Source organism: Leopardus geoffroyi, chromosome D1 (genome assembly GCF_018350155.1).
Source record: "Leopardus geoffroyi isolate Oge1 chromosome D1, O.geoffroyi_Oge1_pat1.0, whole genome shotgun sequence".
NCBI lineage: Eukaryota > Metazoa > Chordata > Mammalia > Carnivora > Felidae > Leopardus > Leopardus geoffroyi.
The window spans coordinates 95,831,921-95,953,816 of record NC_059329.1 but is presented as its reverse complement, the minus strand read 5'-3'; the positions used below and the strand labels follow the sequence as shown (position 1 = coordinate 95,953,816).

The 121,896-nt window shown below is 41.0% G+C and overlaps 1 protein-coding gene across 1 annotated transcript; it reads right to left on the bottom strand.

Annotated features, from left to right (window-relative positions):
- Window positions 1–6,122: 6,122 nt before the first annotated feature.
- On the bottom strand, window positions 6,123–82,247 carry LOC123600492. Its single transcript, XM_045482531.1, is given in 5 exon segments — window positions 6,123–6,351; window positions 6,888–7,035; window positions 76,959–77,049; window positions 77,208–81,587; window positions 81,870–82,247. Coding segments are annotated over 5 exon segments (5,226 nt in total).
- Between the last annotated feature and the right edge of the window lie 39,649 nt (window positions 82,248–121,896).

Here is a 121,896-nt window from a genome sequence, read left to right as displayed (position 1 = left end):
CGGTGATTGGATTTCAAGGCACCAGCAATTCCGCCTTATCTGCGGTTTCGCTTTCTGCAGATTCCATTCCCTGGGGTCAAAGGGCAGTCCGGAAGCACGTGGTCCTCCTTCTGACCAATCATCAGAAGGTTAATAGCAGCCTAACACCGCGTCACAGGCCACATCCTTCCCCTCACTTCTCATCACGTAGACCTTTTTTCATCTCACAGCATCCCAAGAAGGGTGAGTATGTAAGACAAAATATTGGGAGGGGCGCCTGGGTGGCTCGGTCGGTTAAGCGGGCCGACTTCAGCTCAGGCCATGATCTTGAGGTTCACGGGTACGAGTACCGCTGTGCTGACAGCTCAGAGCTTGGAGCTTGCCTCTGATTCTGTCTCCGTCTCTCTGCCCCTCCCCCACTCACGCTCTGTCTCTCTCTCTCTCTCTCTCAAAAATAAATAAAACACATTGAGGAAGGCACCTGTTGGGATGAGCACTGGGTGTTGTATGGAAAACAATTTGACAACAAATTATATGTTAAAAAAAATAAATACAAAAATATAAATAAAACATTAAAAAAAAGATATTGGGAGAGAGAGAGACCACACTCATATAAGTTTTATTACAGTATAGTTGACCCTTGAACAACACGAATTTGAACTGCCTGGGTCCACATGCAGCCAATTTTATTTTATTTTTTTTATAAGTACAGTACCGTAAATGTATGTTCTCTTCCTTATAATTTTCTTAACATTTTCTTTTCTGTAGCTTGCTTTATTATAAGAATATAGTATATAATACAGAAAACATGCAGAATATGTGCTAAGTGACTATGTTAGCAGTAAGGCTTCTGGTCAACAGTAGGCTATTTATTACTAGTTAGGTTTTGGAGTGTTCAAAAGTTATACGTGGATTTTCCACTGTGCAGGGATTGGCACCCCTAAACCCCATGTTTTTCAAGAGTCAACTGTATATTGTCATAATTGTCCTATTTTTGTACTAGTCATTGTTTTTCATCCCTTACTGTGACTAATTTATAAGTTAAAAGTTATCATAGGTATGTACATATAGGAAAAAACATGGTCTACATACGGTTGGATACATCTGCGGTTTTAGGCATCTGCTGGGGGTCTTGGAATGTATCTTCCACAGATAAGGAAAGGATTACTGTAATAGAAATAAGAGCTAATGTTCGGTCCTCACCATGTATCAGATCATGTGCTTTATTAAATGTATTATCTCATGAAATCCTCCTAGTAATTCTAGGAGAAGGTACTATCATTGTCACCATTCACAAATGAATAACCGAAGAGCAGAGAGGTCAGTGCACTGGCCCACGGTCGTGCCCCTGCTAAATGCATGACTGATCTGGAATTGTAACACAAACCAGTATGACTCCAAGCTGGAGAGCTTAAATACTATAGCTTAATTTCTCAAGGGTTGTGTAAATTCCTTGTATATACATCATTTAAAAACAGTTGCTTGTACTTATAATGTACTCTTGAGTAAATCATTTTTTGAGCTAAAATTAGTAATTATATCAGGACAGTTTCTTCCCCGATGTTTGCTTTCTTCTCTTTGTATCTGTATTAGTTTCTGGGGTGGCCACAGGGTCCACAAAGCAGAAGGCTTAAAACAACAGGAATGCATTCTTTCCTAGTTCTGGAGGCTCAAAGTATAAAATCAAGGCATCCTCAGGGCCATACTCCCTCTGAAACCTGCCAGGGAGAATTCATCACGTTTTCCCCACTTCTGGTGGTTTGCCGGTAATCCTTGGCATTCCTTGGCTGCACATTTCCAATGTCTGCCTCTGTCTTCACTTAGCATTCTTTCCACATGTGTCTGTGTTTTCTCTTCTTACAAGGGCATCAGTCATTTTGGATAAAGGGCCCACCCTACTCTAGTATGATCTCATCTTAACTAATTTCATCTGCAATGCTCCCTTATCCATTCTAAGGTTACATTCTAAGACACTGGGGGGTTAGGACTTCAACATTTTTTTCTTGGGTGGGGGGGATGTAATTCATTCTATAACAGCATCTCGTAAGATAGAATAGTGGCTAGGCATGTGGGTTCCAGAATTAAAATGCCAGCGTTCAAGTCCTGGCTCTGTCATATAAGCTGGCTGACTTAAAGCAAGTTACTTAGAGTAACTGAGCCTCCCCTTTCTCCTCTGTAAGTCAGAAGACTCTCCTAGGAGATTGTCATGAATCAATACACCTAAAGCACCCACCTAGAATGATATTATAGTAGAAACTATTGTTCTTCCTGGATCCCTTTGCCAGCTGGTGCACCCATTCTCATCCATTGTTAACAGCTTACACCAGTGGCCTTCTATGGAGAATTCTCCTTGGCTTTAGGAACCGCCTTGTTGGAGATGCCTGGGACGTTGATGTCTCCTCCCTGGCTTGCTGACCAAGGCTAGACTTTATCTGAGACTTTATCTCAGCTTTTTCCTAATGTTTACTCCCTTACAGGTCCTTCCTGAGAGCATGGCCTTAATGTGTCCTATGCATCTGAAGTCCTGCCTCAGGTTCTGCTTCTAGGGGACCCTATTTGACATGAGTGCCCATGTATTGGATTGATGTTGTTATCATTTTCAAGGAGCCAGGAATTAATCTCCCAGTCCTCCTGCCTTTTCCTTGATTTGGTACTGCAATTAGGTCTTATTTTTCCTGCCATTAATCTTGTCAAGAATGTCCAAGTTTTTCCCATACACACTGACTGTTCCTGGACTGGGACCGTCTTGGCCACACCCAGGGGAAACTGCTCCTTCATTGCTACTGGACATCTCTCAGAGTGTATGCAGACCTGGAATGCTTCACTCTGCCTCCACTCTGGGCTGCTACAGGCTCTTTTTGCTTTCACGGTGACAGCCCATGTCTCCATGCGTGTTACTCAGTCATTTGTATAGACAGCAAAGTCTGCTCTCTCACAGGATCAGGGATTAGTAACTGTTGTTCCATTAGCCTAACACAGTTCCACCTGCCTGTCTTCAGGTTGGTTGGGTACACCTTGGCCCCATCCCTATTATTATCATCATAACTAGCTACACTTAGTGAAAGACCAAGGTATGATTGTGTGTGTGTGTGTGTGTGTGTGTGTGTGTGTATGTGTATAAAATAACATGGAAATTAATTGTAGCCCTCAAAAACTCTTTGAAATGCAGAGTGACACCCTCATTTTGTTACCAAGGTGCAGAAGGTCAGACAATTGGATCACTTATTTGTGGCCATGGCAATGGTTAAGTCAGTCTCTGAACCACAATGATCTGGTGGGGAAGCAAGTGTAACTCTCAAGTTCCTTGTTGAAAGTACATTCTCTAAAGCACTCAGACCACAAACCACTGATTTTCTCCCTGTGATAGCACTTTTAATAGCTGGGGTCCTAGTCCCTGCCTGGCAAGGTGAATTGATATCTTAACTCCTTGAATCTTTCTTTTCCTTTTTTTCTCCAGTCTGGGCTTATAATTTCCTCCTCTGTTTTTACTTTTATCTCATGCTTCTTTGAGCTACTGCACCGAGCATCCCTGATCCACCCCCAAATTACTCAAGCCCCAGGCTTGCAAATTCATGCATGTTATTCTCTCATTTCCTTTTGTCCCCAAGATTCCATCTTCTGCATTCCATTTTGTCACTCAAGTCCCAATTAATCACAACATTTACATTTCAGACCTACATTTAAATCAAGGCATATGTGATTTTTACTTGCCCCAGACTTTGAGAAAGGGGTATAAAGGTTATGTCATTTAACATAGTTTACCTATAATGATGCTTTGGGAAGATTTCATTAATTAAGCTCCCAAACAAAGCCTCCTTCCTTCTTCCTTGTAGCCCAATCATTCATTAGAATCATATTATTTTCAAATCATTGCTTGGTAGAAATCCATGGCAGATATCTGAGTTTCTTAGGAAGTCATGGGGGTCCTGTCCTATGAAATTGCATGGAAAAGGCTTTGTGAGTGAAAATATCCACTAATGAACTCACCTCTGAAAGCAGTTCCCAGGCAGGCATCCTTCCCTATTAGCCCTAGGCTCTATCCCCTTATATCACCCGGTGTCCTTGTGGGTGGTTGTCAGGCTCTTGATGATTTACGAAGGGTAAACATCTGATAACTGCAATTCAATGTAAATCAATTGCAAAGTGAAACTGGAAATACTGCAAAAGATGTAGGATTTCGTGAAGTCAATGGAATCACTTGGAAGTGATTGGAATGGAAAATCGATGTCAATGGAGTCAATGGAATCGATGGAATCAATGGAATTGATGTTGGAAGGCTGTCTGAATCTCATGCATGCTGTTTGGCAAAACAGGACTGGGAAGAACCACGGAAAAACTGCAGTGGTTGGGGCACCTGGGTGACTCGTCTGAGCGACTTCAGCTCAGGTCATGATCTCATGGTTTGTGGGTTAGGGGCCCGCGTTGGGCTCTGTGCTGATAGCTCGGAGCCTGGAGCCTGCTCTGATTCTGTGTCTTCCTCTCTGCGCCTCCCCTGTTTGCACTCTGTCTCTCTCTCTCTCTCAAAAATGTTAAAAAAAAAAAAAAATTGAAGCCGGAGACAAAGGTAAGAATGCCTGAGGTTCTTCAAGAGAGAATGCTTAGCATATCAAATGCTTAAGAGAGTCCCTTGGAAAACTGAGGACCACTTTGTGTTTTCCAAAAATGACTCTCTTTGCTCTTGTTGTGAAAGTTAAACATGAAATCAAGAATACCCTATTGTGCAAGCATACGATTATGTGGGGAAAATCATGCAACAGGAATCAATACATGATTTATTATTTGCTATGGAATAATAATGACCTCAATTTTGTTAAATATAAGCAAAAAATAAATCAAGTTTTATAACTTCAATTTTTTACAGAACACCGCTGACAAACCTGTTTTTCACTATTTACTATGACAATTTGCTCTCCTTTTATAAACGTAGGTTCATTCCGTTCCTCCGTGGAGATCAAGGTCAATGGCCCTTGGAGTTTGGAGAACTTGCCCTCAGGGAGCTTCTGGTCTTATTGGGAGGCTTTCCTAACACACTGGGGACAGGACAGTGGTTAGTGGGAGGTCCCCTTTGCCAGGTTGCAAGTACAATTTAACTGTAGGAAGAAGGAGAGGGGAAAGGCAGGGGAAAGTGTCTTTCACTTGGCAGAATCTTTAGCCTGGCCCTGGCCTGGCTTTCTTTAGCTTCCAAGATGACTCCTTGTATACAAACCTTCCCACCCGCTGCTGTCAGTAATGTGTTTGACAAGACTCCTTTGTCAGCTTCCTGAAGGAACTCATGAAAAGCACACTGGGAATTGAGCAAAACACCGGGGCTCTAACTGCTCCTGAATAAGACAGAATTAGAAAATGGCTTCAAATTGAAAACTTAATTTTCAATTAGTGTACATTCAGGCAGGAGTGGGAGGGATTAAGGGATGGCAGCTTGTTTGGTTAACACGCTTTTTAGAAGGCATGCTTGCAAGCTATTAGTTAGCTTCCTCCTTCCTCCCCCTCCCACCACCCGAGTGCTCCTTGCTCTGTAATTTGGCAGCCGTTCTGCTCCGGGGACCCGCTGCGCACTGGGTCCCTGACTAACTCAGATGCAGATGGCAGCAGTGGCAGCCACAGGAAGTGGGATGCAGCCTGTCACCTCCGAGACTGGCTTGTGTGTGTCATCCTCGCTGTGAACCCTGCGAGGCTGCAGGTGAGCTTGTCACCTCTAAAGATGCCTGCCCTGTGATGGCTTTAAAAAGCACATTCAGAAAAAAGATTATTTTTTTTCCTCTCTCTCCAACATATTTTATCATAATATGAGGCTCTCCCCTGGGCAACCGGTATAACTTTAACATTTGGGATTTGTGATGAAGAGTGGAGCTGAGAGGCACCTGGGTGGATCAGTCAGTTAGGCGTCTGACTCTTGATTTCAGCTTGGGTCATGATCTCATGGCTCATGAGTTCAAGCCCGCATCTGGCCCTGCACTGCCAGTGCAGAACCTGCTATGGATTCTCTCTTCCTCTCTTTCTCTCTCTCAAAATAAACAAACATTTTAAAAAAAGAGTGGAGCTGAAGGTGGCCGAAGGGATGACATTGGGTGTAGGAGATGGAAGGGGCTGCCCACTGGGGACGTGGACGGCTTTATTTGCCCCTATTACCTTCCTCCCTGTCTTTAAATGTAGTTCTCATCCTCTTCTCTCCCTTCTCCCTTTTCCCAATCAGAAATAATTTCACCGGGCTTAGAGTGTTCCAGCAACCGTAGCCGGTTCCCCTTGGTTAGCCCTGTTTTCTCCCAGCACTTTGCTACCTGTGAAGAGTTCACTGTGGACTCAGTGTCTCCAAAGTGCTGCCTCAGTTCACACGTGAGCGCTTTGAATACGGTGTGTTTACAAGCACTGGAACTGGAAATCATTAATTCAGTCATCAGAGCAATAACTTCATTAGGAACTTCCTTCTGTCATTAGCAGGCTCGAGAAAATACGCCACAGTGACTGAGCATGCCATCTCAGACACGGCAGGCAAGGCTGCTATCAGCTTGGTAGGCACTTTTTATCTGATCATCTAGCTTCCAATTCTTCTCCGATACAGCAAAGCTGGCAGCAGTGGGTGGAAGGAAGCGCTCCATGCTTACAACAGACATGGCCACTGGCTCTGCAGATCTGTTGCTAGGTAGGGTTTTCCTGACTTCTTCCCTGACCTTGGCTTACATCCCAGCCCTGAGCTCCTGGTGACATCTGCTCCCCACAGATTGGCTTGAACAAATTCCAAGTGCCTTTACTTAAGGGTCTCTCTGTCAGTGAGTGTAACCCTAGGCTAATTCCTGCAACCCTTTCTCAAATGGACCAGTGTCTTCAGCCACCATTGGTGCAATCCTCCCCAAGGTTAAACTGCTCTTCAGAGAAATGATCACCACACACTGTTTCTTCATTAGTCTTACCGCACCAACGAGCAACTGTTGTTAATCCTCTTTCTCAGCTTTCCTAGCTGTAACCTTCCAGTCAGCTTCCAAGAAGTGTTGGACTTCACTGAAGAAAGGTTGACAGCAGGGAAATTTAGTGGCTCAAATGATAACATAAGCTTCCAGACTACCAAAAGGAGAATGGGAAGAAGTTTTGAAAAACAACTTCTGCTAGACAGACACTAGTAAGTCCTGACAGTTTAGATGCAATTAATTTAGAGAAACAATACTAAAAACTAGGATTTAGGGGTTTGGATGGGTCTTAGAAATCTTGTAATCCAACCCTCTTATTTTGTAAATGGGAAGTTCTCACTTAAAAAGGCTAACAGGTCTATACCTAGGTAATGGTAGAGAAAGGTCTCCAAAGCCTGCGACTCTTCCTGTTTCTTGCTTTATTCACTGCACCACACAACCCGTCTCTTCTTTCCCTTTGTGAAAGAAATTGCAAAGGTTTTTGGTGAGGGCGTCAAAGCTCAGCTACTTGCAATTTTTAAAGATGCCAATATGCTTTTTTCCAGGATTTAGGGGCATATCAGAGCTCTTTTGGATGCAAGAGACAGAAATACAACTTGTCAGGAAGGAAAGTTCATTAGCCCATGGAATCTAAGGGAGATTGGCTCACCAGGTCATAGAAATCTGGGATATGGGGAGGACTAGAAGAAGGACCAGAACATCACTAGCTCTTTCACTGCTTTTCATGGTGTCTCCTGCATTTTTTCCTACTGGAGACTGCTTCTTTTTCCTCTTTTTTTTTTTTTCCTCCACATGGAAGGGAACCTTTGTTACCAATAGCTCTGTTTTGTGTCTTACAGCTCTTACTTTTGGACAGGACATAATCACACAATCTCTGACCTCAGTCGTTAGAAGGGTGCCTGATTGGGGTGATGGGAGAGTCAGATGGCCTCTCTTGAGCCAACCAGCTGTAGCCAGTGGATAAGGTACTATTATTGACCCTGCTTAGGTCAGGGCCTGATCCAGGACCAAATATTCGTGGTTGTGGGGTTGGGATCTGGAAGAATGTGGCTATTCTTATATAAACCTCATGGTTAGAGCTTTTATGTGGGGAGGATGGGCAGGGAATAACATTCCCACCAGGAAGCCAGTGCTATGTAGGTGAAATGATAGCAATCTCACTATCAGGGATCACCCAGTCTCCTCTTATGTAATGAATTCTATTTCATGTGGATCTTCCCCTCAATGTTCATTCTGAGATGACATGAAACAAATTTCTGTTTTTTTCAGTATTTCCAACCTCCTTTCAAAATACAAGGCAATAGAAGTTGACAAAAATATAAGGCAAAAAGAAAAATTCCAGTTGAAAGCATCTCATTGGACTGGTCAAATTTCAAAGGGAGAAGCATAAATATATATACCCTACTACAGCCTGATTAATCCAATCCTTGAATTTAAAAATAATAATATACTCTTGTGATGCCTGCGTGGCTCAGTCGGTTAAGCGTCTGACTTCAGCTCAGGTTGTGATCTTGTGGTTTGTGGGTTCGAGCCCTGCATCAGGCTCTGTGCTGACAGCTCAGAGCCTGGAGCCCACTTCAGATTCTGTGTCTCCTTCTCTCTCTGCCCCTCCCCTGCCTGTACTCTGTCTCTCTGTCTCTCAAAAATAAACAAACACTTAAAAAATTAAAAAAATATATTCTTTACTGCTGAGTTTGTTCATCATTTGTGCGTATTACCACCCAGTTATGGCTATAAGCCCCCTATGCAAGGGGATGTTCTGGTTCCAGTGATTATTTTATCCCATTCATTGAAGAATGCACAATTTGATCAGCAGTCAATAGAATACTAATCATAGTAACATCAACACTTGGTGCTTACAAGGTGCCAGCGACTGTTAGTTTTATATGTTTTAATATACATGATCCTCATAACAACCCTAGGAGTTCAGTACAGTTAGTATTTCTCTTTTGCAGGTGGAGATGTATAGTAACACAGATGAGTTAAGTCGCTTACCCAAGGTCACACGGCTAGAAATTGGCAGAGTTGAGATTTATGGGTTTGTGGTATGTGCATTAATGTGTCATGCTGTCCCACCTCTTATGTGGCCAGAAACTATTATGGGACTTATGAAGTTTTGGAAAAATTGTTCTACTTCCTCAAATACTTTACCTGCTTGTTGAATAATGACTGACTGATTTAATTCAAGGTATCTGTTTTACCACAAAAAAGTGGAAATAATCCTGGACCAACATCCTATTAGTTTTGATTGGTAAATCACCCTCAAGTTCAATTAACATTTCATAAGTGCATGCTATGTGCTCTAACTCATTTACTCGCTACATGAGTACCAGGAGGTAGGTGGCATAATCTCTATTTTACAGGTGAGGAAACTAAGACTTAGTTAGGTCACATGATTGCCAAAGGCACACGGAGATAAGGTGGGCAAGCTGGGACTGAACTAGGCCTGCCTCCCAATGAGTTTAGGTGCTTGCTGTAATCCTTGTCAATGAAATGACTCTATCAGATGTTTGCCAGTTGGCAGAGCTGATTTTAATACAGAAGGAAGGTAGAAGGTTGCATCACTTTGTGTCCTTGCAGGAGGAGAAGGAGGATCCCTGGAAGGGTCTGAGGGGACTGGTGTAGGAAGAAACAAAAGGGCAGATGTGTTAGGCTGTCCTAGGAAGTACCAGTTCTCTCGTTTCGCTGCCCAGAGAGAAGGGAAACATTTACTTAGCTAACGATTTTTGGAAGGCTCTGGCAATTAGGGTGTTAATATTCTGTGTAGTCGCAATTATGCTGTAACTACCAATTATGGGAAAACTCATCATTTTACTGTAATGTAATTACATTAAATAGCACCAGTCATGTCAGTGCAAAGACTGGGGCAGCCTCTAATTATCCAGTGCACCCAGACACCTCAGCCTGGATCAGGAATAATTGGTGTAATGCAGTTTTGCCTTTCAGGGTTTTCCTCGGAAAAGCTTTCCTTGTTTTCTGATCCTCTCTTGTGCGTGTCTGATTTCGCCGTGTTTGTGATCTGGAAGCAGATGAGATGTTAACGTCCCCAATCTAGGTGATCTAGGTGTGACTTACTATTTCCCTATACCAGAAAGGACCGGGGAGGAAGTTTCTAAGTGGTGAGACCTCTGAGGGCCAGGACTATTTTTATTCTTTTCTTCTCTTGCCATTGCATAGGACAGAGAATGAGAATAGTTAACACATCCTGAGTGTCTCCCTTATGCCAGGGACTGTGCTAAGCACTTTACATATGTTTTATTTCATTTCCCCCCCCAAATTTTTATTTAAATTCTAGTTAGTTAACATATAGCATAAAATTGGTTTCAGGAGTAGAATTTAGCCATTCGTCACTTACATGTAACACCCAGTGCTCATCCCAACGAGTGTCCTCCTTAGTACCCATTATGTATGTTTTATTAATTCTCAAGACAGCTCTGTAAAGGAGATATTAAAATCCCCATTTAATGAAAGAGAAATCTAAAGATGGGAGATGAAACACTTGCCCCAAACCAAAGAACTAACAAGTAGTAGAACCAGCTTCATTCTTTTGCCAAAGCCTGTGCTCTTTCCACTCTTTCCTGTAGGTGGCTAATATCAGTTGGAGTTGGAGCTAGGCTACATGTATTTGCATGTGAGGGTGGTCCTTCCTAGTCTATTTCGTCAACTTTTTCAGAACTAGATCTCTAGTTTGGGTAATTTCTAAAACCTCTTTTTTCTTTCCTACATGATAATCTAAATCCAATTCTTTTCAGTATTTGGAGAGGGCCTTCCAGTGTGTGTGTGTGTGTGTGTGTGTGTGTGTGTGTGTGTGTGTGTGTAATGTATACATTTAAAAAAGGTCAATCAATTTGAAGTTGATCTGAATGAATATCCTCAGGGAAGACTGAGGTCTTTGAAGGAAAAACTGAACTACTATGAGGTAAAGAGACCCCAAGGTATGATAAAGCTAAAAATGGTCTTATTTTATTTTATTTTTAAAACATTTTTATGTTTATTTGTGTGTGTGTGTGTGTGTGTGTGTGTGAGAGAGAGAGAGAGAGAGAGAGAGAGACAGAGAGAGAGACAGAGAGAGAGACAGAGCATGAGCAGGGGAGGGGCAGAGAGAGAGGGAGACACAGAATCTGAAACAGGCTCCAGGCTCTGAGGTGTCAGCACAGAGCCCGACGCAGGGCTTGAACTCACGGAGTGTGAGATCATGACCTGAGCTGAAGTCGGATGCTCAACCAACTGAGCCACCCAGGTGCCCCCAAAATGGTCTTATTTAAAAAAAATATCTTTGCTGTTTGGATTTGACAGTGATCTGATTTGAAAATTAGAGGAGTGTGACAGATGTTGTGATTTGTATTCACATATAAAATAGTTTTCTCAAGTGATGTGGAGGCCCTGCTGAGTTTTCAAGTTATAATAGCTGGGATTACTTTGTTGTATTATATTGGTTTTGGTCATCCTTGATCGATTTTTTTCTCACCCTAGAGGCAGCAGAGGCAAAAATAGGCACCCCCATTTCGGAGATGGAGACACTGGAATAGAGGGGATGATGAAAAAACAGATTCACCTTGAGAGGCATCAGCACAGGTCACTGATGTGAACTGAGGCCCTGAGAGCCCAGCCTGATGGATTTTAGTTCACCTTTAACTGAAACAGATAGTATTACTGTGGAGGTCAGCAACTGACATGTACCAGCTGTGGGATTTGGAGCTTCCTGCTGACTGATGGGCTTCACCTTTCCAAATGAATTTTCTTTGCTTATGTTAAGTCTCCTCAGAGACGCTTTTATTGGTGTCTGTGGAGTCAAAGAAGTTCGGCTTTTCTGTTTGGACATTATAATAGTGAAACCACAGCAGGGCTCTTAATTAATATCTAGGAGAGAGAGCTGTTATTTGGAAAAACCCTCAAGTGATTTCACAGACAGGGTAAATCTGGATGCCCCTTTCACCAGGCAAAGCTGAGGAGGATGGGCAAGGCTGGAACATAGAGGGGAGAGCACCGAGGAAAATCCCAAGTGTAAAAGGGACCCCAATGGGAATGCTCCCAGCATTGCTGTGGACCCTGAAATAACCACATATCTAGAGAATGGCCTGGAATTTTCAGGATTAACAGAATTTCCTCTATATTTTGAGCTGAATTCAAATGTTTTAAATCTCCTTTTTATCCTAAAAGTAAGCAATGCTTCTGATAAAATTCAAACAGTTGCAGGGGATATAAAATAAAAGTAAAAGACTTCCTCCTGGGGCGCCTGGGTGGCTCAGTCAGTTAAGCATCCAACCATTGATCTTGGCTGGGGTCATCACTTCATGGTTCATGAGATCGAGCCCTGCATCGGGCCCTGCATGGACAGTGCAGAGCCTGCTTGGGATTCTCTCTCTGTCTCTGTCTCTGTCTCTCTCTCTCTCTCTCTCTCTCTCTCTGTGCCATCCACACATACACTCTCTCAAAATAGATAAATAAACTTTAAAAGAAAAAGTGTGTCTGATGTAAAGGTAGCTTATTAAGAAAAAAGCAAGACTTCCTTCTTACCCCTTAACTGTCCATCGTACCCTTTAGGACTAACAACTGTGAACAATTTCTTGTGTTATCCATCCAAGATCGCTTTAAATAAAAGCAAGCATATATTTATGTGTGCATAAGTCATGCTTGTCCTCTATTTCCACAGCTTGTTTTTTATTCTTCATTTAACACTACATGTTGGTCATTGTTCTATATCATGAACTATAGATTTACCTTGATTTTCCCAAACTGGACAACATTCTCAAAGTTTCCCCAAAGCACCTCATAGGCTAGCAGAGGTCCTCATTTCTGAGACAAATACATTTGACTCTAGAACAGTAATGCAGCTTATTGTATCTTATGCAAGGATGCAATACCATTTACTTTAGGAGAAATAGAGTTCCAGTGTTGTGCACACTTTCTCATCCAGTCTTCCTTATGACTGATGGTTTCATTTGATACTTAATTGTGTAGGATTAGGGCTACAACACGTGATCCTGGGTAGGTCAAATGAAATAGTTGAGTGTGGCTGACAGAGAGGTCTCTTGGGGCAGGGGTATTCTTTATTTTTTTGTGGTTTGGTACTCAACTTTCTGGGGCTAATGATGTTCCTGCCTTTGTGAAGCAATTTGTCTTGGGATGAACCTACTTTTCAGGTAAGTTGGAGCTTGACCTGCATATCCGTCACCGCCCATTTCTCCCCCACTCTGCTTCAGAGCTACTAGCCCTTAGGCTCATGTCACAAGAAAGCTGTTCAGCTGGAGACTGTTTACTATAACAGCTCTTGAAATGTTACTCTGCTTTTTGAACACTGATTCTTGTTTTTGGTATAATGACTCTTTTTTTTAAATCTTAAAACACACTGACAAATGCTATATGGAGTGATATTCCAGCATTACAGGCAAAGATGTACCATTTTATTGTTTCAACTGATATATTATTCTTTTTTAAAGGCTTATTTATTTATTTTGAGAAAGAGAGAGAGAATTAACACAAGACAGAGAGAAAGAGAGAGAGAGAGAGAGAGAGAGAGAGAGAGAGAGAGAGGAGAGGGAGAGAATTCCAAGCAGGCCCTGCAACGTCAGCACAGAACCCAGTGCAGGGTTCAAATCCACAAACTGTGAGACCATGACCTGAGCCAAAACCAAGAGTCAGATGCTTAACTGACTGAGCTTCCCAGGCATCCCTCAAATGATTTATTATTCTGTGTAAATTGTTTGGATATCATTGGTCAGAATGAAATATTTTCAATTTTTTTCCATTGAAATGAATAAAGATATTGTTTTATTTAGTGATTCTTCATGTAGTGCAGGATTTTCAGGAGTGAATTGGAATCATTAAATAAGGGGTGGGTGTGATGGTTCATGGCCTGTTGAGGTCAGGGAGCCTGGTTTTTTATTTTTATGTCAAAGGTACTGTGTACAAGTATGTAGCCATAGTCTTCAGTAAAAGTCTTTAGGATGAATGAATACATCCTTTTTACAAAAGTGCAAAGGAGATGTTTTCAAATAGGCACTGCAGGGATTGTGCAGTGTAATCTCTCCTTTACAAAATGGGCACGGCTTTTGGCAGTTCCTTATTTGAATTGGCCAAGAGCAATGGAGCAATCTTACTAAAAACGGAGGTTAGACATGCACATATTTACCTTGCACTGGAATGATTTCGTGTTGCTCCATGTTTTGCTCAGTCTTCTTGAGAAAGGCTGAGCACTGGGCACCTGGGTGAGTTACTCCATGAAGTAGGTAAAGAAGGGAATGTTGGAGAGGTTGTGCGGGAAGATTAGCAGAGGAAGTGCCAGCCGCTGGGCAGTAGCCATCAGGAGGGACCAATAAAGGTCATAGGGAGCAACCATTATGAAAAGCTAGAAATTTGTGGAGCAGGGGTGGAGTGGGCCCAGGGAAGATGGGAGCTGGTTCTGGGAGATTTCTAGGGAGAAGGGGGAGGTGGGGCCAGCAAGCATTAACTTGTGGAGATGTCAGGGGCTGGGGAAAGGCAGCTCCGCAGGAACTGGCAAGAAGGTCTGGGCTTTGGTTTTCCACTGCTTGAGAGAAGTATAAGAGAGGCAAGTAGAGACCCAGATGGAGACAGGAAGAGAGACGGGAGATTCACAGACCAAGAGAGACAAAAAGAGATAGAGACAGAGAGAGTGGGGACAGGGAGATGGGGAGGAAAAATGAGAATAAGGAAGAAATTTAAAACAGAAAACAACCAAGACTCAGAGAGACACAGTTGCTCTGCTGAGAGAGAAGCATGGGATGGAACCAGGAAGCACAGCATATTAAACACTTGTCTTGTCTAATGAGTGGAAGCCCCACAAAACGCCACTTCCTAATGAGGAGCTTGCCCTTGTCCTCTAGCTGCCTGTGGGTCCTTGGGTCTCCACACACTGTGGTCACACACTCTCATTCTCTGACTGAATGCATTCTCCTCGGGCCGAAGAGACACAAGCCAAATAGAGGCACTCATAAGAGGTAAAGAGGTGAGAAGTCAGGGAATAATCTTGGGCCTTGGTTATAACAGAGAAACACAACAGCAAAACATTTGCTCCTTGGATGGAGGTGACAGGAAGGCCACCATCTTGAAAATACCCCCAGAGTCTTGTGTGATGATGCCTTGGTTCTTTTTTTCTTTTTTTCTTTTTCTTTTTTTTTTTTTTTTAATCAAAATCCATCATTGAGACAGAGAAGTTCATTCTTTCTGGGTATAGGCCAAGATGAGGACATTCTTGTCAAATTTTGAGAGTTCAGGTTCTTTCTTCTGCTTCAGGCTACTAACTGGCAGCCTTCTTTGCTACTCAATAAAATGACAAATCAGAAACAAGGTAAGCAGAGAAAATCTAGTGCTTTACTTCATTCAAATGTGGCAGGACCAAATGGGACACAGGAGACCCTGCTACTCCCAGGTTTGGTGAAGTATCCTGTCTCAGCTCTCCTGCTGGGGACCCCATGGGACTAGCCAAGAGCTTCTTCCATCCTAGCTGACGATAGAGCAGCCCTGAGTCTGGGGTCAGTGGCTCCAACCCACTCTCCAAGTGGTTATAAAGAAATGTGTCCACCATTGCCTCACTTCTTATATCAGAGGAAGAATGGTAGATGTTTGTAGGGATAAGCCATTTGTGGTTTTGTGAAAATGAGTACCTCAGATTTGAAAGCTGTACCATTTACTTGTATTCCTAAATGTGGGTACAAACTGTTAGGTCTAATCTTTCAAGGTCAGCAGACCCTAAAAGACCACCAAACATGGGTTAACTGAAAATAAATATTTGCATTTTTGGCCTGAGAGTGGAAAAGGCTATTTTGTTTTCCACGGGCCAGAAATTAGCTAAAGAAAGAGGCCTTGTAGCCATTCACATTTTTGTATCTTCAATTTTCATTATCAATTAAAAGACAGTAAACTCTTACCCTGAATAGAAGTGCAATTAGATCCAATAATGAAATCATCAAGTACTATTGAGGTGGAACTTGGCAGTAATTAGTTTTTTGATACATAAATACAATTTCCAAATGCAATTTGTCCCTAAGCCCAGGCTGCTGATTCAATTCACTGTGTTTGCTATTACAAGGGAATGTGCGGTGAGGTATATTCCAATTCATCAAGGCTGTGTCTCTCCACAGAGAATGAATTGAGTTGCCTGACATCTGAAATTACTAGTTGGACATGGAGAGGAGGTGTTATGACTGTTCTGGGAACTGGGAGAGGAGGGTGTGCCCCCCCTCCCCCCCATTCTCATTGATGAGAATCACTCATACAGGCTGATCCTCTCTGCCTATCCCCCTTTCCATATCTGTCTATTTCTCTTCTCTTTCCTTCTCTTCCTGACACCCACCCCCCCCCGCATTCATTTATTTATGTTTTCACCCATTCAATATTTATTGAGGGTCTGCAGTACTATGTTACATGCTGGGATAGCATGTAAAGAAAGCGGATCCATTTCCTGCCCGCTAGGGACCGTTAATCCAGTATTCAACATTAAAGAGATACCTGTTTAGCTATAATTGTGGTAGCGCTATGAAGGGTCCCATGAGAGTGTAAAATGAGGTCTCTATTCTAGTCTCAGGTTCAAGGAACACTTCCCTGAGGAATGGACACTGCAGCTTTGATCTGAAGTACGAACAGGACCATCCAGGCAGAAAGAAGTCTAGAAGAAAATCGAGTGCAGTAGAGAGATAGGGAAAATGCCAGTGAGGCAGGAACAAAGGCAGGAAGCAAGTAAGGGGGCAGGTGGATGAGATGAGACTGTGACAGCAAAGAGCTAGATCACTCAGGACCTGGTAGCCCTTGTTCAAGATTTTAGATTAGGAGTTATTTGAAGATTTTAAAAATATAGGAACAACGTGATCCTACTCTTTAGTTGCCAGGCTCCCCTCAAGCTCAATAATGATGTACCTCTTAATTTGGAAGCTCTATTTGATCACTCTTGAAGTCAGTTTCCGAGATTCCAGCTGGGAGGAAAGTATAGCGAACGGCAGACCCTGCACCAGTGATTTATGATGTCAGAATTTCAATGCTGTAGTGCTATGAAGCCCTAGCAATCATAATCAAAAATACTTCAGGCAAAGGTTAAAGATCCACGCTATGGATTCATCAGATGAGAAAAATACCAGCTTCTATATAAATGGATATATTTATAAAGTTTTGACAGAGGTATTTACTCCTTGATGCCTTCCTAACCCAAATCAACCTAAAAAATATTCATATCATTTTTATTTTCTTCTCTTAAGCCTTGGGCCATGGAGGGTCTTAGGACTGATTTGGGTCCTTTCTACAAAATACCAGAGTGAAGTGTCTTTTGACCCAGTTTTCTAAATGAATGGAGACCATAACTTCAGTTGCCCCAGTGTGTTGGTTAGGAGAGGGTAGTCTGCTATAACCAAGAGATCTGACAGAGCAGTTAAAAGAACAAAAAAAGTCTATTCCTCCTTCATACAACATTCCTGATGTGAATAATTCAGGTCAGGGAGAAAGTTCTGCTTATTTTGGTCATTTGAAATCCCAAGCTTCTTGCAAGTCATTACTCCTTTACCCCCTGAGACATTGTCATCAGCTGCATAAATGATGCTAGGTTGTTGCTACATTGAGATTGCAGCTGATGAGAAGGTGGAATAGGGCCTCCCAGCAAACATTCCCAGATACCTTAAGTGGCATACATCACTTCTGTTCACATTACATTGGTGAAAACTCAGTCCATGGCAAGAATTTAGTCACCCATGCTACATGTATCTGTAAGAAGAGACTGAGAAATAGAATCTACGTGGCTGGCTGCAGTTCTATTACTATGGAAGAATGGAGAGTAGATGGATAGTTAAGATTCTCCACCATACACATTGGAAATGGCTCCAATTCTTTACATATCCCTATGTCTATACCCTTTGCAATGAGACCTGGAAACTCCTCTCATCAAGAGATGGAGTCTGTTTTCCCATCCCTTGAATTTGGGCTGGTCTTGTGCTTCGCTTTAGTCAATAGAACAGAGAAGATGTGACAGTGTGCTGATCCAAGCCTGGGCCTCAAGAGAGCTTGTGTGCCCTCCTGGACCCCTGCCTCCACAACCAAGGCTATCCTTGACAAGTTCTGATATTTGGTTGATTCCCCAAATGTGTGAGAAACCAAAGCTAGGATCCACAGAGCTGCATACCCAGCCCATAGCTATCCATGGATACATTAGTGTGTCCAACTGGGGCCAAAAGGGCTACTCAGCTGACCAATAGACCAATGAGCAATAATAAATGCTTACTGTTTTTAGCCATTGGCTTTGGGTGGTTTGTTAGTTCAGCAAGAGATAACTAATACAGATTTAGGTATTTTCTTACCATCATTATGCAGCCTCTGGGATTGATTAGAAAAGAAAGATGGAAGACATGATACCAATACAAAAGGATGTTAAACTGGGAGTTCTAATTGGAGTAATGAGATAAGATAGCCTTCTGTCACCAAAATAGGTTGTGATATAGACCAAACAGTAGAAAGTTCAAAGTAGAGGTCCTAGAAGATAATTTAGATATCACCAGATTGAGGGCATACAAGGATATTGAATAAAGATGGGAAAATAGTTTCTAAGGATTGTTTTCTTAGAGCATGTTCTCCAAAGTAGAGACTATAGTGGAGTGCCTGCTTCTAGGGCAGGAGACTTCAATGGGACCATCTGGAGGAGCTTGATACGTGTTTTCCATGGTTGGAGGGCACACTGGATTAAAGTCTGCCTCAATCTTAACCCAGCAAATTCAGGGTATGAGAGGTTAAGCAGTGAGTGCTTTGATAATGTAGTCTGGAAACTTGTTGTACTTTGTGACTGGCATATAATCTGGAAGTTTTAAAAGGAAAACCATGTAGGAGTGTCCACCCCACGGACTGAATGTGGACTTTGCATGCAAGAGAGCAGGTACAAGAGTCACCTTAGATCTAGCCAAAAAAAAAGGCCCCCTCAAGGGCAACTGTGCTTTGATGGAAAGGAAGCTGAAGTGGTTGCTGGATTCGTGGGATAGCACAGGGAGCATTTCAGACTGCTTGGATAGAGTATATTTGCCTAGATCAGTGGTTCTCAACCAGGGGTGATTTTGCTTTCCAGCAGACATTTAGCAATGTCTGGAGACATCCTTGTTTACAGCTGGGGGGAGATGCTACTGGCATTTAGGGTCGAGAGGGCAAGGAGGTTGCTAAACATAGTCTGATGCATAGAGAAGCTTTCCACAACAATGACTTATTCAGACCCAAATGTCAATAGTGCTAAGGTTGAGAGCTCTGGCTTAGATCAAGGTGATATTGGGGGTCTCTAAAGAATGAGTAAAAAGCACCTACAAGAGAAAGCCAGGTTTAAAGGCTCCAAGAGAACAGAACACTTGCCAGTCACGTGGAAGCATGCCTACCCTCTACTAACATCTCCCAGCTTCCCTGCTTCTACCCTCCACCTCCCAACCCTCCAGCACCACTGTGGGGAAGCCGGAAACCTTAATGATCAAGAAAAAATAGGTTGGAAGTGCAGTGTGGAGAAGGTGATAAGAAAGACCACAACCCAAGGGCGCCTGGGTGGCTCAGTCGGTTAAGTGTCCGACCTCGGCTCAGGGCATGATCTCGCGGTCTGTGAGTTCGAGCCCTGCGTCAGGCTCTGTGCTGACAGCTCAGAGCCTGGAGCCTGTTTCAGATTCTGTGTCTCCCTCTCTCTCTGACCCTCCCTGTTCATGCTCTGTCTGTCTCTGTCTCAAAAATAAATAAACGTTAAAAAAAAAAAAAACAGACCACAACCCCTTTTCACTGAAAGTGGGTAGTTTGCATTCAGCCCAGCTGAGGAAGGGAGATTCATCATTAAATTGGTTTAGAGTTTAGAATATTCCACTTTAGAATTATTGAGTTGAGACTGTGTTTACAGCTTAATATAACCCTAGGACTCCCTGGAGTAAGCAGAAGTGTCATGGGATCTACTTGAAATTTTATCCAGAGCTTTCTAAAAGGATATTGGGATGAACAATAAAATAAAGTTGCTGATTATATTCCCTGGGTCCTGCCTATTTTATATACCCATTACCTTAGCAGTTACTGAGCAAGCATTATAAAAGCTGTGAGCTGTCATATATATTCTCTTATTTAACCATCAGAATTAAGGCGAGCATATATTTTTCTCTTAGGGTTTGAAGTGGCATGATTATTCTCACTTTACAGGAGGAAGCTGAGGCTTGGAGATTGGAAGTAACCTGACCAGATCACACATCTAGGAAGGGTTGGATGGTAGGCTGGTGGCAGGGAAGTGCAGGATGTGGTTTCAGTGATACCCTTCTTGTTGAAATGCATTCACCTTCGGAATCCTGGAATCCCACAAAATTAGATTCAGGTGTGTAGTGATATATTCCACTTTCATGCCAGTGTGGTCAGCCAAGAGGACAAGAGAAGGGTTTAATGAACTATACACCAACTGTCTCCAAGAAATCAGTTAGAGCTGATATTTCCAGGTATGGGCATGTAGAGAGGAGTCCAGAGCTGAGTCCTGATCTAAATAAGTCTCTTTGTAGGTGGTCAAATTAGACAGAGGTATGTCCTTTCTTGCTGTAGGTAGACCAAAAGCCTAATTCATGGCACTTTATGGAAACCTACATTACTGCCCATGTGACATTGTTTTATAGTAATTATTTTTCATGCTTTTTTTTTTTTGGCAAGTTAGGCAAACTCCTTCAATTTGAGACATTTTGCTTTATTCGTTTTTCCATATGGTAGCCCCTAAATATAGTAGATGTTTAATAAGTGTGGAATAAATAATTTACTAATCTCTGCCTTCAAGGAGTTTCCAATGTATGTATTGTGGGGAAACATGAAAAAAGAAAGTCATAATATAGTATCAGTTTTATTATTTCTGCTTAAAAATGCATATATTTCACTATGTGGACCAAAAATAATATTGAAAAAACTCTGTACCAAGTGGTTAACAGTGGTTACCATTGTGAGGTCAAACTATGGGGGACTTTTCTTTCTGTGTAATATATTTCTTGAAGATTTTATAGTAAGCAGAAGCATCTTAGTCATGTGGTATTTTAGTATGCAGTCAGGGAATATAATAAGATATAAATAAGAGAAATGAAATGCTATATATAATGCAACGTTGTATGTGATTAGTTTTAAAATGAGTCAGCATGCGGCAAGTGTAATAGAGGTTCAGAAGAAATTTCAGACTGGACTGAGGGCAGTCAGGGAAGCCTCCAGGAGAAGGACTTTGAATCTTACTCATTATTCAGAACTTTGAAATAGATTTCCAAAAGGCATCCCAGTCCTGATCTTCCTATTTGATCTCAGGATCTTGTTGCTTTTAGAAAAGCCATTGCCATCTGTTTTTGGAAGCTGGCACTCACCCTCAGCTGCTAATTTGGACTTCTAAACCACTTTAAAAATTAATGGCTTTATAAAAGGTCTGAAACTCCCTCTTAAGAGTTTAATATCATATTTATAAACTCAGTCTGTGTTGAGTTCCAGCATATTGCAAATAATTTACAGTGTTGTCCTGCTCAGAGCATAACTAATGTGGATCCACAGCTGTGCAGATAACTTTTCCTATCAGCGGATGATAAACTATAAGTGGCCCCATTTGGATGCGGGGAAATAGTCCAGATTTTAAAAGCTGCATCGGTGCAACCAGGAGGGAAATTCTATAGCAATGACTCCTCTTACCTGGAAATCATCTCAATAGTAGTAAATTTAGCCAGCCTCATTGCTACTAGTTATTATACCTAGGAAGAGTGGGCTGATCATGAAGTTTATGGCCCTTTGGTCTGCTTGCATGAACACTTTCCTGAGCAGTTGCTAAGTAGTTTAGAAAGTGGGTCAGCCAGCCCAGGAGCCCTGAGGTCAAAAGGCAATATCTGGAATGGTGGAAGGGTTGGATTAAGATTTCGGATCTGGGTTAGTTGCTTCATAAGGATGAAATGTATAATGGGTATGTTTATGTCTTTCACTTGTGCCTCAGCATCTTTTTAGCAATTTCTCAGTGCATTTCAGGATCCTGGAAACCAGCTCTGCTCTTGCCAGACAAACTAGGTATGAGGTTCTTGTCTTCCAAGTCATGGTTCCTGTGTAAGATTCAATCCACCTGTATCTTGAGAGTCCTACTTACATTGACTCCGTTGACAGCCTTTCGGATGAAGTACCAAGGGTGTTTGATGATAAATTTAAGTTGAAACCCAGCTGAATATTTTACATACCATTCTGTTCAGCTAGGCTGAGTCTGTGTCTTCACTATGATTTTTATTCATTTTTGTCAAACATTAATTAATGAGCACCTACCATGGACTAAGGATGGTAATTGGTATTAGGGACAAATGCTAAAAATAAAACACACACACTAGAAACCGTCTTTTGCTTATTCTCTTGTCTCATTCTAGAATTTCCTTCCCACTTATGAACCTGGTACTTTGGTATCATTTCTAGGACAAATGTAAGCACTTGCTTTTATTTTAAGGTTGTGTCCTGTAGAGTCCATTAAATTTTTTTTAACATTTATTTATTTTTGAGAGAGAGAGTGAGGATGAGAGGGGGAGGGACAGAAAGAAGGAGACAGAGGATCCAAAGTTGGCTTCACACTGATAGAGAGCCCAATGTGAGGCTACAACTCACGAACCGTGAGATCATGACCTGAGCTGAAGTTGGATACTTAACCGACTGAGCCACCCAGGCACTCCCTGTGGAGTCTTGGTTCCTGATGAATTACCCCCAAAACCACCATGGAAGGCAGGAGAGAGAAACCAAGGTTTCCAGAGAAGATCTGGGCTGGCTTGTCCCGACCACCAACTGGGGCAGCCATAGTGGCTCCTATTTTGTATTTGGAGTCTCTGATAGCTTAGATGATTTGGTGGGAGGTAAGCATTCCTTTCCTTTCTTTTTCTGCCCCCAGTGGAGAAGACTTACCCACACACTGATGTTGAGCTTGGTTGTATAATTTACTCTGACTAATCAGATATGAGCACAAGTAACAAGGTGCCATGTCTGAGCAGAGGTGAGGCATTGCTTTTTCTGCTTACCCCACTGGGAGCTTTCAAAGTCAGCCACAGGAAGAATATGTGCCAGGAAGCTGCTGCTCCTCAAGCTTCCACTCTCCACTCTCCAGAGTGAGACACATGAGGCATAGCCAGACACATGTGAACAATAAATGTTTAATTGTATGACACTGATATCTTTGCAGTTGCTTATAATGCAGTAGTAACTGATAGGAATGTCTACCTAAGATCTCACTCAGAGTAAATGTCCATTTGTTCATTCATTCATTCAAAAAATATTGAGTGCCCTATATATATCAGGCAGAACACCACTGGAATAGATGGTTTTTAAAACCTATTGGCTTTGCTCATCATCTTGACTTCTGTTTACATTTGATATAAAGGGGTTTATATGAGAAATCAAGACACACTCTCAAAAGAAAAATAGTACTAAAACATCAGTTTGAGAAATGACATAGAACTGACAGCAAATTAATGTCAATTATGGGCAAAAAAGAAATAAGCCATATGAAAATACACATAACTTCAAAGTCATCTTTGGAAAAGAAATGCACCATGATGAGAGGGCTGGCTACCAGGATTTACAGTTCCACTCCTTGCTCTGGGAATTGTATGCCAAAGAAACCCAACTGGGGTCCCTGACAGTCTTAGAGGCAAAGTGGGGCTGGTATGACATAGCTGGCTTTCCTCTGCCCTGTGTGACTATAGCCTATCTTTCAGTCCTGGGGAAGGTGCCAGAGCTGATCTGAATGTATTTAGAATGAATCTTCTTAATGATCTGTCAAGTTCAGTGGAATTGCCAGACCTAGGCTTTAATAACTTCCTGGTTTTTAGTACCTGAGCCTATAAAGATGATATACAGGCCACAGAGGATATGAGAATGGCCAGGGTGCGGTGGGAAGGCGGGTGCAGGGGAGTTGGAGATGCCAGTAGAATAGGTGGCACATGTAAACCCATCCATCTGGGTCTCTGGTTGCACCTGTTTTTGCAGCTAGAGACAGGGAATGGATACGGGAGAGGTGAAGCAGCTGGGACGAAATCAGGAAATAGACAAAGCTTGACTGTGGAGGCCTTCTGGCTTCCCTTTCCACAAAGCCTTCCTGAATCCTGCCTTCTCTTGTCCCATGCTCCCTGCACTGCCCCCTCTTTTTCACCTATCCTGTTTTCTTCTCTCAAAGGCATTGCTCTACAGTTGTCTTGTGAGTCACAGTGTTTTAGAACTCAGTGGTGTTTAGAATTATAAGGAGCAGTAATCCTTGCCCTTCATTTTATAGATAGGGAATCTGAGACCCCAAAAATGGACTGACATCAGGTATATTGTCCTGCTGGTCAGTTACAGACCCACAACGGGGTCTCTTGACCTCAGACAATGCCCTGTCTAGTACTACAGCGGGGTTTACTCTTTCCTAAAGGCTTGAGACATTATCATTACCCTAAGATTCTTGAAGGAAAAAAATATAATAGAGACACAAAAGGAAGAAAGTATAATCAAGAAATTTCAGGCTCTGAATATAGTGAGTGGGAGGATATTTCTGGACTGAGGACACTTCCAGTGTCTCTGAAATTAAGCTCTGTCTGCTATCTCTTGGTGAGGGAGGAATCTTTTAAAATGAGAGAGCCTCTAAGTTTGCCTGGTATGAAAGAGGGGACCATCTTTTCAGAAGTTCAATACGTATGGACACTTTGAGGGCTCTAAGCCATTGTAAAAGTCCCATACTGGCAAATTCTATCATTGCAAATGTGATTTGGCACTATTTTGAAATATTAAGGGAGATTTTCCCCTTCATCTTTCATTTCTTATATCCCTAGATGTCCCTCCCTGTCACTCGTCCCCCCCCCCCCCCTTGCATTCAGATAATGTACTTGATGCTTATTACCTTAGTGAAGGACTGATCCAACAGAATGCGGTTAAAACAGAATCTAGGTCTTGAGGGAACTAAATAATGAGTGAGGGCAAAACTTCTGGCCACAGTCTAGACAAGACCTCTGGAAATAGAGAAAGAAGGTTGGAGAGAAGCAGATAGAAAATGGCATTTTGGGGGACACTGCACCTTGTGCACCCTTTGCTGAATTCTGGGGCAAAAAAATCCTGTAGGTAAGATAAGAGTTGTGTCCAGTGAGAGGAAATCTAGTATTACATTTGTGAACTAACGTTGTGACAAAGTACCCCAAATAATGAGAATTTACTTACCTCATGCATCTGTGGGTTGGCTGGGAAGTGGGTGATATGGATTTGTTTTGGTTAGGTGGTTGTGTTGATTTCAGCTGGGGCTTGTTTACTCAGTGTTTGGGTGTTGGCTGGGATCAGATGATCTAGCCTGGGCTCACTGGAGAAGCGTGACTCTGCTCCTCATGTTTCTCTTCCTCCTCAGGCCAGTGGTCTAGTCTGGGTATATACTTAGGGCTATAGTAGAGGTGTAAGAGAATGAATGGAAACATGCAAAGCCTCTTAAAGCCCATGCTTGGAATGGGCACAATGTCCCTTTTATCTCATTCAATTATTTAAGAAAAGTCATGTGACCAAATCATAATCAAAGGGCAGAGAAATATAGTCTACTGGAGGAACTGCAAAAGGCATGACTATAGGGGGATATGAAGAACCAAGCCAATTGTACAATTGACCATACTCCTCTCTTCTGAGTAGAACCCAAAGAGAGGGAAAGACCTCAGCATGTCATGGGGCTTGAACTCATGAACTGTGAGATCGTTACCTGAGCCAAACTCAGACACTTAACCAACTGAGCCACCCAGGTGCTCCAGAAATTAAGTTTTAAAATCACATTTCTAGAATACCTGAATCTCTGGTTTGCAATTGATACCAGCTTCACTTACTTTTAAATTTGTTCACAGGTTCTACTTTCTGACTCATTCATTGCTTTCTCAGGTTTCTCTTTCCAACATCAACACTAGTAGTTGGCTTTCTTGTCACCAAGCAATATTTTTCTTTTATAGCTCCATCAGAGTCACGGAATACAGAAAAAAAAAAGTGGTGGCCTTGAGATGCAGAGACTAGATGATCAATTAAGCTCACCCACTGAATGACTTGGTCCAGAACACCAGCTTTGTGACTCATGATTCACATTCCTGCTGAATGGCCATAAGAGTTATTACACGTTCAGGACCTTCTGTATTATCCTCAAATATTAAATCCAGAGTCTTACTGTGTGTTTTTTTCTCATTTGAGCCATCCCCCAAACTCCTACACTTCTCCAATCCCTTTGTAATGAAGAAAGTCAAGAGTAGTTTGGGAAGATTTCAATGAATATTTAAACATGCTCCAGTTTTTCCTCCTGGAGGATGCTCTCTGTCCTAACACCAACACAGTTTGAAGTGTTGCTATTATATTCTAATGAATTAAAAAGTGGAAAAAAATTTCTTGGACATACTTTACTTTCACCTTTGTAAACAAACTATGCTAGAGTTTCACTCCTGAGATTACTAGGGTTGGCTTTCCTCCAACTAAAGAGAAAAAGGTATTGGTCATCTGAAATCACTTACTATTGGGGCGATAGATGTGTTGAATTTAATAGCTTCCTTGGCCATGGAAAAACTCAGAATAGAAAATGGGCAGATAAAAAGGAAGAAGAACCATCAAACAGATCTTGTATGCTTTGTCTAATTAACTTATTTAAACTTTAGCATTATCCACATGTTGCAGTAATAATGTTTACTAACGATTCTCATAAAACTAAGGTGAGTTTCCTTTCTAATACACTTGGCACTATTTAAACTTTGTGAAGAGCCATCTACCTGCAGAGGATATGTGGACACCTGCAGAATAAATTCATGTGGAAATGGTCATCCGTCATTCCTATTGGGTGGTCACCAGGCAAGGGTCTGCTACAGATGGAACAAAATTCTTCCTCCTTAGAGGCTGGCTTTGGTGTGCACATAATGAGAAGCTCTCTGTTGAGTAAAAGTGAGGGGGTTGCCTGGCAAATACTGAATCCAGTATGGCTCCTGGGCTTTCAGACCATACCCCTTGTTTGTGTATTGGGATGGGTAGTGGGAATGCAGGAGAAGCTTTTTGGAAAACTCTTCAGTATCAGATCCAGCCACAGCAAACTACCCATATCCAGTGTGTTCCCTCTCTCATCTCCCTCCAAGTTCTCACCATTCCCCAATGGGAAAAACACACATTCTCTCTCTTCCAATTTCATGCACAATTGTGAGCATCCCAAATCATTAATACCTGGGGGGGGGGGGGCGGGGGGCGGGGGAAAACCCTTCAATCTTAAAAAAAAGCAAAACAACCTAGACTCTTTGTCATCTCCCCTAGATGAAAGATATTATTTTTTTCTGGAGAAGATAGGATTTAGAGAGGGAGTGGGTTGTCTGTCCTTTCTTCTCTTTTTTTTGGCTTTTAGTTTTTTCAAAATTTTGATTCCAGTGTAGTTAGCATACAGTGTTGTATTAGTTTCAGCCATACATTACTCAGTGTTCATCATGACAAGTGTATTCTTAATACCCTTCACCTATTTCACACATCTCCCCACCTTCTCCCACCCTCTTTGGTAACCATCTGTTCTCTATATTTAAGAGTCTGTTTTTTGGCTTGTCTCTCTTTTTTTTCTTTTGTTCGTTTGTTTCTTAAATTCCACATGTGAGTGAAATCATATGGTATTTTTCCTTCTTTGACTGGCTTATTTCACTTAGCATTATGCTCTGTAGATCCATCCATATTGTTGCAAATGGCAAGATTTCATTCTTTTTTTATGACTGAGTAATATTCCATTGCATTTATATACCACATCTTCTTTATCTGTTCATCTATTTATGGACTCTGGGGCTGCTTCCATAATGTGGCTATAATAATGTTGCAGTAAACATATGGGAGCATATATCCTTTTGAATTCAGGTTTTTGTATTCGTTGAGTAAATAGGCAGTAGTGTGATTATTGGATTGTAGGGTAGTTCTACTTTTGATTTTTTGAAAAACCTCCATACCGTCTTCCACAGTGGCTGCGCCAGTTTGCATTCCCACCAAGAGTGCAAGAGGGTTCCTTTTTCTCCTCGCCAACATTTGTTGTTTCTTGTGTTTTTGATTTTAGTCATTCTGACAGGTGTGAGTGGTATCTTGTTGTAGTTTTGATTTGCATTTCCCTGATGATGAGTGATGCTGAACATCTTTTCATGTGTCTATTGACCATGATTATCCTCATCTCTTGATTGGGCTGTGCCACTATTAATGAAACAAAATAAAGGAGGAAAAATTCCCAGACTTAGGTTTTCACATTGAAACATGTTGGGTGATTAAATCCTGCTGTGCTCCTTTTATGCAGGTAAAATCGAAGTTCGCTTAGGTTCATTGTTTACTGAAGATCTCACAAGGAGTAAGTGGCAAAATGTGAATTAAAATTTTGTGTTTTTTTTTCCTGAATTCTAACAATCATGATATTTCCACTGTACTAGAACATGTAGTTTATAGATCTGGCCCTAACTAATAAACATACATTGTGAGCAAAAGGAAAAAAAAAACCCACCATTTAATTTTAACACTGAGACTGACAGTATACATGACATGGAATGTGTTGTGCAGGAAGTAATGAATCTGTATCCCTACACCCGCCCCCACCCCCTCCTCTCCTGTGTGAATGCTCAGCCCACAGCTCAGGCAATGGTTGGATTTGAGAGAGTGCAGTAAGGGGTAGTAACTAAAATGACCAAAGCAGAGATGGATTCCAGTTCCATTAGAGCTCAGCCTAAAAGCACTTTCCTTCCTTTGAGGGAAGCAAAGATCAAGTGAAAGGCAGTTGCCAGACTCTTCAACGTTTCTTGGAATCTAATGGGCCATGAGGGGAGGGATGTTCTTGCAACTCTAGATGCAGCCAAAAAAGGCACTCTTAAACTACTGCCTGGGGATTACAAATGTCTCTTTCCTTTCAAACACAGTTTGTCCATGTGACCACATCAGGAATTTCAGAAGCCAGTTCTATTCTTTTCTTGCAGCTTGCTCTGGATGCAGGCATGGGATCGATTGATTAATTCGTTTAATGAACAAAATAATTAGCGCAGGAAGGAATTTCAGAAGCCAGGCCGAGACCCTCCATCTCCTGGCTAGGTTCTTACTAGAGTCAAACTCAGAGGTGATAGATTGATGTATTCATTCATCTATTCACCTGGTTTCCAGTTGGCAAATCTGTCTGCTTGGCAACATACTAGGTTCATGTTTCCAAATATGTGGTTTTTATAATGCTCTCTTTTTAACATAGCGCAAAGCTGAGCACTACTTATTAATAGGGTAAACTGTGTTATAAAAATGTGTGACTGTTGTATCAAATTTATAATTTCATGATTATCATTTCTTAGAATGTAGCTAAAATAGAAAAACTAAGAGGGTAAATTGAAAGGAAAAATTAAGTAAACAATAAGAGAGATAAGACTGGGTGTCTGCTCATCAAATGTGAACCTTAGCCATATCTGTATTTTCCACAGCACTTAGCACAGTGTGTAGCCCAGAGTAGTTGCTCAATAAATGTGTCTTGAATGGACTGAATTCTGTGCCTGGCAAATACACCACTGAGCTGGAGGGTCTCTTTGGTGGATAGATATGACTTTTCCCTCTGGCTTGCCACTGCTCTCAAATTTGGAACTGGAAGCATTTTCTGTATGAAGCATCAGAAATGTAAAGATTAATAACAATAAATGGTATTGATAATAATAATGGCTATGTATTGAATGTTTCCTATTTTCTAGGCATAGTTTTAGTTGAGAATATACATCATCTTTAATTTCTAATCTTTGCTATGACTCTGTGGCATAAATTTCAATACTCCCTTCTTACAGATGAGAAAATATAGGCTTAGCGAGATTAAGATCTCTTAGCTATATGTGCCAGAGCAAGAAAAGGAACCCTTGCATACCTGACAACAAGGGAATTTGGTACTCTTTTCCTTTCTGTGACACTGTCCATTGAGAATGTTTTTCAAATGTGGCGAGCAAAGCCATCTAAATACCAATTTGTGTATCACTTATCTGACTATAGATCAAGATTGACTACATCAGAATGGCAGTTCAAAATGGCTGAATTATCTCCCCATCACAGTTGGGAAGATAAGAAATTGTGCCCATGCAGCCATCAAACCTTCCAATTATATTTTTCATTTCATTATGCGTACACAAGCCATCCAGCTTTGAGCTCCTTTGTAAAAATCTTTGAACTATGGATTATACATTAAGTTTTTATCTTGTAGCTTTAGGTTGGGGCACCGGGAAGAGGAAGAAGTGAGGGAGGTCAGCAGAGATTTGGTAAAATGGGATCAGGTGAACATCTGTCTGACTGCAAGATGAGAAACAAAAGTAATTTAGAACTCAGCCCTCCAAACTGCAGAGTGACTATGCTTGCTTTTCTTTGTTATCCCAAGAGAGGGATAATAAGGGCTACCATCTTTCCATAGCGCTCTGCAGCACATCCCTTGTGTACACACCACTTCAAATTATCCCAAGCCTTTTATTCCAACCATTGTGTGGCAACCAGTTCTGTGCAGACATAGACCAGGTTAGGTAGAGCCAACTCAAGCACTCCCCACCCCTCACTTCTTGCCATGTGGACCTCTTTGACATCATGATGGTGGTCACCAATCAGAACAGATGCAACTATCAAATTGAAGTACTCAATGCCCCGTGGCACCTCCCATGAGCAATGGGAAACAGAAACTGATAAATAAAATCCTCTTTATTTTCCTGGTGGATGGTCCTGAGATGCACTTTGGTAGGTATCCAGGAAGGTCCTGGTGGATTCAGTTGGTGGCCAACTCAATAACACACCCTTAATCTTTCTTTTAATTTTACTTCATTTCCTCTATCCATGATTTCTTCCTCTTCCTGGGGAAATTATTTCCAAGTAAACTGTGCACACAAATAAACCTTAGCTCTAGGTTTTTAAAGGGGGAAACCCAGGCAAAGAAAGATTCTAAGAGTAATAGTAATGAATAACTCAAATTTGCATAGCATTTTGCAATGTATTAACCTTTTACACACAGTATCTCTTTTACCTGTACAACAACAAAGTTATACATACATGTACATAGATATGCAGTATGTAATACTTAGATTATTATTATTATTCTCATGTCCTAGATGAGGCAGCTGAGATTCCAAGAGTTAACACAGTTTATTCAAGGATATACAGAAGGTAATGATAGATCTAGAACAAGAATATTGTTTTTTGAGCTCTTAGTCCAGTATTCTTTTTACTTTGACCACATTTAGAATCCCAGAACTACTTGCTTAGAATTTTTCAAACTGGAGCTGTATTCTAGAATTTTGCTTTTTCTAGACTTCAATAGCAGTATTTTAAAGTACATAGTATGTGTCAATGAAGTGATTCAAATGCCTACTTACATGTAATTTATATTTCCTGAAACTTTAAAACAATTTATTTATTTTGAGAGAGAGAGTGTGAGCAGGGGAGGGACAGAGAGAGAGAGAGAGAGAGAGAGAGAGAGACAGACAGACAGAGAGAGAATCAGAAGCAGACTCCACACTGCCAACATGGAACCTGATGTAGGGCTTGAACTCATGAACTGTGAGATCATGATCTGAGCTGAAGCCAAGAGTTGGATGCTTAGCCACCTGAACCACCTAGGTGCCCCTTTCCTGAAACTTTTCTTAAGCAGTCAGTTCTTTTACTTTTGTGGGTTCTTATTTGAGGCCAGCTTGCTTCATAATTCATAAGCAGTTCATCTCCTCAGAAAAATATCAGGAAGAAGGTATGGATAGTAAAAATAGCTACCATTAATTGCTAGTCAGCCACTGCCCTAAGTGCTTTTCATGGTTATCCTGATTACTTCTTAAAGATCCTATGAGGTTGGTACCATTAGTACCTTCATTTTGAGATACTGAAGCACAGGGGTGTAATTTACCCCATGTTCACAGAGCTAGTAATGGATGTAGTCACCATTTGAACTCAGGCTGTCTTGCCCCAGAGCTCACGCTCTTAAACATTATGCTATACTGTGTGGATGAGAAAGTATTTAATGTTACTCATTTTGGCATTTTATATTAAATGATAACTCTGCTGCTTAGTTCCCTGGAGCCTGGGAGAGGGAGCTTAAAGACTTTCTTCTGCTAGAATTCACTTTTACTGGTTCTGTTTCACAAAACGTAGCAAGTCATGACTATATTGAAGTTATCACTCTGCCTCTACCACTGACATTCAACAAGGACCCAGAGAAGGGTTATTTGAGAACTTGATCAGCTGTCTACAGTCTCTTACAGGCAATGGCATACAATTTTATGAGAAAGTGTAGGCATTGTATCGAGAAATTAATTCATCTATTTGAATCTTTGCTAATATGTATTAGAAGTTATTTCTAAAAGGTTAGTCATTCTTAGATTTAAAAATTAAACACCAAACTTCTAAGGAACTAAGATTTAAAAGTTCAATGTAATTTTAGATTACACTTGTAATCCAATGTTGGATTAAATCTGACGATCATCCATCGTGTTACAAATTACCATCCAGTGAATTATAATGGATAAAAATTGTGTGATAGAATGAATAGTAGAACTTTTGTATATACATTTATAGAATAACTCCAGGTACATTCTAAGTGTTGAAGACGAGTGATTCTCAAACAGATTCAAGAAGAGTTGGGTTGGAATCACATGGGGGAGGGTTACTCTTCATGGTTATTTTACCAATTTATACTTTTTTCAGCCATGAAAGGGGGTTTCCATTTTCCCACATCTTCCATTATGCTTGTGATACCCATAATGCTGAAAGTTTGCCAATCTGACAAAAATGAAATCGATCTCATTTCTTTAAAAAATTTTTTTAATGGTATTTTATTTTTGAGAAAGAGAGAAACAGAAACAGAGTGTGAGTGAGGAAGGGCAGAGAGAGAGGGAGACACCGAATCTGAAGCAGGCTCCAGGCTCTGAGCTGTGGGCACAGAGCCTGACATGGGGCCCGAGCTCTGGGACTGTGAGATCATGACCTGAGCTGGAGTTGGACATTTAACCAACTGAGCCACCCAGCCACCCCAAAATGGATCTCGTTCTATATTTCTATTTCCATACTTTAACAGAGATTAAAAAGGAGAAAACGGAGATGACAGAAACTCCTGCACTATTATCTCCTCAGTCATGAATGGTGTGGGGTCAGATGAGGGTACTTAATATCCAGTAAAGGAAAGTGAACTAATATCTTTTTTCTGCACATCTGATTTGCTGTATGTAAAAATATTGCCCCCTAACCCCAGTACAAAAGTACCTGAGTTCCATTTACTAAACCTTAGTGTCAGGTGCTATCTCAACTAAACACCTCATCTGTATTGTTTCCTTTAATCACCTTAAACTGTCCTTGCAGGAAGTGGGGCAATGTGATTGTCCCCTTTCCATTTAGGGAAACAGAGCAAAAGAGCCTGCCCAAAGCCACATTAGTAAATGGTGGCATTGCTATTTTAATCCTGACCACTGAATGATCCAGACCCCAACTGGTGTACCTATTAGTAGGTGCTACTCTCATAGGAGAGTAGTGGACATTAGGAAGAGAGGACACATTTGATTTCTGTTCCTGGACATCATGTCAGAGTAGCTTAGAAGACTTTGAACAAGAGGTAATACCTTTTAGCAAGTGCTGCCATCGTGATTTCCTGGGATGACAATAGCCAGTCTTGACAGAGGCAGGCAGTGGGCTCTGGAAGCCTTCAGGGATAGGGTAGATTCATTTAGCAGGTGAAAGAATTAAAGAACTATAGAGCACAGTCATTAAGCATATGGCCCAGGATCCAGTTTTGAGTCCTGACCTCCATTCTTTCTTACTCTATGACCTCAGGCAAGCCACTCATCCTCTCTGAGCTCTTTTGTGAAAAGTGGATATTTCGTGTGCTATAAAGATTTGTGGATTAAATGCGATAACTATAAATAAAGCCTTAGTGCACTAGGAGGTATACAGTAGGTGCTGCATAGGGAGCTGTTAGATGGATGGAGAGAACATCAGGGAGGTCTGGCCAAATGCAACAAACAGGGACTAGTACTTAGAAAATCGTGGCTGACTTTTGCAGTATATATAAAATCACAGAGGGAAAAGTTAAGACAAGTAGCCAATGGATATAGAAATGTGGGTTTAAAAAAAGAGCTTTGGGGCACTAGGGTGGCTCAGTCGGTCAAGCAGTTGACTCTTGGTTTCGGCACATGTCATGATCTTGTGGTGTGTGAGTTTGAGCCCCACATCTGGCTCCATGCACTGACAGTGCAGAGCCTGCTTGGGATTCTCTCTCTCCTTCTTTATCTGCCCCTCCCCTGCTCATGTGCTCACTCTCTCTCTCTCTCTCTCTCTCTCTCTCTCTCAAAATAAATAAGAAAAAAAAAGAAGAGCTTCAAGCACACAGCCACACCCACATCTGGGCACTTAGTGCTGTTGCCATACCCACGTGGCTTGCATTGGAAGGAAATGATCTGAGAGCTTCTTCAACTTCCTTTCTGAGAGAATATCCCCAAGGAGACCTATTTCTGTGGGCTTCTCACGTTGGATTTGCAGGCAAGACCAGTATTGCTGTTTTGAAAGTATGCTGTTTGTAGTGACACATTCTCAAGGCTTCTAAGGGGAATTTTTCAGAAAATAATAGGTAGAAGTAAATCAGGTCTCCAATTGGGTAAAGTCTCACAACTTTCTCATCGGTAGAGAAGGGTATGATTTCTGAATGGGGAAAAGAAATATGATACCTTGTAACAGCAAGCTGTTCTTTAAGTGCATGGCACACTGGGCTTGCTGTCCCTGCGACATGTTGGTTGATTCACTTTCTCACCGTTAGGTTGGATGAGCACTGGGTCTCCTACACTAACACCCCCAAGGTAAGTGCTGGGGTGATGGTATGTGCCAGCCTGTCTGGGGGACTACCCTCTATTCCTTGGTGTTCATTATCCCTGGGATCTAACCACAAAACTCAGCTAATCAACTGAGTTAACTGGTCATGGTATGTATTGTGTTGCCCTTGGGTTCTGTGTAGGTATTCCCATAAAATGGGGATTTCTCTCTTCAGCCCCCCAAATTAAACTCTTGTGCCTCAGAGGGAGCAGCAGGAGAGAGAATACCGACAGAGGAGTGCAAGATAGAAAGAATACTGTCCAGAGGAGATGACTGTTTTTATTGTCTCTCCTGAGCAGAGAGCTCTTATGATGTATTAACTGGGAGGCAGCAGGTGAGACCTAGTGCTCAGATAAGGGAGGAGCTGGGACAACCAGCCAGACGTCAAGTGTGCATTGTCTTTATGTCTCCAAAGGCCTGACATTGACCACAGAGCCCCCTTGTTGTTTCCTCCTTTTCATCAAACTGCTTTTATCCAAGAACTATTAGCTTTAAGCTCTTTCTCTCCTGGCAGGTCCAGGACCAGAGTGGGCTGGGGGTTGCAGGTAGCCTTGGGAATGGTGGTTTTTGTGTCCATTGTCTCTGGAGCATGAGGACTGGAGAGAGGGGAGCAAAGCCCTAATCACTGTTATGGGTGAGGGGAAGGGGATATGGTGTATTCCTTTTTTTAAGGACTAAAAGAGTAAGAGTCTTACTTCTTCCTTCAGCTGTCCATTTTTTTTTTCCTCTGCTTGTGAAACTAGACTAGAAATGACCAACCCAGAACTTTTGGTTGAACTGATTTTTGTTCTAACAATTGTGCCTCATCCTACATGTTCCTGTGTTAAGTCTCCTCTAAGCTTATCTTTTTGGGCATTTGCTCCATTCAGTACTTTCCCCCAGTCTTCTGTGCCCCACCCTTCCAAGGATCACTTCTAAACCAAAGTGAATTCTCTTTCCTCTCAGGATACTGCTTACTGGGATCCCTTTGCGAGCATCAGCTCATTTTTGCCTAGGTCCTCTGATACTGAATATTAAGTCCAGCAGTTCTCAATGGATCCAGAGTATTTATTTATAAAATGTTTATTTTTGAGAGAGAGAGCACAGTAAGAGAGGGGCAGAGAGAGAGAGGGAGGGAGACACAGAATCGGAAGCAGTCTCCAGGCTCTGAGCTGTCAGCACAGAGCTCAATGCAGGGCTCAGACCCACAAACTGAGACCATGACCTGAACCAAAGTTGGATGCTTAACCAACTGAGCCACCCAGGAGTCCCAATTTTCTTCTTAAAGAAACAGAAACAATGTCTTGTACTTTTGTGTGGTCTGCTGCCTATAAGAGGTGGCAAAGGCTTTTGTTGGCCTCTGATGGTTCTTTTTTAATTGTAACTTAAAAGACAAATATATTGCTGTAAGAAATGGTTTTGTGAAGTGTCACTACTGTCATACTAAATTTCAGTCTCTTGATGGAATTTACAGATGAAGATTTAAGTAAAGATGAAAACAATTTGGTCATGAAAAAAGTTTTTTTAAAATATCCATTTATTTATTTATTTATTTATTTATTTATTTATTTATTTTCGAGAGCACGAGTGGGGGAGGGGCAGAGAGAGAGGGAGACACAGAATCCAGAATCTGGAGCAGGCTCTAGGCTCAGACACAGAGCCCAACATGGGGCTCGAACCCATGGACCATGATTTCATGACCTGAACTAAAGTTGGATGCTTAACCGACTGGGCCACCCAGGCACCCCAACAATTTGGTCATTTTAGATCAATTCCCAGAGGTAATTCTGGGTCCTCACATATTTCCTGGTACTTGTTGCCCTCAAATCTAAAGAGTGAGGAAATTAGTCTCAATGTGAGAGAGACTGATATGTGGGAGACCCAGAGGTCTTCAGTCTTTTTAAAAAATATTATTACATTTTTATTTTAATTCTAGTATAATTAGCATACAGTGTTATATTAGTTTCAAGTGTATAATATAGTGATTCAACAATTCTATACATTGCTGAGTGTTGATTATGATAAGTGTGCTCTTAATCCCCTTCACCTATTCCCCCACCTCCCCCCCACCCTGCCCCGCCACCTCCCCTCTGGTAACCATCAATTTGTTCTCTGCAGTTAAGAGTCTGTTTCTTGGTTTGTCCATCTTGGTTTTTTCCCCCCTTTGTTCATTTGTTTCATTTCTTAAATTCCACATTTGAGTGAAATCATATGGTATTTTTTTCTCTGACTCATTTCAGTTGGCATTATACTCTTTAGCTGCATCCATGTTGTTGGAAATGATAAGATTTCATTCTTTTATGGCTGAGTAATATTCCATTGTATATATAAACCACATCTTTTCTATCCATTCATCAGCTGATGGACACTTGAGTGGTTTCTATAATTTGGCTATTGTAGATAATGCTGCTATAAACCTCGGGGTGCATGTATCCCTTTGAATTAGTATTTTTGTATTCTTTGGGTAAATACCTAGTAGTACAATTGCTGGCTTATAGGGTAGTTCTATTTTTAATTTTGTGAGGAACCTCCATACTATTTTCCAGGATGGCTGCACCAGTTTGTATGCCCACCAGCAGTACAAGAGGGCTCCCCTTTCTGCACATCCTCACCAAAACATATTGTTTCTTATGCTTTTGATTTTAGCCATTCTGACAGCTGTGAGGTGATATCTCATTGTAGTTTTGATTTGCATTTCCTTGATGATAAATGATGTTGAGCATCTTTTAATGTGTTGGCCATCTGTATGTCTTCTTTGGAGAAATGTCTGTTCATGTCTTCTGCCCATTTTTTTTTTTAATACATGAAATTTATTGTCAAATTGGTTTCCATACAACACCCAGTGCTCATCCCAAAAGGTGCCCTCCTCAATACCCATCACCCACCCTCCCCTCCCTCCCACCCCCCATCAACCCTCAATTTGTTCTCAGTTTTTAACAGTCTCTTATGCTTTGGCTCTCTCCCACTCTAACCTCTTTTTTTTTTTTTTTTTCCCTTCCCCTCCCCCATGGGTTTCTGTTAAGTTTCTCAGGATCTACATAAGAGTGAAACCATATGGTATCTGTCTTTCTCTGTATGGCTTATTTCACTTAAGATCACACTCTCCAGTTCCATCCATATTGCTACAAAAGGCCATATTTCATTTTTTCTCATTGCCACGTAGTATTCCATTGTGTATATAAACCACAATTTCTTTATCCATTCATCAGTTGATGGACATTTAGGCTCTGTCCATAATTTGGCTATTGTTGAGAGTGCTGCTATAAACATTGGGGTACAAGTGCCCCTATGCATCAGTACTCCTGTATCCCTTGGATGAATTCCTAGCAGTGCTATTGCTGGGTCATAGGGTAGGTCTATTTTTAATTTTCTGAGGAACCTCCACACTGCTTTCCAGAGCGGCTGCACCACTTTGCATTCCCACCAACAGTGCAAGAGGGTTCCCGTTTCTCCACATCCTCTCCAGCATCTATAGTCTCCTGATTTGTTCATTTTGGCCACTCTGACTGGCGTGAGGTGATATCTGAGTGTGGTTTTGATTTGTATTTCCCTGATAAGGAGCAACGTTGAATATCTTTTCATGTGCCTGTTGGCCATCCGGATGTCTTCTTTAGACAAGTGTCCATTCATGTTTTCTGCCCATTTCTTCACTGGGTTATTTGTTTTTCGGGTGTGGAGTTTGGTGAGCTCTTTATAGATTTTGGATACTAGCCCTTTGTCCGATATGTCATTTGCAAATATCTTTTCCCATTCCATCAGTTGCCTTTTAGTTTTGTTGGTTGTTTTCTTTGCTGTTCTTCTGCCCATTTTTAATTGGGTTGTTTCTTTGGGTGTTGAGCTTGATAAGTTCTTGTATATTTTGGACACTAATCCTTCGTTGGATATGTCATTTGCAAATATTTTATCCCATTCCATAGGTTGCTTTTTAGTTTTATTGTTTCCTTTGCTATGCAGAAGATTTTATTTTGATGTAGTCCCAGTAGTTTATATATGTTTTGTTTCCCTTGTCTCAGGAGACATAACTAGAAGTTGCTATGACCTATGTCAAAGAAGTTACTGCCTGTGTTCTCGCCCAGGATTTTTATATTTTCAGGTCTCATATTTAAGTCTTTAATACATTTGAATTTATTTTTGTGTATTGTGTAATAAAGTGGTCCAATTTCATTCTTTTTATGCATTGCTGTCCAGTTTTCCCAACACCATTTGTTGAAGAGACAGTCTTTTTCCCATTGGATATTCTTTCCTGCTTTGTCAAAGATTAATTGACCATATAGTTTTAGGTTCATTTCTAGATTTTCTATTCTGTTCTACTGATCCATGTATCTACTTTTGTGCCAGTACCATTCTGTTTTGATTAGTACAGCTTTGTAATATAACTTGAAGTCTGTAATTGCCATACATCCAACTTTTTCTTTTACTAGATTGTTTTGACTATTCGGGGTCTTTTGTGGTTCCATAAAACTTTTAGGATTGTTTGTTTTAGCTCTATGAAAAATGCTGCTGCTTTTTGATAGGGAAAACATTGAATGTATAGATTGCTTTGGGTAGTATGGGCATGTTAACAATAGTTGTTTTTTCAATGCACGAGCATGCAATATCTTTCCATTTGTTTGTATTGTCTTCAATTCTTTTCGTCAATGTTTTATAGTTTCAGAGTACTGGTCTTTCAATTCCTTGGTTATATATATTCCCAGGTATTTTATTATTTTTGATGCAGTTGTAAATGGGATTGATTACTTTCTTAATTTGTCTTTCTTTTACTTCATTATGAGTGTATAGAAATGCAATGAATTTCTGTACATTGGTTTTGTATCCTGTGACCTTACTGAATTCATTTATCAGTTCTAGTAGTTTTTTGGTGGAGTTTTTAGACCTTTACATATGGTATCACATCACATGCAAATAATGAAAGTTTTACTTATTCCTTATCAATGTAGCTGTATTTTGTTGTTGTCTGATTACTGTGGCTAGGACTTCCAGTACTATGTTGAACAAAAGCGGTCAGAGTAGATATTATCTTGTTCTTGATCTTAGGGAGAAAGCTCTCAGTTTTTCACCTTTGAGTATGCTGTTAGCTGTGGGTCAGTCAAGTCTTGCTTTGGAAATTTCTACAAGCCTGTGAAGTATTTTGAAGTGGGAGAAGCCACTTTGCTGGAGATGACAGAATTTGGACTCTATCTCTTGGTAAAAGCACAATAGCTGTTCACTGTAGCCATTTAATGAATGTAGGAAAACTGTAAAAATCTGGTGCCCTGTGATGATTACTATGTTATGAGGTGAAGTGCTATATGGAGGCTCAGAAAATGATGCTAGACCTTGGTGTTACTCACCCCACCTTAAGAACTCCCTTGCTTTAATCTCAAGGGTCAGTCCTTCACCAGAAATCCTCCTCCAAACCCAGGGTCATTGATGTTGCCAGTTGAAGCTTGTATTTCAAACATCTATTCCTGGGATGGTGTATCAGTTAGCTTTTGCTATGTAACAAATGATCCCAAAACATACTGCCTTAAAACAACAACCATTTATTTGCCTCATCATTCCATTGGTTGGAAATTTGGGCTAGGCTTTTCTGTTCTCTGATGGGCTCAATCTTTTATTTTAATCAACTTCAGATTGTCCTGTGGCTGGTTAGCTAGCATTGGCTCAGTGGGGATAGTTTATCTCTGCTTCATGTGGACTGTCATCCTATAGTATCCAATGCTAGGTTTGTTCACATGACTAGTGGACAAGATTTTGAGACAGTATGGAAGCTACCAGGCTTCTTAAGGTTTAGGCTCTGTAACTTGTAAATAGTCTTTTCTGCCACATCCTGTTGCTCAAAGCAAGTCACAAGGGCAGTCCTGATTGGAGGGGGTGGGGAAATAAATTCTACCTCTTGATGGAAGGATCTGCAAAGTGACATTGCAAGAAATGTGGATACAGGGAAGGGAATAATTGAGACCATATTTTACAAGCAATATTCTACAGCCTGAAGAAGGCTTGTGTTTTACTTGGGATAGATTTTTTGGGTTATGGAGCCTTAGTTTCTGCAAGTCTGAAGAAAACATTAGACTGTATTTTTTAGGAATTTCCAAATATAGGTCTAGAATTTAGAGGTCTCCATGGGGCTGACTGAAATGCCCTCTTTGTCTCCAGTTATCAATGCAGTGCCCAATGTAAGTACTTCATGGGGCTGTGTTCTCATGGACATTCTTTTCGGGTTTTAGACCATACTAACATGATTTTTGTTGCTAGGCCTTCTGTCTTTGCAAAACTAATACTGTGAATTATCACCAAAGCACAACGTACCCAAATCTTCACTATATATGTTTTAATTACATATGTTTTAATTTATCTGAGGTGGTCCAATTAGTTGCTCTATTGATATTTCCATATTCACTCCATTTTCACCTTTTGCATGCAGATTTTATCCAATGCATGAAATTGTATCTGTTGTTGGGAAAGTTTGAATGAGTGAAGCTTTACACTGCTCTTTATGAATCCACCTAATTGAGGGTCTGCTTAGTCTTTGTGTGGGAAATGATACAGAAAAGGGCCATGGTCAGGCTGATTGTCCAGAATCTGATTTTTATATGAAAAATACATTAAAAATCCCTTTCTCTGGCTATCGTATATAATTGAATTCAGTGCAAATGTCAAGACAAATCTAAGGGTTTTTTTTTTTTTTTTTTTTTTTTTTAGATTACTCACTCTTTTGGACTGTCTCCTTCTGTTTCCTTCCTTACATGAAAAACAGGGAATTGACTGCATAATACAAGCATGGTGGCTTATTTATGGTTTTTGATAGAGCCCCTTGCATGCTTCATTGTGCTTTATGAAACTCTAATCTATTCAGATTATAAATCTTCTTTTCTGCTTTTAGGAGGCAGTTTCCTGCAGGACCCAAAATGTAGTAAATATTAAGACAGTAAAACCTTAAAAGTATACCATGGGATGGATTTATATATTTATTTATTTAGTTTTAATTTAAATCCAAGTTAGTTAACATGTAGTGTAATAATGATTTCAGGAATAGAATTTAGTGATTCATCACGTACTTATAACCCCCAGTGCTCATCCCAACAAATGTCCTCCTTAATACCCCTTGCCCATTTAGCCCATCCCCCCCACCCAACACCCCTCCAGCAACCTTCATTTTGTTCTTTGTATTTAAGAGTCTCTAATGGTTTGTTTTCCTCTCTGTTTTTTTTAAATTTTAATATTTTTTTAAAATTTATTTTTGAGAGAGAGAGAGAGAGAGAGAGAGAGAGAGCGCGAATGGGGGAGGGGCAGAGAAAGAGGGAGACACAGAATTAGAAGCGGGGTCCAGGCTCTGAGCTGTCAGCAGAGAGCTTAATGCAGGGCTTGAAATCATGAACCATGAGATCACAACCTGAGCTGGAGTTGGATGCTCAACTGATTGAGCCACCCAGGAATCCTCCTCTCTGTTTTTGTATTGTTTTTGCTTCCCTTCCCTTATGTCCATCTGTTCTGTATCTTAAATTCCACATATGAGTGAGATCATATGATATTTCTCTTTCTCTGACTGACTTATTTTGCTCAGCACAGTACATTCTAGGGCCATCCATGTTGTTGCAAATGGCAGGATTTCATTTTTTAAAATTGCCAAGTAATATTCCATTGTATATATATGCCACATCTTCTTTATCCTTTCATCAGCTGATAGACATTTGGGCTTTTTCCATACTTTGGTTATTGTCAATAGTGATGCTATAAACATTGGGGTGTGTGTGCCCCTTTGAAACAGCACTGTTGTATCCTTTGGATAAATACCCTGTACAGAAGCTTTTTATCTTGATGAGGTCCCAATAGTTCATTTTGCTTTTGTTTCCCGTGCCTCCGGAGACATGTCAAGTAAGAAGTTGCTGTGGCCAAGGTCAAAGAGGATTTTGCCTGTTTTTTCTTCTGTCTTTTTATGGCTTCCTGTCTTGTATTTACATCTTTCATCCATTTTGAGTTTATTTTTGTGTATGGTGTATGAAAGTGGTCCAGGTTTATTCTTCTGCATGTTGTTGTCTAGTTTTCCCAACTCCATTTGCTGAAGAGACTGTCTTTATCCCATTGGATATTCTTTCCTGCTTTGTCAAAGATTAGTTGACCATACAATTGTGGGTCCCTTTCTGGGTTCTCTATTCTGTTCCATTGATCTGAGTGTCTGTTTTTGTGCCAGTACCATATTGTCTTGATGATTACAGCTTTGCAATACAGCTTGAAGTCTGGAATTGTGAGGCCTCCAGCTTTGGTTTTCTTTTTCAAGATTGCTTTGGCTATTTGGGGTCTTTTCTGGTTCCATATAAATTCTAGGATTATTTGTTCTAGCTCTGTGGAGAATGCTGGTGTTATTTTGATGGGGATTGATAAGTTGCTTATTACATAATGAGGTGACTAAGTGGCTCAGCCGGTTGAGTGTCCAACTTCAGCTCAGGTCATGATCTCATAGTTTGTGGGTTTGAGCCCTGCGTGGGGCTCTGTGCTGACAGCTGGGAGTCTGGAGCCTGCTCAGATTTGTGTCTCCTTCTCTCTCTGCCGCTCTCCTGCTCACATTCTGTCTCACTCTCTCTCAAAAACAAATAAAACATTAAAAAAATTTAATCTGTTTATTACATACATATTTGAGTGAAGATGTCCAGGGGACAAGTAGATATGAGCCAGGCACTCAGAGGTAGAGGTCAGATTTAGAGTTAAATGTTAGGGAATTAATCAGTGTATGGATATCTTCTTTTAAAAATTTTTATTGTGGGGCACCTGGGTGGCTCAGTTTGTTGAGCATCCGACTTCAGCTCAGGTCATGATCTCACGGTCTGTGAGTTCCTGCCCCATGTCGGGCTCTGTGCTGACAGCTCAGAGCCTGGATCCTGTTTCAGATTCTGTGTCTCCCTCTCTCTCTGCCCTTCCCCTGCTCATGCTCTGTCTCTCTCTGTCTCAAAAATAAATAAAAACATTAAAAAAAATTTAAAATTTTTTATTGTGATAAAAGCACTTAACCTGGGACCTATCCTTTTAACAAAAGTTACATGTACAATACATTATTGTTGACTATAGGTGCAGTATTGTACAGCTGGTGTCTAGATCTTACTCAATGGGAACTTTATGCCTGCTATTTAATAACTCCCCATTTTCCCCTCCCCCTTAGTCCCTGATAACCTCCATTCCAGTCTTTGATATTAGCATATAAGGTTTTTCTAATGCCATAGCACTCTCTGAAGCATAGATAAAGCGATGAGGGCTGAGCCTGAACCTGGAACACCCGTGGGAAACACATGACTCTAAGGCATAATAAAATTACATTAAATAACATGGAAAGCTTTAAAACACACACATATGGGGAATATATTATTATTTTAAAACTTGAAAATTGACCTAAATAATATGAATTTACATAAAGCCATAGGAAGTATTCAGTGTTTTTAAATTAAAAAAAATTTTTTTTAACGTTTATTCACCTTTGAGAGACAGAGAGAGACAGAGCATGAGCAGGGAAGGAGCAGAGACAGAGGGAGACACAGAATCCGAAGCAGGCTCCAGGCTCTGAGCTGTCAGCACAGAGCCCCATGCGGGGCTCAAACTCATGAACTATGAGATCATGACCTGAGCCGAAGTCGGACGCTCAACTGACTGAACCACCCAGGCTCCCCACAGTGTTTTTAAATTTAATTTGGGAGCTAAAAGTTTTGAAACAGTGACAGCTTTGCTGAAAATAATGTCTTGGATTAAAGGGTTTTTATGCTTCTAATGACCCTCTTCCAAAATTCTATAAATAGAATACACAGACTTCTTTATTTGTTGGCTGTTTTGGTTGTGCTTTCTGTGGAACCTTCATAATTTTAGGTCTGGGTGGGTGTCTTTGGCTTGAGAGGTTGAAGGGAAGACTTAGGAAAGCAGAAGAAAGGAATAAAAATGGAAAATTAAATGAGCAAGGGGACACATTCATAGGCAAACATACAAATATAGAGGAAATAGTGGGGAGAGAAAATGATTAATGCATGTATCACTTGAAGGAAACAATGTTAAAATACATTCATCGAGTCCCATACTTGAGAGGAGACAATTCAGTTGTAATAGGTCATGTCTTTTGAAGATAGTTATATCTTTTCCCTAATGTATTGAGACTGATTTTTTTTTCAGGTGGTTTTACAAAATGTTGGGGAAAAAAAACCTCACTTAAGATGAGAATAGAGCTTTTTAGTTCTCTTTTCTACTTTTCAGATTCTTTCTCCAATCATTTCTCCCAGGTTTCCAGACTCCTATCCTGCCTGGTATTCCATTAAAAAAAATCCTCAGACCAATTTACACCAAATATATCATTCATTTATTTATTCACTGATAGATGATTAGTTTATTCATTCAACAAATAGTCATTGAACATTTACTATGTCATAGGTACTGTTCTAGCTCTAGAGATACAGGCATTAACAAAATTTACAGAAAATTCTGCCTCCATAGAATTTATATTCAAGTTGGAAGCAGGGAGGAGTTAGAAAATAAATAAAAAATAAAATAAGGTACACATGGCAGATGGTGGTACATGCTACAGGAAAAAATAAACCAAGAAAGCAGTGGGGTGGTGGTGGAGTAGAGCTTTAAATAGGGTTATCAGGGAAGGTATCACTGACATTTGAGCAGCAATCAGGAGGTAAAGAAGAGAGCTGTGTAGGTATCTGAGGGAATGTATTCTATTATCTTTGCTAGAGTACTAGACAAGGACATGTTCAACTCAAAGAAATAAAAAGTTAATAATGGCTTTTCAGATGACGATTAGGGGAGATGGTTGTGGAGCAAAGACCTGGGAGTCCTGCAGATTGTGCTAAGTCACTGCCAACATGTGGGGGTGGGGGGGTGGGGGAGGGCCACGCTGGGGGAGGGGTCTTGAGTAATTCCATACAAGGGTGAAGGCTCTGCTGTGGGGCAGGCGACAGCCAATGAATGGATCTATTGTAAAAAGTTGAAGGCTCCCAAGGACATGATAGGATTCCATAAGGTATATGAGCATCATCCAGAAGAGAGAGAGAAAACTATATACCACAATGATTCATTTTCTGCAAAATCTCTCTTCCTACTCTTAAGTTGGCTTCCTTCAGCAATACCTCTTCAGACCTTTGAATCTGTGTTGAGTCTGGGCATTATTTGATTCTCTGGTAGTGCCAATAATGATTCTGGGTCCCTATGAATTAACCTTTTTTTTTTTTTTTTTAAAGTTTATTTATTTTTGAAAGAGAGAGTGGGGGAGGGGCAGAGAGGGAGGGAGACACAGAATCCGAAGCAGGCTCCAGGCTCCACGCTGTCAGCACAGAGCCTGATGCAGGGCTTGCACCCACAAACTGTGAGATCGTGACCTGAGCTAAAGTCAGACGCTTAACTGACTGAGCCACCCAGGTATCCCTGAACTAGCCTTCTTGGTAAATGTTAGAAGGATAACTAAAGAGGTCTATCTATGTTGGTGGAAGAAGTGAGCGAGAACCAGGAGTGGCTTCTAATATTTCCGATATGATTTTCTGACTTCTGGATCTCCAGCCTTTTCTTCATGAACTCTAGGTAATTGTGTCTCTGGCACCAAGGTAAGGTGTTTAGGGTTGGCAGAATTCTCTGTCCTACATGGTCCTTGTATCTCTTATGGTCTGTTGGTCAACACCCGTTGTCTGAATGTCCCCATTGGTTCCCCAGGGTACCATGTCATTCGGTTAGTTCACTGTTTGTTCCTCTAGATGTCCCCAGTTGGGATCTTCATGTATGCTGCGTGGATTGTGCCAAGTATAAGGACATCTTGTTAAGGGTGCATGTTGGAGCTACAGTCCACTTGTGGTTTGTTTGTCAAGCCATGTACCCTGTCATGGAGCAGTATCCATCTGGAGAAAGAGGTATCCCTTTCTAAGTTAGCCAGAAACATCCTATGTTAGTCAAGCCATGTTCCCTTGTGGCTGTAATCACTCAAAAGGGCTGCCTTTTCAAATTCACACCGAGGAAAGTTGGGGGCTAGCAGTGACCCGGTTCCAGTTTTCAATGACATATCTTCCAAGAACACCTCAACCCCTCTATCTTTTTACATGCACAAGCAGACATACCCATCATATCTTGTGCATTTGTGTGGTTACATGCATATCCATATCCCTTGTCTGTGGTTAAGAAAAACCTCTTTAGTTTCTCAAATTCTATTTCATCAGAGCTGTGGGCTGTAATTACATGGGGAGCAAGCCAAGGTTATTTTCCACCTAATCACTTCAGAACGAGCAACTACCAGTGAAGTAAAACCAGGCCTGGTTTCTATTCCCCTTTGATTGTTTGACTGAATCTTAGGATTATAGTGATAGAGAGGGCCTTACCAGGCCAACCTACCTCTAGAAAATGCTTTACTTAAGTCATTTCAAACAGGGTTGGTTACTTTGTATAGGATCAGAAAAAAATGGTTTGAAATGAGAAATCGTGGCTGAGTCTGAAGGCCAAGTTCTGAGTGGTAGGCGAGGGGCAGGTTTGTGATGGAAACATCTGGACTTGCCCCCAAAACAGTAAAGTGAGCCACACTTCCACTTTTGTGTGAGCTGGGAATTATATTTACCTCATCATTTGGGGCTTAAGAGCTAGAGATTTGGAGCCAGATTTCTAAGATTTGAATTTAAATTCTACCCCTTAACTGCTGTATGACCTTGACTATTTCCCTGAACTGCTCTGTGATTCAGTTTTCTCATCACCATTATTGACATCTTTACCACCAGCACCGCCATCATTATCATCTAATTCTGGCCCTTGCTCCTTCAGTGGCTTTCCCCTACAGCTGGATACTACGTTCCTTTTGTCGCAGTTCTTTTCCTCCCTGTATATTATTGCCTGCCAAGTTATTCTTTTCTTCCTTCTATATATTGCCTGCCAAATTATTCCCAGGCACCAGATTGGGCTTTCCTCAGTGTCTGGGTTCCTCCTGAGTAGATATCCTGGATACAGGCTGTTTCAATTCAATTGGATCCAAAATTAACAGACTGTGTTCCCTACAGGAGAAGAGAGTTAGGGGTTTAATGTGGTCAGAAAAATAAACCCATAAATTGGATAAATTGGATAAGAAGAAATACTACTCTTAAAAATCTTTGTGAACTTATTTGGATTGGGGTTTAAAGAACATATATAGACATAGGTGCATCATAAAAATCATAGCTATCATTTTTTGAGCATATTCTATGCAGCAGGTAAAGGCTGGATTTTTCAATCTTAGATATCCGGCTAGATAGATATGCTAATAAGGAAATATGAGGAAACTGAAATGCATAGCAATGATAGCTTTGTAAAAGGCTGTGTTAATTCATGCTCTTTCTCTGTTATAATCTTCTCCTATATATTGGTTTGATCATTTTGCCTGACCTCTGGATGCCCAATATATGTGTATAAAGCATAATTTCACCATAGATGGTAAAAGCAATGTTTTTTTCAGTTAACATATTATTCTATTACTATGAAAGTAACACATAATCAATATGCAACATTTTGAAACATTAGATAAGTAAATTGTTTAAGGTCATGCTGATCTGATGATAAGTGGCAAAGTCAAGGCTCAGTCTTCCTTGGGAATGTCAACCGGTTTTGTATGACACCATTACCCTATGTTGGCTGACTCACACACAGGGTCAAATTCATTATTGTTTAACATACTGACACATCTCAGTTCAGGGTGCTTGTTTGTTTCGCGCAGTTCCATCTGTCGTTAACAGTATGGAACTTTTCTTGGCCAAATAGTCAGTTTGGGGGGATAGTACCATCCTTCTCTTAGCAAATATAACTGGAAAAGCCAGTGATGCAAATGACATTGATGTCCATACATGATAAATTGACTTCTTTTAAGGAATATCTAGTTATCTTTAAAGTCATGTCTAGTTTTATGGCAATGCTGTCATATAAGAAGCATATTGATAAATTTTTTTGTGTACTGTTTGGCCGGGGGTCGGGGGGAGTCACATGTCACCTCTCCCTTTACTTGTAGTTCTTCACACTCCGCTCCTGCTAAGGGGATGTTCATTTCAATTCATCTTTCTTTCTTTCTTGTTCTCTCTTTTTTTTTTTTTTTGAAAATTATACTTTGAGATGATCCTAGATAAATACATCATCACATTTAGTTTCCTTGGTAAGCATTGGCTTGCTTCTCTTTTAGTGATAATTAAACTCAATATAAACCTTGTAAAGACTTCCTCTGACTCTTGGTTACCCCTCTTACTGATGTGAGAGTTTCATCATGGTATTCAATTTCTTTGAGTCTACATTTTCTCCTCTGTAAATGGAACTAGTAAGATGTTCCTCAGAGGTTCATTGTAAATATTAAGTTCTACATCAGAAGCAGTGCCAACTGCTCAATAAATCTAGGTTCACAGTCTCATACTCAAAATTTTGAATTCCAAAAGTGGTGAAAATTGTTTTGTTGAATGCCTCTTGGTAACGAGACCTCAACTGTTCTGATTTTACTTGGCAGAGAAGTTTCATCTGCTCACGTGAAGTTATTTATGGTCTTTATCCTACTGTGTGCGAATATTTGCAGGTTTTGCTGCATAAACATAAGTGTTTGATTACTTGTGCTGTCTCAGACCCTTCTAGGGGCATTACATAATATACATTTTACTAACTTTCTAAAATGTAAAAATTCCTGAATTCTGGAACACAAGAATTCTTACCCCAAGGATTTCTGAAGGGATTTTAGGCCTATATTTCTTTCCTGGTTTCAGAATGAATGAACATGAAAAAAAATTTTTTTTCTGGTATTGGCTTATTGTAGTTAATATCACATGTGGTCGTTTTGATAGAATAGTCTTTAGGATTTTTTTTTTTTAATCTTGAAGGGATATTTTTGCATGGTCTCAGTTATGATTTATGACTATGACCTGTCAACTACCTCAGAGTTCAGACCTAGCAAAGACTCTTAAGACCTAGAACCTAGTGGGTCTTCTGGTAAGAAAAAAAAAAAAAACATTCCAAACTCTGCTTTAGTTTGACTGATTTAAAAGAGGTCCTTTCTTTTTTTTTTTTTTTTTTTTTCTTTTAAATATTTCTTTTTTTTTTTTTTTTTCAATGTTTATTTATTTTTGGGACAGAGAGAGACAGAGCATGAACGGGGGAGGGGCAGAGAGAGAGGGAGACACAGAATCGGAAACAGGCTCCAGGCTCTGAACCATCAGCCCAGAGCCCGACGCGGGGCTCGAACTCACGGACCGCGAGATCGTGACCTGGCTGAAGTCGGACGCTTAACCGACTGCGCCACCCAGGCGCCCCAAGAGGTCCTTTCTTATTAGCAATAGTAGTTACTTAATAAGTACCTGCTGAAAAGAGGTATTCTTGACATCCCAAGAAATATGCATGAATCTGATGATAGTACGGCAGTCCATGGAATAAGGAAATTTCATAGATTCTTAGTTTACATGATAATACTTCAGCTGGACATCTTTTCAAGAGAGTACAATCTCTTGCAGAGTTTTAACATGCTTGGCTCGGCTTTTGGTTTTCTTTCTAGAAAAATTGCATTTATCATTTCAAAAGGCAAATCAAGTACTCTCTTGATTCTTAACTTCTTACACACACTTACACATTATTATTCTTACACTTGGCATTGAGTTTCTGTATTTATGGCTAGGAATTGTGGAGGCCTAAGGAAGTTGTAAATACAGATAAACAGCCAAAGGTGGGAGCCAGGCTCTATCCACGATACTGAAGCCATCTTGTTCTGTTGCCAAGAGCAGAAGCCACTTGCTGAACTGTAACAAAACCGAATGATCAATTGCCTGCAGTGCCTGTAGCTCATTTAAAACAAATTCCAGGTTTAATTGAGCCTGTATCAAATAGATCATCCTGTATTGAGAGGATGTTTTTGTAGTTTAAGACTTGCAAGACAGACTCTCAGTAGTACTCCATATATGTTGCAAACAGACCAGTATAATTCACAAGCTACTAAAGAGAAATTATTTTGTAGGCTGCATAGTCACTGGGTAAAAACTAAAGTAATTTATTTAATTATCCTTTGGAGGGCTCTCTCCATTATTTTTATGAATGCAATAGAAACATTGAAAAGCCGAAGGAAAAATAGGAAATTAACTTACATGAAAGTTGGCTTATTAATTTTCCCTTCATGTAGAGATGTATTTTATTGTGTTTGGAACAATGTAATTTCAGAAGCAGTGAAAGTGTCTTAACTCATAAAAGGAAGCAAATGGAAATGCAATCAGAGAAAACATATTCGGAGCCTTTGGAGAAATGAGGGATTTGACACATCAAGGTGCTTGATGTTGATTCTCAGAGCACTGTTGGCGCAGTTCTGTTCTAAGACAGAGACGGATACATGGTTAAAATTTAGGTAAAACCGGGAAGTAGTAAAAATGTGTTTTTATTCCTTGATTTTATTCACCTCTTCTTTTTCCCCCCACCTATGGAACACTGTCACCTTACTCTGTTCCCTTTATCAAACCAGCCCTCCCATGAATGTTTGAATTTGAAAGTTTTCCTTAAAGTATAGAATGAAAGTCCATTTAGTGTTTAATATGATTACAGGAACTAGAGAATAGGAGTTTTTCTGGGCAAGGGGATTATTTTGGTGCCCATGAAATCATCTAGTGGACTTGCTAAGAGCATGTCCAGTTATGGCATAGAACTTTTTAAGCTCATCTTCTGTAGAACAATCTAGTAATGACTGGAATCTTTCGTCCTCTCTTGTCTTCCAACAATCAGTTTTTCACCATGAGTCACATGGACTTTTTAAAACTACAGATCATAATTCTCTCACCTACTTAAAACTGTTCAGTGGATTTCCTTTATTCTCAGGAAAAAGAGGTTTGCAACATGACCTTGGATGCTCTGTAATCATATGGCCTCTAATCTCTGCAGTCCAGAAACTGGACTTTTTTTTCAATATATGAAGTTTATTGTCAAATTGGTTTCCATATTGTTTTAATTCTTTAAAAACTCCAGGATGGTATAGAGTAGGTTTTATTTACTATTTTGTTAGTGCCTAGCCCAGTGCCATGATTGACAAATATTTCTTAAATGAATGAATGAAAGACAGTGAATGAAATGTTGGTGTCATTCTAGTTAGTTTTGGTAAAACTATCCCCATTTGTGGTAACGTGCCTCATTCCACAAATATATATTGAGTACTTACCATGTGTTAGGCACTGTGCGTAGTGACTCTAAACAGTAATTACAATGTGTAATAACTGAACTGTTGAGAATTCAGGGGAGCCTCTCAGGGTATTTATAACTTCAGGTAGATTTAGAGGTTTAAATATGCAGAAATGGTGGAGAGTAAAACTCTACCTTTTTGCTGTTTTCAGACTAGACAGAGGATTTAATCTCTGGGGAGGCCAAAATGCTTTTAAAACAGAAGCAAAGCACAATGTTTCTTTCCAAGACAAAGAAATTAATGTAAGCCACTAGTTATGTTTGAAGAGTGACACGTGAAGAGATACATATGTCTTTGCCACTTTGGGGTTCGCAAGTGAAGATACCTGAGGCTACATTGACTCGTTTCTTACCACCTAACTGTTTTATCCTGGGCATAACAGGAATGAGATCATGGGCTGTTCTGAAAGCCTGTTCTAAGTCTGAAGGCATCGGTTGCTTTATTGTGTCATTTTATAAATGAAGTGCTCAAGTGTTCACAACTTCTTTGGCAAGTCGTGACAGAATTGCAATGTTTTCTAGAGGGAGTTGGGTGTAGCAGAGAGGGGATGTGTTAGGGAGAAGCTAGATTAGAACCGATCTACTTGTACAGAGGGATTCTCGCTCGTTAAAGAAAATGTAATGTTTCTTTTGGATTCAGAGTAGGTTTATATCTGTTGTATGACTTGATCCAAATTGGCTTTTGGGGAAATTTTTAATCCCTCTCTTTTGTATTAATAGCATGTGTGTGCAACAGATAAATATGTGAAGGAATGGTATGTTTGTGTGCTGTATGACTTTGCTTCTTTATTTTTTTTCTAAAAGACAACGAATTTGAGTGTGATTATCTTGAATATTTGGCTGTTTTCTGCTGATAATGGTACTAAATTGGTACAGTGATGGTCATTCACGTGTGTCAAGCCAGACTTATAATTTTATAACCCCAATTTGGAAGTAGAGTTTTGAAATTTTAGGAAAGAAAAGTAGGACTTAGGACATGATTTTTTTTTTTTTCAGAAAGGATAACTTGTGTAAAAGTGACTTTATGATCAATCACCTCTTTTGTCTAACTCTTGGATTACATGCAGTAAAATCTCCTTAAAGAGGACCTCATCCTAGTGAGTTTTACAAAAAGAAACTCATGTTCCTCATTTGTGTGAAGGTGTGTAACTGTCTGCATCTTTTAGTCAATCTCAGATAATCTCACATTATAGTCATGCACTTCTGTTCAAATGTTATAATATCTCCAGTCGACACAACAACAAACATTATCAAAATCAAGGAAATCATAGGTATAAATTAGCTCCCCTGTCGTGGTCTGTTTGTTTTATCAGTGAAGATGCCTTTTATCATCTGGTTATTTTATCTATGATTAAGTGCAAGCTTCAAGATGATAATATTCTCTTTGGGTCACTTGCAGTCATTTCCCACTGCAGGACATTGTCTAGAAAGTTGCTTCATGTGAAAAGAATTTCCAAACAGAAACTTTTTGTTTTTATAATTCTGCATAATATACCACTTGTCTGGGCAGCCTACAATGGAGATGAACAGGTTAAAGTCTCCAAGAAGTGCTTCATTAAAAAGTTGCTTTTTATTTCTTTGACTCAGTGTTTCCCAAACTTAGTTGACTTTTTAACCCCTTTCGGTAAATACCAGTTAGTATCCCACTATGGAAAGTTGCTCTTTTGGTTCAAACTGTTGAATATAGGTTCTTCTAACACTCATAAATAAGCTTGGGATTTAATTCTGGGAATGAGGGTGTATGCCAGCTCATGACATTTGTCACCCTGTGGATAACTACCACTGTGGTTGGTTTGGTTGGTTTGGCTGATCTGATAGCTTTGTGGATATTCTATCCTTTCTACTATGCTTCAGGTACAACTTTCTACTACACTGAGGAGGAGCAACTTTCTCCGACAGGAGACAAAATATCTTTGAAAAAGAGTATAAAAGTAGTTCTCTTTTATTACTGAAATCCAAATATGAAATGAGGCTTATTTTGGGGGAAACTTTGATGCTGACATTTGTTCATAAGCTTGTTAGGGATGTGAAAGGTGTGGTACCCTTGCCCAGTAAAGATCAAAGAGTAGTATAATATTATATGTTTTATAATATATATGTCATATGATATAATTATATATGATGTAATTATAGTATAATAGTAGGAGGATTATCAGAGAATATTGTAAGCACAGGGCAGGTTGGTCCAATAAAGGACCCATAGAGTGGAGCTGGTCATGGTGGAGTTGGGGATCCATTAGCATGTGAACACTAGAGAAACTCTTTAAGACTGGTCTAGGCATATTCTTATAAATCTGCAGCTTAGCTTAACAAGAGGTTGAATGTATTTGGTGAATTCATATAATGCTCTATTCTATTCTAGGAATTTGGTCTTTGTCTTAAAAAAATTTTTTTTTAATCTTTTGAGAGAGAGAGAGAGAGAGAGAGAGAGAGAAAGAGTGCAAGTAGGGGAGGGGCACAGAGAGAGGGAGGCACAGAATCTGAAGCAGTCTCCAGGCTCTGAGCTGTCAGCACAGAGCCCAACACGGGGCTCAAACTCACAAACCATGAGATGGTGACCTGAGCCAAAGTCAGATGCCCAACTGACTGAGCCACACAGACAAAATCCCCTGGTCTTTTGTCTTTAATGTGTATTCCTGGGCAACCTCTATCACTCCCTGTCTTTACAGAGTACCTCTATTTTGTTCCCAACATCTGTTCCTCAAGGCTGATGATCACTCCAGGGATGTTTCTATGGTTTAGGGGAGAATGCAGAACCACAATCAGCTTCTTATCAAGGTCTCCACTTTCTTAGGTTTACAGTGCTCCCCATGGTGCTAGCAACATGGAAACAATTTTTGCTTGCCTAACTAATCCAGATGAATCCAATGCCACATCCTTCCTGGTCTATGGTGCTGCTTGACCTCTACCAGAAGAGGAAGTGGTCAGCCCCCACCTCATGCTCCTAGAAATGTTTCTTAGAAGGGTGGTATGTACCTGTGTCAGTAAAGCCACTGTAGAACTAGTTAAACAAACTGGTTTGAGCCCTTTGGAGGAAGTAATTTGCACTGTCAGGTATGAGGGAGACTGGCTTTTCTGCAGGAAGGAGCTTGGATGGCATAAGGGAGATAAATAGCCTTGAATAAAAGGGTGAATAAAACCCTCGACAGTTTGAAATTCCTTTGGAGGAACCTGGGAGTTAAGCATTTTCTTTCTTCTCCCTTTATCTCTTGTCTGTCTCATATTTCAGTTTTATTGTCCCTCTTTTGCTGCCTTTGGTGCTGAATTATGATGAGCCCCAGTCTTAGTTTAACCTTAGCTATTTCCTGACCCACACTTTCTTTTAAGGTAGAAAATGACGCAGATTGCCTCTTTTCTGAAGTCATGACTATTATTAAACCTTTTGCAATAGTCATATCTAATTTCTTATTACGTCTTCCCCCTCACTAATGCACTGGGCAATGTGTCTGGCAGGAAGAGTACAGGCACCATGTCTGGCTAAAATATAACATCAAAGGCTGTAGCTGAGACTCAGCAAGTGTACTTATCTAATCAGATAAGTATGCTGGAGTGGTTCCGGATACTCATGGATGGCCTTCTTCTCTGCAGAGATCAGCTTCAGCTGGACATGAGTTCCACTTCTCGCTGTAAATTACTAGTTGTATTGCCTAAAGGCTATCCTCATCTGTCAATTGAGGGACTAGCATTACCTATCTCATAGAATTATTCTGAGTATAATATGAGATAACAAAAAATTTAACACAGGGTCTGACAAAGATGCTCAATTAAAGCTAGTTTCCTTTCCTTATTTGAACAGCAGTGGATGCTGTCTTAATGCTTCAGAGTTAATTCTGAATTGATAATTCTTTAAAAAAATTTTTTAACGTTTATTTATTTTTGAGACAGAGAGAGACAGAGCATGAACGGGGGAGGGGCAGAGAGAAAGGGAGACACAGAATCGGAAGCAGGCTCCAGGCTCTGGGCCATCAGCCCAGAGCCTGACGCGGGGCTCGAACTCACGGACTGTGAGATCGTGACCTGAGCTGAAGTCGGATGCTTAACCGACTGAGCCACCCAGGCGCCCCCTGAATTGATAATTCTTGATGCAAAGCTATGAGCCTAGGTTCTCTTCCTATATTATTTTTTCCTGATATTGTTTCAAGTGACAGCAGCTCTAAGATTTGATATTCGGGTTTTCTAAAGAAAGCAGGTAGTAGTGGAGCTAAATATTTTATTTGAGGAAAAGCTCTACATTATCTGAGTTGAGAGACAATGTAGGAACTAGCAGATTATTCAAACAATGGTGGCAGATAGAAGCTGAATGACACCTGCATAGGCTAAAAAGTTGTTAGTACATCTTACAAGATGGTAATGATCGTTCATTGGAAGGAGTCCTGGGGGTGGTCCTAAGAAGTAGCCATTCTAGTGACTGAGAGTTGAGATGAGGCTTGCACCTTGAACTGGGCCTGGTTATCAAGAGCTAAATCAGTTTCTGTCTCTACCAAATAGGCTAGTTTTTGGATGAGCTCAAGTAGTTGGGAATATGAGTACTCGCTTGGGGGAGAAAAACGAACCAAAGACTGAGTTTCAGAGTCTTGGATGGAAGTGTGTGTATGAAGGGAACTTCACTCCCACGCCCCCCCGCCAAAGTGCGTGTACATGTAAGGTTGGTTGGGAGAGAAATGCTGTGCCTATACGTCAGACTCACAGGAAATACAGTGTCACAGTTAAGGCTTCAGCATTGGATGTGGATTTTAGGATAAGACTATTCATTTTCTCACATATCAAGAAATACTGAGGCAAGACAGGCTGCAGGCCTATGTCAGGGCTCTGGCTCCGTTTCTCTGTGATTCTCTTGGTTCTGCCCTTCCCAGGCTTAATTCCAAGTGGGTGGAAAAATAGCATCAGGAGTTCATGCAGAGCTAGGTATGGACGTCTCTACAGGAATAAGGGAGGCTAGTTTATTTGTGTGGCTCTTCTGCAGGAGTGATAAAACCTTTCTGAAAAGCTCCACAGCAAACCTCTCCCCATTTGTCATTGGCCAGAATAGGCTTGCATGCTCACTTTCCCATCTTCAAGAATTTTATTTCATTTATTTATTTTTAATTAATTAATTAATTTTTGAGAGAGAGAGAGAGCACAAGCGAGAGAGGACAGAGAGAGAGAGGGTGGGAGAGAATCCCAAGCAGGCTCCAGACTTTTAGCTCAGAGCCCAATGTGGAGCTCGATCCCACAAACTGGGAGATCATGACCTGAGCTGAGATCAAGAGTCAGACACTTAACTGACTGGGCCACCCAGGAGCTCATTTACATGCCCATTTTTAAACCAATCATGCCAGGGGAATGAGATTATAATGATTAACACAAACTAAACAGATGTCTCTGGGAGCTTGAGCTTCAGATCACTGTGAATAATTTGAGGGAGGACTGGATACCTGAGCAAAACTGGTATTCTGTTAGGAAAGAAAAAGGGGTAGACAGCCAACAGCATTCGCTGCAACTTGCTAACTCCTTGGAGCCTCAAATTTTCTATCTGTATTATGTGCCTATGTCACTTGCCTGGAGAATATTAAATGAAATAATGTGTGTAAAGCACTCAGCACAATACCTGTTACAGAATAAACATTAAAGTGGAAACTACACTTGGCAATTGAGATATTCCATTTATTGGCTGTGAGTTGATTCAAAGCTCTTGTTGCATTGTGTAACTCTATATTCCTGAGAAGCGTTCTGGGCTTGTCCTGACTGGATAAGAAAACAGAATAATATTGAGATTCTAATAAAGTATTTTAATAACTCCTCTATGGAGGGTTGAAGCCAGATGGCAATGTCACTGAAGATGGCCTTTGGTCCATTTCTTGTATAGATAGCCCGAGTTTCCATTTATAAATGCGGTAATGCTAAACACAATCAGCGTGTCATTGTGGTCATGCAGGCCTGTGTGTGTGTGCGCACACGTGTGTGTGTGCGTGCACTCACGCACCTGTGTGTACATTGTACATTGTGCATGAATGTTTTCCACTTTTATTTTGCTTCCAAAGTACTTGGCTGAGCACTTCAATTACCTTTAAAGTACTAGTAAAGTATGAGAAATATGGTGAGAAAGCAAGATTGAGCAAGGGGGATGTCGGCAGAGCACAATACTCTATAGGTCTAGGCAGAGCCATTCACAAAAGCTGCAATATAAATGGTGTCCCCAAGGCTGTGCAGCTATGTGGTGGCCCTACCTGTGAGCAACTTGTAGAGCAGGATACAAACTTAGCACAGATAGCATGGGAGAGCAGCGTACGTGGCTTATATGCATTTGATTACTTCCCTTATAGCTAATTACATCTTCATGAAATGTGTGCAGTGTGGATTCTCTGCTGCTTGATAAAAGGCAGGATAATTCACTCTTCACCATTTTATCTGAAGCAATTTTATCAGTACGTAATGGGGACTACAGTGCTCTGATATTAACTGTCTCTTGAAGGACTTGGGTATTCTTATAGTTAGAAGTTAATTCTTACTGTTTCATAAAAAGTAAATAGGATGAATAGCTCTTTTAAAAACAGCTTTGCGGGTTGGAAGTACAGTGTGATGCCTTAGTGCATCGATTCTGGCATAAGGTTGCCTCTGTTCAAATACCAGCTCTTTACCGTGCAGCCTTTGTGGCCTATGTATCACTTTGTTGCCTATGTTGCCCTCCCCTGTAAAATGGAAATAATCGTAGAATTGGTCTCATGGGGTTGTTGGGAAGATTTTATGTAGAGACCTTAGATCAGGGCCTGGAAGAGTCGGTGATCAAGTGTTGGTGAATACCAAGTGTTAGAAGTCTTGTACACTATGGGTGGGAAGGAAAAATGGTGCAGCCATTGTGGAAAGTGGTATGGAGCTTTCTCAAAAGATTAAAAGTAGGTGTACCATTTGATCCACAATCCCATATTTGGTATATATCCAAAAGAATTGAAATCAGGATCTTGACATGATATTAGCACACCCTAGAAACCCTATTTACAGTAGCTAAGATATGGAAACAACCTAAATGCTCATTAACAGACAAATTGATAAAGAACATGTGGTATATGCATAAAATGGACTACTATTCAGCCTAAAAAAGAAGGAAATTCTGTATTCAAGAACATGGGTGGACTTTGAGGACATGCTAAGTGACATAAGCCAGACACAGAAAGACAAGCACTATATGATTCTACCTATATGAGGTATGTAAAATTATAAACTCATAAAGTGAAAGACTGGAATGGCAATTACCTGGGGCTGAGGGGAGAGGGAGATGGGGAGTTATTATTAATCAACTGGCACAAAGTTTCAGTTAAGTAAGATGAGTAAGCTCTAGAGATTTGCTGTACAACATTGTACCTATAGCCAACAATAATGTATTATTATACTTAAAGTTGTTAAAAGTTCTTAACACACACACATACACACACACAAATAATAAAAGTTATCCCAAACCCAATATGTCAAATACACCAACAATGAAGCATTCAAGGGAAAGGAGATATATTCATTAAATACACTTATTAAAATTTTTTTTAATGTTTATTTTTGAGAGAGAGAGAGATATTGAGCATGAGTTGGGTAGGGGCAGAGAGAGATGGAGACACAGAATCTGAAGCAGGCTCCAGGCTCTGAGCTGTCAGCACAGCTCAGATGTGGGGCTCAAACTCATGAACTGTGAGATTATAACTTGAGACGAAGTTGGATGCTTAACTGACTGAGCCACCTAGGCACCCCTAATATTTTTTAAATAAAAGAGTTAGCTGTGATCATCATTGTTATTATATGTCTTTTGTAGATTTTGGCTTTTCCAGATGTTTGATGCAATTCATTTTTTCATACTGTCGACCTTTTACATTGAACTGCAATGCTTTTTTTCAGTGGGATTTTCATATCTATTTTATTCTTTGTCCTTGCAGCAATGTGTCAGTAGGTAAAACAGAAATAATTATCTTCACCTGTATGATAGTCATTATTTAACTACACAGCACTTTTCTAATGATATGTCTGCCTCCTCTACCAATAGAAAATTCCCATGAATGTATTCTATCAAATAGGAATGCGATTGAGTAACAAATACACAGGTAACAGTAGCTTAAGTCATAATGATGTATATTATTTATTTAATAAAAAGTTGTGAAAGAGTATTTAGTGGTTCGTTAATATTATTAAAGACCCTATATTTTTCCATCATCCTAAGTGATTTGATTCCATCTTCCTTGTGTTTGTATCCTCATGATCACAAGATGGCTGCCACAGTTCCAGGCACTGTATCCCTAACATCCCAAGCAGGTAGGAAGGGAGTATGTGGAAAAGAGGTCTCCTTTCATTAGTGAAGAAAATTCATTCCAGAAGTTCACCTCATGTTCCCTTATGCCTTACTTACCAGAAATGGGCGACATAGCCACTACTGGGCTCAAGAGAGGTTAGAAAAGAGAATATATGACAAAGGGAATAATTGCCATGATTCATTTAGAAAACTTACAGTTTATCTTTTGGAGCTGGGCACATTGAAGCTTGAACAAAATAGGGTTTTCTTTTTCATTCTTTTTCTTAAATCTGGGAAGATTGTGGGGCAGAAGAGCCAATAGCTATAGGAAAGGAAACTAATAGTTTCAGCCACAGGCAAGGATTGTCCCTGATTTATTTTTTGAAAATGCCTGAGCTGACACAAAAAATCCATAAATATTAGAATAAATAAACCTCTCTGACAGATAAATGGAGGCCCTGAGAATAGGAAGTATATGATTTTCCCAAGACCACACAGCTAATTAGAAGAATAAGTGGAACTGTAACTCACTTGTACTAATTTTTGGCCCGAAGTTCCTTCTATCAGAAAAGCCACTTACTGGTTTTTGTCTTATTATTAATAGAAGAGATAAGGCAACATGTTCTCTTTCTATTTTTTGGATATTTGATAGAATGGCTTAAGTTACACAACACATATGTTTCTCCTGAAACTTAAGTAAGGGAACGCACATTTAAATGTCTTTTTCCCCATAAGAGTCCATCAACCACGTTCCACTTTGACCTACAGTTATGGAAGAAGATTACTGGCATGTAAGAAACTGTATTTCATAGCCACAATGACCTGTATTCTTCTACTTATTAAGGTCGTTAAATATCAAGTAAAAAGACCAGACATAGTGTTGGCCCTTTTGAATATGATTTAGATATTCTATTCATTTTACAAGTGAGGAAACTGAGGCTCTAGAAGTTGTGACTTGCTAACGGTCATAAAGCAGCAAGATGGCAGAGTTGGGATTCCAACCTGGTAGTTAGGATCCAATGCTTGTGGGTTTCCCACTGTCTCACACTCTGGCCCCACGCTCAGACCCTACAGTAATCATATTTTAAAGAGCTCCCACTATGTACTAAGAAGCCCTTGGTAGTTAGGTACATGTAAGTGTCTTCATAATTTTTTGGCTCCTAAGTTGTTTGAAAATTAGCATTTTAATATTTTGCGTGTAAAAATGCTTTATGTCTCTTACAGACTGAAAAGTTTTATATAACTATCCGTTATCATTTTTCTTATGTCAAAATTCAGGTTGACTTTCTCGGAATTTCAATGTAGACCTTTAAAAAACTTTGTACAGTATTTTGAACATTTTTGTATTAACATAAAGAAGTAAAACATACATTATGAGTTGTTTAAAGATCCCAGAAGCTATTATGCATCATAATGTGTACTGAAGTTAATTCTAAAGCATATCTATAGCTCATTTTATTTTATGCCATGGCACCTTGTTTATGGTACAGCATATTTATGGGTTAGGATACCTTTAAATATTCTGGTCCTATGTAGTTGTTTTTTTATTTCCTGATAAAATTTTAAAGTGACATTTAATGTTTCAAGAAACATTGTATTTGAGGTACAAAGCTGTTTTATTATTGTTACAAGTTAGCTTTTTTCATAATCATTAGTATCTTACTGACCTAGCTTGTGTTAAAGGTTTACTTTTTCTGATTTTATGGTTTTTGGCTTGTAGAGGTTTGTGGCTAGAATGTGAAAAGTACTGGGGTGCCTGGTGGCTCAGTCAGTCCAACTCTAGATTTCAGCTCAGGTCATAATTTCACAGTTTGTGGGACTGAGCCCTGTATCTGACTCTCCGCTGACAGTGAGGAGCCTGCTTAGGATTCTCTCTCTCCCTCTCTCTCTGCCCCTCACCCACTCACCTGCATCCTCTCTCTCTCTCTCTCTCTCTCTCTCTCTCTAAATAAATAAATAAATAAATAAATAAACATTAACAAAAAGGAATAAGGAAAGTACTGTGTTAAATTTTTAAAACTTTAGGTGTAGTTCTTTAGCACATGTAATAATTAGTCCTATGATATTGCTATTACAGTGGAGTACCTCTTTACATGTTTCAAGTGTCCTATTAGGAGACCATTCTCTGTAGGTCACTTGCATTTCTGAAAATTTTATAGCAAAGTCATTGTCTGCCTTCATCCTGGACTATCTTTTTCTAATTTTTTTAATCTTTATTTATTTTTGAGACAGAGAGAGAGAGAGAGAGAAAGAGAATACAAGTGGGGTAGGGGCTGAGAGAGCAGGAGACACAGAATCTGAAGGAGGCTCCAGGCTCTGCGCTCATTGTGAAGCTGGAACCCCTGAACCGTGAGATCATGACCTGAGTTGAAGTTGGACAGTTAACCAACTGAGCCACCCAGGAGCCCCTGGACTATCTTCAAAAACATTTTTTAAAAATGGTTATTTATTTTTGAGAGAGAGAGAGACAGAGACAGAGACAGACAGAGAGAGAAGGAGACACAAAATCCAAAGCAGGCTCCAGGCTCTGAGTTGTCAGCACAGAGCCTGATGCAGGGCTTGAACCCATGAACCCCAACATCATAACCAGAGCTGACGTCAGGTGCTTAACCGACTGAGCCACCCAGATGCCCCTCTGGACTATCTTTTTAAGGATGCTTATACCTGTAGTCAGACTTGGAAGACAGATAATAAAGTCTCCAGCTGGAGAAGAGGGCAGCTTCCCTCATACCCATGGAAGATAGAGATAGTGTCTAGAGCATATGGCAGCCAGTCTTACTGCCCATTACCAACAAATTAGGGTTCCCTCAGCACGTTGTCCGAATATAACTCTTTTTGTACTGCCTCCTGGGAGTTGGGATTTGGGGAACTGGCACAAATGCTGGTTTTCTGCCTACTGCTATTACCATGGTAAAGTCTTTTGTTTCTGATGCAAGAGTCTCATGTCTTCTGTTAGCATATATTTTTATATGTGACAAGCTACGTTATTAGGTGATTAGTAGGGTAAAATCTCAGACTGTCTATAGCTTTTAACAATTTCTCAACTAAACCGTCTGGTCTCTCCAGCTAGATCAGCAATTAAAAAAAAATAACTCTAAATTTATTGTTTTTAGTTTTTTGGGGTTTTTCTCAGTTTTGAAGAATATTTAAACTTTAGAATATTTCAGACTAACATAAAAAGACATCAATCAATGTTAAAATGTCATCATAATTACATCAGATTTAAAGAAATAAAATAATTGAAATATTATTTAAAAATGTTGAATTCTGGGGCACCTGGGTGGCTCAGTTGGTTAAACGTCTGACTTCAGCTCAAGGTCATGATGTTGTGGTTCATGGGTTTGAGCCCTGCGTTGGGCTCTGTGCTGACAGCTCAGAGCCTGGAGCCTGCTTCAGATTCTGTGTCTCCCTCTCTCTCTGTGTCTTCCCCGCTCATACTCTGTCTCTCTTTCTCTCAAAAAATGAATAAATGTTAAAAAAAAAGTTGAATTCTACTTTGGGCTTTTCTTAGAACATTGCTTCTCTCTTCCTTCCTGGAGGCAATCACTGTCTTGATTTTGGTATGTGTCCTTACAATTTAATACTTTCACTACATATATATACAAAAAAAATTATGTAGTTCTAGGTTGTGTTTTTTAAAAAATACATAATTTGTTTTATATCGCATGAGTTTTCAACTATTTTTTCTCACTCAATGTTACTTTTACATCTATTTTTGTTGATAACTAAGGATGTAGTTTATTAATTCTCTTTTGCTTCATAATAAGACTATAACATATTTTATTAATCTAAACCCTACTGATGGGACATTTGGGTTGTTTCCAGTGTTTTGATGTTACAAACAATGCTGTGATGAACATCTTTATGTCTTGGCACAATGATGGCAAGTTACTGTAGGAGAAGTAACAGAATGTGGCAGAATTGACCCTGTGCCAGTCTGGGCTTAAGGCAAGGAGGCAAGCTCCACTTTTGCTCTTTGGAGGAAATCAGCCACTATGTAAGGCATCCAGCTACTCTGAGACTGCCATGCTGTGAGGAAGTCCAAGCTAGCCACGTGGTGAGGTCACGAGGAGAGGGAGGGAGGGAGGGAGAGAAAGAGAGAGAGAGAGAGAGAGAGAAAGTCCCTCCAGCCTCCCTGCTGTTCTACTGAAGTGCCAGACATATGAGTGAAGAAGTCACCTTGGAGATTCCAGCCATAGCAAATGTCACATGATACACAGGCAAGCTGTCCCCACTGGGGCCCTGCCAAAGCCGCAGAATCAAAAGCAAAGAATTGGTTATTGTTGTTTTGAGCCATTATGTTTAGATAATCAAAATATCCATGTTTTTCTCACAGGTATTTCTTTTTTTTGTATTAATTAGGAAGTATTCTTTGTATGTTATGCTTTATATATTACAATTACTGATACTTTTGTGAGGACTCTCTACTCATTGAGGTATAAACCCAAATGCTTTTATTTTTTCCATTAACTGCTACCATTTATCCTATGTTGAAGCCTTCTTTTCCACCAGGAGGATAGCTCAGCATCTTCCTTACTTTTCAGCCACATTCTGTTTTTAGAACAGACTTGTAGCATTGTTTCAGATTTATCCCTGTGTTTTAAAACATAAATCTCTGATTTGATGCAAGAATCCTCTAGATCTCCCTTCTGAATAGGTGAGCCTTGCAGCACTAGGAGTTAGTGTGTGTGGGTGGGTGTGAGACATGTCTCATCTCACACACCATGGGACACCAGGCAGGCAGAAGAGATGAGTGGGAAGGATGCTGCCCTGCCCCACTGCTTCTAAGTGTTGAGGTTTAGTTTTTTTTTTCTAAATGGTGGTTGAACTTGATGTCTGTGGGCTCCACAGGGCAAGATCATGGCTCCAACAGATTAAGTAGATGATGGTTTCCCTCTCAAGCTGCTTTGGATCCCACTGGGGGGTTCCTTACACGATTGGCATCTTCCACTGATCCTCAGTGGGCAGCTTTGCAGAACACATCTTTGAGTTGAGCACCTCTTTGCCTCTTGACATGACCATCACCAGTGAGACTGGAGCCCCAAATCTGAATCCTTTGGAAGCCTGAACTCAGCGTGGGGACTGGGGAGTCCTCGGCCCTCCTTCTTCTTGCCCTCCTGTGGTCCACCTTGCCATTGCTCCCAATCCTCTCTTCTGCGACTCCATTAGTACAAGACAGATTATCAAGTTCAGTGGCAAAATAAACAGTGTACCAGGAAGCAATATGACCTTCTTGTAGGCATCATCAGACTTTAGTAATCACTGTCTTTGTGTTCCCTTGGTTTGGGGAAGATGAAGCCCCTCCTTCTCTTCCCTCAGAGAGAGGGGAGGGGTGGGGGAATGGCTTCTATTTACACACAGAGACAACTTACACTTTCCTTCCAACTACGTATAAATTAGAGGTTTATAGGTTATGGTAATGTCGGTTCTTGCATCTGTACCTCTCAGCAAGCTCTGAAGAGAGTGACTAGTCCCAGTGGCTGGAGTTTTCTGATCTTGAATATGCGGTTCTTGGATCACCCAGGCCCTGGTTTCCCTAACTGTATTCTTTCGTATAATTAATTCTTTGTTATATATGTTGCAAAGGTCTATTTCCAAATTGTTCCCTGGCTTTTAATTTTGTTTATTATGTCTTTGGTCTTGCAAAAGTTTTATCTTTGAGGTCAAGTGTATGGGTAAAGTAAAAATTCCTTTCCCAATCTACAGTCATAAAGACATTCTACTATATTTTTTCCCTAATAGTTGTAAAATTTTGTTTTTTACATTTAGGTCTCTCATCCATGTGGAGCTTACAAAATTTGCAGATGATGTGATAAAGGGATATAATTTATTTTATATGGAAATCCCATTGCTACAATGTAATTTATTGAATAGTCTATCCATTACCCAGGAATCAGAAATACTAATTTTGTCTTATATCACATTTCCACCTGTGTTTGTGGCATTCTTATTCTGTTTTCTTAGTATATTGGCCCTCTTTGAAGCAGAACTGTACTGTTTTAAGTACCATAGTTTTATATATGTTAATCTCTAGTAAGACAAGTTTCCCATCCTTTCTCCCAGAATAATTTTGATTACTGTGGCCCTTTACTCATATATATGAATTTTAGAATTGACATATCAGTTCTGTAAAAAAACTTTGTTGGGATTTTGATCAGCAATGCATTGGATTTATAGATTAATTTTGGTATGAGCTAACTCTTTAATGTAGAAAAAGTGAATTAGGTGATTGCCCAGCAGTTTAAATGCAGAAATGTTTCAATTTAGTATATAACTAATATATCTTTCTTAATTTGCAATATTTGTATATAAAACTTTGTTGTCTTTGTCAGTGCCTAATACAAAGCTTCTCTCAATAAATATTTGTGGAATTAATGAATGACCATCTGTAGACATTCGTGCTAGACATTTTGTAACTTAGAATGTGTTTTGGAAACTCCGTGTCATTAGGTATAAATTCTCCAAATTACAAATATGTTCTTCATGATTTAATGTGGATTCCAGTCACTCAACAAGAATGCATAATTTGTAATTATTAAAACTGCACCAAGTCAACATTTTACATTTTGAATGAACCCATATTGGTGGCCACAGTATCATTTCTGTGTATTTGTTAAGAATGGTAGGGGCGCCTGGGTGGCGCAGTCGGTTAGGCGTCCGACTTCAGCCAGGTCACGATCTCGTGGTCCGGGAGTTCGAGCCCCGCGTCAGGCTCAGGGCTGATGGCTCGGAGCCTGGAGCCTGTTTCCGATTCTGTGTCTCCCTCTCTCTCTGCCCCTCCCCCGTTCATGCTCTGTCTCTCTCTGTCCCAAAAATAAATAAACGTTGAAAAAAAAAATTAAAAAAAAGAATGGTAGAGTGAATTATATCTTTAGATTTAATTTTTTAAAACTACTTTATTGAAGTATGATTGACATACAAAATCTTTACATATTTATTGTATACACCTTGATGAGTTTGAAGATAAGTACACATCCTTGAAACAATCACCACGGTCTATGCCATAAACATGTTCCCCACCTCCAAATTTCCACTTGCCTTCCTTACTTATAATAATGATTATTATTATGTCATGACAAATGGGGCACCTGGGTGGCTCAGTTAAGTGTCTGACTCTTGGTTTTGGCTCAGGTCATGATCTCACGGTTCATGAGATCAAGCCTCACATCTGGCTCTGTGCTGACAGCATGGAACATGCTTGGGATTCTCTCTCTCTCCCTCTCTCTCTGCCCCTCCCCTGCTGGCACTCTGTCTTGCCTTCTCAAAATAAGTAAATAAACATTAAAAAAAACAACATAAGGTCCTCCTTCCCAGTAAATTTTTAAGTATACAATATAGCACTGTAAACTGTAGGCACCGTGCTGCAGTGCAGGTCCTTGGGACTTGCTCATTCTGTATACCTGAAACTCTGTACACTTGGGTAATATCTCCCTTGCACAGCCCTGCATCTGCCCATGGCAGTCACCATTCCACTCTCTGCTTCTAAGGGTTTAACTCTTTTAGATTTCTCATGTTAGTACTATGATGTAATGTTTATTTGTCCTTCTATGTCTGGCTTACTTCACTTGGCATAATGTCCTCCAGGTTCATCCATGTTGTTGCAAATGGCAGAATTTTCTTTTTCTTTCTTTTTTTTTTTTGAAGCTCAATAATGTCCTATTGCATGTACATATGATATTATCTTTACTCATTCAATGCCATCCAATGATGGGCATTTAGATTGTTTCCACTCTTGTTTATTGTGAATACTGCTGAACATGGGAGTGCAGATATCTCTGAGATCTTGCTTTCATTTCTTTTGGATATGTACCTAGAAGTGATATTGCTGGATCATATGCTATTTCTATTTTTAATTTTTTGAAGAACTCCATACTCTTTTCTACAGTGGCTGCACCAATTGACATGCCCACCAACAGTGTGAAAATCCTCACTAACATTTGTTCTCTTGCACCACCTTGGTTAAATTTATTCCTAAGTATTTTATTCTATTGATGGCGTTGTTAAATGGGATTGTTTTCTTAATTTCTCCTTCTGATAGTTCATTGTTAGTGTATAGAAACACAACTGATTTTTGTATACTGATTTCTATCCTGCAATTTTGCAGAATGCAGGGCTGCTATAACAAAGTACCAAAAACTGAGTGGCTTAGAATGATAGACATTTATTGTCTATAAGAAACCTTCTATTTTTTTTGACAAGTAGTTGAGATGACTTTAATTCAGTCTGATGGGACCTTGTGATAGAGAAATAAAACAAGGCATTGCTTTGTTGATCATGTTATTTGTGGATCTGACAAGGAGATCAGTCTTTAAAAATTCCTTAAGACATTTTCATTTAATTTAGGGATCAAATTAGAAATTGAAGAGGGCGTATTTAACCTCAATAGGTTCTGTATTCTGTTACCTGCTTTCATATGAATTTAGTAGTGATTAGACACAGAAGGTCATCAGATGCATGATTAGACACTCTGATTGTGTGACTTCTTGTTGAAGTCTGATGCTTGAAAATCCGTTCACTGTAAGCTTTGGATATGAGATTGTAGTACATATTTATCCTTTATGGTTCCCCATTACCTGAACCCCTTCTTCCCATGTTTGGGGAATATCCTCTGTCCCCATACTGAATCTTGGTAGGAGGCTGAGCTGCATCCTCCTACAGAAGCTGAAAGTGCCGGTTCTTACTTCCTTCTCTAGCCTTTCACTGCAGCGTGGGACTCTTGAGGAACTCTGAGTGCTGCAGGAAGACTAGAAGCTGCACTGATCATGGTGGCAGCCAGTGTTTGGTGAGAGCTTATGATACAATGTGTTTGTTGGTGGAGCCGATGGTGTCTTCCCCAGACCAATGGTGAGGCATATTTTGTATGTTGCTCCTGGCTGCATAGCTTCTACAGGGCTCACATGTTGCAATGCACAATGTGCATAGTTGGCCTTGAACCTAGTTCTTCAGTCATTGTGGTGAGTCTGAGGTAAACACTATCCTTTAAATAAATTTGTTTCCCTGCTTAAATCAGGCAACAATGACTGTTTCAGTTTTCAGCTAAGAAGCTTGACATACACAGGGATGTTTGGCCTTTAACTGATCCACCTATAATGGAATTTTAGATGTATGGACGAAAATAAATTGCTCAGAGCTATGTATGTCGTGAAAACTAGTCCTGTACTTCAGTTTCTAAGCTGGCTTTGATTTATACTCTTTTTGTCATTTTCTAAGTCTCTTTTATTCATTCAATACATATTTCTCGAATGCCTGTGTATTAGTCTCCTATGGCTGCTGTAACAAATTACCACAAACTTGGTGGCTTAAAGCAACACAGGTTTATTCTCTACTTCTGAAAGCCACAAATTTAAAATCTGCTTCACTGGGCTAAAGTCAGGGTATTGGCTGATTTCTTCCTTGTCTTTTCTAGCTTCTGAAAGCTGTATCTGTCATTCCAACCTTTTGCTTTTGATGCCACATTACCTTCTCCTCTTCTGTAGTCAGATCTCTCTTTGCCTTTCCTCTTATATGGAAATTGTGATTATGTTTAGGGCCCACCCAGATAATCCAGGATAATCTTCCCAAGATTATAAGGATCCCAAGATCCTTGACCTAATCACATCTTCAAAGTGGCTTTTGCCAGTAAGGTAACATTTACAGGTCCCAGAGTTTAGGACCTAGATATCTTTTGGGGCTATTACTGAGCCTACTATACTCTGCTATGTACTATGCTCTGGGAATACAAGGGAAAAAAGATAAAGATTTGATTTTCACTTATAGTGTAGATGGGATACACACATTTAAATACAAATTACAGAAATCTGCAAGTTTATTTGGCAATTGCTCAAAGGGGAAATGTAAGAGGGGATGGGAGAGTATAGTGGACTGATCTGGCAAAGTCTAGGGAGGTCATGGAAATTCTTGCTAAAAACTAGTAATAGCTAACAGTATGTGCAGGCACTATATTCAGTGGGTCACACATATTCGTTAATTTAATCCTCACCACTAACCTATGAGATAGGTATTTTACTATCTCTACATGAATAACCTGAGACACAGATACTGTTAGTAACCTGCTCAGTGGTTTGTGGCTACTAACTGGCAGAGTGAGAAGTATTTAAAGTGGTCCCTAAATGGAGTGGATTCTGGTTGTTTTGCCTGCCTACCATTATTGTGTAGGCTGTGTCCTGATTTTTAAAAAAATTTTTTTTAATGTTTATTTATTTTTGAGAGAGAGAGAGAGTGGGACAGAGTGTGAGTGGGGGAGAGTCAGAAAGAGGGAGACACAGAATCAGAAGTAGGCTCCACGCTCTGAGCTATCCACACAGAACCCGACATGGGGCTCGAATTCACGGACCGCGAGATCATGACCTGAGCTGAAGTCGGATGCCCAACCGACTGAGCCACCCAGGTGCCCCATGTGTCCTGATTTTCTTTGGAGGAAATTCTGCTCATTGTACTCTGTCCTCCTCTAGTTAGCGTTGGGTACATGCTGCAGATAAAACAAAACAAATAGCTGAGGACGATCCACCTTCCCTAACAGTCTGCCCATCCCTTCCTGCCATCGTAACCTCTTAGGCTTCTTTGGTTTCTGTTCTTTTCTAACTGTGTGGACTACATCCTTTCTTCCCAATAAATTCACTTCCTGCCTTGGTTTCTGCTGGTTTCTGTTGCTTACAACCAAAGTGTTCTTAGAACAGAAGGAATCAGCCAGGTGAGGACAAGAGGAGGCAAGCAATTGCAAGGCAGAGAGAGGAGTGTCCCTGAGATGATAAGCTGCTTATAAAATTTCTGAGGAGCTGTGAGAAAGCCATGTGGCTGGAGGTAATGAGTGAGGTAGAGAGTGGTCAGAAATGAAGTTCAAAACCTTGGCAGGAGCCAAATATATAAGCACATGCCATTTGAGGCTGTGGGGCTTTATCTGAAGAGTAATACTTTATTGTTTTGTTTTCTTTCTGTGAGTGTGGGTTTTTTGTTTTTTTTTGTTTTTTTTTTGTTTTTAAAGCAAGACATTGATAGCTCACGTGCTTTGCCAGCTGGACTCAGTGGGGTACAAGTAGAAAGCAACTGTATTCTTTCTTACATTTCCTGTTAAACTTGCTCCGCTGAGTCATTTCCTCCTAGATTCTGGATAAGCTATGGCTAAGGAGCCATTCCTTTTCTGGTCCTGTCGTGAAATATCTAGTACAGTCTAATATCAGAACTCCACGTTTTCATCCAATTATAAAGTTCCTCTTTGTCTTTGCCAAGGCCGAAGGCAGACTTTGAAGCTGCTTTTGGGGAAAGGTGTGGTTATCTGCTTCCCCACATTACTTTCCTCTACCTTCTTGCCACTGATTGTGCTACCTCTGGCTCCTCCTGTGTTGGAGGTAGAGGAGGGACAAGGCTGTCCTTTTCCTGAGAGATTTCTTTAATGCGCCTGTAGTTTCCTGTTGTCAACAGTGCTTCTCTTTCTGGGCCCTCACACCTACTTCTTTTTTTCTTTTTTACATTTTTTTATGTTTATTTTTTGAGAGAGAGATTTATTTTTTGAGAGAGAGAGAGAGAGCAAGAGCAAGCGAGAGCTAGAGCACATGAGCAAGGGAGGGCAGAGAGAGAGAGGGAACACAGAATCAGAAGCAGGCTCCAAGCTGCCAGCACAGAGCCTGATGCAGGGCTCGAACTCACGGATCGCCAGATCATGACCTGAGCTGAAGTTGGACACCTAACTGACTGAGCCACCCAGGTGCCCATCCCTCATCCCTACTTCTAAACCCTAACTTCTGCCAGTTCATATTCAGCCTCTTTCTGCTGGGCTCACCCTCTACCCCAAGTGGTCATTTTGGGTGAAACCCTTTTCATGGTGACTCGGGGCTGAGCAGCCTGCAGGAGGCAGGCTCACTGTCAGACTAAACAAGAGTGCAACTGTTTGCCAACAGCCTTACTTCATTCACTCACTCTGCCTTTAGGCTGGCCAGATTCTTGTTTTCAGACCTTTTCAGGCATGCGTTCACTGCCTTTGTGTTCTCCCAGATTCCAGGGGCCAGTGCCAAGCTCTTAAGATGTTTCTTCTGAAGCTACCCACACATGGAAATACCCCAGGATCCATCAGGCTTTCCTTATTAATCCTCAATTGGCTGAACAAGTGGGCTGAGATATGCAAGCCTCGCCCTAGACAATCTTCTTTGCAAACCCAAGCCTTTCTCTATAATGTGGGTGTAATTGCCAACTATTGTTCTGAACCCTGGGGCTTCAGTCCAACCTGAGACAATAGAAAACTGCCATTTTAATATTTTCTTGCAACGTGATATGATCAGATGCCCATTATTTGCATAATTTTAATGAATACGGTCTCCAGTCACATTACTTCCCCAGGGCCCATATAAAACACCGACCATTCTTATGTAAAAAATCAGAATATTTTGTAAATCTGACCAGATTTGGGTTCCTTTGCCCTAAACAGTATTAAATTAGTCAAACAATTTTGTACTCAGTATTCTACAGGAAGTGTGGGACCTTTTATCTTCTTTTGGTTTAAAAAAACCCCACTCAACCAGCTGTCAAACACTTGAATGTGGACCAAAAACTTAAATATTCAGTAGAAATTTGGATGTATTCTATAAAACGCTCAGCAAAGTGGAAAGCCCTCTGACCACTTTCAAAATAATCCAAGCAAACAGCAATTAGGGATATATTCTACTTTTTTCCATTCGTTCATAGCTCACCAGGACATAACGTGAGCTCCCATGCATATTGGGAAGGAAATGGACAGCACTTTGATTGTTCCTTACTTTGATATGTGACTGTCAGTGTTGCAAATAATGTGTCTGCAAAAGGGAATTGCCTCCTGGTGCACTTGAAGATAGAATTTTAAAAAATGTTTCTTCCTCCTTCCTTTTCTCTTTCCATTTACTCAGCATTACGTGACTCTGTTGTTAAGCACCTGAGGAGAAAAAGGAATTGTTTATGGTGACCCCAATGGGATAAGTCTGGCCAAGAGAAGGTAGACAACATAGCAAAGAAGTGTTTCCAACATTTATTTAGTGTATATTTGTTAAGCACCTATTGGGCACAGAGAAAATAAAACATGGTAACTGCCTGCTAGAAGCTTTTAATCTGGTTTGAGGATGTACATGCACCATAAGTGAAATTCAAGGTTTGTAATATCGAAGGCAGAGTCATCCCATACTGTGAGCCTGTAACAGGCAAAGCTACAGCCAAGAAAGGGGTAGAAGCTACAGAAAGAGAGGTCTGGATTAAATGTAAGTTTCTTTTTTTTTTTTTTTTTAATTTTTTTTTTCAACATTTATTTATTTTTGGGACAGAGAGAGACAGAGCATGAACGGGGGAGGGGCAGAGAGAGAGGGAGACACAGAATCGGAAACAGGCTTCAGGCTCTGAGCCATCAGCCCAGAGCCCGACGCGGGGCTCGAACTCCCGGACCGCGAGATCGTGACCTGGCTGAAGTCGGACGCTTAACCGACTGCGCCACCCAGGCGCCCCCTAAATGTAAGTTTCTAACAGAGTTGACCAAAGATGGGTTGAACCACCTTATGTGAAGGCAAGTTTTTTGTCATCCAAGGTATTGCAGCCGATCTGGATGAGCAAATTGATTTGTAGTGGCAGCATTTGTAGAGGGCATTATTGTGTCTGAGGAGTGGTTATTCTAGATGATCTTTAAAATACTCACAGGACTTTCTGGTGCCTTGATTCTGTGAGTCCCGAAGATAGCATGCATAGGCTCCTCAATGCTTAGGAAATAATTAATTGAGGGTGAGGCATGAAATAAGGAACAGATACGGGACAGAAGAAGGAAGGGAGGAGGGAGATCCAGTCAGAAGAAATACTGTGAGATCAATGTAAGATCTAGGGGCTTTTTCTTGTCCATATTTTGGAAGAGAAAACTACATTATCCTTAACCACATTAAAGCAAGGTTCCTCAGGAGTTTAAGAAAAAATATCTTAATGAATGTTTCTTTGCTGGTGGAAAATTTGGAAGAGTTGACCCATAAAGTCAAGCTTGAGGGATGAGGTAGGGAGTTTGTCTGCTTCACTTAAACAAAATTTTGCTGAGTGTGTATTGTGTTGTAGGTATCAGGCCTTGGGAGCGCAGAGATGAAAAGAGACATGGTTTCTTCTCTTGAATTGCTTATTGTTGAACAGAAGCTTTTAAAAAGCCCATCCTAAAGTGTTTCCTAATGAAGACCTATGTTTAATTTCCTCAAAGTTTTATGATCTCTTTAATAATAGCTATATTTATTGAATACCTTCTAAGCTTATTTATTTAATTTTTGAGCGAGACAGAGCAAGCAGGGGAGGGACAGAGAGAAGCAAGAAGAGAGAGAATCACAAGCGGGCTCTGCCCTGTCAGCACAGAGCCTGGTGAGGGGCTTGAACTCACAAACCGTGAGATAACGACCTGAATTGAAACCAAGAGTCAGATGCTTAACCCACTGAGCCACCCAGGCACCCCTATTGAGTACCTTCTAAATGCTAGATGTGATGTTCGTCTAAGATGTTCTAGTTCTAGACATTTTACCATCTCTGTATTCCAAACAGAAAATTGAAGCTCAGAGAGACCAAGTATATTGTCCAACTATTCGTAAATGGCTAATTGAAAATTCAGTCACTAAATGGAGTGTGTATCATGTTCTAATGTAATGCCCGATGTTCTAAAACCTCCCACAAAAGACCACCAGAGTCGTGAGTCAAAGCCAAGCGGCAAGGGTCGTTTATTGCAGGTTCGAACCTGGACCTCTGCGCACTCGTTGCCGGTGACACACAGAGGCCCCGATCAGAGTTGGTATAGGGTTTTTATAGACAGGGACAAACAGCATAGGTGAGTGAGGGTCCTGATAGGTAAATTCTAAAGTAAGGACATTTGTGGTTTTCTGACTGGGCGTCCTTTGTCTGTTACTTGTGGTGGGAGAGAGAGAAAAAAGAAAAAAAAAAAAAGGGGAAGGGGATAGGTGAGGAATGTGTTAAACAAGCAAGATTACAGAAGCGAGAGACGCCAGTTAGTTTAAGTACAACTACTCATTCCATTACATTTAGGAAGGTTTACAACCCATTCTACTACACAGCGGGTTACATTCAGGAAAGGTCTCACAATGCTCATAGCAAACAGCAAGCAAAACAGACTTCTCAGCAATTGTATTTCTTATCAAAGATCCATAATAAACAGAAAAGAGAACCTAGCTTTAAACTAAGGTAGGGCTGTTATTTGGATTGTTCCTTTCATTCCCCCCTTTTTCTTGTGCCTAAAGAGCCAATCTTGGATCTTCAGTTTTCTATTTGTAATGTCTCGAGCGGTTGGTACTGAGTTCGTAAGACCATTAATTGTACAGCATTGAACCTGTCTTGGACAAAATTAATAATTCTGTTTATGATACAGGGGCCGAATGTGAGAGCGAGAAGTAGGATGGCCAGAGGCCCGAGTAAGGCGGAGAGCAGGGTAGTTAACCATGGGGACGCACTGAACCAGGATTCAAACCATCCAGCCTCTTGTTCTCTTTCCTTTTTTCGTTTATTTAGCCCTTCTCGGACCTTGGCCATAGAATCTCTTACTATTCCTGTGTGGTCAGCATAGAAACAACATTCTTCTCCTAGTGCTGCACAGAGACCGCCTTGCTGTAGGAACAGCAGGTCTAATCCTCTCCTGTTTTGTAAAACTACTTCCGAGAGGGAGGTTAGGGACTTTTCAAGCGAAGTGATGGCAGTTTCTATTTTTTCTATATCTTTGTCAACCGCTTCTCTAAGTATACTAAATCCTTTGTTCTGTATAGTTAAGGCCGAAATCCCTGTCCCAGCTCCGATGGCCCCGAGTCCAAATATGGTGGCTAGAGTTAGAGTTCCTGCAGTAATAAGTTCTCGTTTAGTCACTCTTTTAGGTGCTATCCACATCTGGTCTACATATTCGGCTGTGTGGTATATGATTTTTGGGAACACAATTACCATTATACAGAATTCTGACTGGTTGAACATATCTTTATAGAGGCAAGGGGTTAATCCCGCATGAGAACAAAGCCACCATGCGTTATTTGGTGGAATAATCCAGTTCCCTGAAATATTGAGTATATTTTTGTTACTTATGCATAAGTGGCTATATTTTGTTGGTACTGCTCCTATACATGTCCCGTTTCCCGTAAGCACTGGTAGTGTGAGGCCAGGTCTTTTCTGTCCCCAACCGCAAGCGTCTGAGTTGTTTGCAGTGCTGTAATTTCCTATTATTGCTACCGACTCGTAAAATGGAGGTTTTGTGGAATAACACAGCCAACAAGCTTCTGTTTCATTGGGTTTAGTACGGTTTAAGGCCTGATAAGTGGTATTCATTATTACCCATAAGGGGTCATCTTTGAATGGGATTTGAATTTTCGGGGCCCTAGTAGTGGGTTTTGGAGATGGCTTGTTAGGGCCCTTTCCCATGGGGCTTGGTCCCACTAGTACTGGTGGGACTTTGGGCTGTGCCTTTAATTTTATCTGAATGAGGGTTCCATAGAGAGGATACTGATATAAATAGAGTCCCCAAGTCAGCCCGTGAACCCATCGAGGGTCCTTTTTTCCCTCTTCTGTGAACTGCACACGGATGAGATTACAATTTTCATTATACCTGGTGCGAGTACATGGTCGGACATAGGACATTTCAATGAATTGGGAGGTTACTTTCCACTTCCATTCCCCATCATTAGTTGTGACACAACTCCATGCGGCGCAATAGAGAGATTCTATCCCCCCACAGGTGTGTTTCATCTTTCCTGGTTCCCTAAATCCCGGACATGCATAAAATCCATTTCTACTGATTGACACCCTTCGCTGTTTCTTTTTCCACTCACCCCCTCCCATATCTTCTAACGGACTGACTTTTTCTAGATTAAAATATAAATCTGGCCACCAGGTATTCAGGGGGACATCTGTTTTAGTGGTGACATTATATATTTCATGGGTTTTTAGGTTAGTAATTTCCCAGGTTAAAGTATAGGGTGTATGGGGGTTACTTGCAATGCTTATCAGTCCGTAGGAGGTGAGCAGGAGTACGCTAATGAGGGTTCCTCCGATCATTGTAGGTCCGGAGTTGCTGCAACAGTCCTGGTATGGGACACCCAGGCCTTTGGTCTTAGCCGGTTTTCGGGGTCAGGTTTTCGACGCAGAGTCAATTTTAAAGGATGAGTCTTACTCTGGTCAACCGTCCAGGCGGTGTTGGCTTCCGGTACGAAGTCTTTTTGAACCGCAAAGGTATCAGCTGGTCGGGCGTGGGTGTAATGGATCCAGGTAGCAATTCCGTCGACTTTGAGAGCAGTGGGTGTGGTTAGGATCACAATATAGGGTCCCTTCCACCGTGGTTGGAGGGTCTCTTGCTGGTGTCTCCGCACGTATACCCAATCTCCGGGTCGGTAGTGATGCGGCTCGGGAGGGGGCCCGTTCTCATAAATGGCTCTCAATCTGGGCCAAACTTCCTGGTGGGTGTGCTGGAGTTCCCTCAGGGAAATAAGAAGTTCATGATCATCAAATTCAGTTAACACATTAGACTGCAGGTTGGGAATTATAGGGGGGGGCACTCCATACATGATTTCAAAGGGGGTTAATCCAAGTTTGTAAGGGGAATTCCGCACCCTGAACAGAGCGTAGGGGAGTAAGACTACCCAGTTAGCGCCAGTCTCCATGGTCAATTTGGTTAGGGTCTCTTTTAGGGTTCTATTCATTCTTTCTACCTGTCCTGAACTTTGGGGTCTATATGCACAATGTAGTTTCCAATCGGCCCCAATAAACTGCGCTATCCCTTGTATTACCTTTGAAATGAATGCTGGTCCGTTGTCTGATCCTATTAGGGTAGGGAATCCATACCTGGGCATGATGTCTTCCAACATCTTCTTTGCTACTACCTGCGCAGTCTCATGCTTGGTGGGGAAGGCCTCTGTCCATCCTGAAAAGGTATCTATAAACACTAGCAAATATTTGTATCCATATTTTCCAGGCTTTACCTCGGTGAAGTCTACTTCCCAATAGGCTCCCGGCCTGGTTCCACGAGTTCTGGAGCCAGGGTTTTTCCCGTGGTTGGTGGCGTTGGTTAGTTGACAAGCTTTACAGCTAGTAACTATCTGTTCGATTTTTGTCCTAGAGTCTTTGATGGTGATCCTAGCATGTCTTATTAAGTCTTGCATTTTTCTCGTGCCCATATGAGTGGCTCGGTGCATTTTGGATAAGACTTTATTTCCCATTTCCTCTGGGAGGATTATGTTACAGTCCGCTGCTCTCCACCACCCGTTAAGGCACTGAGTCATAGGCAATTTTTGGATCCAGTCTAGGTCTTTTTTAGTGTAGGTGGGACTTTCTGGTAAACTAGCTGGACCGGGGTCTGGTAGGGTGGTCATTAAAGCACAGTCCACCTGTAAGGCCACCTGTCGGGCCACCTGGTCAGCCAGATTATTTCCTCTGGCCACCAGTGTGATTGGTTTTTGGTGGCCTGGGCAATGTATGATGGCTAGTCGTTTAGGCAGCCAGAGTGCCTTTAGAAGAGCCAATATTTCTTCTTTGTTTTTGATGGTTTTCCCCTCTGCAGTTAACAGTCCCCTCTCTCTGTATATTGCTCCATGTATGTGGGCCGTAGCAAAAGCATATCTGCTATCGGTGTACACATTTAGTCTCTTGTCTTTTCCCAAAGTCAGTGCCTTAGTTAAGGCCACAAGTTCAGCCCGTTGGGCAGAGGTGCCAGCTGGCAAAGGCTCTGCCCAAACAGTCTCAGTTTCAGTTGTGACTGCCGCCCCCGCGTACCTTTGACCCTGATGTATAAAGCTGCTGCCGTCAGTGAACCAGGTAACTTCAGCGTCCGGCAGCGGATGATCCTGTAAATCTTCCCGAGCTCCATGAACCTGTGCCAATATCTCAGTGCAGTCATGGAGAGGGGTATCTAAGTCCGGGTCTGGTAACAGGGAGGCAGGGTTTAGTGTTCGGGTGGGAGCATAAATGATTCTGAGGGGATTTAATAATAGTCCCTGGTAGTGAACCAGTCGGGCGTTACTAATCCATCGGTCAGGAGGTTGTTTGAGGACTCCTTCTATGGCATGAGGGGTTGTGATATGTAACTCTTGTCCCATAGTTAACTTATCAGCATCCTTTACCATTAGAGCTGTAGCAGCGATCATACGGAGGCAAGGGGGCCAGCCAGCCGCTACTGGGTCCAGTCTTTTTGAAAGATAGGCAACGGGCCTGGGCCATGGGCCAAGGAGTTGCGTCAGCACTGCTTTGGCTACCCCTTTATTTTCATCTACGAAGAGATGAAAGGGTTTGGAGACATCGGGGAGCCCTAAGGCTGGTGCCGACAACAGGGCGAGTTTAATTTGCTGGAAAGCCTGCTCAGTTTCCTCTGTCCACTCAAAGGGCGCCTGTTCTCGGGTGACCAAGTAAAGAGGCTTGGCCATCTCGGCGAACCGAGGTATCCACAAGCGGCAGAACCCGGCCGATCCCAGGAACTCTCTTACCTGCCTTCGGGTCGTGGGTCGGGGGATGCGGAGAACGGTTTCCTTCCGTGCATCAGTGAGCCATCGTTGGCCTTCCCTTAACAGATACCCCAAGTAGGTTACCTCGGATCTGCAAATTTGGGCTTTCTTTGCTGAAGCCCGGTACCCCAGGGCACCAAGTGTCCGGAGGAGATTTTTGGTGCCTTGCAAGCAAGCTTCGGCAGTCTCAGCGGCGATTAAAAGATCGTCAACGTACTGCAAGAGAGTCACTTCAGGGTTTTGATTCCGGTACTCACCCAGATCCTCGTGGAGTGCCTCATCGAACAAGGTGGGTGAGTTTTTAAATCCTTGGGGGAGCCGGGTCCAGGTGAGTTGCCCATTTATGCCTCTCTCAGGGTCTGACCACTCGAAGGCGAAGAGCTCTTGGCTTTTGGGGGCCAGAGGCAGGCTGAAAAAAGCATCTTTTAAATCAAGGACCGTATACCATTGTTTTTCTGGACTGAGGGCACTTAGGAGGGTATAGGGGTTGGGTACTGTTGGGTGTATGTCCATGACTCGGCGGTTAACTTCTCTCAGGTCTTGTACCGGACGGTAGTCTGCACTGTTAGATTTTCGTACAGGCAGCAGGGGGGTGTTCCAGGCTGAATGGCAGGGACGCAAGATGCCTAAGTCTAGAAGGCGACGGATATGTGGTGTGATGCCCTTTTTGGCCTCCATTGACATCGGGTATTGTCGGACCCGGACTGGATCTGCCCCCGGCTTCAGCTCTATGAATAGAGCTGGGCGATGTTTAGCCAACCCCATACCCCCGGTTTCAGCCCATGCTTCTGGAAACTGCTGGAGCCAGGGCTCTATGTTTTGACTTTGTGAGGGTGGCCCTTGATGGAGTCGATATTCATCTTCTAATCTTAGAGTAAGTATGGTAATGGGTTGGTTGTGCGGACCAGTCACTTGGGGGCCCCCTGGCGTAAAATGAATCTGGGCCCCCATTTTAGTGAGTAAGTCTCTTCCTAATAAGGGGCACGGGCTGTCAGGGATGACTAGGAAGGAATGGGTGACCTTTCCATTTCCTAGGTCCACAGTTCTCTGGGTGGTCCAGGGATATTTTCTTATTCCAGTAGCCCCTTGGACCCAGGAAGATTTTTCAGAGATTTTTCCATGGGGTCTGATCAAGACCGAATGTTGTGCCCCTGTGTCGACTAAGAATTGAACTGGGTTCCCCTCCACTTGTAGCGTTACCCTAGGTTCGGGGAGGGGATCCGAACCCCGTCCCCCCTATTCTGCATCTTGAGTGAAGAGGGCGGGTGTGGTTTTTGGCGGCCACGGTTTTTGTCCATGATGTGGCTTTTTCTTTTTAGGGCATGCTCGAGCCCAGTGGCCTTTTTCTTTGCAATAGGCGCATTGGTCCTTATCTAGGGGCTGGTGTTTATCCAGGGGCTTTTGGACAACAGTAGCCAGGACTTTGGTCATTTTCTCGGTGGCTTTAAGTTGCCTGTCCTCTGGAGTCTCTCTATTATTATAGACACGCTGGGCAATGCGGAGTAAGTCCTGAATCTGTTTTCCCTCCAGGTCCTCTAGCTTCTGGAGTTTCTTTTTAATATCAGTGGCTGCTTGATTTACAAAGGCCATTACAACAGCAGCTTGATTTTCGGGGGCCTCGGGGTTCATGGGGGTATACTGTCTGAAGGTTTCCATTAATCTTTCTAAATAAGCGGCAGGGCTCTCTGTCTTACCTTGTATTATTGAATACACTTTTGCCAAATTAGTGGGCTTGCGTGCAGCAGCCCGGAGACCCGCCATTAGAGTCTGGCGATAAATGCGCAGCCGTCCCCTACCTTCTGCCGTGTTGTAGTCCCAGCCATCCTGTGGGGGTCGGGTCAAGGGAAAAGCTGCGTTAATGAGATCAAGGTTAGCAGTGGGTTGGCCGTCATCCCCAGGAACCAGCTTTCTTGCTTCCAATTGAATTCTTTCTCGCTCCTCGGTAGTGAACAGGATTCGGAGGAGCTGCTGACAATCATCCCAGGTGGGTTGGTGAGTAAACATAACGCTGTCTAAGAGACTTATTAAATCTTTAGGGTTGTCAGAAAATCGGGCATTCTGGGTTTTCCAGTTATATAGGTCACTAGTAGAGAAGGGCCAATATTGGAGTCGGGGATTCCCCGTATCATCGGGAGGCCCTATTTCCCGTAAGGGTAAAGCTACGGTGGAGTCAGGAAGGCGAAGTCCTGGCTCACGTGGGGCCCGCCTACGGGTATGTCCGGCCGGCCCTTGGACTTCGCCCCCATTAGGCATGGGCGCGGGTTGAGCCTCCCTATTCTCCAGTTCTCCTATGGGCTGGGCTACGGGAGGCTCTGCCGGCGCAGCAGGGATAGGGGCAGCTTGCGGAATGCGAGGAGGAACCTGGTAAGGGGGAGGGTCGAGAAAAGGCAAATCTTGGCTGTCGGGGAGAACAGGGGGTGCAGCTGGAGTTGGCGACTTGGGAGGGCTGATAGGTTTAGCCGCTAGGATTTGGCATGACTCTGCTATTAAGGAAGAGGCCATCCAAGGAGGAGGGTTTTCTACTAAATCTTGCCACACCAGAATATAGGGAATCTGATCCGAGTGACCTTCTTTCCCTGGTAGGAAAATTTTTGATTTTACTTTAAGGACCACAGGGAGGCAGAAGGTTCCCTCTGTAGGCCAATTAACCCCAAAGGTGGGCCATTCAGAGCGGCAATAGGTAATTAACTTCCTTTTGTGAATGTCTAGGCTTAAGCTGTGTCCTCTAGCTTTTACGTCCCTGAAATTGGCGAGGAGGAGGGAGAGAGGGGTGCTCTGCGTTTGGCCCATATTATAATTCTGAGGAAGAGGAGAGGAGAAAAGGGGGGGGCACCGCTGGCCAGGGGGCAGGAAGGAAAGCCGCAGGGAGCTGAGAAAGGAGGAGAGAGAAACAAAGGATGGAATAATTAATTCTGATCAGCCGAGAAAACACTTAATTCCAATAAAACATCCGACCTATGAAAGAAAAGCAAGAACTAACAAAAATCTTTCGCAGCGGTTCCAACTTTCTTGGCTAGCCCGACAGAGAGGGTTACGGCGGTATTTACAAGGGCCCCGGGGTGACAATACATTTAGACTGACAAAGAAGCACTCTTTAGACTGACAAAGAAGCACTCGCGTACTCGCCCGTCCGCGTCCCTCGCGGGAACTTAGGTGCCTCTTAGCATGGGCGGGCAGGTATAAACCCCCTGCTCGGATCAAAAAGATTTTGACCGCCTTAAGCCGTATGAGGATCACCGCGGAAATCGGGTTAGAGCCCACTCGAATCCCGTAGCTTATGCTGTGGGACTACACATAAGAAGCACTCGCGTACTCGCCCGTCCGCGTCCCTCGCGGGAACTTAGGTGCCTCTTAGCATGGGCGGGCAGGTATAAACCCCCTGCTCGGATCAAAGAGATTTTGACCGCCTTAAGCCGTATGAGGATCACCGCGGAAATCGGGTTAGAGCCCACTCGAATCCCGTAGCTTATGCTGTGGGACTACACATAGGGTAAGTCAGGCGCGTGCCCCTGACTCCCAACAATCATTCCATTCAACAGACAGACACACAGACATACATCACATCAAAATACCGGTAATAATTGGCATGCCTAGATGGTTTTTCTTCTTTTTTTTTTTTTTAGACGCCTAGAGATATTTTTAGCACTCTGGAGGTTCATAAAGAAAATGAAAGTATTTAGTTCGCAGGCGCGTTGGGCGTAAACAGCCCCCAGAAAAGAATCCAGATGGGCCAAGGAGCCCCAGATGGACCGACCTGGTCCCAGATGGGCCAAACAGCCCCAGATGGGCCAAACAGCCCCAGATGGACCAACCTGGTCCTCAGATGGGCCAAACAGCCCCAGATGGGCCAAACAGCCCCAGATGGACCAACCTGGTCCTCAGATGGGCCAAAGAGCCCCAGATGTCAGTGGACGTCTCCAACTGACCCCGGCTGGGTGCCCTATAGCGCGTCCGCCAGGGTCACACCAGCTTCCAGACAGAACCGGTTCTCCAGAGAAGAAGCACAGATTAGAGAGAAAAGGAAGAACGTTAGAGCCGGCTTACTTACCGATCGGAATCAGATACGACCCATTGATCAGAAGTCTGGTGAGCTCGGGGGAGATCTCGGTGGGACCTCCAAATGTAATGCCCGATGTTCTAAAACCTCCCACAAAAGACCACCAGAGTCGTGAGTCAAAGCCAAGCGGCAAGGGTCGTTTATTGCAGGTTCGAACCTGGACCTCTGCGCACTCGTTGCCGGTGACACACAGAGGCCCCGATCAGAGTTGGTATAGGGTTTTTATAGACAGGGACAAACAGCATAGGTGAGTGAGGGTCCTGATAGGTAAATTCTAAAGTAAGGACATTTGTGGTTTTCTGACTGGGCGTCCTTTGTCTGTTACTTGTGGTGGGAGAGAGAGAAAAAAGAAAAAAAAAAAAAGGGGAAGGGGATAGGTGAGGAATGTGTTAAACAAGCAAGATTACAGAAGCGAGAGACGCCAGTTAGTTTAAGTACAACTACTCATTCCATTACATTTAGGAAGGTTTACAACCCATTCTACTACACAGCGGGTTACATTCAGGAAAGGTCTCACAATGCTCATAGCAAACAGCAAGCAAAACAGACTTCTCAGCAATTGTATTTCTTATCAAAGATCCATAATAAACAGAAAAGAGAACCTAGCTTTAAACTAAGGTAGGGCTGTTATTTGGATTGTTCCTTTCACTAAGTTTTGTACTAGGTGCTGAATGCACAGCATCTTATGAATCTGCACACCATTGGAGAAGATAGGTATTACTGCCACCCCAATTTTATGGTCAGGAAAACAAAGACCAGTAAAATGAAACAAATTGCAGAGTCCCATCGTTAGTGTTATGGATGGAAGGTTTGTATCACTTTCAAATTTATATGTTGAAATCCTACCCCCTCATGTGCTGGTATTAATAATAGGTGGGGTCTTTGGGAGGTGATTAAAGGCGCCACCCTTATGAATGGGATTAGTGACTTTATAAAAGATACCCCAGAGAGGTCCCTTGCCTTTCCTGCCATGTGAGGAGGCAGCATGAAGACAGACCCCTCGTGACCAGGACCTCAGCAGACATGGACTCTGCTGGTGCCTCCATCACAGACTTCCCAGCCCCCAGAACTGTGAGAAATATATTTCAGGTGAGTATAAGGCACCGGGTCTATGGTATTGTTACAGCAGCCTGAAAGGACTGAAGTAGTGTGTCAGTACAGAGCAGAGCCTTGCTTGGTCCAGCCTCCTTGGTTCCAAAGCCGATAGTCTTTAACCACTATACTACCCCTTTTCTCCTCCCTGTGCTTTAGTGTTGACAGCTTCCCCCTGGCTCTGCATTCCTCCTCCTTTTACCAAAAAACAGAGTGAATGTCAAAACCATTTTGAGCACTTTCTCAAAAGGCCAGGAGTGAACTTGACTGGAGGAGAAATTCCCATTAGAATTCTGAGGCTCAGAATACAGCAGTGGCACCAGGGAGGTAAAAATGCCATGCTAATTAGGCAATTACTGAAACTCATGATTAAAACATGAGGTTGCCTTTCTAAGAGAATCCCTGGAATAAGTGGTATTCTTCACTTTGCCTTGGAGCCTGGTCTAAGAAATTCGCCTTCTGCTGCTGGAGAAAAGATAGGGAAGCAAGGACTGTCTTATCCATTGTCTCTTGGGATCCTTACAACAACCCTTTGGAGATACCTGGGGGAGAATTTGGTTTGGGAGTTTAATGGCCAGTTAATCAGATTCCTCATTCTTTTGAATACTGTATTGTGTGCAAAATATATACGATAGTCAGGGATTCCAATTTCAGGTGGATAGCATGGACTGGATCTCAGGTCTTGGATCTATGCCCAAATGCCCTTCCTCATACTCCCCCGACTCCAGCTACAACTGGACCTTGGGGTATGCCTTTAGGAAGGGTTGGGCTTACAACCAGCAGAGCAGAGAAGCATAATTGCTTCACTCCAGATGAATGCAGGGAACCTAAGAATTACGCCAGGAGGTGTTTGGTTGGCTGATACAATCACAGGGAGAGAGAGCATTATGGCTTCACCATAGTACCTCATCTTGTTCTTTTAATCCATTGCCCTCTCCTGATTTGACAGAGAATTTGAGGCCCAGAGTAGTTAAAGTTTTGAAAGTCACAGTTTAATGACACACTGGGGGCTAGACTCTTGAGATCCTGTCTCCTAACGTGCCAGTGGAAGGGAGCTTAGAGCTCAGGGGGTCAGACCCTTCCTGGTACAAATGTGTCTAGCACCTCACCAGGGAAGCATTGTGATTTGTCCGAGATCAAACCGCCAGAACTAGAAACTCAGGTCTTCTGTCTCCTTCTGGTGCATCACAGAATTCTCCTTCCCAACCCTGTGATGTTTGTGCTGTTGGCTTGTGAGCATGATCTTCTGGATTCGAGTCCTGCCCTTGAGCTTCTTTCCTTAACTAGGAGAGGAGGATCGCAGAGGTAATATCTGCCCCTCAATGTTCTTGTGAAAACCAAATGCACGAGGGTCTGGGCAAACGCTTTGTGATTGTAACACACTTTACAGATATTGGAATATTCTTTCTGAGATTGTCACTCTCACTTCTGCCCTCTCAGATGGGCCCCTTTGGAGCCAGGTGGGACACAGTTGTCTCAAAAGGTAGCTTGGCTGCTGGAAAAACAATCCTGTAGTGCAGGGGTTCTCAATACTGGCTGTGCATTAAAATCACCTGGAGAGTTTTAAAAAAATACTGATGGCTACACACTATCCCCAGGCCAATTAAATTATAATCTTTGGAGGAGAGGCTACTCATCAATATATTTGTAAAGCTCCCCGGCTGTCCTGATATGTAGAATGGTTGACAGCCACAGCCTTAGTGACCTCACACTTTGGTTTTATAGCACGGACACTCTTGGAACTTAGATGGGCATTGCATTTCCAGGTGGATTGTATCTTTTAATATTAGAAACCTAAATCCAAGCCTCAGTGGGGCCTTGTGTGAGCCTCTTCACATTACTGATGACAATTCTTTACCTGTGCAAACGGGCTGCCCTCTTTTGATGCCTTTTCATTATTGGCCTCATTTTGCAAAATGGAAAAACCTCATTCCCAGTCAACCCTGCATGGAAGCATATAGCTGTCTCTGCTGCTCTTTAAATTTTTTTAATGTTTATTTATTTTTGAGAGAGAGACAGAGCCTGAGTGGGGGAGGAGCAGACAGAGAGGGAGACACAGAATCTGAAGCAGGCTCCAGGCTCGGAGCTGTCAGCACAGAACCCGACACGGGGCTTGAACTCACGAACCGTGAGATCCTGACCTGAGCTGAAGTCGGACGCTAAACTGACGGAGCCACCCAGGCGCCACTCTGCTGCTCTTTAGAAGAGAGGCTTACGCCAAGTGGGTCAGAAGCTGATCCTCATTCCCCATTCTGACAATGGCATCTTCCCATTTGAGAATTCCTGGAAAATATCCATTTTGATCAAGGAGGCTTTTTGTTAACACCCAGCCCGACCTGTGGTCAACAGTTGTGCCTGTTGTGCACTATTCAACCCTAAAAAGTGCCAACTGCATTACAGTCTTGTGAATGGTGCTCCCGGCTCAAGGGCAACACCTTGACTGGGTGGCTGCTGGCACTGAATGTGCTGTCTTGATGGAAGGCTATCTCTCTGATAAGATCTAAAAAATGCCCGGTTGACACTGCCCTTCCATTCTAGGTCAAATGCTACAACAGCGTAAAATCAGTGTGTGATCTATTTCTTTAACTTAACATTATCTTCCCCAGGCCTTTTCATTTAAAATGCACGTACCCTTAGGAACAAAAAACTATTTTAGGCTCTTAAATGGAACTTCTCTTCTGTTTAAGAATGGGTAATTCACATAGAATAGGGGTTTACAATTTCAAACAGTCTTCACATTGCCTTCTGTGATGTAGGTGTTCTTTTTTTTTTTTTTTTTTAAGTGTTTTTATTCATTTTTGAGAGACTGAGAGAGACAGAGTGCTAGTGGGGGAGGGGCAGAGAAAGAGGGAGACACAGAATCTGAAGCAGGCTCCAGGCTCAAACCCAGGAACTGGGAGATCGTGACCTGAGCTGAAGTTGGCTCAGCTGTCTGAGCCATCCAGGTGCCCCTGTGATGTAGATATTCTCATTGTCAATTTATGGAGGAGCAGACCAAGGTTCAAACGGTCACTGTCTTGACCCAAATTGAACTCATTTTTTTGTTTGTTCTTTGTTTCCAGAGCTAAGACTTTTCCCACTATCCCCTACTTGATGAGAATAAGGTTTTATTTTATTATCCTTGACTACATGCTTTTCAGAAATGTGTGCATCAAAACAAACATTTGTTAGAGACAATTCTGTCAGCATTCAGTAGTACCCTTTGGGGTAATTTTTCCAGTTCAGATGTGACTTCACTTGAGTAATTTATGCTCTATTTTCTAAATAAGAAACTTTACATGATAGACATGTTTTTTTTAATTAGTATGGATGCTGAGGTAATGGTATATATTAAAATAGCTTAGGTGTCATTGAAAAACTCATACAGAGGAATATGGCTAGACTGCTTATTCAGTTATCTCCTCTTTGAAAATATAATCTCTGCTCAAAGAAAACAAATATTTTTATTCATTGAATATAGGCAGTAAAGTAAAGAGTACGGACTTTGGAGTCATACAGGCCTGAATTCAGATAGGCTTTTTCTTACTGGTGTCTTTGTGACTTGAAGTAAGTTGTGGGGCATCTCTTAGCCTCAGTTTCCTCATCTATAAAATGGGGTAATTAGATTTATCTCACATGATAATAAATCTAAAGCATATAGCATATAGAAATTCCTCAAAAATGCAGATGACTGAGTGGCTCAGTTGGTTGAATGTCTGACTTTGGCTCAAGTCAGTGAGTTCAAGCCCTGCATCCGGCTTGCTGCCATCAGCCTGTCAGCACAGAGCCAGCTTTGGATCCTCTGTCTCCCTCTCTCTCTCTCTGCTCCTCCCTTGCTCATGCTCTCTCTCCCTCTCTCTCTCTCTCAAAAAAAAAAAAAAAATATATATATATATAAATAAAAAACAGTTCCTCAAAAAATGTTAATTTATTTACATCTTTCTTGTATTAAGAATTAGCATTAGGTAATATAGGCTCATTAGTGTGAGAGTTAGTTTCATTATTATAATTATATTGCAGAAAAGAGAAGCCTGGTAGATGGGCTTTAGCAATGTTCATTCATTTATTCATTCACTAATTCAGTTACATTGAGTGCTCTTTATAAAACCCACAATTTCTTACTGGCTCATCTACCTGAAGCTTGTCAAAGGCTTCCCATGACCTACTAAATAAAGCCCAAATCCCTTAGGCTGGTGTTACAGACCTTGCAACTCCCTGGTGTTATCTCCTCTTCCCTCTCCCCCCCTCTGTGCTCCCCTGAACGCGTCTTTCCTTGGATTCGGTGTGCTATTTCATGCTTCTGTGCTCCCTTTGTCAAGCTCCTTCCCATGACTTTTCATTGCCAGACTGTAAAATTCCCTCTGTCCTCCAGGCTCTCCTCTTCAGAGAAGCTTCTTCTGGTCTGTCTCCTTTCCCAAACAAGATTCATCACTGCCTCCTTTGTCGTGCCACAGTACTTAGCACATCCGTTGGCTATAGCAAGTTCTGCAACCTCTTCTAGACTGTAAGCTCCTACAGGATGGGGCCAGGGTCTTCATCTTTGGTGTTTGGGGCCTGGCACAGTACCTGGCATAGAGCAGCCGTGCAAAGACTTGGACTGACAGTAACAAAGCAGTGTGCTTAGTGTTTTGCTAGAGGTGTGCATGAAGGACTCCTGGGAGTTCAGTGGAGCAAAGCTCCCAGCTCCTGAGCATACCAGCTCTGTGAGCTGGGGAAGTTCTTCAACTTCTAGGAGCCTCAGTTTCCTTATCTACATAGATGACAAGTAGTACCTACTTAATAGAGCTGTTGTGCAGATGAAATGTAAATCTTAAATGTTTTTGAGGCACTTAGAACAGGATCTGACATGAAGTAAGTATCCAGATAACTGTTGGCTGGTATACCTATTAGTTTTTACTGAAAAATAAAAATTAGTACAAGAACTTTAAAAAATTTATTTTTTTTTAGCGTACTGCAGCAAAAGCATTTTCATACGCATTAGCCTCTTTTGCACTACACAATAACCCTATGTTATTCATCTTCTTCCTATTTTACAAATGAGGCCATGGAGGTTAAGAGAAGTGAGGTGACTTAAACAAGGTCACTAGGTAGGTCATCAGATGTCGAGTTGGGTGCTCTTTCCATCCTACCATTCTTCCTTCTTGATTCATGTCTCTCTCAATGACCTACCACTGGATCCCTAACATTTCCATCCCCTGGGGAAAAGATTTCTTTCCTAAAGGCTCCTGCCAGTGTGTCCTCCAAGAGGAGATACGTGCCATGCATCATCACCTGTTAATACATCCCCGCTATGTTGTCGGATTAGCTGGCTGGTCCCTCACAGAGCAGAAGCTAGCTAGTCAAGTCCATCCTGGTTGTAATTGAGGAGATAAAAAGAGTAGGTCCAGGCACTTGGGGATCCCACCCAACAAAGGCAGGCTTGGGTGTAGTCTGCAGTGGGCGGGAGGAGAGAGGCTTCCCAGTCTTACCTGTAAAATTGGGAGAATAATGACTGCTTTACAGGGCTGTTGTAAGGATAACATGAAGAAACAATAACAGGTATCATTTCTGAAGCAAATACCATCTACAGGTGTTACCTCAGTCCTCCTAACAACAACATGAGCTAGTTGCCAGTATTATCCCCATTTTACATAGCAGAAAACTGAGGTGCAGGGAAGTTGTTTTTCTGCCAGTTGCTAGGTGGCAGAATCAGAATTCGAGCTCTATCTCTGTGCACTAAGATAGCATATGGAACATGCCTGGCCAGAGAAGGACTTACCACAACTTTTCCCTTTCAAGGCATGGAACCTACTTTGTTTTCATAATTTTATAACTCTTTGCCAAAAAAGGGCATCTGAAATCATATAAGCTTTCAACCTGCCTCTGCCTGTGAGCCTAACTGTAGTGGGTGCTCAAAAGAAAAGAGCTGCCTTCTCTCCTAGACAGTGGGGTCTAGGGACTGGAAGGAGAAAGAAGAGGAAATAGGCAAAGTGAGACACGGACCTCAGGGGATGGGTGGTTGGCAGGGAGGGGGCCATGTTAACCCTGTTCCTGGCCGACCCCCTCCTTAACACAGGCTGTGACTCCCTCCAGGGGGCTCAGCTACAGCACGGATTGAGCTCCTCTTCTTTAAGCCTTGTGGCAGCTGGAAATCCTCGCAGAGTTTTGCTCACTTCCTGAAGCTTAATTTATAGCCAGCCAGTGAGTGGAGCTAAAGCTTCATGAGACCGGGGCTTGTCCAGTAGACCTGCTCAGAATTCCTGCCTGAGCCTTTCCCCGCGTGTGTCCAGCAAACAGTCCACTGAGGAGCTTATCTCAGCCTGGCGGAGCGGAGGGTCACGATGCCCACTCCTCCCTCGCCTCGTTCTCCTTTCTTAGCCATGGCCTTTCACATTCTTGGGGCTAAATCCACGCAGCTTCCGCTGGGTGTTTATTAAATTCCCTAGACTGGAGAGAAATGGAACTGAAGAGATCCTTTCTCTTATTCTTGGTGCAAAGAATGAGCACACTCTGGCACTTTAACTCCTTAAGCCAGGCAGACTGTTTAAACTAGGGGTTGCAAACTCAAATGCTGCCTGCAAGGGCCAGGCTGGAATGCTACTGAGAGAGGCGAGTTAGGTGAAGACAACGGGGGGCTGGTGGGGACTATGGCAAAGTGCTTTCTTGTAGTTTCTCAGAAGGGGGCATCTTCTTCCCAGCTCCAGTCGTTGCAGCCTGTTGGGAATGCAGGTGGAGGGTTGCCTGATCCTCTGATAACTCTGGAGAAAGTATAGAGCTGGATTTTGTGTGAACCTTTCTAATTTTTAGGACATTTTCTGGGACAAACAAAATATCTCTGTGGGCTTGTTTGGTGTATGGGCTGCCATTTTTAGCACACTGATTTAAGCTGTGAGGAGAAGTCCCAGCTCTGGCTACTTTTTCTTCATGTCTCCCTGCCACTTGGCTCTATTTGGTTTCAGTGGAAGTGGCTGTTCATCAGGAGACTTTGTTGTTGGTTTAGAGAAGAGCCTCTTTGGGAAAACCTGAGCACAGCATTTGCTTGTTCTTTCATTTCATTTAGTCATTCACTTATTCAACAAATAGGGGGGCTATTTCAGACCCATACCATACTCTTGGGGTACAGGAGTGAACATGGTATAATCTCTCAAGGAACTCACAGTCTCAGAGGAGAGGTGAGCAAGATTGGTGCTCTTAATGATTCAGCGGTCAGGGCTTCAATGGCTGCCTGAAAGATACATAGGCGCACGGACAACAGAATTCTTAGCTCTGCCAGAGGGAATCAGGAAAGGATTTTCAGAAGATAAGGGAGGTGTGAAGGTGAGAACAGAAGGGGAGGCAGGCAGTGGATGTGAATGCTGAATGAATGGGTAAAATAGTTAACGGGTTGATAGGGGGAAACAGGCTGAGCTTGGGCTTAGTGGTGTGGTAGCATATGGTGTGTTTGGGAAATGTCGGGTAATCTGTGTGGGGTGCTGGTCTGGAGTGACTGTGGGAGATGCTGGGGGGTTGGTCTGAGGCCAGGTTAGGAATGGCCCTGTGAGCCATCCTTACTCTCTCTGATAAACTATATGGAACTACTGAAGTTGTATAAACCAGGGGGTCTCATGGTCACATCTGTTTTAGAAAGATCATTGTGGGGGACACCTGGGTGGCCTAGCTGGTTAAGCGTCTGACTCTTGGCTCCAGCTCAGGTCGTGATCTCATGGTTTGTGGGATAGAGCCCTATGTTGGGCTTTGTGCTGACAGTGAGGAGCCTGCTTGGGATTCTCTCTCCTTCTCTCTTTGCCCCTCCTCCCCCTCAAAATAAAAAATAAACTTTGAAAAAAAATGAAAGAAAAATTGTTGTGGTTCCAGTGAAGCATGATTTGGAAAGGCAGGCTAGGAGGGTCATAGGGGATTGTGGAATAGGGTGGATAATGGACAAGGAAGAAGGTCAACATGTTAGGATAGTAGTTCTCAACCCAGGCTATACCACCTATGGCTAAACCTATCCCAGGTTAGGTAAATCAGCATTTCTGGGTTTGTGGTCCCAGCCTTAGAATTAAAAGCTCTCTGAGTGGTTGGGCGTTACTGAATGAGGAGACCATTGCCTGATGGGGGAAATGTCTCAGAGGGCTGAAGTTGCTGGGGAATCCTTGTGTCTTGGGGCTGGGGAGACTGTGGCCCTCATCCCATGCAACAGCTCTGTGTCACAGATGAGCACCTGAGGCCCCAGAGGAGTATTTGCTGCTATATCAGATAAGGAGACTCTAAAACAAAACAAAACAAAAGAAAACAAAACAAAACAAGAAAAACAGACTATTACCTTGTGTTGGAAGGAGTCTGGGGTTTGGAGTTAAATGGCTTTGGTTTAAATCCGGCCTGAGTTACTCATTGGCTATGATATGTTGGACAAGTCATTTGACCTCTCTCAGTTGCATTTCCTCATCTTTAAAATGGAATTAATAAGGCCTGTCTTCGAAAGTTGTAGTGAGGAATAGTATTTGTAAAACACTTAGCGCAGTGCCTGGCACACAGTGGTAAATGATGAATAAATGCTACTATTGCTCTGATGATTATGGTTATAAGGGGCCAACTCCATGGTCAACTGTGGTTTCTGACTTGTTCTGCTAAGAAGACTCAAGGAGTAGGATAGTCAGCTGCAAGGAGATGGTGAGGTTTTCAGAAAGGATTCTTATGAGGGCTTTATGATGAGCAGAGAGGAAATGGAAAGAACAAGTTAGATTTAACATCCCTTCCCTAATGATACCCTACACTTAATTTTTTTAAAAGCATGTGCTACTAGCTATTATTCTATGTTGCCTTTTCATGCACAATTATTTCTGTTTTTCAAAAAATAATTTTTATTCTGAAATAGTTTGAGACCCACAAGAAGGTATAAAAATGGTACAGAGATTTTCTGTGTAATTGTCATCAAGCTTCACCCAGTGATGATAATATCTTATGTAACTATAGTTCTGCTATTTTTTTTTTATAGAGCTGAACTCTTACTGCTGTTGTTTCTTTCTCCTCTCACTTAACATAATAGTCTGTACACTTTCCTTTAACATAAAATCATGGTAAGTATATATTCAGTGTCTTGATATTCCATATTCTAAACAATTTCCTTATTGTTGGACATCTGTTAGTATTCCAACCAATCGCATAGGTTGTTTTGACTGTTTTGTTATTATAGTCTTGCTGGCGAGCATCTTTGTATGCAAGGCTATTTCCATATTCATGATTATTTCATTAGGACAGATTAGAGAAGGTGGAATTGCTGGGTTAGAGAATCTGCATGGGTGAAAGATTTTTGACACCTATTTTTGGCAGCTGCTGAAAGAGAGCTGCTTGAAATGAACTGGAGAGGGGGTGCTCCAGAAGTGGAGAGTAGGACTCCAGAAGTGACCTTGAACTGAAAAGGCTCTGAGAGCTCTGGCAAGTGATGGCAGCTGAAGTTTAGCAGGAGCCAGAGCAGCAGAACCCTACTGAGACTCAATCACACGGCACCCTGTCGACTCCTGGCTGAGAAGCCCTGGGCCCGGTGGAGGTGGGGAGGTGGGGTGGGGGCTTTGCAGTTCCTGATATGGGTGCCATGCTCAGTGCCACTGCTAAGACTTGTCTCTAATCTACTGTGCCCAAGCTCTGGGCTCTTTTTTCCTTCCCCGTTTCAGGCCATTTCACTGAAATCCGAGTAAATGATTGATCACTTTAAAACAAGGAACAAATGGACTTGCTGGGCAATCAGACCTCCTTCTAGCCAGTGCGCATTTGTGCACCCAGTGGTGGGTGCAATGTCATCAGCATATGATGGTTGGAATTTTCTGTGCTGTGACAGGCAGAACAATCCCAGTGGTTTGTCCAGGCTGCAGTGAAAGGCTGAACAGGAGCACCCTGAGTAGGGATTGGATGTTTGGTCTCTTATCAAGGGCTAAGAGTTCCCATGCTGGTGACGGGGCCACAGGGAGCAAAGTGCTGAGGTGGAGGAGGGAGAGTATGAACTGAATTGGTAGCTAATTCCTCAGCATGGGCTAGAACCAGTGCTTACTTGTTTTCCACACTGAAAATAATGACATTCTTTTACTCATGAATAGAAATTAATTGCAAATTATTACTAGCACCACCACATTTGTTCAACACCTACTGTGTGCCAGGCATTGTGATAGGTGTTTTGCACACATGAACTCATTTAATTCTACATCAGAGTTCATCTCTGTTTTGGGGAAGAGACCCTGAGGGTCAGAGAGGATTACAGCTAGGAGGTGCCCAGGTTCGAATTCAGGTCTATCTGTGTTCTTGCCCTTGTTGCCCTAAGTCTGCTATTGCCTATGATAGGCTGATCATTACATGAGTGCTCTTAAAAAAAATCCAGTGTGTTTTCCGTTAACAACTGCTTCTTAATGAAAATCTGTGTTCCTCTTCTTCTTGAGCACATTGCTAGACTACATTTCCCAGCCTTCCTTGCAGGTAGGTGTGGCCATGTGATTGAGTTCTATTCAATGGAAGGCTAGCAGAAGTGATATGCCTCACTTCCAGACATTCTTCTCCTTGTAGCTAGTTGTAATAGAGATTTTCCTTGGGGTGATAGAACCCACATGCATGTAGTTTCTGTTAGAGTGGTTTCTGAATGACTGTGTTGAGCTGGACCTTAGTCCCCATTCCCTACTTATAACCCATTCACTTGCCCATACTGTTATATAAACAGCATATAAACTTCTTTTGTGTTTAGCCACCAGACATTTTTTTGGATCTATTTTTAGAGATAGTAGGCCACCCAAATTACACAAAACACCATTAAAAATTTTTTTTTTTTAATTCTAGAGAACCCAGCATGGCTGTTCCAAGTAAGCCTTGGGACTAGGTCAAAGGGATTTAGAGATGAAGCCTGTAAGCCTTGCATACATGGCAAGGGGTAGGTATCCTTTGGGTTTGCTTAATGAAAGTTCCAGGGCACTGCAAGCCTAATGAACTCAGAGTTACAGAGAAAGCAGATGAAAGTCCTGTCTCTTTGTTCAGAGATCAGCCTAATTCTTTTATCATATAAGAAAGTGTTCCTAGGGGTGCCTGGGTAGCTCAGTCAGTTAGGCATCTGTCTCTTGGTTTTGGCTCGGATCATGATCTCTTGGTTTGTGAGTTTGAGCCCCGCGTTGGGCTCTGTGCTGATGGTGTGGAGCCTGTGTGGGATTCTCTCTCTCTCTCTCTCTCTCTCTCTCTCTCTCTGTCCCTCTCCCTCTCTCTTTCTCTCAAAATAAATAAACTTTAAAAAAATTGTAAAATAATAAAAAAAAGAGAAAGCGTTCTTAGGAATAGTAACAGATTTCTATTCCCCCTTAGTGAATCATCAACTTTATTTGGTGTTAGTTGGCACTAAGATTATGTTAGTGATCCTGATAATCATAGGATTCTACCTAATTTAGGGCTGAAGATCTCAGAACTATCTTTGACCCTGTGTCTCTTGAGATCTTTCTAGGGTATTGAAGTGGAGTCAGGAGAAAATTTGGTATCTCTGTGAATTCTACCGTTGCTCTAGAATCTGATGGATTAGGAGGTTTACCTAGATATGGGAATGGTTTTAATGAACTGATGAGTTGGAGGCATAGGGTTGGGTTTGATGGAGACTTTCCTGGGAGGCAACTCAGGCTTCATCCAGGTGCCTGGCTGGAGTTATTTCTGTATGCCTTAGCAGAAAGGCTCACAGTTAGGGACTGCACCCAACATACACTAGGTAGGAGGAAGTGGCAGAAGGACTATTTCTTCTTCCCTTTGTTTTTACTTGTCCTTTGGTGTTCAAGACAGTGTTGGTGGGTGTGGTGATGATGATGCAATGGATGATGGAATAAAGAGAGGACCAGAGGCCATGCAATGATAATTAGATGGGAAAACATTTGAGGTAGTTTGTTGAGGGTATAATGATAATTAAATAAGTAATTTTAATTTTTAATTCCATTATAATAACATATCTGGTTTTTCCAGGAATTTGTTCAAATGTCATTATCACTACTAATTCTAAGTATTATTTCCTGATAGCGTCCTTCTTCCACATCCCCCACAAATAGGTGGTTATGTCCTCATGTATGTAAATAAATACATCTATTATAACACATATAAAATTAATTGATTATTCAGTTGATTTATTGACTCATGAAAAGTTTATTGAACACCTACTCTGTGTGTCAGGCACTGCAGAGGACATCGGGGATACAACAATGAATTTGATGCAGGTAACCCACAGGTGGGTAGGGGAGACCAGAAATGAATCAGCAATTGTAGAGCAGCCTGGGGACTAACGTATGCACAGGTGGACTGAGGGTTAAAAGGACAAGAGTCCAAATCACACTGCAGGTGGTGCCTTAGGAAATCCTCCTGGCACTGAAGACTCCAGCATCAGTTGAAGTAAGTCAATAATGAGAACTGGGAGATGACTAGGCAGAGGGGTGCTGTTCAAGACAGGAAGAATAGCCAAGACAGGGAAGTGAGAAACTACTAAGCATTTGAAAAACTACTAAGTAATTTTGTTGGAGATAAGTATGAGGGAAATGTAAGCAATTCTTTGTAATTAGTAGGTTTTTATATCTGTCTTTTCCTGCCAGTTTTCTAGTTCAGGGATCATGCTTTGTATATCTTTATAACCCAGTATCTGGAACACCAAGAGCGTCAGTAAGTTTTCGTTGAATGAGTGAGAGCTGGCTAATACTGAGTCACTGACATCTGCTGGTCTCAACTCTCAGAACTTCTGGTATGTTGTTCAGCCCTACAGGCTCTCAAAACAGGATGGGCATGGATCCCCCTAGCTATGAAACAGCTGGAAGCTTCTTTGCAAATGACAAAAAAGGAGCACTAAATATTTAATGCTTAAAAAAATGTTATTATAAAAGTAATTTAATATAAATAGCTTTCAGCAAATCCTTATCCATATTTCATGACTACAATGGGCGTCTGGGTTCAAATGTTTGTGAGCAGTTAATTTTAATGGTTATGTACTCTCAATTTCCCTCTATTTTTCTCCCTAGCAGACCCCCAGGTCTATCAGGAAAGTGAAGAGTAGACGTCGAATGTCACTATGGACAGATAGAGAGACAGAGCTATGAGTTGAGGTCTCCAGATGACAAGTTAATAGGCATTTGGGAGTTGCTAAATGGTACATAAGCTGTGATGCTGTAAAACCCTGAAGTATAGTGTTAACTTGGTGACACAATGCCTTTATTCTCCTACTGAATAGTTCCACACAGTTAGGCATTCCTGCCTCTGTAATTCCGTAGTAACTTCATTGCATTCCCTGGTAGCAATAATTGTGGTGATGACTCTCACTTATCGAGTACATACTATGTGCCAGAAGCTACACATTCTATTACACTAACTATGGAAAATTGGCTTTTTATTCTCATTCTTCAGATAAAAAAAAACTAGGGCCAAAAGAATGGAGTTTCTCAGGTTCATGTAGTATATTGTTGTTTTTCGTCTCTTGGGATTGTGAGTCCTACAATAGGGATCTCATGACATTCTCCCCTTCACCCCAATAGAGCACACCTGCCATCTCACAAAGATTTAAATGATAAATCTCTTATGAGATGGAAGAAATGATTGTTTTCTCTAATACAAAGGTCCCCAAACTGCAAATATTCTCTTGGTACTTTGCAGGAGTTTGAAGTACAAAAGTGAGCCCTCTGTCTTCCTCTCCTGTAGCCTTCAGGTTTCATAGTAGAAAAATTGTAGAAGTGGAGACAAAGGGTGTTGATTAAGTTTCTTGATTTTTGATCTTTAACTCTGACCTAGGTTTACCCTCCTTATGCTGTCAAGGGTCACTTTTTGATAATATTGGAAGCTTGAATTTTGGCTGCATTGTGGAGCAAGGCTGTAGAATTGCATGATTTTCTAACACTTGCCTTGTATGTTGTGGGAAAATATTCTTCTTTGGTATTCTGCATCTGCAACTACTTTGCCTTGAATAAATATATCATAGATTGATGCATAACGTATGCAAAGTTATGCAAATATAGTCAATCCTCCTAAATTAGTCACTAGGGTCACACGGACAATATGCCCTTTGCAGCTTTCCACTGAGTGCCCCTGGTCTCTTGATAGGAGAGGCCAATGGGGGTCAATGTGGCTCCTGTGGGAGGAAGGACTGAAGGCCAGAGCACAATTCAAATTTCCAAATTATGTGTCATAGCCCAGTGGGACACCATAGTGTTCAATTCAATGGACATTGGCTGCTTACTTTGGGCCAAGCTCTGTGCTAGGTACTGGGGATTTTTGGCCAAGATTTGAAGGGTTCCATGGGGAAATGGCATATGGAGACTAAGGCAGGTAGGAGGGAGATGCAATACTTTTAAGAACTAAGAACTCTTAGCAGAGAAAGAATCGGGGGAACACAAGGGAGGGCTGGAGTGAGCACAAAACTCTATACAGAGTGGGAACTGAGACTCAGAAAGGTTAAGTAACTCACCCTAAATCACACAGCTAATAAGGAGCAGGACTAGGATTGAAACCTTGGTTTCTGTAAAGGACAGAGTTCCAGTCGCTTAGTGATGAAGAGCATAGGCTATGAAATCATAACACCCTGACCTGTTTCTTAATAGCTGTGTGACCTTGGGCATGTTACATAACTTTTTTTGAGCCAGAGTTTTCTCAGCCTCTCTTGATATTGCTACTTCAGAAGGTGGTAATGAGGGTGAAATAAAGTAATACTGGCAAGGTATAGATCACATTACTGGGCATCCCATGAGCACCACATAAATGGTAACTGTTAGAGGCCGTTGGAATGTATTCCTTTATCCACACCCAATGTAGGAGTGAAGATTGAGAAGCCAGAGTTCCCACGAGGTCCTAAATAAGGTAGTCTGTGGTAGATAATACAGTTGGTTAAGGCGCTTGATTGCCAATTCATTAGCATTACTTGGGATTTAAAAGCATAATGATCTGGGTGCCTGGGTGGCTCAGTCAGTTAAGCGTCCAACTCCTGATTTCAGCTCAGGTCATGATCTCACAGTTTGCGAGTTGGAGCCCTGCGTTGGCCTCTGTGCTGATGGTTTGGAGCCTGCTTGAGATTCTCTCTGCCCCCACCCCTGCTCATGGTCTCACTCTGTCTCTCTTAAAATAAATAAATAAAATTTAAAAAAATTCTTTAAAATCATAATGACCTTTGAACCCAGAGATTCTCATCTGTAATATTTTTTTTTTCCCAAGCTACTGGTGAGTCTAACTGTGTAGCTGGTTGAGAATCACTCTATGGCACAATCCTAGGAGGCAGATGGTTTTGATGAGGAAGCACGGTCTACCTCCACCTGTGTCTCAGTGTGACTGGGTTCCCAGCCCGGGGGTCACCAGTGACTTATTGAGGTAATACTGATCACTTGAGAATTCTGGTAGTGAAGTCAGGGTGCTAACGAACCCAGCAGCCATGAACTCTGCCCTAAAGAGATGTGATCAAAATGGCATTGTTGAGGTCAGACCCCAGGTGATGCATGGCAGTGAGAGAAGACAAATCCAGTAACAGGCCAGAGGAGAAGGCAAAGTAGTCATACCTATAGGACCCAAAGTGCATGTATATAAACCTGGCTTCCTAGAGCTGCCCCATCAGGGTAAATTTCTCCAGAACTTCAGTTCCCAGTCTTTACATCCCCACATGCTAGTGTGGCCTAGGCAGTAGGATACATGTTTTGTTACCTTAATGAGGAACACAGATTCACAAATGATTTAGTAACACATTTAATAAAAATATATAGCAGAATAAGATGAAGTTCTTTCCACTTTCCTTCTTTGCCTTTGCCATCAGCCAAGGGAAGAGAGTGAGCCACCATCTAACTGCAGTGCTTCCCTTGCTGCTCTTTCGCATCTGTTCCGGCTCCCCTTTCTCCACTCAGCAGCCAGAATGATTTTCTTCACATGCACTTCAGATCATGCCATTTTCCTGCTTCAATCTGCTGGTACCTTCCCATTGTACTAAAAAATAAACTGCAAATAGCTTTGCGAAGCCTCAAGACCCGTCGTTCGATGAACGCACCTGTCCACCAACATCTCTTTCTCTCCCCCTGCACCTCTACCCTTGAGCTCTAGAAAGTCCTGAGTTCCTTCCCACCTCAGAGACTTTGTGTTTTCTGTTCCCACAGCCTAGAATTCCTTTATCCTGTCTCTTTCCATAAAGGGATGCCTAATGTTACCTTATGGGAGAGGTGTCCACCTGAGCTGGAATAACCTCTTGCACCTACCCTTCCCACTGGTGGCCTCCATAGCAACGATCACCATTGTTAATGATCAAATCTTACTCTTTATTTGTATATCAATGTACAGCAGCCATCCTCACTAATATAACAGAACTGCCATAAGGCCGGGGCCTTGTCTAACTTATTTATCATCTTACTGCCAGCATTTAGCACAGTACCTGACATGTCGTAAACATTCAGTAAATATTTATTGAAGGAAAGAAAGAATAGTTCGATAGCTCTGTCACTCTTACACATTCTGAAACACTTCTAGAGAGGGAAGGAAAGGGTGGAATGATAACTGGTTTGCTGTAAGTTGCACATCTACTGAGTAAGCCTGTGGGGATATATAGTTATTTAGTCAACAAATGAATATTGAGTATTTACTCTGGGCCTTGTTCTAGGCACTGAAGATGCAGTTAAAAGTAAGGCACCAAGTTCCCTGTTCTTAAGAAGCTTATAGCAAATATTAGCAAACAAACAAACAAAAAAAAAAACATGATTATTCCAGCAAGTAATAAGTTCTATGGAGAATTTATTCCTAACAGGATGAGGTGGTCAAGAATGATGAGAGGGTGGTCAGAGAAGGCTTCACTGAGTAGGGGACATGTCTGGAAGACCTCAAGGAAAATGCTTCCTGAAATGAAGTCATATATCTTATGTGTATGAAAGAAAAAAACTTTCAAAGTCACTGCTCTAGGAGATACTACTCAAGTTTTAATTAGAATCCACTTAAGTCAGACGCTAGTTTGCTCCCTAATAGTGATTAGGACTGTCTTGGGTAATTAACAGCTCTTAGATTTGGAGGGGAAAATAACTTAATTATCTGCCTGACCTTGATTTTGTTAGTGCTGAGTCAAAGGAGTAAAAGGGGCCAGGATGTAGCTGGGTGGTAGGGACAGATGTAGACTAAACTCTGTCTGTCTACTAAGTAATCCACTGGACGAATGGACAATGGATTTTCTGAAGGGAGGTGGTTTCAGGGTTTGGGCTTCATGGTCTCTGGTTCTTTCACACTGGCTATCCTGGTCCAGACAGTTGTTCTTATGCTATTGTTCGTATGGCCTGGACTGAGAAGTCTACATCCCACCCACTGGCTTTGCATGGCCTCATCCGCACCCATGTTTCTAGAGATTAGAATAGAAGGCTCACCATAGCTAACACCCTTACCCTTTGGCTTCCTTGGCTAAGGGGGCTTGGTCACAATCTGAAGCTACAAAGTCTCTTTAAGAGAAGAGACAAACTTTTAACGCCCTCATTTCCTCTTTCTTATCCTTCAGTGTCTCCAAGTGGCAGATAGTGAGACTCTGGAAAGTTGTGGATAAAAGAGACTGGCTTTTTTTTTTTTTTTCAAAGTAGTGTGTGTTCTTTAATTTTATTTTCTGGTTTCTCCTCACCTCCCTGCTCCCCCCTTCTCTCTCTCTCCCATTCAAGCCAGCTTTGGATTAGAGTTTCAGATCAACTTTCAATTCTCTTTTAGCAGATTTTTAATTATCCCAAAGCTGTGCTCTGAGGAGGCTGGTTCAGAGACTCCAGGCGGCTTTGGTCACATCTGCAGATCACGTAGGTATAATCTCTATGGCAACTGACCCGTGTTGGGTAGAAGCAAATAAAGCTCAGAACTAAAGGTTAATTGCTATTTCATTTCTGCTTTTTCCCCCCTTGCAATTCCAGCATTGTGGATGGAGGTTCTAATTAGAATCAAATTATCAGCAGATTGAACATCTTCTTTATGAGTTTGGTGGCTGAAAAATTACTCTAGTTGGCTAGAAAAGGGAAAATGATAGATGGTTTCTATTGGCCTCAATGTCTTCTTTCTTACCTCTTGGTGGGAGTGGACAGACAGCTTAAATGGTCTAGCCAAATGGTCTAGCTCTTTTCAGCACCAAGGAGCATGTTCCTTATTGATTCTTACTGTATATTGACGTTAATAATCTTACTGACAGTGCTGACCATTTACTGTGAATTTACTTGTGCCAGATACTCTGCTAAGCACATGTGTACATGATCTCATTTATTTATTATTTTTTATTTAAATCTAAGTTCTTTAACATATAGTGTAATAATGATTTCAAGAATAGAATTTAGTGATTCATCACTTACGTATATCACCCAGTGCTCATCTCAACAAGTGCCCTCTTTAATGCCCATTACTCATTTAGCCCATCCCCCCAACCCACCTTCCCTCCAGCAACCCTCAGTTTGTTCTATACGTTTAAGAGTCTCTTATGGTTTGCTTTCCTCTCTGTTTTTACCTTTTTGCTTCCCTTCCCTTATATTCATCTGTTTTGTTTCTTAAATTCCACACGAGTGAAATCATATATTTGTCTTTCTCTCACTTACTTATTTCACTTAGCATAATACACTCTAGTTCCATCCACGTTGTTGCAAATGGCAAGATTTCATTCTTTTTGATTGCCAAGTAGTATTCCATTGTATGTATATACCACATCTTTATCTATTCATCAGTCAATGGACATTTAGGCTCTTTCCATAATTTGGCTATTGCCAACAGCACTGCTATAAACATCGAGGTGCGTGTGCCCCTTGGATCAGCATTTTTGTATCCTTTGAATAAATATCTAGTAGTGTAATTGCTGATTTATAGGGTAGTTCTATTTTTAAATATTTGAGGAACCTCCATACTGTTTTCCAGAGTGGCTTCACCAATTTGCATTCCCACCAGCAGTACAAAAGGGTTCCCCTTTCTCTGCATCTTCGCCAACATCTGTTGTTGCCTGAGTTCATTTTAGCCATTTTGACAGGTGTGAGGTAGTATCTCATTGTGGTTTTGATTTGTATTTCTCTGATGATGAGTGATGTTGAGCATCTTTTCATGTGTCTGTTAACCATATGGACTTCTTCGGAAAAATGTCTGCTCATGTCTTCTGCTCATTTCTTCACTGGATTATTTGTTTTTTGGATGTTAAGTTTGAGAAGTTGTTTATAGATTTTGGATAATAACCCTTTATCTGATTTGCAAATATCTTCTCCCATTCCATTGGTTGCCTTTTAGTTTTGCTGACTGTTTCTTTTGCTGTACAGAGGATTTTTATCTTGATGAGGTCCCAATCACTCATTTTTGCTTTTGTTTCCCTTGCCTCTGGAGACATGTTAAGTAAGAACTTGCTGCAGCCGAGGTCAAAGAGGTTGTTACTTGTTTTTTCCTCTAGGATTTTGATGGCTTCCTGTCTTACATTTAGGTCTTTCAACCATTTTGAGTTTATTTTTGTGTATGGTGTAAGTAAGTGGTCCAGGTTCATTCTTCTGCATGTTGCTGTCCAGTTTTCCCAACATACACGATCTCATTTAAACTGTAAAGTGATGCTGTAAGTTAGAGACTCCCAACCCCATTTTACAGATGAAAAAACTAGCCTCAGAGATAGTAAGTAAAGTGTCCATGGTCATATAACTAGTAGGATGCAGAGCTGCATTTTGAACCCAACTTACCTGACTCTAAAGCTCTTAACCATTAGTCAGATCCCAAAATATGCTCTGAGAGGCTCAAACTTGGTTAGAGAGACTAGGAGACTCACAGCGGAGGTTAGCTGCCCCAAATCGAACATGCTCAGGGATTTGGCTAAACTCATTCTCTTCCCATTAGTGTTCCTGAGATAGTAATTATAGAATAAGGGTATCTGTCAAGGTACACATTAAATCTTACGTACAGTTTCCGTGGTTCCCTAGAATGAAAAAAAATCAGTACAAGGTCTTTACTCACCCTCCCCACATGGTATTATTGTGTTCACTTCTTGCCTTTGCTCAAGTCTTCCTCCTCCCTGGAATTCCTCCTTTTCTATAATCTACTATTTACGCTTCTCATCCTTCCAATCCCACTTGAAAACACAATGCCCTTTATGAAGTGTATTTTCTTTGATAACTGTGGCTTACATTTTTTTCTTCTGTTGTAAATTCCTATAACTATTAATTTTCTGAATTGTTGAAGTAGTGGTTAACAGTTAAGATTCCAACTCAGATTCCCTGGATTTGAACCACAGCTCCACCATTTAATACTTCAGTGTTCCTGAGCCAGTTTTGCCATGTGTAACTGGGGGCCATAATAGAATCTATACCTTAGAGGGATCTCATGAGCGTTAAATGAGTTTCTATGAAAAAAATACTTACAAGAATTTAGTGTTTATATCAAGTACTATATATGTGGTTTGCTGTTATGTCCTGCTTTGTTCATTAATTGTTGTCTTTTATGTTATTCAGGACAGAAATTCAACTGAAACACATCTAAGCATGTGTAAACAAGGGACTTTATTGGTCTGTTAACTGGGAAATCCAATGATATGCCTAACATGGGCATCACTTGATCCAGGGACTCGGTGGTGACACTCAGCAATGCTTTTTCTCTGTGTTGGATTAATTCCCAGGCAGGTGCCCCCTCCAGCTTTAGATTTACAATCTTACACACCCATCTTGCAGCACCTCTTTCCTGTGAGCCCCAGCAAAAATTCTGAAATAGCTTTAATTGGCCCAATTCAGATCACATGTCTACAGGTGAACCAAACTTGGTATCCATTGGGATTCTCACTGTCCAGACCATGGAAACAGAGGGTAGAGTTAGCCCTGGTCAAATCATGTGGCTGGGAGGTCCCCCATAGAGAAATTAGGGCATAAGTCTACCTCAGTATCTGCCATTCCAGTTTTTATAGTACGCTATTTTTGGAGGGTAGCATCAGACCCCTATTTCATGCTTAACATGGGGCAGAAGCTCAACAAACCATTTCCTATTTGATGGACTTACATGTGTTGTCTGCCCTTAAGACTAGGAAGTGAGCTTCGTGGGTCATAGCCTGGAAACCCAGACGCATTCAAAGCTGCCTTGGAAAGCTGGGGAAGGGGAATGGGGGGAAGTCAGAGAAGAAGGGGATGGATGGGATGGGGGAGCCTTCACCTGCATGTGTAATATTTGTAAGGTTTTTATTTCTTAGCAGAAGGATATGAAGCAAATATGGGAAGATGTTCATATTGGTTAAATCTGGGAGATGGGAACGTGGGTGCCATGGCAGTCTTTGCCTTTTCTGCATGTTTGATATATTTCATTTAAAAACAATAAAACAGCAAAAAATAGTAACTAAGTAGCCAGGCAGCATTTTCTCCTCTGAGTCTCCTGGATACCAAAGGAGAGCTCAGCAATCACAGAATCCCTGGAGGTTTTCTGACTAATGTCATTTATGAAAGTCAACCCTTCCTGCTCTTTCATCTGATATAAGACATAAAGTTCAGAGTTACCTTTTTAAAGAAAAGTTTAACTGCCTCTGGATATGGTTGAGAGAAAGCTTTACCTGAAATCTGTTATGAGAAATAACAAAGTAAAAATTTATAATAATCATAGTAATAATGCCTACCCCTTATTGAGAGCTATTTGTCAGGCACTGTGTCAAGCACTTGATACATATTACCTCATTTAATTCTACCAACAACTCTGAGGTTGCATGGTACCATCATTCCTACATTGTAGATAGGACACAGAGGCTCAGATTGGTTAAGTCACTTGACCAAGGTGAAGTAAGTGAAATTTGTAGAATGAGTCTCAGGTCTAGATTTGTTTGATTCCAAAGCCTATCTTGCCCCCACCACCAAGTTCTCCCCCTCTGCTTACCAGGAGTAGGTCTGGGCACCAAGAAAGTTTGGCAGCTGATATTTCCTGCCCCAAAGAGTAGTATTAAGGACATGGACCTAAAGTCTGAATGCCTGGCTGGACTGTGTTGCTTACTAGCTATGTGACCTTTGGGAAATCCTTCAAACTCTTTGAACCTCAGTTGTACCTGAGTGAAATTGAAGAGAAAGATAGCATGTATGTCATAGATTTTCCTGAGGATTACATGAGGATGTGCATGTGAAATGCTCTGTGCAGTGGTTGGCAAATAGCACATGCTCAGTAAATGTTAATAATTATTATTTTTCCCACTAAAAAAGGTCAAGCCTCACAAGTCCAAGCAATTTTTACGTCTTTCATCACACTAGTATCTAAAGCTTAATTCTTTATAAAATATTCAACAAATCTAGATGGCTCTGCAAGAATTTTAAAGAAAAGGAGCAGCCACTTTTTCCATCCTTCTCCATCTTTAATATCTACTTCTAAGAGTCAACCACTTTTGATTCTATCATGGACTTCGCCTCATTTTTTCTAAGTTAAATTTCTAATTTTGAGATAACTATAGATTGACATGCAGTTGTAATATGTAATACAGAGCAGTCCCATGTACCCTCTAGCCAGCTTACATCAACAGTAACATCTTGAAGAACTCTAGTAGATACCACATCCAGGATCATGACACTGAAATAGCCAAGATACAGAACGCTTTATTGCCACAAAGATCCTGTCTGCTGCCCTTTGGTAGCCACACTCACTTCTCCCCTGTTCCCACCGTCTCTTGCACCTCTGGCAACCATGAATCTGTTGTCCATTTCTATAATTTTGTAATTTCAAACAGTTTATATAAAAGGAATTATACAGTATGTTACCTTTGGAGATTGGTTGTTTTGAATCAGCATTATTCTCTGAAGATGGCTGTGTGGATCCTTTTATTGCTTCTTTAGCAGTATTTCATAGTTAGATGTACTACCTATTCTCAGCACTTCTTATCTTACCTCTCAGTTATGTATCCACATGTGGCCCCTGCATTTATTTTTAGAGCCAATACCATTCTTCCTTTATTCCTTCCTCTCTTCTCTGTCAGTGCCTGTTACTCATGTTCAGAATAATGTGGTCTTCTATGTTTGCCTCCTGTTTTTTAGTCCATTTATTTGTCATGGCCCCAACAATTGAAGTTAGACTCTAAGAAAACAGAGAAGGAAATCTATAAATTTTCCTTCCACATAATTTCCCTCTGGTAGTGCTTTAATTGTTGGACGCAGAAATTCTTTTGTACATTTGCAAAGACATTTGAAGAATCATAAGTGATCCGAGTTAGCAAAAACACAAAGAAAAGTTTTGGTGGTGTGAAAACTTTGACTCAGCATTTGGGTTCTTATGGCCTGTTTCTTTGGAACCCCCTCCTACTTAGCCCCACACAGAATTTCTCAAGGCCATTGGTAGCAGTATGAATCAATAAAAGAGTCTGATATTCTCTATTGAAGACCCTAAACAATTTATGGGAAAGAACTACTCTTTCCTGTTTTTTAAAATTGAAGTATAGTTGACACACAATGTTACATCAGTTTTAGTTGTACAACATAGTGATTTGAAAAGTCTGTATGTTATGCTGTGCTCACCATCTATCGCCCTACAATGTTATTAAAATGCCATTGACTCTATTCCCTGTGCTGTACCTTTCATCCCCATGACTTATTCATTCCAAAACTGGAAGTCTGTACCTCCCACTTCCCTTCACTGATTTTGCCCATCCTCCCATCCCTCACCTCTGGAAACCACCAGTTTGTTCTCTATATTTATAGGGCTGTTTCTGCTCTTTTGTTTGTTTTATTTTTACATTCCACACATAAGCAAAATCATATGGCATTTGTCTTTATCTGACTTATTTCTCTTAGCTTAATACCCTGTGGGTCCCTCCATGTTGCAAATGGCAAGATCTCATTCTTTTTTATGGCTGAGTAATATTCCATTTTGTGTGTGTGTGTGTGTGTGTGTGTGTCCCTTAATCAACAGACACTTGGGTTGTCTGCATATCTTAGCTATTATAAATAATGCTGTGATAAACATTGTGGTACATACATCTCTTTGAATTAGTGTTTTCATTTTCTTTGGGTAAATATCCAATACTGGAATTGCTGGATCATATGGTATTTCTATTTTTAATTTTTTGAGGAACCTCCATATTGTTTTCCACAGTGGCTGCACCAATTTACATTCCTATTAGCAGGGCGGAAGGGTTCCTTTTTCTTCACATCCTCACCAACATCAACATAGTGTCTTTCACATAGTAAGAAAGAGCTCAATAAATACTTTTTTTTGTTTGATGTATTGTTGATTCATGAAAGTTTGAATTAAAATGATTAGTTTTTGGGGGGCGCTTGGATGGCTCAGTTGGTTAAACATCCACTCTTGATTTCGGTTCAGGTCATGATCTCATGGTTTATGAGATCAAGCCCTGTGTTGGGCTTTGCACTGACAGCACATAGCCTGCTTTTCTCTCTCTTTCCCTACTCCTCATCCCACTCGCATGTATGCATACTTTCTCTCTCTCTCTCAAAATAAATAAACAAACTTAAAACAAAACAAAAACATGATTCAGATTTTTGAGTTCAGCTGTTTCTGGAGCTTTGAGAAACTATTTTTCATATTTGCTCCTTTCTATTTTTTTTTTTTTAAACTCTGACATTTTGCCAAGGGCTTGGTTTGTGCCATCCTTTCCCTTCCTAAAGAAGAATGGACTGGGAATCAGAAAGCCTATTTTGAGTTTTGTGTCCATCATTTACTAACAGAAAAGTTTTGAACAAGTCAATTGATCTATGTAAAACGGTATTAGTGATTATCGGGCTGGTAAGCAACCCAGAGGCTAGTCTTCTCAGAATTTTTCTGACACAAAGTAAAATATTGTCATTGGCTATTGTGAGGGGATACAGAGAATAAAATAAGAGAGAACTCTTTCTGAGTGTATATATAGAGTTGGATATTCCAGAAACATGGACACTGATATTATTCTTCATTTCATGGGTTTTAGGGCCCCCATGAACAGATCTTTGATATCTTTTACATTAATTATCCCCCAAAAGTTGCCATATATTTTCTTCTTTCATAAGGAAGAATCCCTTCATGTATTTGTTGCAATTAAAAATTCTTTTGGTTTTCCTGAAGAGCTCTGGGGATATCCCTTTTTCTTGGAGATTTCATTGGAGTGAATTAATCTACATTCAAGCAAAATTAGAGATTCAATTACATAATAACCTTTAAAAGGATAATTATGTTCTTTAAAAAAAATTTTTTTTAATGTTTATTTATTTTTGAGAGAGACAGAAACAGAATGCGAGTGGGTTAGGGGCAGAGAGAGAGAGGGAGACACAGAATCCAAAGCAGGCTCCAGGCTCTGAGCTATCAGCACAGAGCCTGACACGAGGCTCAAACTCACAAGCTATGAGATCATGACCTGAGCCGAAGTTGGATGCTCAACCGACTGAGCCACCCAGGTGCCCCAAGGATAATTATGTTCTTAATGCCTTTATTTTTGTTTTTGAGGGAAGGAGTACAAATTTATTAATATGTTTACATGCACAGGAGTCCACAGGAAAGAAGTGAAACTCAAAGAAGTGGTTAGACTTAGGAGCTTATACACCATTTTCACAAAGCAAAGAGGGTTTGGGCTTCAAGGAAGTATAAGTTATGGGGAAGTAATAAAGAAACACATGACAGAACTCATGAGAGATAAAGGTTATTTTAATAAGGTTTATGCAGACTCATTTTGGTGCTGACTCTGTCTCTTGCAAGACAGGTTGCTTTCCTCATCTTGGTACAGGAGGATGGGGTGATCTTATTTTCCCTTTACAAAGAAAAGGAAATGCATGCCCTACATGTAGCAGAAAAGAGGAGGGCAGAGAACTCTTCTTTTTTTTTTTTTTAATTTTTTTTTCAATGTTTATTTATTTTTGGGACAGAGAGAGACAGAGCATGAACGGGGTAGGGGCAGAGAGAGAGGGAGACACAGAATCGGAAACAGGCTCCAGGCTCTGAGCCATCAGCCCAGAGCCCGACGCGGGGCTCGAACTCCCGGACCGCGAGATCGTGACCTGGCTGAAGTCGGACGCTTAACCGACTGCGCCACCCAGGCGCCCCGGCAGAGAACCCTTCTTAATGCTTTTAGATTTGTTGTCAGAGCTGATTTCTAAACATTCCTTTTTTTCTTATTTTTCATTTTTTAAATTTTATTTTTATTTTTTAAAATTTACATCCAAATTAGTTAGCATATAGTGAAACAATGATTTCAGGAGTCGATTCTTTATTGTCCCTTACCCATTTAGCCCATCCCCCTCCCATAACCCCTCCAGCAACCCTCAGTTCTCCATATTTATGAGTCTCTTCTGTTTTTTCCCCTCCCTGTATAGTATTTTTGTTTCCCTTCCCTTATGTTCATCTGTTTTGTCTCTTAAAGTCCTCATATGATTTTTGTCTTTCTCTGACTGACTAATTTCACTTAGTATAATACCCTCCAGTTCCATCCATGTAGTTGCAAATGGCAAGATTTCATTCTTTTTGATTGCCGAGTAATACTCCATTGTACATATGTACCGCACTTTCTTTATCCATTCATCCATCGATGGACATTTGGGCTCTTTCCATACTTTGGATATTGTTGATAGTGCTACTGTAAACATGGGGGTGTATTTTTCATTTTTTTAAGTTTGTTTATTTTGAGAAAGAGAGAGAGCAGACAGAGAGAGAGAGAGAGAGAGAGAACGAGCAGGGGAGAAGCAGTGGGGGGGGGATAGAGAGAATCACAAGCAGACTACACGCTGCCAGCATAGAGCCCAGAATGGGGCTTGAACCCACAAATCATGAGATCATGACCTGAGCCAAAACTAAGAGTTGGATGCTTAACCTACTGAGCCACCCGGGTGCCCCTCTAAACATTCCTTTTCAGTTTGGCCTCTGACTCTACACCTGAGGATTCCTTTCCCCCTTTGTGATGGGTGGCTGTTATTATATATAAGGCATAATTGATACCCCCAGGAAGGCTTTGGGACACCAAGAGGCCTACCACATTGGCCATTAATATAGATTCTTCAAGATGATGGACTGAGTAAGAACAAACATAAGGAATGGTGATGAAAATCAGTTGTTGCTGAAATGTCAAACCTAGAGGGAGGTTCACTAGGCAACGATCACTTCTTGAAAATCAAATTGTAGGGGAAAGGGATTAATGTTTCTGCAAAACCTATCATGTGCTCAACACTGGGAAAAGTGCTTTAAATATATTCTTTCATTTATTCTTCACATTAGCACCATTTTATAAATGAAGAGTTGAAGCTCAGAAATACTGATTACGTAGCCTGTATAAGATTGCACTTGTGAGGGGCAGATTTGAATACAGATCTCTGAATCCAAAGCTGATGACCTTCCAGCAGGACATGCTGCCTTGCAATAGAGGTAACAGGTTCACTAGGATATGGAGTTGGATGAAGATGCTGATTCTAGAGGGAAGTTCTGGAAAGATGGCAACATGAACCTAACTCTCTTTTTTGTTCAGTATCAGTCAAGTCCAATAAAGCTTCTGAGTCAACTAGTTGGGGTCTGCGTGTTGCTAAGTGGAAAAGAGGCCACAGGCTCCATGGGAGTCCCATTAGAGTGAACTGGTACAGGGTTTTCTGCTCTGTTGGGCTAGGCACATGTCTAGCTGCTGGTGACAGCCCTGAGGCAGGGATTATAAAATGGGGACACTGAGGAGAGCTTGGCCCAAAGACATGTGTGGGCTTTAGGAAGACATTTGATGTGACAGGTCTCCATGAGACCTGAGATGCCAAAAATGTGGGCTTAGTCATCCCTGTCCTTGAGAAACAGGGAGGCTTCTACAGAAGACCATTTTGACTTCCTCCCCTTGGGGACTGCTACCTGCTAGTGTATTCTAACAATAACACCTGAGTCCCAGTTATCAAGGAAAAAAATGACACATGTTCAAACCAGAGATTGCAAGATCCAGCAGAGTACACAGAACACAGCCACAAATAAAGCTGCTGAAGGAGACATGACAATTTGGATGGAAAAATAAGTGCACTTAAAAAGATTCAAGTGCAGCTTGAAAGGACTTTTTGAAGCAAAAATCACGTTCTTTATCCACAGATGAGTTAAGGCAAAATGACTACTATTAAGACAGAAATAGCTGGCCTGGAAGAGCGAATGGAAGAAATTTCTCTCCAAGTACTGAACAAAAATGTTAAGAAAAGGAAAATAGAGAAAAATATGAAAGGTATAGAGGATAGAGCCAGGAAACCTAACACAAGAATAATAGATGCTCTGGATTAGTAGAAAAAGGCAACTCACAAAGCAAACAAATAATAAATATTTTTCAGAGATCAGGAAGGCCTAAATCTACAGACAGACAGGACTTACAGAGTTGCAAAAGCATTACTCAGAATTTAGGTGTGTATATGTGTCTCTGTGTGTGTGTCTTAGTACATTCAAGCTGCTATAACAGAATACCACAGACTGGTATAACAACAGTAATTTACTTCTCACATGCTGGAGGCTGGGAGTCCCAAGGTCAAAGCACTGGCAGATTGGATGTCTGGTGAATGCCTGTTTCCTGGTTCATAGATAGCTGCCTTCTCACTGTGCCTTCACATGGTAGAAAGGGAGAATTCTGGTCTCTTTAACCTCTTATGACGGCATTTGTCCCATTCCTGGGGGTTCCATCCTTATGACCTAATCACCTCCCAGAGGCTTCCCCTCCTAACATCATCACATCTCTAGCTCTATGTATATGTGTATGTTATAATATGTTTATAAAGCAGGGGACTGCAAGGTTTAAGATAGTGTTTTCCTCATGTGAGTGAGGCAATGGACAGGATGGAGAAAGAGTACACAGTAGATCTCTTAAGTTATTTTGAGTTTTTTCACTTGAGATGAAAGTGATTCCATAAAAATGTTAGGATTGTTTGTTCTAGCTCTGTGAAGAATGCTGGTGTTATTTTGATAGGGATTGCACTGAATATGTAGATTACTTCGGGTATATCGACATTTTAACAATATTTGTTCTTCCAGTCCATTAGCATGGAATATTTTTCCATTTTTTTGTATCTTCCTCAATTTTTTTCATAAGTTTTCTATAGTTTGCATTGTATATATTTTTCACCTCTTTGGTTAGGTTTATTCCTAGGTATTTTATAGACACCAAATAGCCAAAGCAATCATGAAAAAGAAAGCCAAAGCTGGAAGCATCACAATCTAGGACTTCAAGTTGTATTACAAATCTGTAATCATCAAGACAGTATGCTACTGGAACAAAAACAGACACATAGATCAATGGAAAAGAATACAGAACCCAGAAATGGACCCACAAACTTATGGCCAACTAATTGTTGACAAAGCAGGAAAGAATATCCAATGGAATAAAGACAGCCTCTTCAGCAAATGGAGTTGGGAAAACTAGACAACAACATGCAAACAAATGAACGTGGACCACTTTCGTACGCCATACACAAAAATAAACTCAAAATGGATGAAAGACCTAAACGTAAGACAGGAAGTCATCAAAATTCTAGAGGAGAAAGGAATCAAAAACCTCTTTGATCTCGACCACAGCAGCTTCTTACTCAACACATCTCCAGAGGCAAGGGAAAAAAAAGCAAAAATGAACTATTGGGACCTAATCAAAATAAAAATCTTCTGCACAGCAAAGGAAACAATCAGCAAAACTAAAAGGCAATCAACGGAATGGGAGACGGTATTTGCAAATGACATATCCGATAAAGGGTTAGCATCCAAAATCTATAAAGGGCTTATCAAACTCAACACCTAAAAAACAAAGAATCCAGTGAAGAAATGGGCAAAAGATATGAATAGACACTTCTCCAAAGAAGACATCTAGATGGCTAACAGACACATGAAAAAATGCTCAAAATCACTCATCATTAGGTAAATACAAATCAAAACCACAATGAGCTACCACCTGACACCTGTCAGAATGGCTAACAGTAACAACTCAGGCAGCAACAGATGTTGGCGAGGATGCGGAGAAAGAGGATCTCTTTTGCACTGCTGGTGGGAATGCAAAGTGGTGCAGCCACTCTTGAAAACAGTATGGAGGTTCCTCAAAAAAGTAAATATAGAACTACCGTACGACTCAGCAATTGCACTAGGTATTTATCCAAGGGATATAGATGTGGTGTTTCGAAGAGGCGCACGCACCCCAGTGTTCATAGCAGCCCTGTCAACAATAGCCAAAGTATGGAAAGAGCCCAAATGTCCATTGACGGATGAATGGATAAAGAAGATATGGTATATATGTATATATGTACAATGGAGTATTACTCGGCAATCACAAAGAATGAAATCTTGCCATTTGCAACTACGTGGACAGAACTAGAGGGTATTATGCTAAGCGAAATTAGTCAGTCTGAGAAAGACAAATATCATATGACTTTACTCATATGAGGAATTTAAGATACAAAACAGATGAACATAAGGGAGTGGAAGCAAAGATAATATATAAATGGGGCGGGGGGTACAAAACCTAAGAGACTCTTAAATGCAGAGAACAAACTGAGGGTTGCTGGAGGGTTTATGGGAGGGGTGATGGGCTAAATGGGTAAGGGGCATTAAGGAATCTACTCCTGAAATCATTGTTGCAGTATATGCTAACCTACTTGGGTGTAAATTAAAAAATAAATAAGTTAGTTAATTAAAAAAAAATAAAAAGAAAAGCCCAAGAATAACAGAGAACATGTAAAAAAAAAAAAAAAAAGCAAACCAAAGAAAATAAGGATTAATGGGCAAAGATTATAATTAATCCATTTATATATATAAAAGATATGAGAAAGAAGAAGATTGGTGCCTGGGTGACTCAGTCAGTTAAGTGTCTGACACTTGGTTTTGGCTCAGGTCATGATGTCACAGTTCGTGGGTTCAAGCCCTGTGTTGGGCTCTGTGCTGGCAATGCGGAGCCTGCTTGTTATTCTCTATCTCCATTCTCTGTTTCCCTTCCCCCTGCTAGTGCTTGCTGGTGCTATCTTCAAAAGAAATACACTTTTTGAAAAAAGGAGAGAAAAGGAAGGAAGGAAGGAAGGAAGGAAGGAAGGAAGGAAGGAAAGAAGGAAGGAAGGAAGAAAGAAAAGAAATGGGCAAAAAGAACCAGGGAAATAAAATCAGTAGTTGTGATCTTATCAGAAAAGATGGAATTGCAGATTAAAAACACTAAACAGAGTGAAGGGAGCATTATTTATTGAAAAAAGCTGTGATTTATTAAAAAATAGAAAAGTTATGTATTTTTTTAAGTAAATCCAACCAGAGCCATTAACTATATAGTGAAGAAGTGCTAAGAAAAGTCAGGAAAATTTGCTGAACATGCAATGATAGTGGGAGACTTCAGTAGTTCCTTTTTAGAATTATATAGGTATGTTAGATAAAAGGTGCTTAAGAACAAAAAAATTATTGGGGCATCTGGGTGGCTCAGTTGCATAAGCATCCGACTCTTGATTACAGTTCAGGTCATGATCTCATGGTTTGGGAGATCAAGCCCTTCATTGGGCTGTGCACTAATAGTGCGGAATCTGCTTAGGACTCTTTCTCTCCCTCTCTCTCTGCCCCTCCCCTACTCACATGCTCTCTCTCTCTCAAAATAAATAAATAAAAACAAAAATACACAAAAAATTATACATGCACATAATTATGTATATATATATTTGTAGTGTATTTACAAAAACCAATTAAATTTGCATACAAAGGAAACATTTACAAGTAAAAAACAGATTTTACAGGCCTCCTTCTTTAATCTTGATTCAATAGATTGAAAAAGAATAAAAAATGACCAAAAAAAGTCTTGATTGCTTAGAATATTAAGAAGCATAGTCTTATAAACCAAGAAACAGACTCATAACTACAGAGAACACACTGATGGTTACCAGAGAGGAGGTGTGGGAGGGGGGAGTGTTAAATAAGAAATGGGGATTAAGGAGTGCACTTGTGGTGAGCACTGGGTAATGTATGGAATTGTTGAATCACTATATTGTACACATGAAGTTAATATAAGACTGTATGTTAACTATACTGGAATTAAAATAAAAATTAAAAACAGAAGCCTAGTCTTAGATAACCACTAGATCAAAAAATAAATCAAAAGAGAAATTACAGCTCACTTAGAAGGCAATACTTAGGAGATAGATCGCTTGATGTCCAACTCAAAGGGGATACTGTATAAGTTTGTTAGGGCTACCATAATGAAATACCACAAACTAAGTGGCTTTAATAACAGACGTTTGTTTTCTCACAGTTCTGGAGGCTAAAAGTCCAATATCACTTTGTTGGAAGGGCCATGCTTTCTCCTCAGTCTCTAGGGGAGGGTCCTTCCTTGCTTATTCCAGCTTTTGGTAACCCCAGGCATTCCATAGCCTAACTTCAGTTTTTGCCTACATCTTTTCAAGGTTCATTTCTGTCTGTCTATGTCTCTTCACTTCTTCCTATAAGGATACCAGTCATATTGGATTAGGACCCACTCAAATTCAGCATGACCTCATCTTAATTTGATTAAATTTGCACAGACCCTACTTCCAAATAAGATCACATTCGCTGGTACTGGAGGTTAGGACTTAAGCATATTGTTGTGGGACACTATTCAACCCATAGCAGAGCCAAGTGACCTCTGCACTTAGAAGAAACATTTTAGCCTCAACTACTTTCATGAGTAAAGAGAAAGCAGTGGTTACTCACCTTTACCTGGAGAAAGAGGTCCATGAAATGAACCAAAGGACTTGGGAAAAGGGACTACTTAAAGATAAAAATCAAGAATAAAGAAATATATGAAACTAATGTAACACTGTATGTTAACTATGCTAGAATTAAAATGAAAAACTTAAAAAAGAATTAAATTATTAAATTAAGGAGATCCCTGAGCTCGCTGTCTACATACTGTGACCACTCAGTGAGTAATTGTAAACTCTGGATGTTGTTAGGGGCTCATAATGATCTGTGGATCTAAGTAACTGAAAATAATAGATTTGAAAGAATCAGGACTTAGAAAAATTTTTTCTTAATGTAGGAAAATTGTATGCTGAAAATTAGAACTCAGTTTAGAATCTAGGAAGTTTAGAATTCACGTTGTGCCTTGTAGGGTTCTACTTTACATTGAAAAATGGATATGCCCCTAAAAGGATATATTTTTGGCTAGTCTACAAATGAAACTGGAGGTCGAATTACAATTTTTCTTTTTTTCTTAAAGTTTTTTTGTTTGTTTATTTTAATGTTTATTTTATTTTTGAGAGAGAGAGAGACAGAACATGAGCAGGGGAGGGGCAGAGAGAGAGGGAGACACAGAATCCGAAGTGCTCCAGGCTCTGAGCTGTCAGCACAGAGCCGGACACGGGGCTTGAACTCATGAATCAGGAGATCATGACCCGAGCTGAAGTCAGACACCCAACCCAGCCTCAAAGTTCATTTATTTTTGAAAGAGAGAGAGAGAGAGATCATGAGCAGGGGAGGGGCAGAGAGAGAGGAGACAGAGAATCCCAAGCAGGCTCCACGCTGTCAGCACAGAGCTGGATGTGGGGCTCAGACTCACGAGTGGTGAGATCATGACCTACCTGAGACAAAGTCAAGAGTAAGACGCTTAACCAACTGAGTCACCCAGGCACCCCAATTAAGATTTTTCAATGAAACTGGTGAGGTGACACTTTACAAGACCTGGTGGGGATCAATGTATGAATTTTTTTTTTCTTCTGAAAGTTTTATTGGGAAATTTGATGAAACTTAACCAAGTGTAGCATACCAAATAAATTAAAATCAGGCAGAAAACAAAAGGCTTGAAAACAAAAGAAGAATAAATATAAAAAAAAAAAGATAAAGGATAAGTTTAAAAAAATTGGTTGTTAGAATAGAACCAGATAAATTCCTATTATGTCTGATTAAGGAGAATAGAGCAAGAAAAAAAATAGAAATTAATAGAACAAAATAATCACAGATAAGGAAGAGGTTAAAATGACAGTATAATATTTTAAATTATAATATTAGAAATTATGAGCACATATATTAAGTGTTTATATGGGAACATTTTGAAAATCTAAAGGAGAAGTTGGTAAACTAAGTCCCATGGGTGAAATCTGGCCCACTGCATGTTTTTCTATGACTGTCAAGCTATTAATACTTTTTACATTTTTAAGCAGTTGGAAAAAAATAATTTTTTCTAATACATGAAAATTACATAAAATTAAAAAATCAGTGTCCATACCTAAAGTTAAAAAAAAATTTTTTTTTTTTAACATTTATTTATTTTTGAGACAGAGAGAGACAGAGCATGAACAGGGGAGGGGCAGAGAGAGAGGGAGGCACAGAATCTGAAACAGGATCCAGGCTCCGAGCTATCAGCACAGAGCCTGATGCGGGGCTCGAACTCACGGACCGTGAGATCATGACCTGAGCCGAAGTCGGACGCTTAACTGACTGAGCCAAACAGGCGCCCCCCATACCTAAAGTTTTATTGAAACACAGCCACATCCATTTATTTACACATTGTTTATGGTTGCTTTTGCACTACAATAGTAGAGTTGGATAGCAATAGACTGTGGCCCATAAGCATAAAATATCTGTTCCTTTGTAGAAAACATTTGTCAACTGGGACCAATAGGAAGTAGATAATTTTCTAGCAAAACAAAAATTATTCTGGAAAAAGTAGATAATTCAAACAGACCAATTGCCATAGACAAAAATAATAATAAAAGATTTTAACAACTGCTTTTGAAAAAGTCACCAAAAGGGTAGATTTCATTGACGAGTTTTTTTTTTTTAAGTTTTGAAGACCAGTTTGTTTTTTAATGTTATGTAAACTATTCCAGGCTATTGAAAAAAAAAAAAAAACAAACAAACCAAAAACCACACAATGTTTTTTAATTCATCCTATGATTACAGTAGAATTTCAATACCAAAACCCTGATATAAATAGTATGAAAAAGAAAACTGTATGCCAATCTTCCTTAAAAATATGAATGCAGAATTTTAAAATGAAATTATAGCTACATGTCTATGACAATGCATTCTATTACCAAAGATAGTATTCTTCCAGGAATTCAAAGGTGATTCAGTAGCAGAAAACTTACTAATGAATGATGGGAGAAAAATTATATTCTTTCATCATAGATCTGAAAAGAATTTGAAAAGCATCTGTTAAAATTTTTCTATTAAAATTGGTAATAGATATTGCTATCCATCATTGTTATTATTCAGTGTTATCTTGGAATGTTGAATAATTCAGTGCAATTAGTGAATCCAATAAGAAAATATTAAATAACTTACAAACTATTGGAAAATGAAGAGATAGTGCTATTACATTTTCTGACTATATGAATATATACCTCGATAACCCAAGAGACTCTGTTACAAATCTATTAGAGTTAGTAAGAGAATTCGGTTAATAGTTGGGTGAATATACAAATGTCAGTAACTATTTTCTGTTTTATCAGTAACCACTGATGAAAGAAGGAAAAATCTCCATTTATAAGGGTGAAAAATATATAAAATGCTTATAGACCCAACAAATAATAAAAATTTTATAAGAAATTTGGGTGGTTACATATACACTCTGGAGACAGAGATCTTCTTAAGGTTATTGACTACATATGAATAGCTGTAATAAATGGCATAAACAAAGTTAATAGAGAAATGAGAGTTTAATAACTAATTGTAATGCTAATGAAAGACAAAGGGATCGTATATCTAGAGCTCTTAAATATTGGCAAGAGTGGAACAAAAGATCCAAAAGAAAAAGGGGGAAAAAGAGCGTCAATGCATGCATGCACATGGAAGTTCAAGTACCCAACAAAAACATGAAAAGATCAAATCCAAATGCAAATTAATTAGGAAAATGCAAATTGAAATAGCAGTGAGATATCACTTCCCAGTGTTCAAACAAGAAAAGAATTCAAAAGACAGATAACATTTATAGCTGGCTAGGATGCACGAAATGGGCACTTCCATACATTGTGCTAGAAATGTAAATTGTTATGGCCTTTTTGAAGAGCCATGTAACAACATCATTAAATCAAAAGTACATAGAGTCTTTGAACCTGATATTCCATCCTAGGAAATGTATTCTTTTTTTTTTTTTTTTTTTTTTTTAAATTTTTTTTCAACGTTTATTTATTTTTGGGACAGAGAGAGACAGAGCATGAACGGGGGAGGGGCAGAGAGAGAGGGAGACACAGAATCGGAAACAGGCTCCAGGCTCTGAGCCATCAGTCCAGAGCCCGACGCGGGGCTCGAACTCACGGACCGCGAGATCGTGACCTGGCTGAAGTCGGACGCTTAACCGACTGCGCCACCCAGGCGCCCCTAGGAAATGTATTCTATACAAATAAAATCACCACCACGCAAGCACATACGTACAAGGTTATTTATTACAGCACTTGAGGCAGTGAAAAATTGGGAACCTAGCAAATTCTCATTATTCAGGATTATATAAATGATTGTATTATTGTAGGCTCATATCATGGGACTATTACATAGCTTTTGAGACACATGAATGAGAATTGTACTATATCTCTTGTTGTGGAAGAGTTTCCACGAAGTGTGAGTAAAGCAAGTATGTGTGGGAAAGTGTGTGTGTTTGCATTCGATTATAGGACTATGGGGAAAGATATACTAGGTGATTGACATGCGCTATTTGAGTGACATTAGGGAAGAAGGGAGGTAGGAATAAAAAAAGGAAAAGGAGAAATAAAATCTGGCACTAAAAATACCTACAGCATATGTGAATTTATCTTGTTTATGCATTTTTGAACACATATGTACATGCTAAAAAAATGAATTTGAACAGTAAATGCCCTCTCTTTTCTCTGCTGTGCTATACCTGTCTACAAGTTACAGACTCCTTGGTTTTATGTGATAGTTGTTCTAGCTCAGTGGAAGATTCCAGGGAAAAGTTCTGATGGCTGTGTCAGAGCACAAAGGTCAGCTTTAGCCCAATCTAGAGCCAGGGATCAAAGGTTCAATTGTAGAACCCTGAGATTTTTTAGCATATTATTCAGGATTTACTTCTGTCCTTTTGCTTGTGTTTTTGGATGTGTCTTGTTTTCTAATACGTTTGTTCTTACAAGGTCCTTCTTTCCAAATGCATAGGACAACCAGAAAGGAGTCACAGACTTGGGTTCAAGTTCTGACTAGGGAACCTTTATTGTGCTGTGACTTGATAAAGCCAGTGGTCCTCAAACTTGACCCTGCATTGGAATCACTTGGACGGCTCTTTAAAACAGATTTCTGGGCCTGAACTCCAAAGTTTCTGATTCTGCTGGTCTGTAGTGAGAACTGATAATTTGCATTTCTAATCATTTCTGGGTGATGCTGCTGTTGATCCAGGGACCACACTTTGGAAAACACTGAATTAAGCTATTTACTCTCTTGCAACTTACTTCTTTCCCCCCATAGACAAAATGAAAATGATAATAGACTTGGGGTCTGCTGGGGTTTGAAGGATCTTATGAATTCAACCCTCGCCATTTGTAGATGAGGAAACTAAGAATCTGTAAAGTGAGAAGATGAATACTTGTT